We start from the raw sequence: 143,277 nt of genomic DNA on the forward strand, positions 1-143,277 counted from the left end.
ATATAAAATAACAAAGGAATTTTTTTAAGGACCTATGTTATTTGTGAGTAGGGATTGTACTGGTGATGAAATCTCAGGCATTAAGCATGAGAGGCAAGCACTGTGCCACTGAACTACAGTTCCAACCCCCCATGATGTTTTACAAAAGATAATACATTGTTAATTATAGCATCAAATTTAAAAGAGAATCAGTACAAAGAACATAAATATAAATATTTGAGTACAACTGTAGCACAGGTAAGTTTAGAAAATATAAAATAGGTAAATAAGACTATAAACATCTTACCACTGATATAATAAGTTTGGGGAGGTTATAAAATTAAGATTCATAATTACAATAGAATCTAAGTTGGAGTTTTGGTGAACATAGTTAATGTATTTCTTATGTCATGAAGTATTGAAAAATATTGAAATTTATATTTTTGAGAAATTAAAAGTCTTTTCTCCAAAGATTTAAATGTGATTGTAGAATCTGTAGCTTTAAATATATGGAATGTGCAACATCTACATTAGTGAAGACAAAATAGAATGAATGAAAATATAAAATTAATACAAAAACTGGTAAGAAGAGAGATAAAAATCAAATAATACAGTTTAATGTAAAAATTTAGTCTTTTAATTATAAATCAAAAGATTATAAAGACTATGAAAAATAGAAGATAAACATAAAGACTAACCAAAATTATAAGGAAATTGATAAAATGTTGGTCCTGTGACAAAATTGATTTAAAAAATGAAAGTACACCAATTAGCATCCTGTAACTGTAGTCAACTTAAAAAGACTCCTGACTTCAGAGACTCCTGTTGCTGGTTAGCTTGTGCCACTGTTTTGATCATGTGCTGTTGGGACCCAGCCCCCACAGGGTCTCTGTGAGTTGTTTACCAGCATAACCACTGGTACCTCTTGTTTTTCTAAGCCTGGCCCACTAACATCCCATTATGAGCCTTTCTTGTTATTGAATCATTATACCTTGTCCTATCCCCTTCTTGCTTTGTTGACCATGGGCCAGGGTTGTGGTTTCCTTGTTTATGATGGGGTGTGGGAATGCATTCAGCTAGAAGGTGATGTTTTTACATCTCCTCTTGGTATATAAACTGCTGGCTGCAATAAATCGATGGCATTCACTTCTACTGAATGACCCAAGTTATGTCCTTCTTAATCCGCAGACTCTCTCCTGGTTTGGTTCTTCGGTCGATGGCACTGGTGACAATTGACGGGGCCACCGAGATCCGTGAAAGCAGAGACATCCTGATGGACCGCTCCTAAAGATTGTGGCCATAAGACAAGGAGGAGCGCATTGGGGTTGACAGTGCCAAATCGAAAGTAATTAGCGCTACCATCAGTAAATGGCTGTCAGAATGGGGATTTCAAGTTCCTAGTTACTTTGCAGGACCAACTCACTCAGTTATTCAAACAGCAACAAAAAGAAACAGGAGGAAATAGAGTAGCTGGGTGTGGTGGCACACGCCTTTACTCCCAGCACTTGGGAGACAGAGGCAAGCAGATTTCTGTGGCTTCAAGGCCAGCCTGGTCTACAGAATGAATTCAAGGGCAGCCAAAGTTACACAGAGAAATCCTGTCTCATAAAAGAAAACATAAAAGTAAAAGAAATAGAGCAATGAAAAAGCCACATAAAGATGGAAAATACACAGAGTCTGGGTACTATATGCTATATTGTTATCTTTAAATTGTTTGATTGCCCAGGAAAGAGCTACAGCTGCTATAATACATTTGATTATCAATGCTGCTAAATCAGTCCAACTTAATACATTTTAAAAATGCTTTGACTTCAAAATTTAGGTCTAAGGACAGACTACTTGGAGAAAAATTTCTTGCTTGTATTTTCACAGAAAATGAAAAGCTGTGGATTCCTTCCAGACTAATATGGTTTAATCAAGCAAGACCTCCTGAAGCAGTGGCCCAATTGATCCTACATCCAAAACACCTGAGACGATGTAGCCTTGCAGACTACAAAAACAAGGACCTGACCAGATTTCTATGTTTTATCATGATCCCCAATGTATGGACCTCACCCCCAACCAGCAGGAAGCAGTTTGGAATGAACAACGCCCAATTTCCCAAATATTGTTTATTTGATATGGAATTGAATCTAAGACAGGTGCTATCTAAAAACATAAAAGAGGGAGATGTTGGGACCCAGTCCCCACAGGGTCTCTGTGAGTTGTTTTCCAGCATAACCACAGGTACCTCTTGTTTTTCTAAGCCTCACCCACTAACATCCTGTTATGAACCTTTCTTGTTATTGAAACATTATGCTTTCCCCCATCCCCTTCTTGCTTTGTTGACCATGGGCCGGGGTTGTAGTTTCCTTGTTTATGATGGTGCATGGGAATGCATTCTGCTAGCAGGTGATGTTTTTACATCTCCTCTTGGTATATAAACTGCTGGCTGCAATAAACCGATGACATTCGCTTCTACCGAATGACCGGCATTGTGTCCTTCTTAAACTTCAGACTCTCTCACCTGGTTCAGTTCTTTGGTCACTGGCACTGGCGCCGGTGACAATGTGTAGGACATTATGACCCAGTATGGTCGAACATAGCTGCTCATCTCTTCGAAGATAGAAGGGGAACAGGCATTGCAAATGAACCAAGAAATATCTCCTTCAAAAGCACAAGTAATATAATATCCTTCCACTAGATCCATCTTCCTGAAGGTTCTGCACCCCCCCCCAATAGCACCACAAACTGGGGACCAGAATTTATCAATGGCCTTGAGATACATTAATATTCAAACCATAAAAATCACAGTATAAACGCTCCAAAAAAGAAAATAGAACATACCAGTTACATGGTAAAAAGACAGAGTGACTATTTTTAAAGGGTATGAATCAGATTTATAATTTATATTGTTTGCAAGAAGCTCTAGAAAATGTCACTTACTTATTACAGCTCAATAAATTCAACTCATATTGTGACACTTTTCCTTAAGAAAATTTCAGGTCTGGATAATTCAAAAGCAAATCCTTTTAATACATTAAGAAAGCAATAATGTCAATTTTCTGTTTTTTTACAAAATGAAATAAACTATAATACCATTATTCAAATTTACCATAATAATACAGTTAGAAAATAACCAGGACATAAGAAGAAAACAGCAGCTGTTCTTTCTCATGAACTCAAGTGCAGCAATTTCAAAAATGAGCTCCACTGAAAAATATTTAATCATGTTAACTTTATTACAAAAGTTTAGGTTTGTTCAATTAACTTTAATATTAGCAATGCAAGGATGGTTCAATATATGAAAATCCATCAATGTAATCCACCATATAAACAGACTGAGGGAAAAAAATCACATTATTATCTCACTAGATGCCGAAAAAGCCTTTGACAAAATCCAACACCCCTTCATGATAAAGGTCCTGGAGAAATCAGGGATAACAGGAACATACTGCAACATAATAAAAGCAATATACAGCAAGCCGACAGCCAACATCAAATTAAATGGAGAGAAACTCAATGCAATTCCTCTAAAATCAGGAACAAGGCAAGGCTGTCCACTCTCTCTATATCTCTTCAATGTTGTCCTTGAAGTTGTAGCTAGAGCAATAAGACAACAAAAGGAGATCAAGGGAATACAAATAGGAAAGGAAGAAGTGAAACTCTCACTATTTGCAAATGATATGATAGTCTACATTAGTGACCCGAAAAACCCTTCCAGGGAACTCCTACAGCTGATAAACACCTTCAGCAAAGTGGCAGGATACAAGATTAACTAAAAAAAAAAATCTGTAGCCCTACTATATATGGATGACACATTGGTGGAGAAAGAAATCAGAGAAGCAGCACACTTTACAATTGCCACAAACAACATAAAATACCTTGGAGTAACACTAACCAAAAAAGTGAAAGACCTGTACCATAAGAATTTTGAGTCTCTAAAGAAAGAAATTAAAGAAGATACCAGAAAATGGAAAGATCTCCCATGCTCTTGGATAGGCAGGATCAACACAGTAAAAATGGCAATCTTGCCAAAAGCAATCTACACATTCAATGCAATCTCCATCAAAATTCTACCCAATACAATTCTTCACTGATCTTGAAAGAACAATTCTCAACTTTACATGGAGAAATAAAAGACCCAGGATAGACAAAACAACCCTGAACAATAGAGGAACTTCTAGAGGTATCACCATCCCTAACTTTAAGCTCTATTACAGAGCTATAGTCCTGAAAACAGTTGGTATTGGCACAAAAATAGACAGGTAGACCAATGGAATAGAGTTGAAAACCCTGATATTAACCCACACACCTAAGGACACCTGATTTTTGACAAACAATCCAAATATATATGCTGGAACAAAGAGAATATGTTCAACAAATGGTGCTGGCATAACTGGATGCAAACATGTAGAAGACTACAGATAGATCCAAGCCTTTCGCCCTACACAAAACTTAAGTCAAAATGGATCAAGGACATCAACATAAACCCAGCCACACTGAACCTATTAGAAGATAAAGTGGGAAATACCCGTGAATTAATTGGTACAGGAGACCACTTCCTGAACATAACACCAGTAGCACAGACACTGAGATCAACAATTAATAAATGGGACCTCCTGAAACTGAGAAGCTTCTGTAAGGCAAGGGAGACAGTCAGCCAGACAAAACAGCAGCCCACAGACTGGGAAAAGATATTCACCAACCCCACATCTGACAGAGGGCTGATTTCCAAAATATACAAAGAACTCAAGAAGCTATTCTCCAAAACACCAAACAATCCAATTAAAAGATGGGGTATAGAACTAAATAGACAATTCTCAATAGAGGAATCTAAAATGGCTGAAAGACAAATAAGAAAGTGTTCAACATCCTTAGCCATCAGGGAAATGCAAATCAAAACGACTCTGAGATGCTATCTTATTCCTGTCAGAATGGCTAAAATCAAAAACACCAATGACAGTTTATGCTGGAGAGGATGTGGAGAAAGGGGAACACTCCTCCACTGCTGGTGGATGTGCCAACTTGTATAGCCACTTTGGAAATCAGTATGGTGACTCCTCAAGAAATTGGGAATCAGTCTACCACAAGATCCAGCAATTCCACTCTTAGGCATATGTCCAAAAGAAGCACAATCATGCAACAAGAACATCTGTCCCACCATGTTCATAGCAGCATTATTTGTAATAGCCAGAAACTGGAAGCATCCTAGATGCCCCTCAACTGAAGAATGGATAGAGAAAATGTGGTACATTTACACAATGGAGTACTACTCAGCAGAAAAACAGAATGGAATCTTGAAATTTGCAGGAAAATGGATGGCACTCAAAGAAACCATTCTGAGCGAGGTAACACAATCACAAAAAGACAAACATGATATGTACTCACTCATTTGTGGATTTTAGTCTTAGAGTAAGGGATTACCATCCTACAATCCACACTGCCAGAGATACTAGTAAACAAGGAAGACCCTAAAAGAGACAAACTTTTTCCCCTGGAGAAGGGGAAAGGGTCACCATCCCCTGACCAGTTTGAGAGCATGGGAAGAGAGGGGAGGAAGCTACAAGAGTGAGAAGGGAAGAAAAAGGATGCAGAGGTCATGAGGAAGCAGAAATTTTGAGTCAGATGTAGATTAGAAGAAAGGACATATGACAGGTAGGATTTTAGTTGGGGGGGTGGTAGAGGAAGAAGGGAGGGAGAAGGGAACTGAGATTGTCATGTAATTCAATCTTGTTTGTATTTCAAATAAAAAAAGTAAAAAAAAAAAGAAAGGAATTGGGGATCCAAGAAAAGGGTGATATTTTCCATTGGTGTCCATGATTAAGGAAAGGCATCTTGGGAAGGCACTGCATAAGAAGCAAATGACTGGGCAATCTGGCTCTAGCCAAGTATGATGAAGATCCCAAAGGAATAATTTCTCTGGAGTTCTGAAGAAACTAGTTAAGAGGCATGCTGATCCAGACCTGTTTGTGAATAAACATAGCCCAGTTAACACACTCAAACTGTGGTTATCTATAGTCTTGGCCTCCTGGGTAGCTGAAGGAGCTATATTCACTTGTGTTTCCAATTTCAAGCCAGTAAGATTTTAAGTCCAACTGCATAACTGAAGCAGGCCAACAGGCAACTCTAGACCCACTCAGGCACAGCCCAAAGACAGTGCTGTCTTCCCAGTAAATGGGTAGAGAGAGATATTCTACATAAATGACAACTCAAAGGGAAGAGCAAAGATATTATCAGGCAACATATTCGTGTATCCCAAAGTAATCTCCAAACTCCTAATTATATTTATGAAAGTAGAAAAAAAGGGTTAAAAAAGTTTAAATATGAAATATAGAACTGGAGGTATCATATCCCCTTATCTCAAAACAAATTTCAAAGCTGTCCAACACTGTACAAAAAAAGCCACATGAACCAATAAAATAGAATTGAAGACTCCGAAATAAAAATATCCATACACGGTCAACCATTCTTGGGTAAGGTGTCAATATCAAGAATGCAAAAGAAATACCCTCTTTAAGAAATTTTACAAAAATTTTAAGCATGCATACAAACACCATACTTACAACTAGCCACACACAAAGCCCAACTTAAAATGGATTGAGCATAAAACTTGAACCATAAAAAAAAATTCCCTTTAGACAACAAAGGGATATGCTTCCATCCTTTGGCTCATGTAATGCTTTCTTAGGTGTGTGCTAATGCAGAGACAAGAAAAGCAAAGCACACTACAGTACTCTAAAGGGTTTCCATATTGCAAAGGATTCTGATGACAAAGCAAACAAGCAAACAAACAAACAACAAAAAAAAACAGGAGATAAACTGTGCAGATAAAATATAAACCAAAGTAATAATATGATGTGTGTACATATGCATGTGTAAATGATCTAAATAGCACTTGGCAAAGAGCCTGAGCAGACATTCTTTTAAGGAAGAAAAAAAATCACCAATAACAAACAAGCATATGAAAAGATGCTCTGTGTCAAGAGTCACCACAATGATCATGGCTCATAACATTATTTTTTGGAATTATTCCCTCTAGCTATACTTTTTGGATGACCTTGTAAAGTATTTTTAATAATCCATTGAATGTTTGGCAGAATTCAGTCATGGGTCCATCTGGTTCTGGCCTTTTCTCTCTTGGAAGATTTTTAGCTATTATCAACTCTGTTAGTAATTTATTCACACATTCTATTTCTTCCTGACTCGATCTTGGTATATTACATTCTCGGGAGCTCATTAATTTCTACTAAGTTATTAAATTTATTTATATGTCATCACTTATAATATTTCTTCATGGTGCTTTTAATTTCCAGTATGTGTCTACAGTATCTCCACTTTTGTTTCTGATTTTATTTGGGTTTTCTCTTTCTCTCTCTTTTCTATGTGTTGATTAAGAATTTGTGAATTTTTGCAAAAAACTGTCTTTGTTTCATGTTTTCTTCCCTGTTTCTTATTTGGTTTGCTTCTTTTCAGATAGATTATTTGATTCTTTTTTTTCTTCCTTTCTTTTCTTTTGCTAAATTTAGGTTTAAGTTGTTCTTTTTCCAATTGTTTGAGGCATAATGTTAGGGCACTTATTTATAACCCTCGTTTTTTATTTTGGAAGAAATAATTTTTATTTTTATTTTTCTCCACTTTTTATTTAAAGTAGAAACAAAATTGTTTTACATGTCAATCCCAATTTCCTCTCCCTTCCGCCCTCCCCCCTCCACCCCCCCGACTAACACATACCATTTCTGCTCGCCAGGGAGAATGAAGTCTTCCATGGGGCGGGTCTTCAGACTCTGTCAGATCCTTTGGAATAGGGTGTAGGCCTTACCCCATGTGTCTAGGCTGAGGTAGTATCCCTCTATGTGAAATGGGCTTACAAAGTCCATTCCTATGCTAGGGTTAAGTACTGACCTACTGCAAGAGGCCTCATAGATTTCCGAGGCCTCCTCACTGACACCCACATTCATGGGGTCTGCATCAGTTCCATGGTCGTTTTCCAGTGATCAGTCTAGGGGCCAAGAATTCTCCCTGGTTTAGGTCAGCTCTTTCTGTGGGTTTCACCAGTGTGGCCTTGACAACTTTGCTCATCACTCCTCCTTCTCTGCAACTGGATTCCAGTTCAGTTCAGTGTTTAGCTGTGGGTGTCTGCTTCTACTTCTATCAGCTGCTGGATGAAGGCTCTAGGATGGCATATAAGTTAGTCATCAACTTCATTATCAGGGGAGGGCATTTAAGGTAGCCTCTCCAATGTTGCTTAGATGGTTAGTTGGTGTAATCTTTGTAGATCTCCTATCTCTGGATTTTCAGATAATGTGTTGCTTCTTTTGCACATTCATGTGGTTAAAATTTATTTTTGATAGATAAATTCCTGACATTTTATTATTTTTCCCTAATGGTTTTGTAGATTCTTTGTTTCTCTCTTCTTTTGTTTTTCTTTGCAGTTTTCTGGTTTTCTTTAGTTCTAGGCTTTGATTACTTTGTCTGTAATGTTTACACATCTGCTATAACTGTGCTTTTGCTGTCATGTGGTTTATAAAATACAACTTAAACTTATAATAGAGTATTTTAGGTCTATAACAACTAAAATTTCATAACTCTCAGTATCATATACTTTTAGCCTCTTAACTTCAATTAATAATTTGTTCTTATAATGTACATCTTTTGTAGTATTTACTCATTTTTCTTTTTTATTGTTTAGATCAACTTCAACCCTCATTCTCTCACCTCTAATTCCTTCCCATTCCCACCACCACTTTTTCCTTCCAACTCTGTGTGCCATTTTTTAAGCTACTGAGTCCTCTTTAGTGCTGCCTGTATGTGCATGGGTATAGGACTATCTCCTGTATGTGCATGTGTGTAGGACATCTACAAGCACCTGGATGGCCTGGCAGGACCTACATCCCTAAAGAAACTGTACTCTCCCTCCCTCTGCAGCTTTCAGTTGTCAATAGCTCCTTAGCTAGATGTGAGGCTTCATGAACACCTTACCATCAATAAAATACTTGCCTGTGTTGTGTATTCTTTAACAATTTGTTGTGATGTGTGTGTGTGTGTGTGTGTGTGTGTGTGTGTGTATTTTTAATTATAGAGTTTCTTGACCAGACCTCTTTGGGTAGAACAGGCTTGAAGACATTTAGTTTGTGGTTCTGAAAGTCCACATTTTCAACTTAGACTTGGAAATTTTAATTTCTGTGTGCATTTTCTGTTGTCATTATTATCATGTTATAGGTTACAAGCTTTTGGCTTCTATTGAAGCTGACATGTCTTGCAGGCAGATCATCATTATAGATTGAAGTTTATAGCTGGATTGGTGTTTATTTTTCTCCTTTGGTAGCTTGCAAAGTACATTTCTACACAAAAGACCCAGCACATGGGGATAAAGACTCTGTAGGCACCAGCTTGACTTCTCTATACTCAGTGAATTCAGCAATAAGGTAAGACCTTATAAAGTAATGAAGTCTTACCATCAGTTTGTGAACATCAGCCAATAGCCTTGGCAATAGCCTGGGTTGTTTATTAGGTACTAGAGGTGGATAATTTACTCCAAGGGGAGAGATATGAGAGAATTACTAAAGATTTATTTTTGTGTCAATGAAGAAACTAGATTAGTTAGTAGGATAGATTATTCATTTGTAGTCTTCGGTCTATAATAACAGGAGGGAAATTGTTGTCTGTAGAATCTCTCAGCACCTCAGCAACATTCCTTCTCCATTATGATTTCTACTATATCATGTGGAAATAATCCTGAGTATTATGTTCCTCACAATTACTGGGAAATAATCTATCAGTGAAGAACATTTATGTAACAGTTAGAATTGGATACTTAAATCAGTCACCAAGTAAATAGGCATGTGGCTCTCTTGTGTATTAGAGCAGCATAAATTTCCAGTTTTTCCTGCAAAGTACTCACTTGATCATTGATGGACACTGGGGTCTTTTATAGTAGTTTCCAAAACTTCCCATACTTTCTCATTTTTAAGTCATAACAGAAGCTTCCCTAACCTTCAGTCAGTCCTTTCACATACTTGCACTGAATTGTTCTCTTCTGAAAACATTTAAAGTAAGCTAAGTTGTATTCAAATACTATACAGCACACTGTGTAACTGTTAAGTGGTTTAATTTGGTGGTAGTATCTATAGATATCTGTTGCAGATTGCTTGTATTTTCTCTACAACTCTTCATACAAGTAGGAGAGGCAATGTAAATATACCATAAGAACATGGCTCTAATAATGGACTACAGCACCTTAAACCATGCTTCTAGGGTTCTTTCCTTGAACTTAAAGTAAAATCTATAAATGTGATTTTTATAGATTTCTTCAGTCACATTCATATCAAAAATCTGATACAATTGTCTATAAGTCCAAAGAAATAATTTCTCAATATTATGTAGACATTAAACTTTGGTTGCACTTTAAAATTATTAGTGTGTTCTCTTCTTTCCATCCCACACTGTCTTTGTTCCAGAGGTCCTCATTCAATGGTTCTAGAGAGAAACCTAGCCATTTAAAGGTACTAGAGAATCAGACTTTTTATAGACTTTGAAGATGCCTGAGTTCAGAATCTGTCCTATTTTTGTTTCTAAGTGTTTCCCACAATCTAGACAAGCAATATGTTAATTAGAGGAAACAATAAATGATGGGAAAATGCAGGCATTGATGGATTTTTTTCTCTTTGATTCTATCTAATGGTATCTGTGGCACCATTCTATCTAATGGTTTCTTTGAGTTAGTGGTTTACAGTCTATGACAGATTGAATTTTGAACTTTGAACTTTTCCCTTAGAAAATGGTCAACTAAAATCCCAAGACTAAAAATAGAATTGTGACATGAGATCTACCATATTAGTCAGATGCCATCTACTGCCTCATCCACAGGTAGTAAGTCATGTTAGTTTAGTTAAATGACAAGTGATTTCCCTGGACTTCCTAAGTACAAAACCCTACTACATTTATTGTTCTTCCTCATAGGAAGACATGCATGTGACAGGAATCTCATCAATGGATAGGAGGTAAGTGGTAAGTACCCTTGCCATCATAAATGCCATAGCCACTATCTTTCATGCCTTGCTCATTGACTTAAAGTAGATGGAGAGAACATGCTGTAAAGATTCTGAAGGCCAACATAAGGATGCTAAATTTTTGAATCAGCACTTTGGGCAAACCTCTCCTCTTCAGTAGTAGCTACTTTTAACTCTGTGAGTGACCCTTATTGTGAAGCATTATGAATTTTTTATTGGTTATGTAGTATTAAGTGGAGTATTTGGTATTTTGGTAAATTTCTCTGGGGCCTGGCTTGTATGAGTCCCATGCTACAGAGACTATCTATGCCAGACTGATATCTTTGGGGCTGCAATGGGAGCCAGCCAAATGGCCCCGTGTTCATCCCTGAGTCAGGGAGTGCTAGACTAGGAAACTCCTAGCTACCAATGGCAACAAAGACAATACACAGACATCTTGTCATTTCAGGAGGGCTCTCAGTCAATGATGGAGTCTGGAGTCCATGGTTTACTCAAGCATCCTCTTAAATAGCTCTCCAACAGTAGGGGGACTGCAGAAGACATCTACTATCATTTATAAAACTGGTATAAAATATATCCTTTAATCCTAGAGATACATCTAAGCAGTCCCTAGGCATGTAAACAAGCCCTCCAAACAGGTACAGGTACAGCCAGTGCCTAGGTCTGTTGTTATGTAAACTAGGAGACATTCTCCACTGAGACCAAGTCATCTGGGTGGTAATTCAACAGCATCTGGAAGACAATGGGAGATTCAGGATCCTGGAAATACAGCTAAGGTTTGGATTCCAAAACTTTATAATCGATATTTTTGGGCCCCAACAATATAATTAGATGTTTTATCTAATTGGGCTGTTATTGCTGATAAATAACAGGATTTTATTTCAAGTTTCATTTTGAAACTACAAAATAAACAAGAAAAATTATGGGGCATATCATAGACTATATATGATTGCCTTGTCTAGAGAGGCTCCAGATCATGGACCCTGAGATGATGTTTCACAAATCAAAGGTATTTGAATTGTATTGAATAATATTCCAATTCAACTTTCAATATCATTTTTTTGTACCTTTAGTGTTTTCCTTTTTATGTGCCTTGGGGAGTTTCTTTTCTGGTCCTGTTTATCTGGTGTTCTCTATGCCCCTTGCATCTTAATAGGCATTTCTTTCTTTAGATTGAGAATTTTTTTCTATGATTTGTTAAAAATATTTTCTGTACTGTTCACATTGGTTTCCATTTCTTTCCTCTAAATCTATTATTCATAGGCTTGTTTCTTCATAGTGTCCCAGATTTTATGATTGTTTGTCACTGGATTATTTTATATTTAACATTTCCTTTGGCTGAACTATCTATTTCTTCTTCCTTCTCTTCAAGAACTGAAAATTTCCTTCCACTGAGTTCAATCTGTTGGTAAGGTTTTTCCCTGAGCCTTTTATTTGACTTCCTGAATTTTCATTTTGAGTTTCATTTCAGTTGGCTCCCACAAGAAGGTGCTGCTTACATTTAAGGTGGGTCTTTCATTTAAAATAATTTGACCATGAAAACCACAGGGTTCAAAGCAGCTTAAATTTAGTTGATTCCAGATCTGGTCAAATTGACAACCAAGATTAACAAATCAAAAGTTGATCTTGTCAACTTGATACCCAATTCTTATAATTGCTTGATTTCTAAGTAAAAACAAACACAAAAAAACAAAACAAAAACAAAAAACAAAATCATAACAGGCAAAAGCAAACTTGGGGAAATTGATAAACTGTTCTGTTTGATTAGAATAAGAAGACAGAATTCCTAAACTAGTTATTGAAGGACACTTATGAAAATTCTTTCTCCCACATAAAGGAAAAGACAATATTTTCTTTTTTTTTCCTTCACCCTCACTGACCAATCCATCTACCCTGTTACAACCCTTGCTGCATTCCTTTACTATTATTAGGGCCCAGCTTGGTCTTCCAATTGGGATCAAAGACCAATGACTCTCTACGAATCCTTCTTGCCTTTGGTACCAGATTAGGACAGCTGAGATATCAAGCTTCTTGAATTGAGTCACTGCTGGATTCTTGGCCTCTCTGGTATGAGACAGCCATCATTGACTATCTATACTGTATTTTCTAATATATATATATATATATATATATATATATATATATGTACATATATATGTGTGTGTGTGTGTGTGTGTGTGTGTGTGTGTGTGTTTGTGTGTGTGTGCATTCTATTGGTTTTCATCCTAGAGAGATTCAATGCAGCATTTTAGGAGATATAAAAGAAAAACAAAAACATAATTAAACTTTACGAATGTCTATATAATCTACTTAGACTCTGGATCCTATTATTGGTAGATAGCCTATAGTTTGGTATCTAATCCTGGACTGAGAACCTTTTCTTCTAGGTAAAGGTAAATGTTTCAGTGAGTTCCATGACAGAAGCATTAGAAATGACAGTCAGAGAAAGTCTAGAAACTAAGGAAAGTTGTAGACAGAAGTTTCTGTCCCACCCAGTCCTGCAGCCTTTTTGCCCCAAATAAACACACAGAGGCTTCTATTAGTTACAAACTGTTTGGCCAATGGATCAGGGTTCTTATTGGTTAGAACTTTCTTAATTATTGACCCATTTTTATTAATCTGTGTATCTCCACATGGTCTTGGGCTTACCAGTGATGCCCAAGCCTCTTGCTTTTTTGGCAGCTACATAGCGTCTCTCTTCCAACTCATTCTCTGCCTTCTTCTTCCCAGAATTCTCTTAGTCTGGTAGCTCCACCTATACTTCCTACCTGGCTAATCCTGCATGTTCACTGACTGAAACAGCTTTATTTATCAACCAATAAAAGCAACACATGTTTGCAGCATACAGAAGGACCTCCCACATCAGAAAATAATTCACCACTATTTTGGGGGACTCAAGAAGAATAGACTCTACCCTAGTATAAACATGAGATACAGCATACTAGATATAAAGGAGCTAAAATTACTACTCACAGGTTGCACTGTGTTTAAAACGGAAAGGTGAAAGACTGTTCCATTTGATATTTTTTTAACTTTTTCTTTTACTGAAAATAGATTTTTCTTGGGAGTGTGGGGAGAAAAGAAGGATGTAGGAGAAAGAGGAGGGGAGAATGGGAGGGGTAGGCGCACATGAGGGATCAGGAAGGTCAAGTTGGAGGAAGGACAGAGAAGGAGAGCAAGGAAAGATATATCTTGATAAAGGAACCCATTATGGGGTTAACAAGAAACCTAGCACTAGGGAAATCACCAGGAATCCACAAGGATGACCCCAACTAAGAATCTAAGCAATAGTGGAGAGAGGACATTAAATGACCTTCCCCTATAATGAGATTGATGACTACCTTAAATGCCACCCTAGTGCCTTCATCCAGTAGCTAATGAAAGCAGAAGCAGAAAATCACAGCTAAACATTGAACCAAATCCTGGATTCCAGTTGTAGAAAGAGATGAGTGATGAGCAAAGGCATCAAGACCATGTTGGGGAAACCCACAGAAACAGCTGACCTGAGCATGTGGGAGCTTACTGACTCCAGACTAACAGCTGGAGAACCTGTATAAGACTGAACTGGGCCCCCTGATTGTGGGTGTCAACGGGAGGGATTGGGTAGTCTGTGGGGCTGATGGCAATGGAACCAGTATTTATCCCTAGTGCATGAAGAGGCTCTTTGGAGCTTATTCCCTATGGAGGGATACCTTGCTCAGCCTAGGTACAGGGGAAAGAGCCTCAGTTCTGCCCCAAATGATGTGACGGCGTTTGATGATTCCCCATGGGAGGTCTCATCCTCTCAGAGGAGTAGATGGAGATGGTGGTGATGGGGAGTGGGAGAATGGGAGGGTGAGGGAAATTGGATTGCTATGTAAAATAATATTATTCTAACTTGAATTTGAAAAGTGAAATAAAAGCATTTGGTAAACAAAATGTCAGTCAATATTTTAATAAGGAAAACAGATTTTTTATACAATATATTTTGAGTACAGTTGCCCCCCCAGCTCCTCTAAGAGCCTTCCCATCTGAATCAATAACCATTTTGTCTCTCCTTTAAAAACAAACAGGTATATAGAACAGAAACATATAGAGAACAACAACAACAACAAAAAACAGAAGCAAAAGAGCCCCCCAAATAAAATTTAAAAAGTATAAGAAATGCAAATAGACACAGACACACACATTCATTCACACAGAGATTCCATAAAAAACACAGAGCAAAAGCAACAATATATATGTGCAGACCTCATAAGATACTACAACAACATTTTTTTAAAGTCCTAACAAAACATGAGACAAAGAAACCTTCAACGATATCATTGAATTTAATTAGCGATGGCTCTCTATTGCTGAGCATAAGACCTACCATTAAGAGTGGCTTTTATCCCCAGTGAGACTCTATTTGAGAGAACTAATTTTCATTTACAATTGGTTATCTTATCTGGGTTAGGAATGACATGAGAGATTGTATTCACTTCTCCTCTCAGTGCTGGGAGGATCACTGGTGCAGATCTGTGTAGGCCCTGTGCGTGCTGCCCACTTCTATGAGTTCATGTAAATAATTACTGCTTTATTTAGGAGGTCTTGTTTCCTTGGTGTCCTCCTTGCCTCTGGCTTTTACAATCTTTCTTCTTCCTCTTCTGCTGGATTCCCTGAGCATTGACTGGAGAGATTTGATGGTAACATTCCTTTTAAGACTGTTCCATGGTCTTTTACTCTCTGCACATTATCCATCTGTAAGTCTCTGTGTTTGTTCCTGTCTACTGCAGGAGGAAGCTTCTCTGATGATGCTGAGCAAGGTACTGATCTATGGGTATAGCAAAATGTCATTAAGAGACATTTTATTGCTATGTTCCTTCAGTAAAACAGTAATATTTAGTTTTCCCCTAGGTTCTTGGTCTATCTGGTCTCAAGTTCTTGGACACCTGAGCAGTTTGGGAATGGGTTCCATCCCATGGAGTAGAACTTAAATCCAATCAGATATTTATTGATTAGTCCCACTAGCTTTGTGCCACTATTCCACCAGCATATCTTGCAAACAGGTCACCATTGTAGATCCAAGGATTTGTAGCTGAGTTGCTATTTATCTTTCTCCTTTGGTAACATGAAGGAGTACCTTCTAGTACCATGAACACCAGTTTATACAACAAATGCTCTAGTTGGGTACCAACCTGTCTCCTTCATGTTCAGTGAGTTGTGTAGTTGTGGTCTTCAGCAATAAGGTTTTACTCTCAGTTTGCAGGGTGCCTCAAATAGCCTTGGCAATAGTCTGGTTTGTTTAAAGGTTCCCACGGGACCACTTTGGACCACAACTCCATTAGATATTCCCTGCACTGGAAGCTTCATTTGATGACAAGAGATAGCTGCTTTTTTTAGTCCCCAATTATTTGGCAATTTTATTTAGATTACCTTTATAATATATGAAACTTCTAATGTATTAGGTTTCTATATGACCTTCAAATGGCCCTTAATTCTCTATATCACCCTCCTTCTTCCTTCGTTTTTCCATCTGAACCTCCCATTACTGCACCCCACATCCACCCACAGCTATATCTTCTATTTTCCTTTCCTAGGGAGATCAATCCCTGCACCCTATTCCTCTACTCTAAACCTAACCTCTGTGGTTACACAGATTATAGCTTATTTATCAAAGACTTCACAGCTAACATCCACATATAAATGAATAAATACCATATTTGCCTTTCTGGGTGTGGTTACCTCACTCAGAATAATTTTTCTTCATCCATCCATTTACCTACAAATTGCATGGTTTAATTTTTAGTGGCTGAAAAATATCTTCCATTGTGTATACATACCACATTTTCTTTATCCATTCATTCATTGATTAATATCTAGGCTGTTTCCAGTTTCTGGAAATTATGACTAAAGCAGCAATGAACATGGTTGAGCAAGTGTCTCTGTAGTAGAATGAAGTGTCTTTTGAGTATATACTGAAGAATAGTAAACGAGGATCTTGAGGTAGATCTATTCCTAGCTTTCTGAAACACTGACACATTCCATAATGGCTGTAAAATAAATAAACATTTAAAAAGGAAAAAAAGTTGAGAAAAGAGATAGAAGAGCCAGGGAAAGATAGGTGACAATAGACATAAATTGGGAGCAATGCCTACTGCTGCTGGTTATAAGAGCTTAAAAAGACATAGCAAACTGAGAAATGTGTGCTCCCTTGAGAAATCCCACAGTCAGGAAAATAAATTCTCCTCTCTACCCTCCAGATATAAAGAACTTCTAGTCTACAGAACAATAAAACAGTTACTTTATGTTATTTTAAGTCACTAACTGTGCTATATATAGAACAGCAAACTGTGACTAACCCAATAAATTACCTGTTCATATTTCTAAGACATAGGCTAATGCCAAGATGGCTTTGTCATTATCCTGTGTCCCTGACTTTGTGAGAGTAAGGTAATTAAGTAATAATAACTCCCAGTTACGCATTTATGGCAGGCACTCTGCTGAATAAATATCTGAGCCCTAAAATCTATTCTGTAATTAATAATTATTGTGACCATGTTCTATTTGAGGGAATTGTCTCAGAGAAGCCAATCAATAGGGCCAAATTAATAAAACTAGAAAGAAGAGGAGTCAAAAGCAATGTCCTTGACAAAAATAAGGCAAAACATTGCCTCCTACCTCTGAATATTAGAATGCACAAATGGGTTTTTTGAATCTAGAACCATGCTGTCATCGGGGCTGGGTTCATTCTGGAAGCTATAGAGGAACCATTTCCAATATCTAACCCTGGTTCAGAAGTCATGTTCCATCCTATTTTTAAAACCAGATATTCCTGTAACTACTCGTTCTGTTTCACTTTGTGGATGCTAGCTATTACCTACTTTACATAGTCCCTAGGATCAAGAAGTAGGTACTTTGGAAAGCCAGTTTCTCAAATATCTCTATCTTAAAACAAAGAGATATATCTTCTGTAAATATGAATTTACATGTAAATATGAATTTCAGATATCTGTTTATATTTTTCATGTACGTTCAAAGAATAAAAGCCACTGCAAACAAATTAGATTTAGGAATTATTTGAACAAAGATAGAAATACCAATAAAGCAGCACTAAAAGCAGGTGCAGAGTCCTCTACTGATAAGAGAGCACATAAATGGGAAGGCCCCTTGCTGGCTACAGACAGACAGTTTACTTACTTGTGATCAGGATCTATCTTAGTTGAATATGATGAAATGCATTGGTTGCCTATAATGGACTAACAGCTGGCTGTTTGTGATTGGCTGTTTGTTATACTTAAGCAAGTTAAGTTGGGTTCTACTTTATCTACTACATCATATCACAATGTATGAAGTCATCTGTGAGTCAACAACTTTCTGCTTACTTAATTTAACACATATAGTTTATAAATTGGTCTGTACTTCTTTCTGAGACAGTGCCTTACAATGTAGCCCCAAATGGCATAAAAACATGTAGTCTAACCTTCTCTTCTGGGAATTTGGATTGTTGACTATACCACCATGCTTAGCAATAACTTTACATACAGAGTAAGGCAGTAGTTAAGAATTTTTCTTGCCCATTATTAATTTTCTCCCACTTGAATTTTTCTTGATTTGCCCTCAAACTCTGAATTTAAGTAAATGTGGTATGAATGTTTGTCATTGTGATGTTTTTATTGAGATGCAAAAACTGTATCTGGTACTCAAGCAGCCAAATAACTATTAGAATACTGTTTTACCCTAATCAAACCATTTAAAAAATGTTTGTTGTGTCTTGATGATATTAACTTCCAATAATACCTTGATAAAAGTTAGAGTAAATAGACTAATCCATTAGCAGAAAAATTAAAATTTGAGCAGAATTAATCCTGAAGTAAACTAGAAATTATGACCCTCAGTTTTGGCACTATTGACATTCTAGATTCAATAATTCTGTATTTGGAAAGGCACATAGGCACCGTAGGTCATTCAGCAGTCTCCCTGGCCCCTAACCTCTAGATGCTAGTAACACAGTCAGCATTTGTGACAACCAAAAATATCTTCTTTATTGCAAAATGCCTTCTGTGTATTTCTGAGAGTTGTTAACCATCAGTGATGGAAACAGTGACTCAAGGACATAACTGAGTATGACTGATCCTTTCAAGACTCCCTTCATCCTCTCCCTCCTTTCTTTTTTGTTTTTTTATGTTTACAGAGTTCTGTGTATATATAAATACTTGTGTGTGTATATAGTATAACAAATATTTTATCTTAAATCATGAACAAAAGAAATCACTGAATTTAGACATGCAACATGAACAGTTATCTGATCCTCTGTTCACATGGGCTGCATATCAAATCATGTTAACAGTTTCATTGTTGTTAGCATTGGTAACAGGCTGCCTAGTGTACTGAGCTTACTCTTAGTCACAACTTTCTGTTTACACTATTCTGACAGCCATGTTTAGTTTTTTGCTTCCTCTAATTCAGTCTTCAATGAAGCCTGCAACCAGCAAAACCTTATGTTGGTGGCTCATGAGCTGTAACCACAGATTCAGAACATCTGGGTATTAGAAAGACATTGTTAACTGGCTTCATGTCATTATCACTCTAGTCCTTTGGACCTAGTTCCAAATCTCAATATTAAATTTAGAAGCTGTGCAGGTACAAGCCAATTACCCAGCTTCTCTGGCTCTTCTTTCCTCATCTGTCAGACTGTGGTGGTGTCTATCTCACAGAAGTTGTATATATCTTAAATAGCATTATGTTGAATACGGCACCCAGCACAGACATGTACTGACTGGAGGCCTTTTAGGTTTTGTTTTGAAGATGTAATGTTGCCTCAAGTTTATTGAACTAGAGAGACATATGCATGATCAGTGTTTCATTAAAAACACATTCTTGCACAGAGACATAACAAATACATTTGCAGTCAGGGAACTTTATTTATTTTTGTCTTGCGATTTTGGCTGAAACTGTGTGACAAGAATGCCAAAAGATTTATTACTTTATAAATCCATTCACCTAACTAAGACTTTCTCTAAATGCCAAATGAAGCCATTCTTGTATTCATCTCTTATTGAACCGTTTCTAGATAAAGTCATCAAGGAAGTAGATGTAAATTGCAAAGTGATATGAAATATAGCTATATATGCTCAATTGATAAAATATGAAGGAAACTTTTACTTTAATCAGAACAGGTGATAAACTAAAAAAAAAATCAGAACTTCTTTAGATTTTTTGCTGAAATTTAAAGGAAAGAGTAAATATAGAGGTCAATGTGTATGACCCTTACAAATCCAGTTATTTCATTCACAAAGAAAGGAGTCAGTGATGTCTGAACAAAAGAAAAAGGAATAGAAGAGAAAAGGTTTGGGTTGGTTCATGTGTCTTAGGTTAAGGTCCATTCTCAGTGAACAGAAGTGTCATTAGGAGACTGGACCATAGATGAAATAATTATTTAGGCTTTTCAGTGGATTCTAAAACCAATTTAAATCTGATGCCATTAGGAGTAATATGAAATTATTGGCTCAGCTCAAAATGACTCTTAACTATTTTCCAGAATGCAGCCCACATTCAAAATGGTTTTCTCTTCAGGTTTATCAAGGAATGTTCTCCAATTTTTTGGAAGTAAGTTAAGAGTAACCAATATTCCCAAGGGAAGCTAATATTTTCTCAAACAACACTGCCTAATAAAAATATTTTCTGGTAGAAATGTTTGAAAAGTAAAAATAAATGGATGAGAAAATTTGAATGATTTATTTAGGCCAGCAACCAAGCATTTAATCATCTAAGCCTGTAATTCCTGATACAAATTATTAGGCATTTCACATTCAGATTTTGATAATATCTTTACCACCCAGCATGAATTTTTATACTGCAGTACATTTCACATTGGGTTAAACATATGCCAATGCTCATTAGTCAGTTATGGATGGTGTCTTCAATATTAACCACCGTAGAACTAAAGTTAAGGATTCATATTCAGATTCTAAATAAATATTAAATTTCTTGAGTTACATTATGAATAATAATTATGGAATAACACCACCAATAGGCAATGATGGATTCCTAAAATATTAAAAACCACCATTTAACATGGTTGATCAAGTGTCTCTGTGGTAGGATGAAGCATCTTTTGGATATATGCCCAAGAGTGGTATAGCTGAATTATGTGGTAGAACTATTTCCATCTTCCTGAGGAGCCACCACAATGATTTCCATAGTGGTTATCTGAGCTTGAACTCCTAACATCAATGTATAAATGTTCCCATTACAGCACATCCTTCCCAGCATAAGCTGTCATTTCTTTTATTTATCTTGAACAGTCTGACTGGCTTAAGATGAAATCACAAAGTAATTTTAATTTTCATTTCCCCAAATGACTAAAAATTTCTTTAAGTGCTTGCCATTTGAGGTTTCTCCTTTGAAATTTCTCTGTTTAGATCTGCACTCCATTTTTAGATAGGGCCATTTTTTCTTGATTTCTAGATTTTTGAGTTCTTTATATATTTTGGAAGGCAGCTATGTTCACCACACTATCACAATGCAGATTATATATTTTGGATATTAGCCTTCTATAATATATGTAGTTGGTAAAAGTCTTCCCACATTGTGTAGGCTTCACTTTGTTCAAATAAAATCCTTTGTGTGCAGAAGCTTTTCAGTTTCAAAAGATCTAATTTTTTATTATTTATTTATTTAGTTTTTTGAGACAGGGTTTCTTTGAATAACAGTTCTGGCTGTCCTGGAACTTGCTTTGTAGACCAGGTTGGCTTTGAACTCACAGAGATCCACTTGCCTCCAAGTGCTGGAATTAAAGATATGCATCATCACCACCCAGCATAAGAGATACCATTTATTTTTTATTCCTTAATTACTACTCATATTTGCATATCCATCCCCCCATTCCCTCAACCTCCCATCTTCCCATGTTCTCCACCAACACCCCCCAACCCATCCCCCCACTCCTCCCCAGGGACAGTGAGGCCCTCCACAAGGGACCTTCAAAGTCTGTCATATCATTTGGGAGAGGGTCTAGGCCCTCCTTGTTGTATCTGGGCTGCAATAGTATTCCCCCATAGGGAATGGGCTCCCAAAGTCTATTTGTGCTCTAGGGTTAAAGACTGGCTCCACTGTTAGAGCTCCCATAGACTGTCTTGACCTCCTAGCTGGCACCCACATTCAGAAGGCTTGGTTCAGTCCAATGCTATTTCCCCAGCTTTATGACTAGGGTCTCCATGCTCTCACAGGGTCAGGTCAACTGTTTCTTTGGGTTTCTGCAGCACTGTCTTGGCTCCTTTGGTCATCCCTCCTCCCTCTCCACAACTTGATTCCAGGAGTTCAGTGCTTAGCTGTGGGTGCTTGTTTCTACTTTGAACAGCTACTGGATAAAGGCTCTAGGAATGGTAACCAAGGTAGACATCAATCTCATTTTAGGGGAAGGGCATCAATGACATCTCCACCACTACCTGGATTCTTAGTTGGGGTTATCCCTGTGGATCCCCTAACATTTCTCCCTGTGCCAGACCTCTCACCATACCTGTACTATCTCCCTCTATCAAGGAATCTCCTTTTTTGTCCTCCTCTATTTGTCCCCTGTCTCAGTCCTCTTGTTCTCCTACCCCCTCCCCTTCTTCCCTTCTCACCTCCTTCCTCTCCACTCCCCTCCCCTGTTCTCCTACTTTGCTCTAGGCATCTAGGTTGCTTCCAGTTTCTGGCTATTACAAATTATGCTGCTATAAACATAGTTGAACCTATGTTCTTGTTCCCCTTACCTTCTTTGAGAGACTATGTAATCTTCTCTTAGGGTCCTCTTTGTTTCCTAGCTCCTCTGGCAGTGTGGGTTCTAGACTGGTAATCCTTTACTCTGTCTAAAAATCATATATGAATGAGTACATACCATGTTTAGCTTTTTGTGACTGGGTTACCTCACTCAGGATGGTTTATTCTAGTTCCATCCATTTGCCTTTGAATTTCAAGATTCCATTGTTTGGTTTTTTTGTTTTGTTTTGTTTTGTTTTGTTTTGTTTTGTTTTGTTAAATGTCCACATTTTCTCTACCCATTCTTCAGTTGAGGGGCATCTGGGTTGCTTCCAGGTTCTGGCTATTATGCTATGAAATAATGCTGCTCTGAACATAGTTGAACATATGTCCTTATTGTATGAATGTGCATTCTTTGGGGATATGCCCAAGAGAGGAATTGTTGGATCTTGAGATAGACTGATTCTCATTTTCCTGAGAAACCACCATACTGGTTTCCAAAGTGTTTGTACAAGTTTGCACTCTCACCAGCAATGGAGGAGTGTTCCTTTCTTTCCACATCCTCTCCAGCATAGACTGTCATTGGTGTTATTGATTTTAGCCATTCTGACAGGAGTAAAATGGTATCTCAGAGTGGTCTTGAGTTGCATTTTCCTGATGGCTAAGGCTGTTGAGCACTTTCTCAAGTGTCTTTCAGCCATTTTAGATTCCTCTGTTGAGAATTCTCTGTTTAGTTCTGCATTCCACTTTTCAATTGCATGGTTTTGTGTTTTGATGGCTAGCTTCTTGAGTTCATTATGTATTTTGGTGATCAGCACTCTGTCACATGTGGGGTTGGTGAATATCTTTTCCCATTCTGTGGGCTGGCATTTTGTCTTGCTGACTGTGTCCTTTGCCTTACAGAAGCTTCTCAGTTCCAGGAGGTCCCATTTATTAATTGTGGATCTCAATGTTTGTGCTACTGGTGTTATGTTCAGGAAGCGGTCTCCTGTACCAATTTGTTCGAGGGTACCACCTACCTTCTTTTCTAGGAGGTTCAGTGTGACTGGATTTATGTTGAGGTCATTGATCCATTTTGACTTAAGTTTTGTGCATGGCGATAGATATGGATCTATCTGCAATCTTCTACATATTGGAATCCAGTTATGCCAACAACATTTGTTGAAGATGCTTTTTTTTCCATTGTATAACTTTAGCTTCTTTGTCAAAAATCAAAATATCTTGGGGTAACGCTAACCAAAAACGTTCAAGACCTGTATAGTAAGAACTCTGAGTCTTTAAAGAAAGAAATTGAAGAAGATACCAGAAAATGGAAAGATCTCCCATACTCTTGGATAGGTAGGATCAACATAGTAAAAATGGCAATCTTGCCAAAAGCAATCTACAGATTCCATGCCATTCCCATCAAAATCCCAACACAATTCTTCACAGACCTTGAAAGAACAGTACTCAACTTCATATAGAAAAACAAGAAACCCAGGACAACCAAAACAACCCTGTACAATAGAGGAACTTCTGGAGGCATCACCATCCCTGACTTCAAGCTCTATTATAGAGCCATAGTCCTGAAAACAGCCTGGTGTTGGCACAAAAATAGACAGGTTGATCAATGGGATTGAATTGAAAACCCTGATATTAACCCACACACCTACCGACATCCCATTTATTGATCTTAGTGCCTGTTGGAGCCAATAAAAATGGCTTCACTTCACCTTGGCTTAAGGCCAGTGAGTTCAAAACTATCTTTATTCTTCCAAGGTTAAAGTCATAATACCTAAAGGTCTAAGGTGTAGCTACTCTAGGATGTTTGGTGTTAGGCATGGATGTTTTATCTAAATAACAAGAAATTTAGTCTAAGGTATGGTTACACTTAACCCACAAGGCCAGATAAGGTGGTTACTATATGTTTGGAGAATTAAGGAAGAAAGTCCGTTTCTTCCTTGTATCATAAAGAATTTAGACGTTGAAGAATAAACTTGGACCATTCACCAGATTGCCCTCCTGATTCTTTTCTGTCTGTCTTTTCCTTAGTATCTTTACCCACTGTTTCTCAATTCACACTCCCTCTCAGGTACTAACTGGGCAACTTGGCTATATCTGATTGAAGCCCCACAAATATGAGTGCCAATGGTGTTCTCTTCATAAAATCTTCTCCTGTGTCAATGAGTTCAAGGCTGTTCCCCAGTTTCTCTCCTATCAGAATCAATGTATGTAGGGGAACATGTAGCAACGTCTGCTTAGGGCCTGGCTACAGGTCTGCCTGACCACGCCTCCGAGGGCGTGGCCAGGGTGATGTAGAGTAAGAGTTTGAGTTGGCTGAGTTTCGCTTTCAGTTTTCACCCCCTTTTCGTCTTGCCTACAGACTGCTGCCATGCAGGCTGGCTAGGTCACTCTGTAAGTAAGGCTTTTCCCTATTAAATACCCTTATATTTCTACTTGGCTCTGTATTTGTAATTTCCCACTATAAATGTATCTGGCCTTATGCTGAAGATTTTATCTACGTGTGTTATGGATGGTTCTTCCTGGTTTCATGGCTGCATCAGCCCCAGATAAACACACAGATGCTATATTAATTATGAAATTGTTAGCCAGTGACTAGGGCTTCTTATTGGCCAGCTCTGTCTTAATTATTAACCCATTTCTATTAATCTAAGTATTTCCGCATGGTCTTATCTTACCTGAGATATACATGCCTGACTCACATCCTCTCTTCCCGGGCTCACATGATGACTCCTCTCTGCCTACACTTTCCAGAATTCTCCTTGTCTCCTAGCCCTGCCTATCTTCCTACCTGACCAATCAGTGTTTTATTCATCATCCAATAAGAGAAACATATACAGAATAACATTTCTCATCATACTTGTAATTGAATTTTGTGCAGGGTGATAAGTATGGGTTTTTTTGGATTATTTGTCATGCAGCCATCTAATTTATCTTGCACTATTGTTAAAGATGCTACCTGTTTTTCCAGTGTGTATTTCTGGCTTCTTTATTGAAAATCAGGTGCCCAATGGTGTATGTATTTATGTCTGGGTTTTCAATCAATTCCATTGAGCAATGTGTCTGTTTTTTTTTTTTTTTTGTCAATACCATGCAGTTTTTATTAATATATCTTTGTAGTGCAACTTGAAATAAGGTATAGTAATACCTACAGCAGTCCTTTTATTGTTCGGGAATGTTTTAGCAATCCTTAGTTTTTTTTTTTTTTTGTGGGTATTTCCAAACGAAGTTGAAAATTTCCTTTTAAGATCTGTGAAGTATCATGTTGGATTTTTTTAATGAGGATTGCATTGAATCTGTAGATTGCTTTTGGAACTATGGCCATTTTTATTATATTAATTCTACAATCTACAATTATGAAATCTCTTTCAATATTTTGATATCTTCTTCAATCTCTTTCTTCAGTGTCTTAAAGTTTTGATCATGTATGTCTTTCACTTTCCTGATTAGACTGACCCCGGGATATTTTATATTTTTGAGACTACATGGAATTCAGGAGATGCCTTCTGCTGTTAGTTTTCCTTCCCTTGTTTGTTTTTCTCAGATAATGAGTTTTCTCAAAGATCTGTGTATCATGTAAAATTCTCTCATGGATGGTATATGCGTTTCTCCTCATTCATAGAAAAATGTACTGTTATTTGTGGTGATGAAATTTCTGCTGGAGTTTCTCTTATACAACTGAGCAACTCAGCAAGCATTAAAAACAAATGCCTCAGGTGTAATACACATAATAACAACTTCAGAACAAGCTGGAAATATTGAAATTGTTAGGGAAATTAGATGGCTAGTTAGCCTTTAATAGATGTAAGAACAATGCAGAAATAGGTCCTATATTTTCATTAAAGTTCCATCAGCATAAACCAAAAGACCATTCTAGATAAAAGTCTGAAGGAGTTTAAGTATGCTTTCCTTTTAAGCCAAATGTAGTGGTTGTGCACTCTAACTTCTTATCATCACTTGTTATTTAGGTTGCAGACACATAAGCTAATGTACCCAGACACAATGACCAAGGAATTTTGCTAAAATTTTGTTTAGCTTTCAAATTAAGTCAAAAAGACACATGTGAAAAAAAACAAATTCACATACACACAATCATTTTTTAAAAAAACATCATATTGTACTTCATATATATACATATATACACATGTAATTATTATCTATCAATAAAATAAAAGAAAATCTGGAATATAAACTTATGTAAATGGATTACAGCTTTCAAGCATCTGTCTTGCATCTATGCATAGTGTTGTACAATCTAAGTTACTGCATAAAGCTAGAATTCAGTGATGCTAATATACCTTTAATTAAACAAGAAAAGTGAAATATGTTTAATGTTTATTTTACTGTTGTGTAAACACAACAGTATATTAAAATAGCTGATACATATATAATTTTAATCTCAATATTTAAATTCAGATTGTTAGTATCATATTAATAGGTAAAATTAAACTAGGCATTTTATGCAGTTAAAAATAAAATGATGCTGGGCTTTTGAGCTTATTTTGTACCAATGATTATTTTTGTTAAATTACATGAATTCAACCATGTATGTAAGAATGTCAGTGGACTTCCAATCAAAAATTTGAAAAGCATAAAACCATTCATTCATAGCAGTTAAATGAAATGAAACATATTTTGTTATCTTTTCTTATTTTATCCAGCCTGGTCATCTATTTGAGAAACAGCTCTTGAAATGGTATTTAATAAGGAAGAAAGTGCATCCTTTCTAAAAATCACCATCCTGGGGATTTAAAATAAAGTCCTGAGGATTAGAGTGAATTTACTCAGAGGGAAATTATATAGTGATTAAAGCATAGCACTGTTACAAATCATATCAAGGGTTTTACCAAGAAAGTCTATTTAATTCTCTTAATACTGAATTATTAAAGCTTAGAGTATGATGTTACCAAAGAGATTATATTATTTAAAAGATTGGTAAAAACCCAGTTACCAGTAGAGAAGATTACATTGCTATTATAAAGGCTGGCTAGGCTACTCAGTTTTATTAAAATCAAAGTTAAATAGAATGGAAGTCAAACAAAGAGCACATTTATTTTTAATAGGAAAATATTGTCTTAATTATAAAATTATACAGCTTAGACACATGTGTACACATGCATATACCCACATATACTCACCTAGATTGGTTAAATGATGTCTACACACTAGTTCTTTTGTCAGTAACTTAGCACTTGAGAACTTTTATCCTAGCATGGAAAAAATGAGTTTCAGAAAGAGAAATTAATTAAGGTTCCTCCCAGTTTAAAGTCTTTTTGGTCAATAAGTCAGAATTTAGGTGCTCCAATAATTCAGCTTAATGAAAAATATACTCCTTTAAAACATTTTAAGTTTAGTGTTCATCTAAATAAGTTTTTATCTTCATATGAGATATTCAATGAGTGTGTTTATGAAAGATAAACAAAGTGTAACACCTGTTAAAAATAGCATACTAGAAAAATATATTTGGCCTAAATAAATGAGTTATAAAGAGATATTATCATGTAACACATAATAATGTGTTGTAAGATTTTCAAATAATACAGTTGAATATTCTATAAGCAATACTGGTTGCTGAGTTGCTGATCTTATCTGTATTCTCCATTCTTCTCTTCACTGAAAAATCATCTCTACATTTTTAGGTTTGGTGATTCATATTAATTTAAAATATATAATACAAATTCACCTATCACTCATATAATTTACAAAATAATATTGACTTTGAACAAAGAAAATATTCCAAATAGGCCTGGACTCCCTAACACATGCAGAGACACCTCTGCATGTCACAGACCTACAACAAAAGAGTCTGACCTGGAACACAGGTACCAGAAAGCATGCTGCTTGTTTTCATTTCCATGCTAATTGATCAATTTGTATGAGCTTATCTTCAGTATAGTGTCTATAATTTGCTAGAAGAATCTTAAAAGTATTTGTTTACATAAAACTAATGTGCAAATACATAGTACCTTGTTTTTATTAATGAAGGGCAAAAGTACAATTAAAAAATCATGAATGAGAGGCATCCTATCTTACCCAGGTTATGGCCATAGTATCTTTCTAGGGTATTAATATTATTGAACTCAGCTGGCTAGTATTTGAAAATGTCTTATGTACTGCTTATAATACATCAAAACCAATTAAAACAACTCAACTGGAATTTTCCATAATACTGTTTGTGTTCATTATGTACACTAATTGAGAAAACCAAAAATTTCAATTCTGAAGTGTACTCATTACACAGCTCTGCTTATATATTTTGATATATTCTCTACTTTGCTTTTGCAGACAAATTGCTATGGCTGATCTCAGATATAGAAATGTCATTTAAAGCAATACTTCCATGAATGTTAAGGATTACATTGTTAAGCTCTTCAATTATGTCTCTGTATATTAAACAGATTTTTAAAGTCTTGAAGGATACATGTTTTAAAATCTGTGATGGATTTTCCCTATCTGAAACATTATTGGCTTCAGTATCAATAAAACTAATAGTGGGATAAAATCAGTTCTTGGATTATAAAGAAAGGTAATTTAAGGAAGTAAGAGGGGCAATGTAAGAAATATTTTATACCTTTTAACAAAATACTGTTGTGATTTCATTTGATGAATTTTAAGTAATTTTCCTAAGATTATAAACCAAGTTGTATTGAAATGAGATCATTGCTGGACTGGTTGGTTCTGAAGTTTCCATATTAAATATTTTCTTCCTTCAGTGTCTCCAGTGGATATTACATTGGTGTTTAACAAAGCATGTTCAACTAGAACCAAATTACTCAAAATTATAGAGTGTCTACTACCATGATCTGGGTCCAAAATGACTGTCTTTGTAGATGTCACATTGTAATAGAGAGAAACACTGAGTAAATGAGTAGGCCATTTATTTTATTATGTGTTATGTAGGAGAAATGTGAGTGTAATGGGAAATTAAGGGATAGTGGAGATTCAAGTATTTGGGAACTGGTTATTTCTGAGTTCTTTTAGAGCTTGTTAGCAAATACCCTATAGTAGAAACAATTTACTTCACAGTGATTTTATGTAAGAAATCATATTGTTCTTACTTAATTTTGAAGTTATTTTAGCCAGTATATAATAGCCCAATTCTTCAACAAGTTTATACTGTATAATTATATATATTTTTAGCTTATCATAGTCCAAATTCTGTCCTGGAATCTCTAGAACTCCCAAATTATAATTATTTTTAAGGTAATATACATTAAAGCAAACTTTTATGCCTGCAAAATTATGTGAATTTTAACAAACCATTTCTTCAACAACTATATTTCAGACATTTCTTTAGCTCTCCATGTCCTCCTTATGTTACATCATGACCTACCAATTCTGGTTTTTCTTTCTAGTCTCTATGAATTTAATTTTTCAGGCTGTCACAAAATTGGAATCATATAGTATATAGCTTCTTTCAGTCAGGATGTCTGAAGTCATCTACATCATTTTGTGACTCACCAAGTGTTGGATTTAATTTCAAATGTCAACTTGCCTGGGTCTTAAGATGCCCAGATAATGTATTTAAAATTATTCTGGATAAATCTATGAAGGCATTTAATGACAATATTAGCAATTTGAATCACTATACTAAGTAAAGAAGATTTTCCTTCAAATATGGGTGGCATTTTATGCAGTAGTTGAAGCCCTTGAAAAAATGTGAAACCCTATCATCAATAAGAAAAAAGTTCTTGTCTTCTTTGACCTGAGACATCATTCATTTCTAGATTTTGACTCCACCCAGCTCTTCTCTGGCCTGGAAACTGACAGTTGCAGATCAGAGGATGTTGCTTTCTTGGTCATCAGGCATCTGAATGTTCTCTTCATTTGTTTCCTGTATATGCTAATTTTCAAATATTTACTTGCCATATGTGTATCTCCTTTGGTGAGATGTCCCTTTATATCTGTTGCCCAATTTCTAATTCTGATGTCTGCTTAGCTTTAAGCTTTAAAAGTTCTTAGCATATTTTAGATAAAACTTCTTTATTGCTTCTAAATATTGCCATGCATACTGTTAAATCTCTTTACTACCCTATAATATTAAACACACATGCATGAAAACTCCTGGTCTTCAGGTTTGCAATAATATACAGAAATAACATTGCAATTTTAAAAGACCAATTAACAAAAACACATTCTAGAGGTAATGTTTTTTTTCTCAAGAATAAGAATGATGGGCCCCAAATATACCACTTTTGGACATACGACCAACAGACTTGACATCTACAAATACTTGCTCAGTCATGTTTCTTGATGCTGTATTCATCATGACTAGGAGAGTGAAACAAACTAAATGTCCTTCAGATGATTAATAGATAATTAAAATGTGGTTAATTTACATTATGGAATACTATTCAGCTACAGAGAAAAAAATGAAATCATGAAATTTGCAGGTATGTGAAACTAGATAAGACCATATTGAGTGATTTAACTACACCCAGGAGCATTATAGGTGCTCTCTAATCTGTAGTTTTTAACTCCAAATCTTCATATGTGAGTACATAACCCAGAGTAACTACAAAGACTGGGAAAGTAAAATGTGACCATTATGGGGAAAGGGGAAAGGAGCAACAGAGACATAAATATTAGTACATGTGATCTGAATGGGGAAACAGGAAAATGGGGTAAGAGAAGTAAATATAGAAGAAGGTGGATAATATATACAACAATAAGTATGTCTGAAAGTCATAAGGAATCATACTATAGACTACATAAAATACCTATAATAACATAAGTTGGTATATAAATACACATGTGTAATCTAAATGAAATATTTTCATTTTGGCTGACAATGATTTCCCAAGAACCAATGCCATCCAACACCAAACATGAGTAGTCCTCTTTTGAGTTGTTGGTCAGAGTTGCCTAAAAGACCCCCAAACATTACAATCTATTGCTATTGCCCTTGGTTGCCCCCCCAAGACAGAAAGTAAGTTCCTACTATTTGTGCCACAGACTGCAAAATTATGCAGTGAGAGCTTAGCACATATTTCAGAGGTAAACATATCACAGATGCATATCTCATGTATAATAGACCTCATTTAGCAAGGTGATGAGGAATATTGTCACCAGAAATTCACATCTCATTAACTTTATCTGCAATACAATAAGGAATACTGCCTTCTGAATATCTTAGCTGTCCTAATTGCAGACTTCTTGTGTGAAGAGCTCTTTTCCTCACATTACAGTCTGGGCATTTTTCCCACAGCACTACAGTGTATTAATTGTTTACTGGCACAATTTCCCCAGTGCATTGGTATATTGGATGACTCCCCCAGAAATTCGTGATTCAGGCAAGTAAGTAATAGCAGTCAATAACCTTTACTCTTTTAACAACAAGTTTATCTGAGGGTACAGAAAGCAAAGCTAGCCACAAGCCATAGAACCAGGCAATGGTGATACACACCTTTAATCCCAGCAATCATGGTAGCTATCCATACAGCAGTGGCACACAGCTTTAATACTGGGACTCAGGAGTTCAAGGCCGCATGATCTACATGAAATTGATACAGTCTAAAAGAGAAACAGCTCACACAAAGGTGATCTCAGCACTTGGGATCACACACCTTTAATCCCAGAATTAAGGAGGAATTAAAGGAAGAATCAAAGGGTCTCATAAGAGATTTAGTCTCCAAGCATGTTGACAGAATAGCCTTTTCTGTCTGAGGTAGAGGTAAGAGCTACTGACTATTGGCTGCTTTGCTTCTCCGATCTTCAGGCAAGCTTTAATGAGTCATAAATAATGTATTACCACAGGGCTTTGTATAAACTTAGAAGTCTGCCACCCTGCAGTTATCTTCTTTGGCAGAAAGTTGCCCAAGGACAAGAATTATGGCATGTCTGAAGCTGTTGAGCCATTGTTCTCAGAGAGATAGAGAAAAAGAGTGTCCTGGATTCACTCTACCAGCAGATAGTGAAGTTCTGGCCTTAAAGCAAATCCTTAACTCTTGTATTTATTTTCACCTCAGTCTATTGAAGCAAGAAATTTACTGCTTGTATTTTACCCTGAAAGATAGCATAGGATGAAATCTTTAGAGCCAAAAGATTCCTTTTAGCAAGCTAACAGTTAGCAAAAGTGCTAATATGAACCAAACACCACACACTTCCCCTGTATGTTTACATGCATAGCCTAGTTACCTGACACTCCCTCCACCCACTGGAGAAAAGTGGCATGCTAAGACAAAAAATGATTCTTGCTTTGCTCCTGATTTTCACTGATTATAACTTTTAGTGTATTTACCTAGTTACAATAAAAAAAGAGTAAAGCACAAATATTCCCCTCTTAGATTTCCTTAATGACTTGGTGTCTCTCTCTTAATTAACCCCCTTTTCCTTTAAAAAGTTCTTGAAAGCTTAAACCACTCCCACTCTGATCCATGAAGAAAGACTGACAGTTTCTGCTTTATGTAAAACTTTTATCTGTTTCTATTACCCTGAAAAACTATAGCCTTTCACCTGGCTAGAGCAAGAGAATTGATGATTGTAAGTGTATATAAGCTGAAAACTTTTGCAGCACAAGAGAATAGACTGTAGAACAATGAAGAGCATGATGCTCAGATTGTGTGTGAACTTACTATAGAAATCTTTTACCCCCTCCTTCACTCCTGGGAACCATTTTCCCTTTGAAATCGTGGAGAGAAGCTAAGCAGGAAAGAAAAACTGAGCAGGAAAGAGAAGCCAGACAATATTTTTTTTCTTCAGCAGCTGGGATTCAATCTGTGGGACCAACATCTACTGAGTGTTCTTGAACATATCAATTTTTGATAAACGTCTGACTGATGGATGAAAATCACCTTCTGCTAATGGCAACTTGGTGAACATGGACGTAAAAACATCTCTGAGGAAAAATTTAAAACTCCAAAATTATTTTGAGCAATGAGAGGATCATGCATGGTCTCTTCAGGTGTCAAGCTCAAAGACAAAGTTTGGGCTTTCTGCACTAGCACAAATTACTTTCTAAGAAAGTCAGTGACAGCATTTATGTTGGAGTCTTGGCTATGCTATTTCTGAATATCTGCTAAGTGTCTACTTTGCTATTGTCAGAAAAAAGAAGCCTAATCCTAACTTACCATGAATGACCTGTTTCCTACTGTGATTTTTAAAACAATATTTTTGCTAATTATCTGATAATTCCATATGATGTATTTTGAATATATTTGCCCTTTCCTTTCCCAATTTCTCCAATAACCATGCTCTCCATCATCCCATCCATTTCCACCCAACCTTTAGGTTCATAGTTCTTTTGCTGACCCCACCCCCCCACAGACACCTTAAATCCAATTTTCTTGCCCAGCTAGTCTTGGAAGTGCAGCGTGCCCTGGCATGTGATTGACCTACCAGGGGTTACATAATTATTTTCTCTCTTCAAGAAACTATAAAATATGATTAGCTCCTTTCTAGTGGTGGGATTTCATGCCTACTCTATCCCTTTCAATGCTGGGATTTTGGCTGACTAGAGCTTGTGCAGACCTTGTAAAAAAAAAAAAGCTTTCATGGTTACTATGAATTCATATACGGAATTGTACTGTGTGTCCTTAAAATATTGTTTCCTTCTGATCCCTGAATCTTGGGGGTATATTTGGTATTTATATCCCATTTATGGCTGAACACTCCAAAGTCTCTTATTGACCAGTAGCATGTCTCTGTATTAATTGCTATATACTGTAAGAAGAAGCTTCTCTGATGAGAAGCTGATCTATGGGCATAGCAATAAGTCATAGGGATAGTATTCATACTATGTCTACTTAGCAGATTAATAGTATTGGGTTCTCCCTTAAGCCTTATGACTTATTAGCTACAAGTTCTTGAGCCATTTCAAAGTGCTGGAGATAGATTTCATCTCATGGGGCAGGTTTTAGATCCAATCATAAAATGTTTGGTTATTACTATAACATTCATACAAATATTATACCAGTAAGAATATTATGTTAGGCCTATCATTGTTACTGATTGCAAGGTTTACATCTGGGTGAGACTGAGGGTTACTTTTCTCCTCTATCAGCAAGCATATTACCTTTCAGCATAATGAAGTCTAGCCAGCAAGGATGAAGCTTCCACGGGAATGCCACCCTGATTTCTGTGTGTTCTATGACTTGAATATGTGTCATCTTCACCCATAGAGTCTTTGAAGATGTAGTTTCTTTCCTGCCTGGTCCCACAGCCCTTTTAGGCCCAAATAAATACATAGAAGCTTCTATTAATTATAAACTGTTTGGCTGATGGCTCCGGCTTCTTATTGGCTAGTTCTCTCTTAATTATTAACTCATTTCTATTAAACTATGTATTGCTTACCTGTAATGCTCTTGTATGATAATCCTTTGGCAGCTACACAGCATCTCTCCAGCAATTCTCTGCCTTTCTCCTCCCAGCATGCTCCTGGTCTGGCAGCCCTGCCTGTACTTTCTGCCTGGCTACTGGACAATCAGCATGTATTCATTAACCAATACGAGAAACATACATTCACAACATACAGAAGGAAATGCCCCATCAGGTCTTGCTCTCAAGTTATGAAGATTAGCTAAGAATATTGACAATACACTCTAATGCTTGGATAATTATGTGACTCTATTGACCAGAAACTTTAAAAGGTAACCCATTTCTAGTATCAGGATTTTTGTTTGCTATCATTAGATGTCCAGTTGGGATATCATCATCTAATTGCAGAGTAACTCCATTAGCTCAATATGACCTTTATAAAAAGAACTTTAATGTTACTTATTCCCCCTCCCCATATTTTCTACCCTTCCCTCTCATGTCCTGCCCCATTGCTGCTTGACTTATAATTATTAGAAAATAGGAAAAGTTTCCTGTGATCTTTGTTCCCCAACCTCTACCCATTCTTATTCAACTCCACAGGAAGCATTGGCCCCAACCCTCACACAGACTTTCCAAGCTGGGTTCAGATCTTGACAACCAGTCATTGGTGGCAAGCATCTTTATAATTGCCACAAAACATATGCAAGCTTTTTTATTAGAACTGTATGAGGAAGTAATTCAAGTAATTTTGTCAATTGAGAATTTTCTTTTTTTTCTGCTTTCCTTTTTTTAATTTTTTCCATTCATTTATTTAGCTCATAAATATAGTCATGCACAATTATGATACATAATACAGTATGTTCACAATGGCATGGCTAAATTAAACCAATTAACATGTTATATCACACATATTTCATTCAATGGAGATAAACTTACAACATTTAGGATTATAAAATATGAATATGCCTACCTTTTTCTAGAATGTTATCATCCTCTATCTTTGAGAGTAGTTAGCATGAAATTTTCCTGGATATTCAAAAACTAAATTAGTTTATATACTCCAATTTCTTGATTTATTATCATTTATAAGTCTTTCCATTTGGATTTCTCCAGAAAGGATGAAATCTTTGGATTTCTCAGCCTGACAGCAAGGTTAAGATAGAAATCAGATTATAAAGACTCATGTTTTCTTTTTATTATAAATTATATTTAAATTAGAAAAATCTTATTTTACATATTAATCCCAGTTGCTTCCTCCTCCCATCCTCCTATACCCCCCATCCCATTCCCCATCTACTCCCCAGGTATGGTGAGGCCTTCTATGAGGGATCATTAAAAATTGTCAAGTCATTTGGGTCAGGGTCTACACCCTCCCCTGGGTATCTAGGCTGAGAGAGTCTCCCTCCATGGGAAATGGGCTCCTGAAGTCTGTTCATGCACTAGGGATACATCATGGTTCCACTGCCAGAGGCCCCATAGACTACCCAGTGTTCCTAACTGACACCCACATTCAGGGAGCCTGATTTGGTCCTATATTGGTTCCCAATCTGTCAGACTGGGGTCCATGGTTTCCCACTTGCTCAGGTCAGGTGTTTCTGTGTGTTTTCCCAGAGTGGTTCTGACCCTTTTGTTCATCAGTCCTCCCTCTCTGAAACTGGATTCCAGAAGTTTGGCTCGGTGCTTGGCTATGGATCTCTGCTTCTGCTTCCATCAGAAGCAGAAGGCTTCTGGATGAAGGCTCCAGGATAGCATTTAAAGTAGTCACCATTCTCATTATAGGGGACTGGCATTTAAGGTAACCTCTCCACTATTGCTTAGGGTCCTAGTTGGGGTCATCCTTTTGGATCTCTGTATAATTCCCTAGTGCCATATTTCTCTTTAAACATATAGTGGCTCCCTCTATTGATGTCTCTTTTCTTGTTCTCCTCTATTCCTCTCCCCACTCAATCTTCCTGATCCTTTATGTTCTCCCCCACACTTCTTCTCCCCTCCTCTTTCTCCTACATGCCTCCCCTCCCCCATACTCAATATTCTTTCAGGGGTTCTGTCTCTTTCTGCTTCACTAGGGGACCCTGTTATGGTCCTCCTTGTTTGCTAGCTACTCTGGAGGTGTGAATTGTAGGCTAGTAAGCCTTTTCACTATGTCTAGAATCCAGAAATGAGTGAGTACATACCATGTTTGCCTTTCTGTGACTGAGTTACCTCATTTAGGATGGTTTCTTCTAGTTCTATCCATTTGTCTGCAAATTTCAAGATGCCATTGTTGTTTTTCTTTCCCACTGAATAGTACTCACTTGTGTAAATGTACCACCTTTTCTCTATCCATTTTTCAGTTGAGGGACATGTAGGTTGCTTCCTGGTTCTGGTTATTACAAAAATTGCTGCTATGATCATAGTTAAACAGATGTCCTTATTGTATGAATGTGCATCCATTGGGTATATGCCTAAGAGTGGGATTGCTGGATCTTGTGGTAGACTGATTCCCATTTTCTTGAGAAGTCACCATACTGATTTCCAAAATGGCTATACAAGTTTGCACTCCCACCAGCAATGGAGAAGTGTTCTGGTTTCTCCACATCCTCTCCAGCATAAACTGTGATTGGTGTTTTTGATTTTAGCCATTATGACAGGTATAAGAAAATATCTCAGAGTTGTTTTAATTTGCATTTGCCTGATGGCTAAGGAATTTGAGCATCTTCTTAAGGGTCTGTCAGCCATTTTAGATTTCTCTATTGAGAATTCTCTGTTCATTTCTGCACCCCACTTTTTAGTTGAATTATTTGGTGTTTTGGTGACTAGTTTCTTATGTTCTTTGTGTATTTTGGAAATCAGTCCTCTATCTGATGCAGGCCTGGTGAAGATTTTTTCTCATTCTGTGGGCTTCTGTTTACTCTTGTTGACTCTGTCTTTTGCCTTATAGAAGCTTCTCAGTTTCAGGAGGTCCCATTTATTAATTGTCAATCTCAGTGTCTGTGCTACTGGTGTTATATTCAAGAAGTGGTCTCATGTGCCAATTCATTCAAGGGTACCTCCCACTTTCTTTTCTAAGAGGTTCAATGTGGCTGGATTTATGTTGAGGTCTTTGATCCATTTGGACTTAAGTTTTGTACATGGTGATAGATATGGATATATTTGCAGTCTTCTGTATCTCTGCAACCAGTTATTCCAGCACACTTTGATGAAGAAGCTTTCTTTTATTTTCATTGTATAATTTTAGCTTCTTTGTCAAAACTCAGATGTTCGTAGGTGTATGGATTAATATCAGGGTTTTCAATTAGATTCCATTGGTCTACCTGTCTATTTTTATGCTAATACCAAGCCATTTTCATTACTATCGCTCTATAATAGAGCTTGAAGCCAGGGATGGTGATGCCTCCAGAAGATTCTTTATTGTACAGGGTTGTTTTGGCTAACCTGGGTTTTTTGTTTTTCCATATAAAGTTGATTATTGTCCTTTCAAGGTCTGTGAAGAATGTGCTGGGATTTTGATAGGAATTGCATTAAATCTGTAGACTGCCTAACACCCCACCTTTTTAATAATAAGTAAAGGTGGGATTAAAAGGTTCAGGCATTGTGCTGGCCTGCCCCTGTTACCTGGCAGAATCCACTCAGGCAGTACCCTGGTCAGCCCAGTATTCCATGGGAACTGAGTCTGCATACAGCTGTAGAGGACCCCTTTAAAAGACAGAACCCTGCCCACTCACACACTCTTCACTTCTCTTCACTCTCTGCCTCTCTGTCTGCCTCTTCTCCTCCTCTCTTCTATTTTTCTCTCACTCGCTGTCCGTGATACAATAAACTGGTTAATTGTCAAAAAAAGAAATGTATGTCAATGTAGTAAACAAAAGTAATGACAACATAGAGACACACATAAATAAGGGATAAACGTTCATATTTGAATGAAATTCTACAGCTATCTGTCCTAATAATATGATAACTATTTGCTATTTGAATTCTGTTAATGAATACATAATCAAGTATAATATCAGATTTAGTAATTTCAATAAAAGGAATCATTGACTTGTTTAAAAAAAAAGCAAAACAAAAAAAATCTGTATACTGCTTTTGGTAAGATTCCCAATTTTACTATGCTGTTCCTACCTATCCAAGAGCTTGGGGGATCTTTCCATTTTCTGCTATATACTTTAATTTCTTTATTTGATGACTCAAAGTTCTTGTCATACAGGTCTTTCACCTGTTTAGTTAGAGTTACCCCAAGATGTTTTATGTTGTTTGTGGCTATTGTAAAGGGTGATGTTTCTGTGATTTCTTTTTCAGCCCCTTTATTGTCTATATAAAGTAGAGCTACTGATTTTTTTTTGAGTTAATCTTGTATCCTGCCACTTTGCTGAAGTTGTTTATCAGCTGTAGGAGTTCCCTGGTAGAATTCTTCGGAACACTTAGGTAAACTATAATAGCATCTGCAAATAGTGAAAGTTTGACTTCTTCCTTTCCAATTTGTATCCCCTTGATCTACTTTTGTTGTCTTATTGCTCTAGCAAAAACTTCAAGTGCAATATTGAAGAGATATGGAGAGAGTGGACAACCTTTTCTTGTTCCTGATTTTAGAGGCATCGCCTTGAGTTTCTCTCCATTTAGTTTGATGTTGGCTGTCAGTTTGCTGTATATTGCCTTTATTATGCTTAGGTCTGTTTCTGTTATCCCTGATCTCTCCAAGACCTTTATAATGAAGGGGTGTTGAATTTTGTCAAAGGCTTTTTCAGCATCTAGTGAGATGATCATGATCTTCCTCATTTTGTTTATATAGTGGATTACATTGATGGATTTTTGTATGTTGAACCATCCCTGCATCCCTGGGATGAAGCCTACTTAATCATGGTTTATTATTTTTTTCATGTGTTCTTTGATTAGATTTGCTAGTATTTTTTATTGAGTTTTTAGCATCAATGTTCATGAGGTATATTGGTCTGTAGTTCTCTATCTTACTTGTGTCATTGTGTGGTTTGGGTACCAAAGTAATTGTGGCCTCATAAAAAGAGTTTGGCAATGACCCTTCCACTTCTATTGTGGGGAAAAGTTTGAAAAGTATTGGTACTAGCTCTTCTTTGAATTTCTGGTAGAATTCTGCATTGAAACCATCTGACCAAGGACTTATTTTTCTTGGAAAACTTTTGATGACTATTTCTATTTTGTTAGGGGTTATATGTCTGTTTAAATTTGCTTATCTATACTTGATTTAATTTTGGTAAGTGATATCTACCCAGAAAAATGTCCATTTCTTTAATTTTTCCAATTTTGGAGATTACAGTTTTCAAACTATGACCTGATGATTCTCTGGATTTCCCCCGTGTCTTTTATTATGCCCCCTTTCAATTTCTGATTTTGTTAATTTGCATGTTTTGGGTGTGAATGCAACTTCTCTTTTGTTTCTTTCTTTTTTATTAGAAAGAAAATTATTTTACATGCCAATCCCAGGTCCCTCTCCCTCCCTGCCTCCCGTGACCCCCCCTCAACTAACACCCTACCCATCCCATACCCTCTCTGCTCCCAAGGTAAGGTGAAACCTTCCATAGAGGGTCTTCAAAATGTGTCATATTCTTTGGGCCTAGGCCCTATCTAGGCTGTCTAGGCTCAGGGAGTATGCCTCGATGTGAGATGGGCTCCTAAAGTCCATTCCTATTGTAGAGATAAGTACTGATCTACTACAAGAGGCCCCATAGATTTCCAAGGTCTCTTCACTGGCACCCACATTCAGGGGTTCTGGATCAGTCCCATGCTGGTTTCCCAGTTATCAGTCTGGGGACCCAGAGTTTTCCCTTGTTCAGGTCAGCTGTTTCTGTGGGTTTCACCAGCCTGGTGTGGACCCCTTTGCTCATCAGTCCTCCTTCTCTGCATCTGGATTTCAGTTCACTTTAAGGTTTAACTGTGGTGTCTGCTTCTACTTCCACCAGCTGCTGGGTGAAGGCTATACAATGGCATATAAAGTAGTTATCAATCTCAATATCAAGAGAGGGCATTTAAGGTAGCCTCTCCTCTGTTGCTTAGATTGTTAGTTGGTGTCATCTTTGTAGATCTCCGGACATTTCCCTAGTGCCCGATTTCTCTTGGAACTTATAATGTCTCCCTCTATTATATTATGTCTTATCTTGCTCTCTTCTGTTCTTCCCCCAACTCAAACTCCCTGTCCCATCATGTCTTCCTCACCCCTCCTCTTCTCTCCTTCTCATTCTCCAAGTTGCCTCTACCCTCCCCCCATGCTCCCAGTTTGCTCAGGAGATCTTTTCCCTTTCCCCTTCTCCAGAGGACCATGTATGTCTCTCTTAGGGACCTCCTTGTTTACCAGCCTCTCCAGCAGCCTGGGCTGCAGGCTGGCAATCCTTTACTCTATGTCTAAAATCCACGTATGAGTGAGTACATACAACGCCTGTCTTTTTGTGACTGAGTTAGCTCACTCAAAATGGTTTCTTCAAGTTCCATCCATTTGCCTTTGAATTTCAAGATTCCATTGCCTTTTTTTCCCCATGAGTAGTACTCCATTGTGTAAATGTACCACATTTTTTCTATCCATTCTTCAGTTGAGGGGCATCTAGGCTGCTTCCTGGTTCTGACTATTACAAATAATGCTGCTATGAACATGGTTGAACAGATGTCCTTGTTGTAGGAATGTGCTTCTTTTGGGTATATGCGTGAGAGTGGAATTGCTGGATCTTGTGGTAGACTCATTCCCATTTTCTTGAGGAGTCGCCATACTGATTTCCAAAGTGGCTGTACAAGTTGGCACTCCCTCCATCAGTGGATGAGTGTTCCCCTTTCTCCACATGCTCTCCTGCATGAACTGTCATTAGTGGTTTTGATTTTAGCCCTTCTGACATGAATAAGATGGTATCTCAGAGTTGTTTTGATTTGCATTTCCCTGATGGCTAATGATGTTGAACACTTTCTTATGTGTCTTTCAGCCATTTTTGATTCCTCTATTGAGAATTGTCTATTTAGTTCTGTACCCCCACTTTTTAATTGGGTTGTTTGGTGTTTTCGAGACTAGTTTATTGAGTTCTTTATATATTTTGGAGATCAGCCCTCTGTCAGATGTGGGGTTGGTGAATATCTTTTCCCAGTCTGTGGGCTGCCGTTTTGTCTTACTGACTGTGTCCTTTGCCTTACAGAAGCTTCTCAGTTTTAGGAGGTCCCATTTATTAATTGTTGATCTGAGTGTCTATGCTACTGGTGTTATGTTCAGGAAGTGGTTTCCTGTACCAATTAATTCAAGGGTATTTCCCACTTTGTCTTCTAATAGTTTCAGTGTGGCTGGATTTATGTTGAGGTCTTTGATCCATTTTGACTTAAGTTTTGTGCATGGCAATAGGCTTGGGTCTATCTGCAGTCTTCTACATGTCTGCATCCAGTTATCCCAGCATCATTTGTTGAAGATGTTCTCTTTGTTCCAGCGTTTAAATTTGGATTCTTTGTCAAAAATCAGGTGTTCATAGGTGTGTGGGTTAATATCAGGGTTTTCAACTCTATTCCATTGGTTGGTCTACCTGTCTATTTTTGTGCCAATACCAAGCTGTTTTCAGGACTATAGCTCTGTAATAGAGCTTGAAGTCAGGGATAGTGGTGCCTCCAGAAGTTCCTTTATTGTGCAGGGTTGTTTTTGGCTATCCTGTGTCTTTTGTTTCTCCATATAAAGTTGAGAATGGTTCTTTCAAGGTCTGTGAAGAATTGTGTTGGGATTTTGATGGGGATTGCATTCAATCTGTAGATTGCTGTTGGCAAGATTGCCATTTTTACTATGTGGATCCTGCCTATCCAAGAGCATGGGAGATCTTTCCATTTTTCTGGTATCTTCTTTAATTTCTTTCTTTAGAGACTCAAATTCTTATGGTACAGGTCTGTAACTTTTTTGGTTAGTGTTACCCCAAGGTATTTTATGTTGTTTGTGGCAATTGTAAAATGGTGATGTTTCTCTGATTTCTTTCTCCACCAATGTGTCATCTGTATATAGTATATAGGGCTACAGATTTTTTTTAGTTAATCGTGTATCCTGCCACTTTGCTGAAGGTGTTTATCAGCTGTAGGAGTTCCCTGTAGTGTTTTTTGAGTCACTTATGTAGACTATCATGTCATCTGCATATAGTGTGAGTTTGACTTCTTTTCAGATTTGTATTCCTTTATATCCTTTTGTTGTCTTATTGCTCTAGCTAGAACTTCAAGGACAATATGGAAGAGGTATGGAGAGAGTGGACAGCTTTGTCTTGTTCCTGATTTTAGAGGAATTGCATTGAGTTTCTCTCCATTTAATTTGATGTTGGCTGTTGGTTTGATGTATATTGCTTTTATTATGTTGAGGTATGTTCCTGTTATCCCTGATTTCTCCAAGACCTTTATCATGAAGGGGTGTGGATTTTGTCAAAGGCTTTTTTGGCATCTAGTGAGATGATCATGTGGTTTTATTTCCCTCAGTCTGTTTATATAGTGGATTACATTGATGGATTTTCATATGTTGAACCATCCTTGCATCCCTGGGATGAAGCCTAGTTGATTGTGATGGATGATTTCTCTGATGTGTTCTTGGATTCGATTTCCCAGTATTTTATTGAGAATTTTTGCATCAATGTTCATGAGGGATATTGGTCTGTAGTTCTCTTTCTTAGTTGTGTCTTTGTGTGGCTTGGGTATCAAGGTTATTGAAGTCTCATAAAAAGAGTTTGGTAATGACCCTTCTGCTTCTATTGTGTGGAATACTTTGAGTAGAATTGGTATTAGCTCTTGTATGAATTTCTGGTAGAATTCTGCACTCTAGCCATCTGGCCCTGGGCTTTTTTTGTTGGGAGACTTCTGAAGACTGCTTCTATTTCATTAGGGATTATAGGTCCATTTAAGTTGCTTATCTGTTCTTGATTTAATTTTGGTAAGTGAAATCTGTCCAGAAAATTGTCCATTTCCTTTATATTTTCCAATTTTGAGGAATATAGGTTTTCGAAGTATGACCTGATGATTCTCTGGATTTCCTCTGTGTCTGTTGCTATATTCCCCCTTTTCATTCCTGATTTTATTGATTTGCATGTTCACTCTCTGCTGTTTGTTAAGTTTGGATAAAGGTTTGTCTATCTTGTTGATTTTCTTGAAGAACCAACTCTTCATTATATTGATTCTTTGTATTGTTCACCTAGTTTCCATTTTATTGATTTCAGCCCTCAATTTGATTATTTCCTGGTTTCTGCTCCTCCGGGGTGTATTGGCTTCTTTGTTTTCTAAAGCTTTCAGTTGTGCTGTTAATTCTCTAGTGTGATTCTTCTCCTGTTTCTTCATGTGGGCATTGAGTGCTATGAACTTTCCTCATAGCACTGCTTTCAATGTATCCCATAGGTTTGGATATGTTGTGTCCGCATTCTCATTGAATTCTAGGAAATCTTTAATTTCTTTTTCTATATCTTCCTCGACCTAGGAATTGTGCAGTAAGGTGTTACTAAATTTTTATGAGTTTGTAGGTTTTCTGTAGTTCATGTTGTTGAATTCTAATTTTAAAGCATGGTGGTCTGATAAGACACAGGGGGTTATTTCAATTTTTTTGTACCTGTTGAGATTTGCTATGTTGCCAAGTATGTGTTTGATTTTAGAGAAGGTTCCATGTGGTGCTAAGAAGAAGGTAAATTGTTTTGTATTTGGATGGAATGTTCTATAGATATCTGTTAAGTTCAGTTACGCCATAACTTCTATTAGTTCTTTTGTTTCTTTGTTAAGTTTTCATCTGGTGTTCCTGTCCAGTGGTGAGAGTGGGGTGTTGATGTCTTCCACTATAACTGTGTGCTGTTTTATGTGTGATTTGAGTTTCAGTAATGTTTCTTTTATGAATGTGGATGCCTTTGTATTTGGGGCATAAATGTTCAGAATTGAGACTTCATCCTGATGGATTTCTCCTGTGATGAGTAGGAAGTCACCTTCTTCATCTCTTTTGATTGATTTTAGTTTAAAGTACAATTTATTGGATATTAGGATTGCTATACTCGCTTGTTTCTTGGGTCCATTTGATTGGAAAATCTTTCCCCAATCTTTAATTCTTAGGTACCGTCTGTCTTTGAAGTCGAGGTGTGTTTCTTGTATGCAGCAGAAGGAAGAATTATGTCTTCTTATCCATTCTGCTAATCTGTGCCTTTTTATAGGAAGTTAAGACCATTAATGTTGATGGATATTAATGACCATTGATTGTTCATTCTTGTTTGTTTTTGATTTGGTGATAGTGGTGAGATTATGTGTGGGATTCTATCCCTTTTTCCTTTTGGCTGTTGGTAAAGTGTGGTTATCTATATTTTTCTGGTTGTAGTTAACTTCCTTGGATTGCAGTTTTCCTTCCAGAACTTTCTGTAAGGCTGGATTGGTGGATATGTATTGTTTGAATCTGGTTTTTATCATGGAATATCTTGTTTTCTCCATCTATAATGATTGAAAGCTTTGCTGGGTATAGTAGTCTGGGCAGGCATCCATGGTCTCTTAGTGTAGGTAGAATATCTATCCAGAACCTTATGGCTTTCAGAGTTTCCATGGAAAAGTCAGGTGTGATTCTGATAGGTTTGCCTTTCTAGGTTACTTGACCTTTTTCCTTTGCTGCTTTTAATAGTTTCTCTTTGTTTTGATTATTATGTGGCGAGGAGACCTTTTTTATAGGTTCAGTCTATTTGGTGTTCTGTAGGCTTCTTGTATTTTCATTGGCATGTTTTTCTTTAGGCTGGGAAAGTTTTCTTCTGTGATTTTGTTGAATATGATTTCTGCGCCTTTTAGTTGGATTTCTTCACCTTCTTCTATACCTATTATTCTTATGTTTGGTCTTTTCATGGTATTCCATATTTCCTGGATATTTTATGTTAGGGATTTGTTGGACTTAAGATTTTCTTTGGTTGATGAATCTATTTCCGCTAGTGTGTCTTCAACTCCTGAGATTCTCTCTTCCATCTCTTGTATTCTGTTGATTATACTTACATCTGTAGTTCCTGATCGTTTACTCAGCTTTTCTATTTCAGGCATTCCCTAGGATTGTGCTTTCTTTATTTTCTCTATTTCAGTTTTTAGGTCTTGAACTGGTTCCTTGAGAGATTTGTTGATATCTTGTAATTTTGGGTTTATTTTTTCTTCCATATCTTTAAGGGATTTTCTCATGTCCTCTTTGAGGTCCTCTATCATTTTTCTGAAGATGTTTTTAAGGTCATTCTCTTCTGATTAATCTGTGTTGTGATGTTCAGGTCTTGCTGGTGTATGGTCCCTAGTCTCCGGAGGTGTCATATTGAGTTTTCTCTTGTTTAATGTGCTTTTACCTTGTCCTCTTCTCATCCTTTCTTCTGGTGGGAGTAGCAGGAGTTTCTTGCTCTCCTGGTGGGTATGGGACCAAGGTTCTCTTCTGGTAGATGCAAACATATCCAATACTCTGATGTCTGTCTTCTTCTCCTGGATGGAGGTGCCACTGTTACCATGCGTCGGCAGTGTTCAGGTGTGTTGGGTCATTCTCATCTGTTTTATCTGCGTTGGGATGTGCAGGTCTTACTGGTGTAAAGTCCCTAGACTCTGGTGTTGTCATATGTCTTTGTGTTGCTAGATGTGTTCTTATACTGTCATCTTCCCATCTCTTCTTCCAATGGGGGTCTCTCCCTCTCCTAATGGTTATGGGTTCAAGGCTCTATCTCTCCTCTCTCCCAGATGGTTCAGGGGCAAGACAGGAATGGCAGCTGATGTTGGGTGCTTTGTTCTGCCTCCAGGTCCCTCTCTCTCAAGACTCAAGGTTTCTTAGCTTTAAACTTTTATCAGACATCCATACTGATATCCAGGGGTAGGAAAATTGTCGTGCATATCTTTAAAGCATAAAGTATGGTCATTCAATTGGAAAACAAGATTAGTTTTTTTTTTTATTTTCTGATCCTTTATATTTCATTTGAAGGATATTAAATTTCCCATATTTGTGGATTTTATGTAAATATATATACTTTATCAAGCTTATAAATAAAGAAAAGGTTTGATCCACTCATACCATTCCTTAATTTGAAAGTAAACCTTTTATATTATATAGATTTTTACATCTAATTGCAAATCTTGTAGCATTCTTCATCCTTTTTTTTTAATTCACAGCTTTCTAGTGTCAACTTTGAAATGTTATTTAAGATGTTTGTGAGCCATCTCTAGAGCATTGATTACTAATTAGAGTAATTCAGATGCTAAGTCAACTCTTTCTAGGCTCTGAAAGAAGTAAATTTTATGGAGGTGTCTCACTGTGTATTCTATGTATTTCAGAATGCATCATTATGCAGAAAATGGAACACATTCATAGAAAATCAGTTAATTAATATTTTATAACAGCCATTATTTGAAATTAAAAACTTTAGTGTCACTGTGGATGTCTTCAAGTGATTATAAGATAGAAAACTAAATTATCACTGCTTAGATTTTTGAAGTATGTCTAACAGTTTTGGCTCAATTATAAATAATGAACATTCCACTTCTTAGAGATAAATGGACAAAGTCTGTTTATAAAATTAATATTATAATATAGTTAAAATAAGATAATATTAAAGGAGCACTTAAGCAATTTTATTCATAATAAAAATAATAATGTGTCCTTAGGAGTATTAGCTAAGTTTTTGCTCATGATAGATTTCATTAAATAAAGTAGAGAACGTAATTTTTCCATTGAAGAGCACACATTTTATTATATTTTCTTTGTTAATTTAATGCATGAATAGAGCACATTTAATCATGCCCACCTCTCCCTCTCCAGTTCCTCCTGGACACAGATGAATAGATAGACAGACAGACAGACAGACAGATGATAGTTAGATGATAGGTGTAGTTATATGAGAGATAGAATATATATATATATATATATATATATATATGATGTAGGTATAGATTGATAGAGAAAATATAGATAGATATAGATATAAGTATAGCTTACAGCAGCCTGCACAAAAGTCAACTCTAAATTGGTCAAAGATCTAAACTTGAAACTGAAACTACTAGAGGGTATTTATATTTTCATTCTATGCAAGAAACTGCATCCAATGTTACTCCTTAAAGTGACACTGCAATCCCAGGAAACTTTCTAAAATGAAAATGTCATCCTGTGCTTCCTGTTCTTGAGCTACTTCAACTAAGGATAAAGAACAAGACCCTTATTTCACTTTGGCCTTTCTCCAGAATTGAGTGTTGTCACTTTGTTCTATCTTCTAGTGCCATCTGCACAGCACTTCTATATTTATGGGGTGCTAGATTCTCCCCCACTTGGGGCTTTTTATACAATTTACATGTTTCTAGGATGCCACCACCAACCCCCAGCACCTCCATTCCTTAATTAGGCTAGTTTTCCATCCAGAACATCAACAGTGTGATTTCTAGCAGGTCTTTCTTTATGTGATAATACTTTCCTGTATAGCTGCTATTACTGTGGCTTTTCTTACTTTCTGATTGTTGTATATAATAACCTACAAAGCACCATAACTATAACATTCACTGTTACCATGTACAAATGCAAGCTCAAATAGAATATGTACTTGGACTGTACTTTTTATTTGAATAATTAGTTGTAAATTATGTCACTTTACAAGTCATACAATCTCGCTATTATGTAATAATATGGCCCATGTTTGTACATGTCATATAAAGAACAATAAATATAAATTTTCCTTCCATGAGACTAAACTTACTAGTAAATGCAAAAAAAAATTCAATGCAATATGTACTAGGTTGAATGCTCTAATTATATATTACTCATGAATTTTCAATTTGACACATCAATTTTAAAACTGATTTTATTGTGTTAAGTAATAATTAAGCAGAAGACTATTTGAATTAGATGAGTTGTTTTTTAAATACATCCATAACATACTCAAATTCTTATTTTCTATTTAAAAAACAATCTGTTAAGAAAAGAAAGGAGTATAAGAAGTATTTCAGATTGAAGAAAAATTTTAAAAGAACTTGCCATTTCCAGAGTAGTAAGTGTTATCTTAATGTTGTGGTGATATATTATTTGTGATTTAAGAAAGATTGCCTGAAGTATCAGAATGCAAGCCAGCCACACTAGTTTAATATAATAGAAGCTAGTCGGTAATGGTACACTCCTCTAATCCTAGGACAGGGAGACAGAACTAACATGGATCTCTGTTAGTTCAAGGCCACACTGAGCTATAAGAGGACAGGGCAGCCCTTTCAGTCTGAGGAAGAGGTAAGAGCAGGTGGCAGCAGCTTTGCTTTTCTAATACTCAGCTTGAAGCTTGAATCCCAATATCTGTCTCTGGGGTTTAGTATTTGTGTTACATCAAATGCTGTAAAGGTCTTATTCCAAGTATTACAAAGGAAGGGGCCATTCCTCAGAGAACATAAAGTCAAGATTTCAAGAGCTTCTGGACTTGGTGCCAAGACCTCCTCTGTACAGACTCAATATTCTTTCAGTATTTAGACAAATCTGTTGGAAAACCTTGATTACATTTTTTCCCACAACACCAAAGCTTCATGTTGGGACCATTCATTTCCCATGGAAGTACCCACGTTCTAGAGGTGATTTCTCTGCCAGAATCCCCCTTCTCTCCTAGTCCCACCCAACTTGCTTCCCTATAGGCCAACAGTACTCTATGTATCAACCAATAAGACAAACATATACACAGAAGGACTTCCCCCATCAATTTGGTCTGATTTTTCAATAGGTCATAAAAGGTAACTCAAGATTTTAAAAAAGGGCTTGAAATTTCTGTTCTCTCGGGTGATGCTTGCAAACTCAAGATGTTTGTCTGGAGTACTATGGAACACAAATTTCATACTCCAAAATGACAGACAATACATTTATTTTCCATTCTCAAAAATGGATGACCTCAAAGTTTTCTAAGTAAAATTACAGTGGAAGGATATAGTACATCTAAAAGATACACATATATATTGCATATTATAATTATAAAGATTTCTTACATATTTTCCATTTTAAATGTAGTTATTATATTCCATCCATGCATTTTCTAATCATTATTGGACTAAATGAAATGAATAGCTACAGTTCTCTCCTCTTGGAACTAACAGTTTAATGCAGAATGTGATAAATGTCACCATAATGGAACTGGTGAAGCATTAGAGCAATGTAGACAAAGTTACTTCTGCTTGTAGGATGTTGTAACATGAGTGAATAAATAAATGACCCAGAGACTGATATTTGGGTTCAAACTTCAAGCTGAAGTTTAGAAAAGCAAAGCAGCTGCCATTAGCTTCTTACCTCTACCTTAGGCTGAATGGGCTGTTCCTGTCTCCATGAGCTCTCACCAAGCCCCAGACTGTAACCTCTTCTTAGTGTGACTGGAAACTGAGTGCCTCTACTGAGCTCTTGCTTCTGTCTTATATACTTCCCTAATGTTGGAATTAAAGGTGGGAGCTATAATTCTCTTTTAGACTGATTCACTCTTGTGTAGGTCTGGGTGGCCTTGGACTCAAGGGATCAGTCCATCTCTTAATCCTGAGTCCTATGATTAAAGGTGTGTACCACCACTCCTAGTTTCTGGCTGTTGGCATTAAAGGTAAATGCCTGGCTTCTAAGGCTTGTAGCTGACTTTGCTTTCCTGAATCCTCAGTCAAGATTTAATAAATCATAAATATATCACTACAGGAAGTATCTGTGAATCAAGGCTTGTGAGAAGGACCTGTAGCTAAATGAGTAAATAGAAACAGCTAGAGGTTTTGAGAGAGTTCTTTCAGGAAGTAGCAACTTGTGAGTGCAGAAAATGGAATGAAGGTAGTCAAATGAGATACAGAGGCTTAGCTGATTTAGAGCACAGAATAAACAAAGCAATCCCAGAAAATGTCTGGGAAAGCAAATCATGACCCAAATTCAGTTAGTGTAGTTCTGTGGCTTGGAAAGCTGATCAATAGCTAAACATTGAGATATATGATGAATTGAGATGAGTACTTCCTTGAAAAGATGGGAGATTACAACTGCAAGGGTCAGATAATTTAATTAGTCTTTGGTGAGACAGTTTTCTCTTCAGATGATGTTCAAAGACTAGTGCTTCTCATAGCCAAACTGGAAAGCTTCTGGAATATTTTCATGGCTCTTGATTCTTTCCCATTTCTCTTAATTTACTAAAATAGTAACATATTACTTACTATTATTGGGCATTTCTTCTCCTATAGAAACAAGTTTATATACTAATAATCAAACCTCAAAAAAGTAGTGTATGTGCTCTCCCTTGTTCAGGTCAACTGTTCCTGTGGGTTTTTCCAACCTGGTACAGACCCCTTCATTCTTCATTCCTCCCTCTCTTTGACTAAATTCCCGATTTCGGCTCAGTGTATATCTGTGGATGTCTGTCTCTGCTTCCTTCAGCCACTGGGTGAGGGCTCTAGGATGGCATAAAGAGAAGTCATCAATCTCATTTTAGGGGAAGGGCTTTTGGGTTATCCTCTCCACCATTGCCTGGATTGTCAGATTGTGTCATCCTTGTAGGTCTCTGGAGATCTCCCTTGTTCCAGATCTCTTCTCGGACCTATAATGGCTCCCTGAACATGGATGTCAATAAGGAGGCCTCTGCACTCCAGGGAGCCTCTGATGGTGGATTAGTATTATTCCCTGGTGCAAGAAGGGACTTTGAGAGCCCACCCCACGTGAATGGTTACTCTCTGGCCCTGGACACATGGGGAAGGGCCCAGGACCAGCACAGGAAGATTTGGTGGACTTTGCAGAGCCCCCGTTGAGGGCCCTACCCTGCCTGGGGAGTGGTGGGTGGATGGGGTGGAGGGTGGGCTGGTGGTGGGGGAGGAGGACTGGGGGTGAGGGGAGGGAGAGGGAGAAGGGACTTGAAATAAGCTTGTTCCCTAACTAGAACTAATAAAATAAAAAAGTAGTGTATTTGTGGGGGACAGGTGAAGAGGGGAGGGAGAGGGAACAGGGATTGACATGTATAACAATCTTGTTTCTAATTTTAAAAAATGGAAAAAAGAAAATAAACTGTGAACTACACTTTGAAGCACTACTGATTTCTAAACTGTTCTGTAGCCTGGTTATTGCTTTCTGGATTGTTATAAAAACAGTATGATCAGTGTGTTCTCACTGCCAAGGATGTTGTAAGAGCTCAATGAGCGTGAAGGGAATAAAATTACTCTTGAGATGTTTACTGTGCAAATCTCAGCTCAACAAATAATGCAATAGTACTTCTTTTCACGAATTCATATTTTATGAGAACTATTTTAAATGTGTTCTTCCTTCTCTGTCGACTTTGATTATACTTAATAGAGTCTTCCACACTTAGAAAACATTTGCAGTTATATATCTCACTGAAATTGCTAATTTATTTAGTGGAATATATCTTACTTGTCTGTATCTACTCCCTAAATATGAAATAATATTATCTTGACATTTGTTTCCTACCTTAACTGAGTGTATGATGCTATTCATAACTGCTAATGAAGGACAGGTTAGTGGTCACCCATTTTCCAAAAGAAACAATAGTTTTAATACTTGTTGAAAAGAGTAAGCACACTTAAATACTGTCTGCACTGAGATAAACTCCTATCTAGCTAGCATCTTAACAATTCCCATTTCTAGTAAAACAATTTAAATTTTATTTATAAAACAACTACTCTACTTTCATTTTGTGTGGTCTATTTTGGACTGAAGCGTCCCCTACCTTCATGGATTAGAGTATCTGATTTTGTTGTTTCATTTTTTATTGTGTGTACATGTGTGCAGACATGGTCGGTGTGTGTGCATATGGATAAGTATATGTGTGAATTGTGAAGATGCTTTGCTTCCTTGTAGATATACATAAGACTCAGTGTTCATATAATATGTACTCAACCATAAGTAGATATTTGATGTAAAGCAAAGGATATCTAGACTAAAATCCCCAGCTCCAGAAAAGCGAGATAACAAGGCGGACCCTAAGAGGGACATGTGGATCACCCTGAGAAGGAAAATTAGATGATATCTATTAGGCAAACTGAGGGCACGGTGTTGGTAAGGGGGAGGGGAGGGGATGATAACAGGAGGGAACAAAATGCCCTAAGTGGAAGGGATACAGTGGAAGAGCAATGAAAGAGATATCTTAATAGAGAGAGCCATTATGGGCTTAGGGAGAAACCTGGTTGCTAGGTTAACTCCCAAGAATCCACAAGGAGTACCCCAGCTAAGACTCCTAGCAATAGTAGAGAGGATGCCTGAACTGCCCTACCCCTGTAATCAGATTGATGAATACCCAAATTATCATCATAGAGCCCTCATCCAGTAATTGATGGAATCAAGAAACAGAGATACACAACCAAGAACCAGGCTGAGCTCTGGGAATCTAGGCAAAGAGAGGAAAAAGGGAATATATGAGCAAGGCAGGTAAAGATCATGAGGAAGAAATCTACAGAGACAGCTAAACCAAGTTCATGGAGGCTCATGAACTCTAGACCTACAACTGTGGAGACTCCAGGGTACTGAACAAGGCCCTTTGTATGTGGGAGACTGTTCTGAAGCTTGAACTACCAGAGGGACTAGCAGTAGGACCATGATAGGAGGCTAGTACATGAGCCAGTTTGCTGGAGCCCATTCCTTATGGTGGGATGCCATGCTCAGTCTTAATGCATGGGAGAGAGGCCTGGCCCTGCCCCAACCTATTGTGCCAGACTATGTTGACTCTTTATGGGAACCCTTGCCCTTGAGGAGTGGACTGAGCATTGGCTAGAGGAGAGGTGAGGGGGTGAGAGGAGTGGGTTGGAGGAGGTATAGGAGGGAAAACTGTGGTTGGAATGTAAAATGAAATCAAAAAATAAAAAGGAAAAAAAGAGAAACTAAAAATCATATCCTCTCATGAATTAGATTAAAACACACAGTAAACCATTATCAAATAAAGTACAAAATTATCACCAAAATGTACATTTTTCACTAGTATGCATGTATTAGAATATCATAGTACTATTTTAATATTCCCAAAATCTAAATGCTCACCAACAGTTGGGTATATAATTGTGGTATAGAGGCATTTTATAGGGTATTACACAATAAAGAGAATAGTGATCTATAAATACATAGAGCAATATGGATGAAATTTACAATGTCAAGTTAAGGAAGACAGACAATATTCTCTATTATTTTATTGATATAAAACGCAATAGTAACAATGTATGTTATTATAATTCAGGATTCTGGTCACACTTGCACTCTTGAAGGTTGATGGGATAGGTAGTGAATAGAAACATATACTTGGGAACTTAGTCTCAGTAGTAGTCACATAAGTATGCTCATTCTGCAAAACACCATAAATCTGTACACTTTGGTGAACTTTTCTGAATACATTTTGTAATTCCCTCCAAACACTGTTCTGCAAATATTAAAGATGTTAGTAACTATCTATAACAGCTCACACTACCTAAATTTAAAACTCAGCTTCCAAATTGATTGATAATAATCCAATTATGAGGAATAAAAGTCAAAGGACATTGATCATAACAACTTCATAAGTCCTAATTTTGTTACCTATGTTATAGGCTTTAGATTTGTTCATCAGAATCACCAGTATAGAAAAATGAGTGATGTATTATCACTTTCTAATTACTTTTTGTATTCTTTATCCAGAGAATAATTATCTTAAGCACAATCTTCTGAGAGGTCATGTGTTTATGAACAAATGCTACATGCAATGACTACCAAATGAACATAAGATAAAATAAAATTTGCTTCCACGTGGTGAAAAAAATGTCAATTCTATTTTTGTCTTAAGTGCCCTAGTGAAAGGATTATTGCCATTTTCAACCTGGCTGTTAATATTGTATACGGAGAAGGGGTTTCATTGTGGGGTGAGATTTTTTTGGGTGGGGATAGGTGCTCAGAAGCCTCCACCAGTGAATTAAGTGGTGTGAGGTAGGGTGTACTACCAAGATAATTTGTGTAGTTCCATGGTCTACTAGGGTTACTGGTGTACCCATTGGATACACCAAAGAGACCCAGGAGAGGTAGGCATCCCAAGTAGTTCCAGTCACCAAGTTGTAGGTAGATCAAGAAGGTCAGGTAGCTCAAGATGCATCTCAACAATTCAAGAACAGTCACAACAGAAAGAAGGTAGATGGCAAAAAATGAGAGAGACAGCAGCAAAGGGAAAGAGGGAACATGAACAGAGGGACAAGACTGAAACATGATAAAATAAAAGACAATGTGCAGGTCCTGGCTTCCAGAAAAGTTCCACAGAGCTGACAAGTCTTCAAGGTTAAGGTTCTCAGACCCACACTGAGAGCTATAACACTCACCAGCAGGGGCTAATAATAACAACACCCAGGAGCTCCATGAGGTCTGTAAGACTAGATGGTGCCACTTCCAGACACTTCTGCCATCTACAGCTGAAGCTTACTATTGCTAAGAACTGAAGAAAAGCTGCTACTTACAATTTTAACTGGATAGCCAAAAGAACCCTCAGACAACTGATTGATGGTATCACTGGGATTACAAACTATGCAAAGCACAAAAAATATTTTATGTGTATATAAAGGTTCTAAATACATCTCTAAAGAAACTAAAATTATATACAGCTTATATCTTCAAAATGGATACCTAATTTCAAATAAGAACATTGCTAAGGTTACCTTTTCAAAATACTTGAAAATAATTTTATGTTAAGAATTGTAAGAGCTTAAGTTTTAAAAAATTTTACAGTTTGCCATTCTATTATTTACATTTTTCTTTGTATGTTTACAGCTTCATTGATAAATACCTTACCCTTTGGGATGAGTAGATGGTTGGTGGGCTTGGGGGTTGAGGGAGAAGGAGGAGGGGGAACTGGGGTTGGAATGTAAAATGAAATTTTAAAAATTAATTTTTTTTTTCCGAGGCAGGGTTTCTCTGTGGCTTTGGAGGCTATCCTGGAACTAGCTCTTGTAGACCAGGCTGGTCTTGAAATCACAGAGATCCGCCTGCCTCTGCCTCCTGAGTGCTGGGATTAAAGGCGTGAGCCACCACCATTCGGCTAAAAATTAAATTTTAAAAAACACCAAAAAATAAATAAATGCTTGTTTGAAAGAAATTATATTTATCTAAGGTGTACAATGTGATGGTTTGATAAGTATTTACATTGTGATTTTATTTCCATAATTAAGATAATTATCATATCCATCACAGTTTTTGTGTATAGTCAGAACACTTAAGGTGAACACTCAAGAAACTTCAAATAAATGATAAAGTATTAATAACAGCAGTCATCATCCTATACATATATGTTAAAACTCTAGAATTTGTTCAGTATCCTTAATCAACATTCTCTCATTTCACAGATCTGCTGGTCCCTCCAAGCTACCATTCTCTTTGTGTTCAGCCATGTTAGTTTCCACATACTAGTGACACCAAGGCTATTTACCTTTTTGTGTCTGGCTTACTTTACTTAGCATCATGACTTCTATAATCATCCTTGCTGTCCCAAATAAAGGGATTGCCTTTTCTTTGTGGTTGAACACATTCACTTTCCTCCAAGTGGCTACAGCAGAAGACACTTTTTTCCAGACTCTGCATCTATTTCCTTTTCCTCCAGTGAATCACCTAGATTTTCATTTTGAAAATCACTTGTTTTCCCATTGTCCATTTATGTGCTATGGGTGTAGTAACACTTCTTCCTGCAAGGGCAGACACATAACAGTGTGTCCACATCCTGAACCAGGAAACATAGAAAACAAGTAAGGATTGCACATACTCATGCACACACACATGCACGCACGCACGCACGCACGCACGCACGCACGCACGCACGCACGCACGTATACATGCATGCAGGCACATCAACATCACCATCATCTGCAAACAAATATTTTACGTCTTCCTCTCTGCTTCAGATGTTCTTTTTTCTCTTTATTCTGGCTAAGAATTCTGATAATACAACACTGAAGATAAGTGGTGAAGCTTCTTAAACTGTACTGAATCTTAGATGGAAGATTAGTGTTTTAAGGGCTGGTGTCTCCAAAATTCATGTTGAATTTGAATTCCAAGTGCACTAAGATATTACACTTTTGAGAGGTAATTGTTGTAACAGATCCTGTAAATTGGATTAGGTCACTTATTTAAAATGAGAATCCTCTTGTTTTCCTGTCTGTTTCACCATGTAAGAACGCACCTTCACAGAAATGTGTTCTAAGTCTGGCATATTTTGCTTAACATGGTATTCTCCAGATCCATTTTCATCTAAATAAAATAAATGTATCCTTCCTTATGACTGAATAAAATTTATTGTTTATTACCAAGCTAAACTAAGTACCTTAGTACAGTTTGAGGCAAGATCTTGCTATGTTGCACAGTTTCACCTGGGATTTACTATATAAACCAGATAATCTCAAACTGGTGGATACCCTCATCGTTCTGCCTCCAAGTGTTGGGATTACAGATTTGTGTTATGGTCTCTGGCTCATTAACATTTTCAAAATTATCTTTTGACTTCCTGTGTAGGTGTGTTTAGTAGCTAAGCCTTTTTCCCCCCACTTTCTTACTGTTATTGATTTATTGCTGTCATTGATTTAATTCCATTGTGGTAAATTAAATAAATGGAACATAAAAGTTTTTAAAACCTGAAATGTGATCAGTCTTGGAGAACATTATGTGAGCTCTCATTTGCTGATGAGTGGAATGTTCTGTACCTGTCTTTTGGTCTATTTGTTCCCTTATTGATTTTCAGTCTGCTGCTTACTGTCTAATTTTATGTATGGATTATCTATCTATAATTAATTATGTGTTATTAAAATACTCTAATATTATATTGTTGTCTATTTCTCCATTCAGTTCTGGAAATGTTTGTTTTGTATACTTAGTCGTTTTAGTGCTGACTATACATACATATGTATATATATATACATATATATATATATATATATATTGTTTTTCTGTCAAACTGATTGTTTATCATTGTATCATTGTACAAAGGTATTTTGTCTCCCCTTAAAATTTGACCTTGATTATTTCATTTGATATAATAATGCTGCTCTGTTTATCCACTATTTGCATAGAGTGTTTTTCTATCACTTCTCTTTCAACTTGTGCTTGATTTTAAAACTAAAGTGAAGGCCTTGTATATGGCATATCATTGGATATTGTTTTGTCTTATTTGTAAATCATTTACCTCTCCCTGTCTCCTGATCAGGGAGTTTTGTCTATTTAAAATTTTAATGGTTGATTGGTTTTGGTATTTTCTCTGTCTTCTTTAATTAAATTTTTTCATAAAGTATATTTTGATCATATTTTCCACTCTCCATCTCTTCCTATATCTTTCAAACTTTCCAACCCAACCAACTTCATGTTCTTTCTCTTTCTCTCTCAAAACAAAAAGTGCACCAAAAAAAAAAACAAAAATAAAAGCAAAGAAATTGAAAAAAATAAGGAAAACCAATAAGTCAAAAAAAAAAAAGCCAAAATGAAAGAAAAACCATGCATGTACCTGTGGATGCACTCTCTCTCTCTCAATCTCTCTCTCTCTCTCTCTCTCTCTCTCTCTCTCTCTCTCTCTTACACACACACACACACACACACACACACACACACACACGTACATACATTCACCAAAAAAACAAAACAACAACAACAACAAAAAAAACATGGTGTCCATTTTGTGTTTACCAACTCCTGGCTGTGGAACCTGTCCTATAGTGTGGTTGATGTACTCAGGGTCATTCCATTGGAGAAAACTGATTTTTCCTTGCCCAACAGGTATCAATTGTAAATAACTTCTTGATAAGGCATGGGACTTTTTACCTACTTCCCCTTCTCAGTGCTGAGATTTTATATAGTTTGAACCTGTGCATTTCTTATACATATTGTCACAAGACTCTGTGAGATCATATGTGCATTGGTCCTGTTGTGTCTGGAAGATGCTGTTGCCTTGGACTCAACCACCACTTCTGTCTCCTAGAATGTTGGCTCCTCTTCTTCACAGATCCCTGTGCCATGAGAATAGAGGTTTGATTTGGAAAAATAAAAAACCGAAATAAATAAATAAGTAATTTTTAAAAATAAGCCCATTTAGGGCTGACGGCTCCAAAGTCTCTTATTTTCTGCACTTTGTCCAGTTGTGGGTCTCAATGCTAGTTCCAACCTTCTGCAAGAAAGAAGGTTCTATGATGAGGGATGACCAAGGCACTGATATATGGGTATAGCACTATGTCATTATTTTATTAAAATACTAATAGACAGTTTCTCCCTAGGCCCATGTCCTATAGAGTCATAGGATTCTTGGCCACTTTAACAGTGTCAGGTATGGGTTCTATCTCATGGAGAGGACTTTAAAAACTAATCAATGTTATTAGTTGTTCCCATAACATTTATACCACTATTGTACTAGTATATTAAATAGTATAAACTGCATGTCTCTGTTACAGATTACAGAATTTGTACATGAGTTATAATGATGCTTACATTTCTTATCTAGAAGTGTGCAGAGTACCTTTAATCACTGTGATAACTGTCTTGATTTCTCCAAGTTCAATAACATAAGAAGTTGTGTCTTGAGCTATAGGGTCTTACCATCAGGTTATGCAGAGTACCCAATAGCCTTAGCAATTGCATGTGATGTTTAGGGTGGTCTGTTAGACACTTTTGGCCAATGACTCAACAAATATAAACCACTGTAGGTTTTACTTGGTGGAATAAGATGTCTAGTTGAAGCATTCTCTCCCCTATTATATGGAGGCTCTAGCTTCCTTTCAAATATATGTATATTTTAAGAAGTTTTTCCAGCAGAAGATTTCCATTTGACTTCCCAAAATGGCTTTAGTGTTGTCCCTCTCCATATCTCCTCATTTTCTCTGCCATCCCAGCCCCTTTTTCTGTGTCAAAATTTTTGCTTCCTTTGTGTCTTTGTTTTTTCTTTTAGTCTCTTTACATGTTGGACTTATATGTGTTTATATGTATTTCTGGTATGATTTTTCCACTCTGTGAGCTATCTCTCCAATCTTGGAACTATTTCATTTGCTTGACCAAAGTTTTCCATTTCATAAAGCCAAATCTATAATAGTTGACTTTATTTCCTGTGTCTTACTCAGAAGGTCCCTACCTAAAGTGTTTTGAATTTAACTATATGCCTATCTTTATCTTGCAGTAGGATAATTTTGTATTTTTCTTATTAGTTAGTATCCTTTCATTTCAACTGGATAGTTTCCCCTTAGCATTTATTAAAAGTTAATCTAGTGTTCATAAGTTCCCCCAAATCTTCATTTTCTTTTTTTTTTCCTACAGAGAGATCCTTTATTAAGTGGTGAAGAAAAGTTAAAGTGGCTGCTTTCTGACTCAGGCAGAAAACAGCAGCAAAATGACGTTGCAGGTGTAATTTTTAAAAAGAGAAAGAGGGAGCCAGCCAGTAGTGGCGCTTGCCTTTAATCTCAGCTCTTGGGAGGCAGAGGCAGGTGGACCTCTGTGAGTTCGAGACCAGCCTAGTCTACAAGAGCTAGTTCCAGGACAGGCTCCAAAGCCACAGAGAAACCCTGCTTCAATCTCCCCCCCCCCAGAAAAAAAGAAGAGAAAGAGGGGAGGTCTGTGTTCGAATGGACAAGGAGGTGGTGGTATATTTTAACTGGGCATGTTAATTAGTTCCTCCACAAGGAGGCTTTTGATTGCTGGACTTCAACACTTTGATAGCTAGACTTTGTTAGTCAGCCTCAGAAGGAGGAAGTATCCAAGGAGGCTTTTGATTGCTGGACTTCAATACTTTGATAGCTAGACTTTGGTAGTCAGCCTCAGAAGGAGGAAGTATCCAAATAAGGGAATAGACCTTGGAGGCTAGCTTTAGGGATGTACTCTGACAGTTTTTAGCTAGACAGAGGGAGTGGGGAGAAGGCAGAGGCCTGCCAGAGCCATGCTCACACTTGAACTGGCCAGAGTCCCTTCAGAGGTAGATAGAGAACACCTGCCATGGGAGATGTGTGGAGATCAGAGGACAACTTTGGGGACTCTGTTTCCTCTTTCCCCCATGGGTTGCAGTTTTAGAAAGCAAACTCAAGTCACCAGGTTTTATGCATAGGACATTGTCTCCAAAGAACAAAAACAAAAACTTATGTATAATTTACCATCCCCTCCCAAACTGCTAAAAACATTAAGAAAAAGGGGAAAAGAGTCCAGGTGTGATAGATGGCTCACTCCAGTAAACCTGGCCACTCCAAAGGATTAGACATGACAACCAGTTTGCTCCGATTGCTAAACTGGTTGACTTGAGTTCAATCCCCCAGATCAATTGGTGGAAGGAGGGAACTGGCTCCTTCCAAGTTATCCCCTGACTGCCACATGTTGTCCCCATAAATAAATGAATGAATGCAAATTTTTACAATAGTTCTTAAACCAAAAACAAACAGAAAAGCCACGCCTTAACCATAGCTGCTCGCTAGCCTGTGCAAGGTCTGTGTCCATCCACAGCATTGCAAGAGAAAGGAGAAAGACATACCAGGACCCAAACCGTAAAATATTATCAAGTTAGATTAGTGAGACAATGTGTCAGAATTGTAGTTCTTTAGCAAGACAATATTCCAGGAATGCAAGGTGCTGGACTTTTGAAACCAGCCAATGAGATCCAGCATAAATCCAACTAGGAAGCTTGGTTTGTCATCATCCCCAATGCCTTAGATCCCGCGCCACCTCCACGCCCTGCCCCCGAGGGCACCTGGTGCAAAGGACCCCCAGTCACCCCGTGCTGCCGGTTACAGGAGCGTCTCTCTGCCACCTGGTCATATGTTACAAAAACCAAGGAGCAAGAGTTGCCCTGGTGCCCAGCCAGAGAGTGGCACCTCTGGGGAGGTTCCTAGTAGGTCCGGACACACCAATGCCAAGCAGGACACCACTGGCACCTTGTCATCGAGCTCCCGCCTGGCCCAGGCCACCCCTGCCAAGGAACTCATGACACAGAAGCAGCTGGAATTGAAGGTGGCAGAGCTGGTGCAGTTCTTGCTGATTAAGGACCAGAGGAAGATCCCCATCAAGCGGACCAGTATCCTGAAGCACGTCATCTGAGACTACAAAGACATCTTCACAGACCTGCTCAAGCTGGCTACCGAGTGGCTTCACTATGTCTTGGGGTACAAGCTGGTAGAACTAGAACCCAAGAGCAACGCCTATATCCTCATCAACGCCCTGGAGCCAGTGGAGAAGGGTAGGGAAATGAGAGGTAACCAGGGAACTCTCACCACCGGCCTCCTGATGATTATTTTAGGTCTCAACTTTATGAATGGCCACAGCATCCCAGAAACCGAAGTCTGGGATTTTCTACGTTATTTGGGAGTTTATCCCACCAAGAAGCATTCAGTTTTCGGGGATCCGAAGAAACTCATTACCGAAGACTTCGTGAGACAACGTTACCTGGAGTCCCGACGGGTACCCCACACAGATCCTGTGGACTGTGAGTTCCAGTGGGCTCCAAGAGCAAATCTTATTTGTCTTTCTGGGTTTGGGTTACCTGGGATTTTTTTTTTCTTTTTTTTTTTTTTAGTTCTGTCCGTTTGCAGTTTCAGAGGTTTAGTCCATTATCATCTTGGGGCACGCAGACAGACATGGTGCTGGAGAAGGAGTTGAGAATGGAGAAAGAGCTACATCTTGATCTCACAGACAACAGGAAGTGGTCTGAGATACTGGGTGTAGTGAGCTAAATCTTCATTTTATTAAGAAAGTCTGTATCTCTCCTTTATTTTTTAAGAACTTTGGGATTGATTGGATTTTCTTTTTTAGAATTTTTGACTCATATAAATGTATATGTTCGTATCATGTAACCAGCTCTACCACTGACATTTTTTAAATTTTCATTTGCCTTCCTATTTAAACCAGGGATTGTTTCAAATGTATACTTAATGGACATGAATTTTTTTTTTATTTTCCCCGTTTTTATTGTTGTGGTCTTTTAGAATCTGTATCACATCTGTCCAGGCCCTTCTGGCTTTTAAAGTCTCCATTGAAAAGTAAGGTGTAATTCTAATAGGTCTATCTTTACATGTTATTTGTTCTTTTTCCCTTGCAGAATTTAATAGTCTTTCTTTGCTCTGTACATCTAGTTTTTTGATTATTATGTGCCAGGGGGACTTTCTCTTTTGGTCCAGGTATTCTGTGAGTTACTTGTACCTTGATAGGCATATCCTTTTTAGGTTATGTGATTTTCTTCTGTGATTTTGTTGAAAATATTTTCTGTACATTTGATTGGGTTTCTTTTCCTTACTCTAATCCTATTGTTCTTTTCATAGTGTCGAAGATTTCCTGGATGCTATGTGCCAAGAGTTTTTTAGAGCTAACATTTTCTTTCACTGATGCATTCATTTTTTTTATTGTGTCTTCAGTGTTTAAGATTCTCTCCTCCGTCTCTTGCATTTTGTTGGTGAAGTTTCCATGCCTGTTCCAAGTCTCTAAATTTTTCATTTCCAGCTATGCCCCAGTTTGGGCTTTCTTTACTGAATCTGTTTTCACTTTCAGATCCTGAACTCTTTATTCATTTCCTTTCTCTGTGTTTTCACAGATTTCTTTAAGAGATTTATTCATTTCTTCTTTGAAGACATCGATAAGGCTATTTTGAGGTAGTTTTCTTGTGTTTCAGCTATATTGGCATACTGAGGGCCTGCTATGGTAGGGTTCCTGGGCTTTAGTAAGGGAAAGGGGTAATTGAATTTGGAGGAGCTCTAGAGAGGAGGTCTCTTTACTGCTTCCCTGTCTTGAGTCATGAATCAGGTTTTCATTCCAATCCTCCTTAGAACATGTTTTCAGGGTCTGAGTTCACATATAACTTCTCACTAAGATGTGATATATGTGGGCGGGAAAGTTGGTTACAGCAGCTCAGAAGAGATTTGCTTTGATCAGATTTGTGTTTTGTGTCATTGAGGATGTAGGAAGTATAAGAAAATACTAATCTTAATTATATAGCAATGGTATAAAAATGAACAGACTATCTGCTCTTTCTTTTTACTCCCAACACCTGCAATTTTTGTATGTTGGCTGGGCAGAAAGGGCTTTCTTTGAAATTTGTAAAACTTGGTCAATTCATCTCATGCATATGAGCTGATACAGTTGGAGCCTATTAATGAAGAAATAGACTCTGCATATTACTGCATTTTCTTATTACTCTTAAAGGGAAAAGCAATTTATATTGTTTAAATGCCCAAAATTTTCTCATTAAAGCCATTTTTAAACTTATAGTTATTTTCCTACTTTCTGAAATAGAAATATTTTACCATAAAATAATTTTAATTCCCAAGCATCATTAATATATTTTGAATTAAATTTTAACAGCTCTCTGGAGCTTTTGAGATACATAGGAATTTCCCCACCAATATCAAATTACCCTAGTCTACTGTGCTTTATGGGTTACTGTTTCTATCATATGACTTTTTCTAATTAAAGATTCATAAAAGTGTTATTACTTACAAATTGAAATACAAAGTATAAAGATGAAAAACTCCAAAGCATTACCTAAAACACTGATAAAAATTAGTTATATGGTTCATTTCAGAGTTCTTATATATGTTTTTCAAAAAATTATGACACTTTGGTTTATTAATTTGATTTCAAAGTATCAACAGCTATAAAAGCCTTTGAAATATGATGCTAATGACCATCAATGATGTATCTGATAGCTTCATTACTCTTTATTTCAACATTTTCTCAATTTAATTTTCTCCAAAGATCAACAATATAATGAATATTCCTGTAGGGGAATGTTTTGTATCATCAAATAGAGAGAAAATTCAAAAATTGGATTACTGACTCAAAAAATAACAGTTTAGGTAGTATTATTGCTAAATATATTTTAAAATATGCTCATTTTCCCTCATAGTATTTGTAAGAATTGCTATTTTATTTCTTCCTAAGGATGCTAATTGCCATCTTACAATAAATATTTCTGGTACACTGGGAGTACTAATTAATTGTAGTGTTCATTACTTTCTAGTCTACACTTTTTAAACATTTTAACTCAATTTGTTATTTTTAAGGTATAAAAATTACCTGTTTGTTACACTGTAAAATTTTCTGAGAAATTATTTCCCTTCTTATTTTAATAGTTACTAATGTCTGAAAAGGAAAACTGTTATAAATGCTTCATTTTTAAAGCTATAATTTTCATTTTTCTTTATGTCTTTAAATGATTCAGTAAAAGAAGCAAGGAGAATAATCATGTTTTTATTGCAATTAGATTCAATGAATAAAGTCAAAATGAATAATGTCTAGGGAAAATGCTATTGTAATTTCTATAGTTTGGATCCAAAAGGCACCCTCCATTGGCTCCAGCTTGGTATTACTTAAACACTGGGAACTTTTACCGGTGGAGTCCAGTTGAAGATCTTGGGTGATGTGGGATGTGCCCTTTCAGTGGCTTATGGGGCTCTCTCTCTTTTCTGGCCAAGAGTTGAATGGGTTTTCTCCTCCATGTTCTCCCTGCCCTTCTTTGTTGCCCCACCACAAGCTTCAAAGCTGCAAAGCCTAGTGATCAGGACTTCAAATTCCTAAAATTCTGTGCCAAACCTCCTTTCCTCTTTTTAAGTTGATTATCTCAGTTATTTGTAATAGTGGCAGCAAGCATTGATACTCTGGGTTTTTCCAATCTGTTTGTCCATATGTTTGTGCACGAGGTATTTACAAGCATTTGCTCGGCAAGTTTGCAAATTCATGCTATCTTAAAATTAAATATTAAGTGAAAGGAGCACTGTCAGAGACATACATGTCAGTCTCTGGACACATGGGTGACCCCTAGCCAGATACTTTGCTGGAAAGTCCTATGATTATGAAACTGACATTTTTAAAAATGCTCAGAACAAGAAGGGTGAGACTAATCAGAGTTCTTGAATTTTATTCAGTTATTCTATATTCCTTTATGAGGTGTTTATTTTAGAGGCAAGTACCAATAAAGACACATTAAGACCAAGGGCCATTTTATGCATCTCCTCAAAGTCCTAGAATTTTCTCCTTTAAATGCTAGACACAATGTAAAACATATACAGTTTTAAATTATTGAATAGTTATTATGATAAAAATAGTTTGTATATATGTTCACTGCTATACAAGAACATAGAACTTAGAAAACTGGGTTGAACTCATTAAAACAAGATGCTAACTTATGTTAGGAATACAGGGTGAAGCTGGGACCATGGCAAGTTCTGCAGCAGGTGAGAGACAAAGGGCAGGTAGAAGACAGACAGATACCTACAGACAAAACTTCTGTGGAAAGTTTATTGGTGGAAGGTAAGGGAGTAAGAGAAGGGAAGAGAGAAGAGATAAAGAGAGACAGACAAAGGGAGATAGAGCTGCCTCCTCAGAGAAAACACCTGGAGAGAGCAGAAGTGAGCAGAGCTTGTCTCTTAAAGAGTCAGGGTACTGCCTGCCATGTGCAGAGGGGTGAAGCACTGTACCCTGTTCCCAAGGGGCAGAGGCAGGTCTGCCTGGATTAATACAGCTTAATATTTAGACTGAATTTTATTAATTCAGTGTATTCCTGGCCATTCAAAAAGTTGAAGAGGTCAGATGTCTGGCAGAAAGGATTTAAACATGGTAAAAATCTAAGCAGAAAGTTATACCCAGATCTTTCAGCTCTAACATTCTATGTTAATCTACCTTTCACTTTGGTTAATGTAACTTAATAGCTTATTCTCATCAATTTCTTTTACTTTTAAGTGAGTATGTAAATGATTGCTCAGTTATCAAAAGTACATAATGGAAACAATTGTTAAATATTTAAACACTAATTTTAAAATGATCATGGGAGTATCAGAAATCTTAAGATAATGTGAAAACTATCTTTTTCTGGCTACAAGATTCATGCAAATCTCAGCATTTCAATGAGACTCTATAGCCAGATGTTGATTCTCATTAAGAAAGAAAATGCAGAAATATGGTGCCTATTAAACAGACTACTGACATTTGCTTGATAGTGTGTTCAAATCTTCTATGTCTTTGATTATTTTTCCTATTTGCTCATCAATTGTCAAAAATCACCAAGTGCAACTATACAGTAATACATTTCTGTTTTGGGGGATTTTGTTTATTTGCATTTTGTTATGTTTAGTGTTTTGTTTTGTTTTCTGTTTTGTGAGACGGGCTTTCTCTGTGTAACACCCCTGGCTGTCATGGAACTCAGGTTAGCCTTGAACTCACAGATATCCAGCTGCCTCCTGAATTCTGGGATTAAAGACATGCTCTACCATGCCTGACCTACATATCTATTTTTAATTCTATATTTATTTTTTCCCTCTCATGCTTGAATTTCTGTTATAAGGAGTGTTCTCATTAAACATCTGGTTCATGTCTTACAATTTGTTTGCTGTTCTAAAAACTACTATGGCAGAAGAGAGAGGTTGATTAAACAATATTTATTATCCAGGAATATGAATATAAAAACATGGGAGCAGCACAAGTGAGTCTTCCTTTGTAATCAGTGTGTCTGGTAGGTCAATGAGCATTACAACCTTCAACCTGACAAAATGGATTCTCATGTTGATCAAGTGATTGTTAGCAAAACCAGCCATTTGTTCGTTGTTGGATTGAGGATGCTAATTCTTTGGGGTTGATGGTCTGAACCCACCCTCAATTCCTGTTCTTGTGGAGCTTTACAACACAAAAGAAAATTTTTAGAAGCCATACAAACAGAGAAAGGCAGAAAATCAGCCATAAGATAGAAATCAGCAACATACCCATGAAAGAAAATCCCATTACTTTGCCTTGTTCTAATGGAAGTCCATCAAGATGGCCAGTCAGTCCATGCTACTAGGAAAGCATTACACAGGATTTTAATTCTGAGAGGCAGAATGATGCAAGGATGGGTCAAGAGAAAGCAAATACTGTCCACCTAATGAGCTAATCTTTTATTTTTATTTTATCTATGTCTGTCTCAGTAACAATTTGGTTTTGAATTATATTTTATCTATTGATAACATAATCATTGTTTCCCTTCCATTAACTTTTAACATAGTTAAATTTATATTTAAAGTGCATATTTTGCACAATACCTATAGTTGACTCTTTTCCCTGTCACTCTCTCTGATAATTTCTTCTTGTTATTTATAATGTTTATTTCATCATTTTAGTATATTTAATACAGTTATTAATATTATTGTATATCCAGGACTGAGGAGGTTGGCCTGTGGGCATAGTCTATGAGGGGATTTTCTTGATTAGTGATTCATGTGGAAGGGCCTAGAACACTGGGGTAATGCCACTCCAGGGCAGGTAGTCCTGGACTGCATAAAATAAATTGCTAGAATCTAGTAATAAGTATTAAAACTTTAAAAGAACCAGATAACATGGTAATAAAGGAATGAATTGCAGATTTTCATCTAATACTAAAACTATAACAGGAAGAGGACAAATTGAATGCACTACATTGATTAAATTTAAAAATAAGCTGAAAAAAAAACAGCTTTATCCAGAAACATACAATAAAAAAAGGGAAACATATTTTCTAAAGGAATTATTGAGCATTATGAAAGTGGTTATGTAAGTGTGGAAAAATACCTTTTTTTCAGCTATGGTGTTTTAAAAGAAAATATATTTTATGATATGTTTGTGAATATGTGAAAAGCAAAGTGTAGAATAACAATTGTAAGATTGGAATGAACCCAGACTGCAGTGCGTCCTGACATTATACTTGAAAGCAGTTTTCAATAATTTAGAGGTGTGATTATAAACAACTACTAAGCAATAATGACATACAGCAACATAAAAAAACAAGCCAAAGAGGGTTTAATATTAAGCTTTATTACATTGATTTCAAAGAAGGAAAGAGAAGGTAAATAGAAGGAAAAAGAAGGAGGACAATTAGAACTGTAACAAGATGGAACCATCAGCTCCTACCCATATCTATAATAATAATTACTCAGGTGTTCTGGTTATTCTAATTAGAAGTCACTGATATAAATGCTGAATAATAACAAAATGACTATGTTGATTCTACCTATCCAAGTGTGTGGTGGGAAATCTTTCCACTTTCTGATATCTTCTTCAATTTCTTTCATTAAAGGTTTAAGGCTCTTGTCATATAGGTTTTCACTTGTTTGGTTAGAGTTACCCCAAGATATTCTATGTTGTTTGTGGCTATTGTGAAAGGTAATATTTCTCTGATTTCTTTTGCAACCCATTTATCATCTGTATATAGGAGGGCAACTGAATTTTTTCACTTAATCTTATATTCTGTCATATTACTAAAGGTGTTTATCAGCTGTAGGAGTAAGAGGAACAGTCTTCCATTGCTAGTGGGAGTGCAAGCTTGTACAGCCACTTTGGAAATTAGTATGGCAGGGTATTTTCAGAAATTTGGGAATAAATCTACCTTAAGACCCAGCAATACAACTCTTGGACATATCCCTAAAGAATACACACTCATTCCACAAGGACATTTGCTCAATCATGTTAATAGCAGCATTATTTGTAATAGCCAGAACCTGGAAAAAACCTAGATGCCCAATGACTGAAGAATGGATAAGGAAAATGTAGTACATTTACACAATGGAATACTACTCAGTGGTAAGGAACAATGACATCTTGATATTTGCAGGCAAATGGATGGAACTAGAAAAAAAAACATTCTGACTGAGGTAACTCAGACACAGAATGATAAAAAGGGTATGTAGTCACTCATAAGTGGCCATTACACATAAAGGAAAGGATAGGCAGCCTACAATCCACAGCCTCAGAAAAGCCAGGAAACAAGGAGTATCCTAAGAGGGACATACATGGATCCCTGGGAATGTGAGAAAGACAAGATCTCCAGAGTAGATTGGGAGCATGGGGAGGGAGTAGCAGTAGGCAAGTATGAGTGGGAGGAGAGCAGAGAGGAGAACATGGGAACTCATGGGATGGTCGAGTTGGGTGAAGGACAGACAGGGAGAGCAAGGAAAGAGATAACTTGATAGAGGGAGCCATTGTGGAGTTAGTGAGAAACCTGATGCCAGGAGAATTCCCAGGAATCCACAAGGATGACCCCCGCTAAGAATCTAAGCAATAGTGGAGAGGATACCTTAACTGCCCTTCCGGTGTAATCAGATTGATGACTACCTTAATTGTCATCATAGAACCTTCATCCAGTAATTGAAGGAAGCAGAGGCAGAGATCCATAGTTAAGCCCTAGGCCAAACTCCTAGAGTCCAGATTGATAATATGAGCAAAGGGGTCAGTACTATGATGGGGAAACAGTTGATGCAAGCAAGTGGGGGCTCACTGACTCCAGACTGACAGCTAGGGAACTTGCATAGGACCAAACTAGCTCCCTTAATGCCAAGTGGCGTGACTTGGTCAGTTTGTGGGGCCACTAGCAGTGGAACCAGTATTTACTCGTCTTGCATGAACTGGCTTTTGAAGCCCATTCTCTATGGAGGGATATCTTGCTCAGCCTAGATACAGGGGGAGGGCCTCAGTCCCGCCCCCTATGATGTGGCAGATGTGACTTCTGAGGAGTAAAGGAGAGTATGGGAAGAAGGTGGGGGGAGGGTGGTCGGGAGGACAGGAGGGAGAGGGAACTGGGATTGGTGTGTAAAATAAGATTGTTTTAAAAATAATAAAAAATAATAAAATGACTTCAGTTACATGCCACTGGTAGGAAAATATAAAGTCAGATAAAAAAGATATGAACTCATTCATAGTAGATGTGAGATTAATGCCCTTTTAGTTGAACACACTTCAAAAGAAAAGAAAGAAACCATAAAATTTAGACAAACGAAAAAAATGCTATCTAACAAGGGTTTGGTGAACAGAAGCTGGAAGGCTACAGTAATTATTGCATGTGTATTTTTAAAAGGCAAGGGAATGGCTCATACTAAGTTTCTATCTCTGTAACTTTAAACTTATGCCAAGGTGTAGGTGTGTGTTACATGGGGCCATGGCAGAGGCCATTCACAGATTTGTGGTCCTTTTGGCATGAACAACAAGAGAAAATTTCAAGCTACTTTGAATAGGGAATGCCTAGAGGTTAAAAAGAAAGTAGAGTTGACACTGTGTGTGTGTGTGTGTGTGTGTGTGTGTGTGTGTATCAGAACATATTTGTGTAGAATACCCTCATAGATATAGATATGTATTGAACCCAGAGCTTTCTTGTTGCAGTTTATAGTTCTAGCTCAATCAAAATAATTACTATCATAAAGAAATAAATGAAAGTGTAGAAGTTAAGCTATGAAGCAAGCCCTGAATCAAATGATTAAAGATGAAACTGACACACTTCTGCTGCAGAATTAGGGTTTCTGTTTCCTCAACATTGGAGCTTGGAAAAAAAAAGAATATAAACCATGTTTGGGCAGAGGCCAAGGTACCCTCAAATTGTGGGTTGTAACTGGACCCCCTTGTCTACATTTTTCTTTAAGTCATCTCTAACTTAAGAACTACTTCTTAAGAAAAGTGGTTAATGAATCCATACCTCAGTACCCCTGCACACTCTTAATATCTTTCATGCAACACCTTGAGATGTTTCCTGAGGCAAAATCAGGAAATATAAAACTGATCCATGTACACCAATTCCCCTGCGTTTAGATTTCAAAAATACACCGGAGAAAGCAACAAAATCATACAAGTCATGCTTGAGTCCCTGCCATAATGGTTCAGAAAAATTGAAGATTCTCTGTTTATGAGTAATGTTTCTTTTGGTGTAGTATTTAAGTATATGTATCTCAACTTTTCAGTCTATCTTTTCAGTTATCTTTCCGAGATAAGAACATAGGTTCTCTGTCATGCTGGATCTGACTATGCATCTCAGGATATGTAGGCACGTGCCTAGCAAGGGAAGTGGGGCTCCAGCTGACTGTTTCTTCCCCCCAGAATAGAAAGGTGCCAAGAAGTGAAGGCAGAGAGTGGACCCTCTCTCTTAATAAGCAGGCTCCAGCCTGGGTTCACTGGGACAAAGGAGTTTTTCAATAAGGGTCCCCTGCAATTTTTGTGATATCAGGGGTCTGGTTTCTCTCTGTTCTGGTTCATTTGGCCTTCCTTTGCTCTCTGTTCCCCAAGCAAAGTACATGTGGAGGAAAGTTTTGCGTACAATGAACCCACTTTGACGTAGGCATCAGGCATAGCAGCCCCTCCTGGAGGGATAGAAGCCCAGGAGGCAGTAGGGGAGATGCAGAGGTAGAATTTGGGATCCTCGGGCTGGGTCCCGGGGCGGGGCGAATACAGGGTCAGCCAAGAGTATTGGTCCAAGACCCACAAATACATCAGGATTTTCCCTCCTCCATCAGCCTCCTAAACCCCAATGAGGTCATAGCGATGAGAGAGAATCAGATCAGCAGAGAGGGGGAGGAAGAGGACAACAACGGAGAAAAAAAACAGATGGAAAGAGGCCATCAGACAAGGTCGCGTTTTTCTGGCGACACAGTAAGTGCAAGGAATGTGGTGCTGAATACCATCCACCTGCTCTGCCTGGAGACCTAGGGATTCACAGAAGCACTTTGTGCTGCCAGGGAAACAAAGGAGGGGAAGGCAAGAGGACTGGCGAAGAGGGGTTGCGAGCAGCCCCTCTTTATCTATAGGAAGCCAAGCTCAGTACACCCACTGGGAAAGAGGAGGGAGCCTGAAAGGTGCAGGAGGCTCCTGGGAGCGCAGAACCCAGACGTGGAAGAACTCTGGACAGCTCCTTGCAAGCTGCCTGGGCTCACATACGGAGTCTGCTCTCCAGTGCCCCGCTCCCCAGTGCTGGCTTCTAGACTCCCTCCTATCGCAGCGGCTCCTGTGTGAACGTGCCAGGGGCTGGAGCAGCTTTCTCCTCTGGCCTGGCCACGGAAATGGTTCTCTGGCTCTCGAAATCCCGACCTTGTGGATAATGTTTTGCTCGTGAAAAGAGAAAAGTTTGAGGATCTGGACTCTGGTAGGGAGTGGAAAGGGCTAAGGAGGACTTTGGAAGAAAGAAGGTGGATGATTGGCTTCCTTCTCTGAGCTGGTAGGAATGATGACTCAAGGAGGATGTGCACCAGCAGCCAGATTATTGGGAGCCTCTTGGTGCTCTCCGTGCTGGAGATAGGGCTGGGGGTGTCCAGCGTGGCCGTGGGGGCAGTCAGCTTCAGCCTGGCCCTCCAAGAGCACACACCGCAGCTCGGAGACTCGTCCCCGGTATGGAGCGGGGTGTGTGTACGTTGAGCCATTTCACTCTCTCTTTACCTCTTTTCGGGGATGGTCAGTGTGTGTGCCTTAGTCACTGTCTCCTGGGGAAAGAAAATTATAATTCTCCTCTGCCTGTAGATTCGCAATGACAAGCTTGGCTGATTTATATTGTCTTTTTATGTACTGGGGAAGCTTTTTAACTCTTACCTGGGCTTAAGACCCAATTGAAGGGCTGGCTTTAAACTTGAGGAGAGGGTCAGTCTCCACTGGCTGATTCTGTAAAAGACTGTCCAGTGTTAATCATTACAGTGTCACACCTGCCAAGGGTAAACTCACTTATCGTTTATGTCTTTTACTGAAAATGTTACATCATTTTATTGTACCAAGAACAAGCAGAGTTTATGTGGTCAGTATGATCAAAATGCACCCATGCAACTGTGATTAAAAACAAAAGGGAAAGTGAGCTGAGACTTTGAAATGTCTTAGAAGGGGGTGAGCATCTCTCCAGAAAGCACTACTTTGAATTTGCCTTGCTACCTTTCTGATACTCAGCTCTGAATATTCTGTTGTTCTAGGCCATCAGTTAAACAAAGGTAAGGAATGTAATGCCATTCTAACTGTAGAGTAACTCACTTTAAAGAGTGCCTACCTGTTCAGAAAACAATGTCGGTTTCTTCAGGTCAGGGGCAGATCTAAAAGCATCTTGTTTAGGCATATAGGATGAATTGCAAGGAAGCAGATCCTTTGCTGCCACCAAGAATCAATAAAATAACTACCTGATCATGAAAAAGGCACCTTTTTCTCTTTGTGTGTGCCTGTCCCCCGTGTGTGTGTGTGTGTGTGTGTGTGTGTGTGTGTGTGTGTGTGTGCGCGCGCACGCGCGCGCGCGCACACATGTGTGGGTGGGGTGTGGGTGTGTTTCTTTCTATCTGTCCAACCACCCTTCCTTTATTCCCTCTCTCTCCTACATCTTCAGAGCTGTCATTCCCATCTAGGTCTCTAGCTTGATTGCATTTTTTCGGCATAATTCATTAGGAAGCTATTCTGTTGTTAACAATCCATACTGTATTTAACAATCATTATTTCATCTCTAAATTACTAAGAAAAGGACCATTTAGAAATTTAAGAAAATCCATTCCAAAACCATTCATAAAAGGTATTCTGGTCCTCTCAGTGCTGTGAAATTGTATGTTGGATAATTATCTTTTATACTTCCCTACCCCCCATCAAGTGAGATATATGTTTATAAATTACAGAACTTAAAGGATTAAAAAATGCAATTCTAGAATTGAATTCTCCCAAAAATCCTTTTTCTTAATTCCATAAATTTCTAGTTAATGCCCACTAACTACCTAGTTCTTCATTATGGGAATCTTGCTGATGTAGGTAATAAGTTTGAGTTTGAAAGAATAAGAGGCACATATTACATTTCACATCTAATATGTTGCTATAAATATTTGAGAGTTGTGTTTGTTGTGATTATCAAATTTTCTACTGGGCAACTGTCAAAATAAAGTGCAATGTCAACATGTAAAGAAAGAGGGAGAAATGTGATCTCCTGATGGTTCAAGAAAGACAAGCTTCATATAGGCAAGTGTCTCCCCATTTCTTAAACAGGAGAAATTGAGTGAATTAAAGTAAACTGTCTCTAAATGATATCTTAAAATCATTTTATCTTTTTTCATTTTATCTTTAATATCTTTTAAGTAACTGTTAGCTTGTTATTTTTAAAATATAATTAACCTTTTCTCCCTTCCAAGCAGGATATTATATAAATGAGCTAATGTATTCACATAAGCAAAAAAATTTGATTCAGGTCAAAGAAAACAAGCCATTTATATTGATATAGTTATTACTACAAACAATAATTTATACTTTAATTCATTTTTATAGTAAGCACAATTCACCAAGATTCTTGGAAGAATATTTTTGAATACTGTAATATGGTTTGGTAAAAATCAAAGGATTCAGTCAACTGAATGAGTTATTTGGAAACTGAAATGTTCAAATTACTCAGTTTTTTTTTTAAATCCAAAACACTCAAAAATTTAAATTTGTAAAGAAATAAATTCCCAGTTGGAATAATCCTGGTTTTGAAGTCATAGATTTGCTAAGCATATTGCTGAAATGATTTCAAATTCTTTTGTGATATATTTTGGACTATCTGTTCATTCCTTCTGTGGTAAATCCATATAACCAATATTTATAGAGAACGAAATATGTGAATGGCATTTTATTACTCACTACAGAATCAATAAAAGATGAGTCAGAATACAATCTTCAAAAGGGCATCACCTGGCAAAGGAAACAAAATGGGTATAAAGCTGGCACTGGCAGAGGTAAGAAGTTAAAGTATGACCTCAGAAGATAGGGAGTAAAAGAGGAAGAGAAAAGCTGGCACGGACAGTGAGATACCAATGGAAGTACTAAGAGTCTTTAAGGTTTTCTGGAGTTGAATAAGTATGTCAAGATGCTAATATTTCATGAGGTAAGGTCTTAAGGGAAACTAACTAGCTATAAATCCCAGAACTACTATCATATAGTTGGGTGACTAACAAGTTTTCTCACACAGAAAAAGAGGGTTTGGCACATGTATCAATTAATGAACCTTTTACAAAAGTGCATGATATATCATAAGCAAGAAATAAATATGAGCAACTTGTCCTGGATACCTAAGATTGCAGAGGTGGGTGTAAAAGTGAGAACTTCTGGAGCATCATGGATGAAGGCAATGATATAGGATGGGATGGGATGTAAAAACTCCCTTGTTTTTGTAAGAGTTAGGTATATGAGAGGAAGATTAAAAACAGAAAGAGACCATGACATGCTGTGTGCCAGGCTGAAGCAATAGATTTTCTCATGTTTCTAATAATCATCATCATAATAGTAATTCTTACTTCCTAAAGAGACTCCAGGAAGACAAAGAGGAAAGCTCAATATAAAAATCAATAATTTAATTTATGAATTAAAAGTCCGTGTTTTGTGAATATGAATGAGAGACACAATAATTAACCTGTCAGAATATAGAGTCTAAATAATACTGTGTTTTGATTAGTGCATGAAGTTTTACTTCAAACCATTAATATCATTATTCCAGATTTCTGAGTTAAATTTACAGTCAGTGGAAATAAAGGTTGCAATGCAGAGGATTGTTTTTATAGATAGAGACTGAAATTATATGTAGGAATAGTGCATGGAAGTTTTAGGAAACTAAATGATTATTTGGCCTCAAATATGCTAATTTTTGGTGACTTAAATTGAAGTAATACAAATGTAAAGGGCTTTAAGGATGTAATATACATGCTTACAGAGATGATTTTTGGGCACTATTTCACCATCAGAAAAATAATTTTCAATAATCAATCCTAAAAATGAGTGCAATTAGAAGGAAAAAGATCCTTTAATTTCATTTCATAGAGAAAGAAGGGTATAGATTTTCATAGCATTTTTGTTCTTATTTGACACTTCATTATAGCTAAGAAATTAATAATTAAACCAAAAAACAAGAATGCATAATTGTGAGGTGACAGTGAATATACCATTGAATAAGATGCTTTGGAAAAGTCAGACATGTGAGGCAGAATCAATTTGAAAGATTTATTGAATTGAACTAATTGGCATGATTGTGTATCCAAGTTGCTGTGTATGTCACTATCTTAGCCCACAGAGCATCCTTGACAATAGGGATGGATTCAGTAGCATGCAGGCGCTGAACCACTTACTCTGCTGTTGGTCTAACTTGGTGTTTAGAAGTCTAGAGATTCATGTGGTAGCATTCAGAATTGTCTAAGTCTGAATTGTATTATTAGTACAATTGATTATTATTAATAATAAATGTGATTATTATTGATCTCATACTCTAATTCTAGCCATCTTTATCTGATACTCATTTTGTAAGGTTTAATTCCTTAAAGTTTCTATTTTTTGGTTCTCCCAAATGTAAATTATAAGGCAATTCCTTTTGAAATTTTTAATATTTTCCTTTTGTGAATCATTCAGTTTGAATAAGTTTATCTCACATCCTCTTTGATGGCCTCTATCATTTTCATGAAGTTGTTTTTAAGGTCATTCTCTTCTGCTTCATCTGCATTGGGATGTACAGATCTTGTGTGTGTAGAATCCCTAAACTCTGATGGTGTCATATAAGTCTTTCTGTTGTTGAATGTGTTCTTATACTGTAGTCTTTCCATCTCTTCTTCCAGTGGGTACAGGTAGGGACTCTCTCTCTCTGTGTGTGTGTGTGTGTGTGTGTCTGTCTGTCTGTCTCTCTCTGTGTCTCTCTCGCTGTCTCTCTCTGTCTCTGTCTCTGTCTCTGTCTCTCTCTCTCTCTCTCTCTCTCTCTCTCTCTCTCTGTCTCTCTCTCTTTCTCCTCTCTCTCTACTGGAGGGTGGATGGGCAAGACAGGAATGGCAGCAGATGATGCTGGCTGCTTTGTACTCAAGTTTATCTCTTATTTTATTGAAGAATACTTGGCATTATATTTTAAATTTACCTACTTAATAACTATGATATTTTGCCTGGATAAGATGTGTAGCATAATAACACAGTTATCAGTTCTACAGACTGTTAGGTCATCATGTCAACAACTCAGCCAACTATAAGCCTTTTGACATTTTATTTCAGCCAACCAAAAGACTTTTTATACTTTATTTCAAAGATGATGTGCAGTATGTGATAATTGCATCAAAATATAAATTTTAATATTTAAATATGTCAGTATTATTTAAAGTGATATTAACTCCTTAGTGACTTTAAAATTATACAACTTTGAAGCTAAATCTATCTCTGTCCAGTTGAATTATTTTTCTGCAGTGACAAATTTCCTTATCATGTAACATAAATCATTGAAATTTCAGAAGTCTTATTATATCCCTTTTGGTAGTGTAATTTCCTAGCATGTTCAAGGCCATGAGTTTCAACCCTCAGATCATATTTATACACAAAACTATCAAGCATGAATGCATATACTCACATACATACATTCATGCATGTTCACACATACACACAATGGACTAAAAATATTTCAGATTTTGTATTGCATCAGATTTTGGAATAGTTGTAAATATAGTAAATCATTTAGAGCATGGGACTCCATTTTTAAAATAAAAGTTACTTATGATATATATATATATATACATATATATATGTGTGTGTGTGTGTGTGTGTGTGTGTGTGTGTGTGTTATATACAAAGACTGCAGGCATATTTTGCACAATATGTTGGTAAACCCACCTTTTGGCTCTGAGGAATTATATAATGTCAACTCTGTAATTTTCTATTTATAGTGTTATTTTAGAAATCAATTTTATATTTAAAGAAGTTCAGATTTCAGAATTTTCTTTTGTTACTGAATTCAAATAAAGGGGCTTGTGATATAGTTTGGTGTCAGAGTGCATATTCTGTGTATGGGTACATACCACACACACACACACACACACACACACACACACACACACAGAGAGAGAGAGAGAGAGAGAGAGAGAGAGAGAGAGAGTTTACAGATAATGTGTTTATAACAAGATAAGTAGGCCTAAATTTTATCAAAATATCTGACTTTATTGCTTGAGTAACAATAAAATCATCTGATGGCCAGTGTACAATTAGATGTTTCAGCATGCAAAGATGACCATACCTAGATAACTAGATGACTGTAAGTAGAGCACCCCAGTGATCATATTTTTAGCAAGAACAATGCAAGCAGAACTGTGTGGATACTTTCCTATGCAAGGATCAAAACTATGCATTCTTTCTCTTTAGTGCTGATCTAATCTGTATATAATTCATCCAAACTGTGTGACAGTCAGACTGGATTCTAACATCTCCGCAAATCTAGATAAGCTGTGTTTCTTTACCAAGAGGAGTCTTATTTATAAAGGGGGAGGGGAATCCTAGTCTCTATCCATTTTAGATATGGGATGTTAAGAAGACAATATTTATCAAATGTTCATCCAGAGCCTTGCACAGTGCAGGTTCCCCATGCATGATAGTTGCTAATGTCCTTCTATTGTCCTTCTGCAGTGGAGACTGTTAGGTCTCTTAATTCACAAGTGGTGCTTTGACTCATAACATGTCCCCAGCATTCTTAGTCAACCATAATTTGACTATTCTTTATGTTTGTTGTATGAAATGTGTGTTGTTAGGCTTTGATTTAATTGAGATATGTACATTAGCAACTACAAGAATATTCCAAAATATCTATAAGAAAATAGTTATGTAAATATTAATCTAGAGACAAATGAGAAAAGTAGATATTGGTATAATATACTTCTCTATTTGTTTTTTCTTTAAATATGCTAAAGTAGTCAAAACTACAATAAAAATGCTCAGCAATCAAATATATGAGACAATTAGGTAAATTAAGCAAGTCAAATAGTAGGGATATGGTGACTGCTATTTGTATAACAAAACAAATTCCCTAGGAAACATTTTAAAAGACTTAAACACTTCTCAGAAAATAAAAACAAAAGTACATAATAATGTCTCTGTCAAAGATACTTCATAATTTTGAAATTTGCATAGTTTTATGTAAGTCTCCAAGCAGCTCTCAAAGCAGTTAACAAACTTGTAGTATTTACATGTGTATTGTTTATCTGTCTAGATCTCTACAAGGAGCACTGTAATGTTCATTACTGATATGACGTGTTAGTCACTATTGGGACAATTGGGAAGCAACCATGTTCCATTAGTTTATGATCTATTGTTAAACACTGAATAAAATTACATGATCAAAATATAAGGAAGCATGAATAGTCAAATACATTACATTGAAAGGCAGAGTACTATGCTTTATTTGGTTGGTAGAAATAGCAGTGGCGTGACTTATTATTAGCAATTGCAGATTTCCAGGTATGACCATAGACACTGAAGTTTATAGTAATAACAGTGATTATTTTATAAAGTTTAGACAGGAAAAGAGCACACCTAGAACTTACATCTCTTATTAATAAGCTGGGTCAGTACTAAAGCCCACCAGTTTTATTTTAAAGTCTATACTTTTTCTATGGCATGTGTAGAATTTTGGAAATTTCCATGGGGATTAAAAAAAAGCATTCATTGAGGCTTTACCTCATTATTTGTTCTTCATAGCTAAAGTGAGAGAGGATGGCATAAGGCCAGCACCCAATCACATATTTATCTCTTTCCCGAAAATACTGGGATAGCCAATCAATCAAGGAACATAGACCACAAGTTTACAGACTATATAATCTTAAGATCTTCTACATACATTTTCATTGTCTTTAAAAGTTAAGTCTTAGCTTTAAAAATAAAAGTGAACTATGAATGCAACATAATTTTTAATATTATGATAAGAAATCATAAGGATGAAAATAGCAAATTTAAACAATACTCAAAATAAGGACAGGTGATTGGCCTAAGAAACTTCTTCATGAAGCTTTATCTGGACCCAGAGATTAGGCAAACTTCCACCAGACAGAGGAAAGAGTATTGAGTAACAAGCAAAGGTGTGTGTAAAGTCATACAGGGTGGGAATAATGATATAAAGGAGTGTTTGAGGACTGACCTTATTAAGGTAGATATAAGCACATATGGAAATTGGTAAGTAAAAAATCTACCTACTTGTCTTAGTTACTGCTCTATTACTGTGAAGACACACTATGACCAAGTCAATTTATAAAAGATAACATTTAACCAAGGGCCTGATTGCAGCTTCAGAGGGTGATTCTATGATCATCATGGTAGAGAGCATGGCAATATGCAGTCAGGCATGACACTGGAGCAATTTCTCAAATTCAATCCACAAACAAGAGATAATGAGCAAGAAGAGACTGGACCTGTTGTTGGCTTTTGACTCTTCATAGCCCATCCCCACCAGTGACACACCTCCTCCAACAAGGTCAACCTATTCCAGAAAAGACCACACTTTCTAATTACTCCTTAAACAGTTCCACCAACTATGGACCAATCATTAAATTATATGAGCCAATGGGTGTCACTCTCATCCAAACCATCACACCAGATAAAATGGAACAGCTTTAAAACTGTCCTATAAGAATGGCAAGACCAGTCTGTACTTTGATTCTGCATTAGGCTTGGGGAGCTGTGCTAAGATAAAACTGGATGAGGTTGAGGTAGTGACAATAGGCACAGGCATTACTGTTCAAATTCAAGACAGTCCTCAGTGGTTGATCCTAACTTATACATCTTGAATTAGAAGATAGCCTTGAGGAAAATCATGAGATTTAAAGGAAGTGTAAATGCATGCCACAAATCTAACTACATCTATGACTGTCCATCATGTTAATGGTATATTTATAAGCTCATAAATGTCCTGTATTCAATTATTCTCACAGATTCCTGACATGTGAAAAATAAGAAATTGTATATTTTATTAGAGATATCAACATAAAATGAAGAAATTATTACAGTCTGGGGAGCTTGGAGAGCTATTAAATTCTGGTCTCAAATTTTGTTGTTAGCATTTTCTGATTGCTTAGATGTAAAAAAGTTACATTATCTCATTGAAAAATTGCTTAACTCTTCTACAAAAAAGCAAGCCTACTCATCTTTATCTTCTCTTAAAATTAAATCAATATTTATATAAAACTATTAAATGTATTTCTTAGGTCTTCAACAATTATGTCTAATCCACAACAATATCTGTATGTGCTTACATTTTGTCCACAAAATCCATATTCTGAATTTGATTTTTGTATGCTATAGATATTTCTAGAGATGATTTTATTATACTCTCATTGGTAGCATTGAACATGAACTCTAGATTTGCTATCATTTAGGTTGTATTTCCTATTTAGAAAATGTGTTACCTTGATGGCCAATTTTAGGCCAGCAGTAATGGTTGTGATTTAATGTGCATGTTCCAGGATATCAAAACACTTATTTTAAGTAAATATTGAGATAAAGAGGTATGATTTATGTTTCATCTACCAAAAAGATATATGTTTGATTTTTCTCCTCCATTTTACTTTGACTGTTGGAAATATTAGAACTTTTCTCTGCTTGAATCTTGTTAATCATTTCCCTACATGGCCTTTTCTGATGAAATAAAAAATAATAACATTAATATTAAGATAATTGGAAATGTATATATGTAATATTCTACATCACCTAAGAATTGGTACTTTTACTCTTTATTTTATCTTACTAACAAAATTCTTCATGTAGGGGATGAAATGACTAATGAGAGGAAATAAAAGTCTAAATAACATAAAGAAGGAAATATGCGTGGCTGTTATATGCACACATTGGCATGGGGCAAGTGATAGATAAGTAATTCTTTGAAGATGATAATTGCCACTTATATAAATTATATGCTGCATTTGGGTTGCTCATGCCCTGACGGGAGACAAGTTTACAATGTGGACTCTGTTACAGCTGCACTCTATTTCCATAACTGGCCATCTTTCAGAAACTGCCACACATGTTGGATAGTCATCCATCTGTTAGGTTGGCTATTCGTGGAAAGAGCATAATTTCCACCCCGTTCTTCCCTTGGGTCACTGGCGGTTTTCAACTCCAACAGAATAAGTCACAAATCAGACTCCAAACTGGCTGTAGCAAAGGGATTAATTATTTTCTTTCTCCATCAATAAGTCCATCCTCTGAAGTTTAAAATCTTTTAGACTTCCTTCACGTATCAAATTGTGTATACTATCATATCATCAGCAAATATCGGAAGTTTGACTTCTTTTCCAATTTGTATCCCTTTGATCTCCTTTTGTTGTCTTTTTTGTTTTTTGTTTTTTTGTTTTTCAAGACAGGGTTTCTCTGTGTAGCTTTGGAGCCTATCCTGTACTCGCTCTGGAGACCAGGCTGGACTCGAACTCACAGAGATCCGCCTGCCTCTGCCTCCCGAGTGCTGGGATTAAAGGCGTGTGCCACCAACACCCGGTCCAAATTGTGGGTCTTATATTTGACTGTCTTTCAAAATTTTCCAGTATCTAAGTTAATGTTACTGACATCTGGCAAATGAATCTGAAGATCAAATATAAACAAAAATCAAGTAAATCGGGATAATCTACATTAATACTTAAATTACTTACAAATATACTTTTAAATTGCTGTTGTGATTTAAATAATATGAAAGTTCTATTTAATACTTTAAATTTTAATCTATTATATAAAAAATTAAATGCTATGGATAACTATATCTATATCTGATAACCAGTATTGACCACATGCCCTCTCACTTCCCCCTTAGAAGTCATCATTATCTTAAATGTTCATAGCATTTAATTTTTAAAATAATACATCTTTGGTATTTTGTTAAAATGATTAAAAATTTAGAATCAGAACATTTCCTATTTTGTGTCTGCTATCTATGAGATAGGCTTTGTTTTTGTGAACACTTATTTGAAATTGACTAAGATTTATTAGAATAAATGACATGTAAAGGCATCACAAACTCAAAGTTATTCTCATGAAAAATTCATAAGTTTAGTTATAATTTCCCTTACCACTTTTGGAACAGCAACAGCCTCCAAACCAAAATGTCTTGTTTACTTAGCATGCTTAAAATATTCACTAGATTAATTTTTAAAGAAAAATGAACACAGAACAAAATTTGAACATGATGGGATGCAGGATACCTTAAAAACAAGAAATATCACATTATATGGATACAAGAAATGTGGCATTACATGGATACTGTGGTAAGAGAAGTGAATAAATGTCATTCTAAGAATCAAGAATCATGTTAGCTCTGCACCAAAAGATCTGAGATCTGGCACAATGATAAGTTTCTCCAATGGTTTTAGATGTGGTTTTACTCTCAAAGTATTTGGCTCTATGCTATGTCTAATGATTTTTCAGTTTGTATGTGTTTATGTTCATATTTCATTCAGTTGCCACACCATCTCCAAAAAGTCTCTCTCTCTCTCTCTCTCTCTCTCTCTCTCTCTCTCTCTCTCTCTGAGTGTGTGTGTGTGTGTGTGTGTGTGTGTGTGTTACTGTTGTGTTTTCTGTTGTTAATTTCCATCTTTGCTTGGGTAACTATTATTATCTCACCCAGTCAGCTAAACCAAAACATGTCCCAGTGCTAATGGAGTACAGCTTATTATATCTACAAAACATTTTATCATCTCAGTATTTCATTTTTTCAATACAACTGACTATAATTATGAGAAATCTTGGCTCTATTGATAAATACATATATTGACCCTTTTCCAGTTCTACTGATTGTAATTTTTTTGGACTGGAAGAAACATGCTATACTAAGCTGTCAGTGCATCGTTCTGTGATGGAAAATAAGAAATTAGTTTAAGCTTTGGGGTAAAAAAGAACACTGCATAATTAGCAAAGTTTTTCCATGGACTAAGAAAAGTGGTGAATATAAATAGGAAAGCAGAAAAGTGACTCCTCTTAGAGATGAAAACTGATGAATATGCAGAAAAGTTGGGAATGGGTAAAATAAGGGGCATCCTGGAGATCAGTGGATACAGTAATGGCAGAAAGAGCCCAAGTCAGTAAACTGAGAGAACACAGCATAGGACTGGGACCTCCATTGTAGGCTTATAGAGATGGAACAAGTTACTGTTGCAGCAAGTAGCAATATTTGTTGGGCTTGAGCTCTGTGACCTAGGCTGAGCTGAAGTGAGAGAAAAAATAACAGCAAGAAAGGGAGTGTGGAGGAAGAACTGAGTAGGAAACAAGAAAGGGTGATTCCTGTTTCCATTCCCATGATCTAGCCACCCACTGTACTCAGTTTTATTTCTTATCCAATTTGGTCACTAAGTGTTAATTCCAGAGCTAACACACTCTATGTTCTGAGTTATATCCAAAGTGAATATGAGAAACATAGTAGTGCCTGAACTTCTGAGGCTTATTTAAAAACCAATGTAAAATAATGAATATATAATGATACATTTAAATGACATACTGTGCCTTATGGAACAGCAAATGATATAGATTTATGGAAGATATAAAAGGACCTTATTAACAGCAAGGAGGTGGGGAAATGCATCTGTAAAAACAGCATTTTCTGAAGGATAATGCTTCTATAACAAGGAGGGATAATACTGCTTCAAGTTGGAAACTAATATGGGTGAATATTTTGGGGTGAGCTACATTTGCTGTGCTTCAGGAACAATAGATTAGGGTTACTGAAGCTTGGTCAGCAACAAGGAGGGAGAAGTGACAGAGAAAGAGGTAAAGCAAAGAGCCAAAAATAACTGGAACTCACTTAAAGTTATATATGTACATCATGCTGTTTTGATATCACTGTAATTTTTAGCTTGTTTTGCTGTTGTTGTTGTCATTTTGTTTGTTTAGAGATAGGGTGTTGTTATATAACAACACACACACACACATGTGTGTGTGTGTGTGTGTGTGTGTGTGTGTGCGCGCATGCGCGCGCGTGCGTGTGCGCATAGATAGATAGATAGTTAGATAGATAGATAGATAGATAGATAGATAGATAGATAGATAGATAGATAGATAGATATATGGGGGTATATTCCTCCTGCCTCAGCCTTCCTAGTTTGGGGATCATGGGGAATTATCTGAGTTAAGATTACTACTGTTGTGATAAAACATCATGAAAAAAAGGAACTTGGGGAGGAAAAGGTTTATTTGACTTACATATCACAAGTCACAATCCACTAAAAGAAACCAGGGCAGGAATTCAAACTGGGCAAAATCCTGGAGGGGATACTGATAGAGACCATTTCGGGTTACTGTTTAGTGGATTGCTCCTTTTCATTGTAAATCTACATAAGACTAATCACTAATAATCATTGGATGCAGTCAAACTAGATGGTCTTGAAAATCTCTTGCACCCAGGGACATTAGTTCAAAACTTTTCAATTTCAGCTTCAGCAGACTTTTTTTGTACAGGGCCCAAAGTCAGCCAATTCTTTGTCCAAATAGCACAGGAATTTTCTCTAGCCCAGATAATATTGTTCCATTCTGAAATCTCTTGAGCTGAGCCCCTACACTCCACATTGTCCTCAGTACTACTGCTTCTGTGGTTCTACTTGCATGGCCCTTTAAGCCCCACTTTAAAAAGTCCAACCACATTTCTAGTACCAAAGCCTTCCAAATGGCATAATCAGGCCATCACAGTAATACCTTAGTCCCTGGTACTGACTCTTTCCTTAGTTACTATTCTATTCCTATGAAGGGACAACATGATTTATAAAGAGAAAGTAATGAACTGGGGGCTTGTTTACAGTTTTAAATGTTTAGTCTATGATCATCACAGTAGCAAACAGGTAGGAATGATCAATAGGTATCAGGCAATGAGAGAGGGAGAACAGAGACTGGGCATAGTGTGGGTTTTTAAAACCTCAAAGCCCACCCGAAATGACATACCTCCTTCAACAAGCCACATCTGCTCCAACAAGGTCACATCTCCTATTCCCCAAGCATTCAAACATATGAGCTTGTGGAGGTCATTCTCATTCAATCTACCACAGACATGCATCACCACATCTAACCTGATTTTGCTCTGATTTTTAAGAGAAGCCAATAGAAGAGAAAAATGAATGAAATTATATTTGCACTGCAGTTAAGGAAACATTGAAGTTCAACAAGTTAAGCCATAATTTTATATAGAACACTCCCAGTATAGATACTATAATGGATACTGGAATTAACTTTGGAAGTAAGTAAAATAGAACACAGCTATCTAAGATATAAAGTGGCCATATTTTGTGTTTCATCATAGGCTTTCATAAATTCAGTCATAAAGCATGAACTCTAGGCTGTAAGATCAGTATTCAATTGAATAGATTCCACGTGTCATCTTTGAAATGTAGACTGCTATAAAAATCCTCTATCTCTCTGTCTCTCTCTGTGTGTCTCTCTCTCTTTGTCTCTCTCTCTGTCTCTCATTGTCTGTCTCTCTCTCTCTGTCTCTGTCTCTCTGTCTCTGTCTCTGTCTCTCTCTCTGTCTCTGTCTCTCTCTCTCTCTCTCTCTCTCTCTGTGTGTGTGTGTGTGTGTGTGTGTGTATTAAGAGAGATGAAAATTCTAATTCTTAAGTGGAGGTGCCTGTGAAATTTCAATATGGGGAGATCATGAAGACTGCTAATTAGTTGTAAAGGTCAGAAGAGATAGTTATACTCATATAGAAATAATCTGTAAATGTGAGATATCAAAGCTACAGGATTATTTGAGACCACTCAAACAAAGCCCTTCATTATTAGAATCATCACAAGCTTGATAATAATGAGGAGTAAGAAAAGAAAGACTGAGAAGTTGTAGTCAGGAAAACATGATGAGGACCTCAAAAACATGATGTGAGAGAAGCCCAGAGGAGAGGTTTCTTTGTAAGAAAAAGACTGAGATGTGGTCTAGGTGTTGACTTATCAAAAGTATGTGAGGGAAAGCAATCTAAAGTAAACTGAGGAGTGGGAAGGGGAGTAGTGGTAGAAAAAATAATAGGTATCCACCCCTAGGAAAAGAGGTTGGTCAGTGTAGAGAGAAAGATCAGTTGACATAAAAATACTTAAATTTTTACTCTGAATGGAGATTTGGAAATATTTTGAAAGTTTCTTTTTAAATCCTGTCAGAGATAGCAGTTACTATCCAGCAGTCAAAGAATAGGATTCTAGTATGAGCTATATAGAATATATGCTTTATTTTCCTGGTTGATAATAATTATAATTAAGTCACATTATAACCTGGATAAAGAGTTAAAATGATTTATTCTAAATCAATCGTAAAATATTTTAAATCCATCACTTTATAGATAAATAACCTGAAGCTCAGAAAATTAACAGAACTAACTATTGACCTAGAGAAGTCCAAATCATGTAACTCTTGGTCTAACACTATTTCCACAGTTGTCTCAATACAGAGAGTATCCTTAGTCTCTCAATCACAAGAGAGATGCTGGCTCCTACCCAAAACCAAATTGCTGGCACAGTTAAACTGTGATGTAATACAATACATATTTCAACATATTTCAGGGGTTTCCAGCTCTCTGGAAGTTCCACGGAAATAACTTTCTACAGAAATTTTGGCATGCCCTCAAGGGTGTCATTCTAAACCAAGTAGAAAACAGAAGCTGCTTTTTAATAGTTAGCTACTATTGTGAGATCCACTAGAAGTATTGATCAGTTTAGCTAGTAAGTGAATGGCTTTTAGAAAGGCTTTAAAAACAGATTCCAAAGATCATTTGTCAAGCTGAGAACATCCAAAGACGTTGGACTGGAAAATCCAAAATTCTACTGAAATTAATATTGGCTGTGTACTCTTTTTTTAATTAAAAATGAAGCAATGAAAATTAAGTTTATTACATGATTTGCCATAGTTGCTTAGGAAAAAAATTATGTTTTCACTCATACAGTCTTAAAAATTAGAAAATTAGTTTAGAAGGCAAATGCCTTTTAAGAGAATTACATTAAGGTGCGAGTAGAGTTTATTTTTTATTATGGCAATAGCTGTGTACTTTTTTATTAAAGGGATGGGCTTCATTTTCTACTGTGGGGGTAAAATATTAAAATATTATGAGAGAGGAGAATTATTCATCACCTTTTTATGCCACTTACAATAGATTTTCTCATTGAATAGTTATTTTGGAAAAAGGGATATAACTCTGTTGATTTTGCTACTGTGTTTCATCAGCCATCTTAGAGTGAAAGATTTCTAGAACAGTCTTTGGAGCACCAAGAAAGACCTGTATGGTTGATAAAATTGCAAGAAAGAGAAGCTAGGGAGAGATGGCTCAATGGACAAAGTTCTTGCTGCACAAGCATGACGACTTGATTTCAGATGCCTCAACACCCATGTGAAAGAAGAGCATAACCATGTGTGTCTGTAGCTCATTCTACAGCAGCAGAGAAGGCAGATCCTTAGACCTAGCTGATGTTACTCTAGTGTAATTGACAAGCTCAGGGTTAGTGAGAGATCCTGTCTCAAAACAGTAAGGTGTAGAGCAATAAAGACAACCAACATCAGCCTCTAACTTCCACATGCACAAATATACATACATAAACAAACACACACACACACATACACACATACACACACCGAGACAGAGGGGAGAGGAAGAAAGAACTGTTGCAACAAAATAATATTTTATATATTTAAAGGCAGGAATTTGGAAGATATTATACATATTATACAGTTGATCTTTCGGAAATTTGACAGGTAGACAGCAAACTGCATCTGCATCTCTCTCAAACACCTAAAATTAATAAGTTTAGGAATATATTGTTGGGGCAATGATAAGGCATTTGAAAGGAAGTTTTCTCATTTGATCTTGAATTTTGATCATTCAAGTGGATAACATAGATATATGTATAGTTGAATATGGTAGCCATTTGTCCCATGTGGATGATAAGCTCTTTAAATGTAAATAACCTAGATTGAGATATGTTGAAAGTATATCATGACCACTTGGTTCCAAAACCTGAGTATGGGAAGAGATGTAAAATATCCCTTTATAATTTATTTTATGAAAAAATCAGTATTTTACATTAGGTCACTGAAATTCTACTATTGAAACTAATTTCACCTTTCTCTTAATCTGACTGCCAGAAGGTGTATTTTGTATGTAAAGTCTCTGTTAGGGTTTACATTGAATTTCTATTGCACATAGTTTTTATTTACTGTTTTTACCTTGTATGTAGCTTGTCAACAAACTCTTCTCATTTTGTTTTGCTAATAGGTGAACAATAAGTAATAAAAGACAATTTTAGTTAAAAATTAGTTTAAGACAGTTTGAGATCTAGTAAAGGAGATAACAAACTTAGTGAAAGAGACCATGGACAGCTAAATGTCACAGCGTATTTCCCCAAGTGGACATATAAGTGTCCTGCTCTCCTGACACAGTCCTTTCTACATGTAGTAGAGTGATGAGATTGTGGTAAAACCAAAGTGTCTGTGTAACATTTTTAACAGAGTGATTTCAAGTGGTGTCTGGGAAGTACCACATTGGTGTGGCAGGGGTGGGGGAGAAGGGGCTTCTGTCAACTTCTACTAACCAGAAATGCATTCACTTCCTCATATTTCAACAAATAGTCACTAAAATTCTTTATTTGTGCTACATATTAATTAGTATTCAAAATGATATCTAATTAAAGTGAGTTTAAATATCAACTGTTTATTTAAGGAATTTTCAAAACAGAGAAAGAGAATAAATAAAGATGATATTTATATATGTATAGTTGAATATAGCATTTATGGACTTCTCACATGTGTTCATCCTTTAACCAATAACTGTGTGATATTATCACACTGTGTGATATTGACTTGCATAATACAAATATATACATAATGAAAACTAAGTAAATTCAGGTGTTCTTGTCTCCGTTGTAGAATTGTTTGTCTGTAGTGGATAACCATAGAAGGTTATTAGCAAGCCTGTGACTACTGAAAACAAGTCTATCAGTAACTGTGTTTGATAACAAAGACCTTCAATACCTAGCCGTGTTTTATGGTAAAATTTCATCTTGTTTGTACAAATTCCTTTCTTATACTAGAGTTGGGAATTATAATTATCATTTTATCATATAATTTCACCCATTTTGAAATTCAGATGATTTATCACCCCTTTCTTTTCTTTCTTGTTTGTTCTTTTAACAAGACTGGTATTATAAAAGTAGATTTTCATATAACAAAGTTTTAAAAGCCATGTGGTGGCACATATCTTTAACCGGCACTCAGGAGGTAGAAAAAAACCAAGTAGCAACCAAACAAAACATGGAACTTTAATACATGCAGGGCACTGTAACTCCCCAGAAAAAAAAAAAAAACTGCAAGAGTACTCCATTAAGAACTTGAAGATAGATAATGTACTAGATTCTGCATCCAGATTGGTGGTGCAAAAATATATGGAAGAAATGATAAGTATTCAGCATTGGGGCTCATCTAAGTGATTGATGACTAATATTTTATTTAGTATTTTAAATAATTATACGTTATACACTTATGCATATAGTTAAGGAGTAAATTGAGAAAACAATTTAAGTAACTTTTCAGAGCTACATGGACATGATTCAAACCTCCTAATCCACCCCCAGAAAAGTCACTTTTAATCACTAAATTCGACTATCTCCTGCTAAACATAAATAAGTAAAGTTTGGTGATGAATGAAAGACATGCAAATCTGATACATGAAATAATATGAAATGGGAAGACTGTGCTTCTGCCAGCAAGCACAGAATATTGCAAGAAAGATGAGGTAAGTATGTCATTTCAGGTTGGTGGAGGCATGGCCCATGAAAAATTGAGAATAGCAGAGAATGTTAGTGCTAGAGCATTGAATGCACAAAAAATCAAGAATAGTCTTGTCCTAACAATGATAACTGTAGCCAAATGATGATACTTGGACTGTATATATTTCAGTAAGGAATTAGTATTTGAGTAGTTTAAAGTTTCTGAGAATGAAATTGACATGATTAATGTGTTCTGTGAGTAACCACTCAAGTAAATGTGAAGAATTAGAATCAAAGATGCTATTCACACATTTAATAGTAAAATTAATAAACATAATAGTAGAAATACCAGTGAAAATGGCAGTAAAAATGACTCCTTTGAAAAACCTCATAGAGCCAGAATATTTACAAAAATGTAGTGGGTATCAGGCTATGGATGATGATGGTGGAAGAGTATGGAAATTGAGACACATTCTGCCAGGGTTGTAGAGATTGGTGAGCTGAGTCAGGAAAAGAAAACTGAGGGCCCATTTGAGAGGTGCAGGATAGTGAATCTATTTGCTTTGATACATGTTTTCATGAAGTATCCACACTTTAATTATGTACCAAATGTTATGCTATGCTTTATTGTACTAGAGAATGAAAGAATCCCACAATAATACAACACCTCTACTTTTTCCAGAAGTTTGTTTTATAGAAGTAGATTAGTATTATTTGTTTAATTACAATGCAATAAAAAAGGTGAGGATAGCATGACTCACTTCAGAAAGGTTTTGAGGACTTTCATGAAGCAATAACCAGTATTCAAACAGAAAGCTGAGTCATGAATGATCATCATCCAAATTAGAAAAGAATAAGGAGATTTCAAGAAAATGAAGCCTCGCATTTCAGGTCCTTGTAGGAAGAAAAATTTGGAAAGTTTGAAAAAAACTACAGGAAAAGTCTGTAAGGATAATGCTAGAGAAACGGTATCTTATGATGTACAAGTAGACCACATATATGTTTAGGATAACTTTGAAATATTTTTTAAAAGGAAGTAAAATTTTCAAAGGAAATTTGAGTTGATGAAAGACTAACTTGAAACCTTCACTGTAGCACTAATGAGAAATGCTGATACCTAGAACTCACACTGAAACAATGATGTGGAGACATGCACAAAGCTTTTGGAAAATTCCTGGAGATCATAGGAACTGGGTTTTCTGAATATCAGAGGAGACATGACATTAGTTTCAATGAATGTAGTACTTGAAAGTATGAAGGAGACACTGGTAAGGATATAGGCATTGGAATGAGAACAGAATAGATCTCTCTGCTATTCCCAGAAGTGAGGAACACTAGAGGACAAAAAGTTTCCAGTAGGAAAATGGTAGTATCTGGGACACTCAGAGAATAAAGGATGTTTGTGAGGCAGATCAGTGTCTTGCTCTTATTCTTATTACCTTGCCATGTTCACTAGTAGGTCTGCTGTCAATGTCATACCAAGAACCAGCAGAAAATGACTAAAGAATCAAAATTTCTAATATTCATTCTCTTTCCCTCTTACCTTACTTTGCTGTGTGACTCTACTTGCAGAAATTACTAAGATCAAAGATAAACTATCATAACGTATTTAGCCCTGGTTTGTTATGATAAATCTTTCTGCCAAAGCTGCCCAAGCCCTACGGCCACGTGGGCGGTCTCCACCAACCGCCCAAGTTCTGCCCGCCGTGTGGATGGACAAAATAATACAGAGACATATTAGGTACAAATCTGATTGGCCAATGACTAGGATTCTCATCTGTTAGCTCAGTCTTAATTATCATAAATCTATATATTTTATAAGACTTATAGAGGATGCCTTCTGCTGGCACCCTCTCTTGCTGGTGGCTCACATCCCGCCACTGGAGGAGGCAAAGGGGACAGGGGACACTTCCTGTTTCTCCTTTCTTAAATATGAGTCTCCTTGCTGTGTCACTTCCTACCTGGAACACCACTTCTCTACCACATTTTCCAGAATCCTCTTTGACTCCTAGTCCTGCGTAACTTGCTGCCTCATTGGCCAAACAGTATTTTATTTATCATCCAGTAAGACAAACACACAGAAGCACTTCCCCCATCACTGGTTCAAGAGCTGTGGGGAATGGAAAGCATACAATCAATAGTAAGGGCTACATGACTTCTCAGGACAAAAATAAAGCACAATTACCAAGGGACTGATAAGTAAATTGTGAGCAAAACAAAACAGCAGCTTTCTGCCACTATACACATTAAAATATATATCAAATATTTTAAAAGTGTAAAATTAAAGCATATGCCTTGTATTGGAAGACACAGATGGAACTCTGTGTCTGGGTTCAAAGGAGGACAGTGCTTGATACATAGATGCGAAAGGTTATTGGGAGAAAAGTAATAACTGAGGCTGCAACTACATGTAGTAAGAAGAGTTCTCAGACTACAAAATCCCAAAGAGTGAGCAGAGGAAAGAGTCTGGTAATGGAGACCAAGGAAAGTTGGAAAGAAAAAAGCTCATTAATAATCTTTAAAAATATAGTTTTAATGAAAATGGTAATTAAAACTATCACTTGGCAAATAAGCATTGAGGAGTTAAGAATAGCTAAGAAATATAACCAAAGACTTACCTTCATAGTATATAGTTTGAGCAAGTGCTTGCTCTAAACTAGTGAAAACAGAATAATCCAAATGGGAGTACTGGGATGATGGTAATTGTGAAGATAAATTAATCATGTGTTTTTTTTTTTTCTTGAATAACTCCAGCTCTATTGATATGGATACTAAACGAATGAGTCAAATGTAATATTACATTCAAAGAGGTACTGGGAGAATAAAGAAAAAATAGATGGTATCAAATATGATGAGAGAATTTGAAGTGCACCCTGAAGAATAGGTATGTGTCAGGATTTATATTGCTATAATAAAAGCTCATGACTCAATCAACTTGGGGAGGAAAGGGTTTATTTCATCTTATAACCCTCAGGTCATACTCCATCACTGAGAGAAGTCTGGGCAGGAACTCAATGTAAGAAAGAGCCTGTATGCAAGGATAGAAGCAAAGTCCATATAAGAATACTACTTACTGGATGGCTTCTTAGACTTGCTTGGCCTGTTTTCCCATACAACTCAAACCACCTGTTCAGGGATAGCAATGCCCACAATGGGCTGTACCCTACCACATCAAAATTAATCAAGAAAATATTCCAAACACTTGTAAATAGAGGAATTTTCTCAATTAAGATTCCCTCTTCCCAGATACATCTAGGTTTATATCACATTGACAAAAAACAATCAGAGCAGAGTAAGAACAGGAATAAAATTTTTGCAAGGACAGGAGACAAATGAGCAAAGATGATACATTCTAGTGTGCATGGGATTACTTAAATTCAATCTGACAATAGAAGGTAAGCTTCAGGGGACCCTTTGGCAAACTGGGAGGGAATATAGCTGAGTCCAGCTGGCAGGCCAGGATGTCAAAAAAACCGTTGGAAAAAAAGGCAGACTGAAAGGTCCAGATGCCAAAACTAATACTTAAAATGAAACTAGAAAGCTATTTGAGAAATACAAAAAAATGAAACACATTTGTGGGTTCCTAGACAATCCAGGTAAGGGCCACTAAGGCTCTGAATAAAATGTATATGTGGAATGAATGACACACAGTACCAAATTCAATGAAAATGATGAGAGAAGAAGAGGAAACATCAATATTGTCTCCAAATTTTGAGAGAAAACATTAGAATGATGAACATAGGAAATAATTGAGACTCATTTTGAGAGTTTTTTTAAAGCTGAAAATATCCCTGCTGAATCTGTTTCATTGATTGCCTTACATCTGGCTGTGCACACAATGAACTGCAAAATTATTGTAGACTGAAATAAAAATAGATAAAGCTGTCACAGTGACCAGCATGCTCTGTTATTCCCCTGTCTCTTGAAGCATAGAAATATTTTAAATGTGACATTTGATTTGAAAATTTATATCCAGAGGTAAGAATTATTGACAACATTTAGACACTTTCAATGCTTCGAGGACAAATTAGTAGAGTTCATTATTTTCTTAAAGATAATCCACTCAGTCTTAAGGTCTTGCTCACTATAGCTCAGAATACTGGAGTCATAGGTTAAAGAGCATAATGGTATTCAAATGCTAGATGCCTGCTGATTCCACTTGGAAAAACTAACTCCATGGAAGATGAAAGAATAGAGAAATAAAGATACTCTTAGGTTTGGCATAGACAAGATTCTGTAAATGAGAAAAAGAAGCCAAGAATAGATCAAATATTTCTTGTAATTCTATCTAATTCAGATACTCTTCTGTAGACATCATTTCAAAATATCACATAATTTTAATAATTATTACTAGGCAGGCAGCTCCATTCATTTGTGGATTAATGAATACTAGAAATTTAAACAAAATACATTTTATTTCATTTTAAATAGAATTGTGAGATAAATATTAGCATGCCTTAGTAGAATAAACATTTTAAAGATGTGATCCAGAGAGCTGAAGTAGCAGTTATTAGTCTCACTCATATGTGAAACAGTCAAATTTAATATCTGTGACTTCATGAGTTGAAGAATGTTTTCATTGAGCTATATTCTGTCCATTTCTTCTAACTTTTGGTTCTAAAGAGCACTGTTGGTTCTATCCTAGATGTTGGCATAAAGCACCCATCAACTTACACTTTCTCAGAGTGCAAAGTGTTGTCTGGAATCTATTTGGCTCCTCTAGTGCTTACAAAACACTGGTTCAACAGGAAAGTATATCATAAATGCCTGTTAGCTCATACTGTAGGCTGCTAGCTCACGATCATACCTTCTAGTGTGCCAGGGTAAATGGATTCCTTTTCCCTTCTAATCATTGAGTTTCTTATTCAGACTGCATGTGTTCTATCAGAATAACTGTCAATCTACTTTTTGATAGTTTGAAATTACCTCTCTCAAAAAAACCCAATAATAACCATAAAATAGTTTCATGACATAGATGTTCTATGAGGAGCTAAATTGTTTCCCATTTTTAACCATCCCTCTTAATTCAATTATCACAGCTAAAGCAAATGAGCACTGATAAATTAAAACCTTTAGGAAAAAATAAAAAAGCACACAAATGATTGTCTTGCCTTCTGAGATTCTGAAGATATACATATATATATATATATATATATATATATATATATATATATATATTTAAATTGTGTAAATTAACTCTCTGTGACACTACTGATATTTTACTGTAGAATTTAATACATGACAGTGTCTACCTATAGACTTATGTGCAATGTAGACATCATTTATTATGATCTGTTTCTTGTTTTATGGTAGGAAATGGTCTTAATAAACAGAGAACACCAGAAAGTAGCTATTTGAGCCACCCACAAATAGTATTATATGTATTTATAGAATACAATGCAATGTTTTAATACACTCTCACATTTGGGAAATGATTAAATTAAGCTAAATTAAATGTATTGCCTGCCATTTGTTGTGTGGTGAAAATATTTGAAATTTACATGTTCTCCTGGATGTCTTTTTCTATTTTTCCTTCTCTCATTTTAAGAAGTTTGTCAATCTCTCCCCTTCCCTCTGTAAGTGTAAATTCTTTGGTTGGACAGTATAGAATTTTCTGAGCTCTGGGATGAATAATCCTACAGGGACAATCCTTAGGCTCCATGCTACACTTGTTAACACCATTGTTAAAATATTTTATAATATCCTAGGCCTGCAGTCCTACACTGCCATGACCTTTCTGCTATTGAGGGACTTGTGTCTTAAGGTCCAGAGTTGGTATGGCCAGACACAAATGATGTTGACAAAATACAAGTACAATTTCTTGGGACTGCATACATCCAGACCTTGAGGCCCTGTTCATGGACATTGATCTGGGATCAGGAGTTGTTGGGATCTGTCTGTTTCAAAGTGTAACCCAGCAGTGAGTTTCACATCAACACCTGTGTTTATCATCCTGCCTGACCCCTAAAAAATGGAATCTTCATACATATTGTGCTGTCCAAGGATGGTTTAATGGAGAAGGAAGCTCCTTAGCCCCTGAGACCAAATTAAGCTTGGTAACATTTGAGGCTTGCAATTTTAAGAACCAGTGAGTTCTCGTAGTACAGTTAGGTACTGAGCACAATGGGACTGGGAGAGTATATATGCAAAACTATATATCCATCCTACCAGGATAGTTTGCTTATATCCACAGGTGGCCCAAAGACTCTGCTTATGAGACTAGGCCTGTACATAGAAATATTTTGTTTCTTTACCACTTTTTCTTGTCGTTGTTAGTGAAGTGGGCCTGACACCAAACTTCAGGGAAAAATTCTATGGTAGTTTTGGTGACCTGTCCCCAGCAGGAAGAATCTCATTCCCTCTTCTGCTCCCTAAGGTTGGGAGACAGACCATGTAGATTCAATCACTTAGCTGCAAGACTAACACACTTATAGTGTCTTGGTGCTTGGTACCTATATGTTGGCAAGATATTGGTGACTCTGCTTAATTCTGGGTTTTGCTATGGTGGTCCTGACAATAGGTTTCAAATATAAAGCTGTGAGTTAAATTTTGTCTCTGCCAAGTGGGGAGCAACTCTCTATATTTCTATTGGTTTGTCTGGTAAGGGGGAGATGATGGAACCACTTTTTCTGCCTTTGTCAATGTATCTTTTCTAACTAGCATACTAAACCTAGACAGTGTGGATATGGACTGTCACACAGGTTCTTATCTGTTGTAAAAGTGTAGAGATGGTCATTAGGGAATCACTCACCTGCCAAGTTTTTCTGCCTTTGAAAATAGTCTCATAAACATTTCACTGTGGCTGAACATATCATTAGGAAATGTGATTGTTTCTCTCTTATATTTTTGGTTGTGAGCCTAGCCTTTAATGGCTGAGCCATCTCTCCAGCCCAGTTTGAAGAAACATGAAACAGATCCTAAAGATGGATGATTTTTCACAGAGAAATACATTTTTTCTATCTCCAAGCTTCAAAGATAGAGTTCCTTTTGTCGTACATTGACAGGTTATGTTTTGACAGGATTTAATGTATTAAATTGTTGCACTGCCCTTTAGAACAGTCTGGGCACAGGTTTGTGCTAGTGTAGATGATGAATGCGTGTTCTTAATTTAAAATTTAAACTGTCCATGTGGCCAGAATTTGCTATTTTGTAAAAGTTTCAAAAATAAATGCCTTCTAAAGCACCAAAAAAAGAGAAAATGTAATTGTTAATACTTCATTTTAGTAATTCTTTAGTCTGCTTTCAGATGGTTCTAATTAAGATAAGTATTATCTATACCTCATTTAAAACTAAAAAAATATTTTTCTTAGCTGGTTTTAGACAACTTCAACCATCTGTTTGTCTTAAAATCTAAACAGAACATATTCTTTACAATTCTATTCTTTCTACTTATTTCTACATTATAGCCCCCTGGAACATGAAGATTAGAATTATTTCCTAGAAGTATCTCTTCAAGCAAAGTAATAACCATTATCATACAGGTAGCATGAGACAATATAGAGTACAGATGCCTTAAGCGATATAGTCCTGGATTCAAATCCTGATTCTGCCACGTATTTGCTAAACACATTTTTGGACTTATTTCAACCTAAAATTTCTTAAGTTTTTTGTACCTGTTTTTTCCTCTAAAATATGGATTAATTATATGGACTGAGACATTGCTTTTTGTTCTTTGACTGATGTAAATTCACAGTAACAATTTCATGTTTGATTACAAGTTGCCATCCAAGTCTAGTTTCAGAAGCACTCAGTCATACTTTCCAATCTACATCACTTCCTTACTTTGGTCTTTACTCACATGGTGCATATCTCTAAATATAGAAGTGTTGATAAAATAAATTTCTGTAAGGTTTTAATTATAAAGGCAAATGCATGTATATGGAGAAAGGTAGGACAGTGATGATTTCTAGGAAGACACTGATGCTCCAGACAATAAGAGGTTGTAAATAATCATGACCTATTGCCATATAAACCTGAATTTTCTGAAAATAGGGCTAAATCATCGATAAAAATAAATCTGATTTTTGAAGTCATTCCCAGCTAAAGACCAGTATTTTGGTTGTAAACTGAGACTCAGTGTTATAAATTAGTTGGTAGCTACTGCCACCAAGTGTCAGCAAAATACTTCTTCATAGATAAGCCCAGTAGACTTTAGAGGAAAACAGAGGGATCTGTGTTTCATCCTTCCTATCCCATTGGGCCATAAACACCCAAGATATGATCTTCACAAAATGCTAAAGTGTCTGCTTTCTCAAACCACACAACCTTCAAATTCTGCTACAAATGAGACTTAAGACTGCCAATGTCTTTCCCAGGAGAGTCCTCTAGTATAAAAGTAAAGGGTACAATGCATTGAATACTGACATGTTTGAGACAAAACCATAAAATTCTAAATTACTTCAACCAGAGACTTCAAATGACTGGTGTGCAAATATCAGCACTGTCACATACTTGTTTGATAATGTGAACAAAAAATTATCTGAGACACTCCTCAGCTAAAATTAGGAGAATAAATTAAATAACATGTGTATATGGGTTAGCAAGAGCCTGGAAGTGCTCAGTAGAAGTAAACCTAGCCTTTTATTATTTTGATGCCTATTTCAAAGAATTTCCATTTCTTTCATTAAATTAAGAACTTGTTTTCATTACAATTATTTCTGATATATCCATCCAATCCATAAATATATTCAAACAAACAACACAAACTGTTAGTCATGACAAGTATATTAGTTGTTTTTTTCTTTGTTGTGATAAAATGCCATGGCCAACAGCAACTTAAGGAATAGTCTATTTTGGCTTATAGTCCCAGAGGGCTAAATGTTCATAATGGCGGCAAGCAACTAGGGGAGGAATCTGCAAAACCATATGTCAACCACACACAGAAAACAGAGAGTGAGATATGGATGTAGGGCTGAGGCTATAAATCTTCAAAGTCCACGTCCAGTAATATACTCCATTATCTCTTCTAAAGCACCACCAACATGATACCAAATGTTTAAGTATTTGAGATTGTGAGGGAGATTTCTCATATAAACCATAATAACAGGATATTTTATGATTTTCCTAGTCCCAAAAAAGAAATGTACAGTGGGTTGGCAGAAGTGACATATTTTATGTTCTACATTTATGTTGGGCCACTAAGTCTTCTTTCTGATAAGTTCTCAAGTAAGGCAATTAAGCCTACATTTCATTTTTGTGACTGTATTATAAAGAACATCAATTAATATTTGTGAGTTATAGTTTAAAATATAAAATCTATGTGTAAATGCAAATTATACAATTATATACACAGTACCACATGTAGCTATCTGAACTCTAATTATTTAAAAATTGAGCATCCATCTATGAAGCAAATTGCTAACAAATAGAATGTCAATATATCTCATAGGATTCGATTCCATGTCAGAATTATTCCAGCCTTATATTCTATACCCTAACAAGTGATCATGCATACATCCCTTAAACATTTCTAGTAAAATGTAACTGATTTACTGTAAGAGGGAGCTCAAGCTATAGTGGGGTCAAATCTAGTAATTAGAATATATTAGAAATGGGTTGAACTTTCCTATGTGCAACTCTTCTCCATTGCTGTTGGATACAGTATTGAGATACAAAAACAACAGGTGACATTCTGGACCAACTCTATTTCCTTTAGAATTTGACAATACAATTTTGGGTAGAAATTTCACTTCATTTGACAGCACAAAAATCTATAATTTTGGCATAGACTATTATTCATAAATAATTTCTCCAGGACTTTAGTTTTTAATACAGATATTCAGAGTCGTGTGATTCAAAAGTCAAATCTGTATAAAAATCAGAATGGAATGCAAAAGAATCATCCTGTGTTAAAATAAAACATAGGATATAGCATATCACTGACCTCTAGCCCATGGTCTCCTAAGATTTGATAACTTCTTGGTATCCTCCACATTGGATCCCTCTGGCAGGATAAGGGGTGAGAGCAGGACTTGGCTGTATCAGAAAGGAGTTAGATCTTTCAATCTCTTATTTTTGTTTTTTATCCTCTTTTTTTCCTAGTAATATGCTTTTTGAAGTAATTTGTTGAGGGATCAATAGAAATGTGCTTATTTAATGTTCAATTCATACATAAATAGCCAACAGATACAGCAGGAAGCCAAAAGATAAATATGATATTGAATGTGATGGGAGAGGAGAAACATTTTCCAGGAAATAGTTAACACCAAGATGATAGGCATACTTATATCAGTACCATAAGAGAAATGCCCCTTCAAACTTTCAACCAAGTACACAATATATACTTTATCAAGAATATCTTTTGACAAGATCATTATCATGTTACCTCTGGATTGTTCAGAGGTAACATGAAACGGAGCAAATGTACAGTGGATGATAATATGGGAATCTCAACTTTAGCTCCCATTAAATGTTTGGCAGTGGGTTGCTATGTGATTTTTGGCATCTTCATTCTCTACCCACAATGTAAAAATAGTAAAATATGCATTTGTAGTTTTTATATAGTTGTTTGCAGGAGAACTCAGATAATTAGTGTTGCAAACTTTGAAAAGCCAAAATATAGAAAGTGGAGAATTTATTTAAATAGAATATCAAAACTATTACCTTTTGGGATGTTTTAGCAGGGAAAATGAAATTACTGGATGATAAGGGTAAAGGTCCCTTATCTGACATCTTGTAAATTTTCTTCCTGCAAGGCTAATAATAGCTAAAGAATGGTGATGGAGAAGGCAGCGTTGTTTTCTTTCCAAAGCCATAGCCACATTCTTTATCATAACCCAATTTAAATAGATTACCACATTATTATTTCTTCCTGCAACCTTTGTGGGTTTTTCAGTAAATGCACACAACTCAACTCCAGGAAATAGGAAACCTGTCAAGCTAAATCTTTTGAGGGTTTGTGAGCCAGCACCTATTATCTGGTTTGTTTCCCCTGTGAGCTATTTTTGACCGACTGTAGTAGCTTCTCATAATAGTGCTGGCTGACAAATGTATAGTCCTCTATAACTTCACTAGAATGACAAAATTGCTGAGTCATGAAGAACGGTCCTAGTGAAAGTCTGGAAGAAAGGTTCAGATTTTGCAATGTTCTTCATCCAGAGGAAGTTGAAAGCAACAAAGGTAATGACATAGTTCAATGAGGCTCAGAAACAACCATTCAGAGCTATTCGAAAGCAGCTCAGAAATTCTGCATCCTTAACTTCATAAATTATCTTCGTTTACTGTGCTTCGTTAAACCATTTTCGTCCAGAATCCTGTTCATAAAACCTCACTTTCCAGATTTGTTTCACGAAATATGCTAACGAGAACAGCTTGGATCATGGTTTTGTAAGCTCCTATTATAGATTTTTTTCAATGAGAAAATTGTAATTTCTTAAAGGAAATTTTAATCTATTTTCAATTTTGTAATTCCCTATTGTACTCTTTGAAATGTCCCCTTTCACAGCTGAGAAGCTCACTCTCACCACACTTTGTTGCCTTTTGAAATGAATTTTATGTGAATATATATATATATAATGAAGAGGCAATTTTCCTTTAGGAAACTCCAAGCAAGTTAATTTTTATTATTTTTTAATTAAATTAGAAACAAGCTTGTTTTATATGTCAATCCAGTTCACTCTCCCTCCCCTCCTCCCCTTTTGCTCCCCAGGGAGGTTGAGGCCTTCCATGGGGGATCTTCAAAGTCTGTCATATAGTTCGAGCAGGGCATAGGTTCTCCACTATGCATCTAGGTTGAGAGAGTATCCTTCTATGTGGAATAGGCTCCCAAAATCCATTTTATGTTAGGTATAAATACTGATCTACTACCAGAGGCCTCATAGACTGCCAAGGCCTCCTCACTGGCACCTAAATTCAGTGGGTCTGAATCAGTCCTATGCTGATTTCCCAGCTATCAGTCTGGGGTCCATGAGCTCCCACTTGTTCAGGTCATCTGATTCTGTGGGTTTCTCCAGCCTGGTCTTGACCCCTTTGCTCACCACTCCTCCCTCTCTGCAACTGGACTCCATGAGTTCAGTTCAGTGTTTAGCTGTGGGTGTCTGCATCTGCTTCCATTAGCTACTGGATGAAGGCTCTAGGATGGCATATAAGTTAGTCATCAATCTCACTATCAGGGAAGGGAATTTAAAGTAGCCTCTACACTATTGCTTAGATTGTTAGTTGTGTCATCCTTGTAGATCACAGACATTTCCCTAGTGCCAGATTTCTCATTAAACCTATAATGACTCCCTCTATTATGGTATCTTTTTTCTTCCTCTCTTCTGTTCTTCCCCCGACTCAACCTCCTGCTCCCTGATGCCCTCCTCTCCCCTCCTCTTCTCCCCCTCTCTTTCTCCTAGTCCCTTCTCCCCTCCCCCATGCTCCCAAATTGCTCAGGAGATCCTGTGCCTTTCCCCTTCTCTGAGGGACCATGTGTGTCTCTCTTAGGGTCCTCCAAGTTTCCTAGCTTCTCTGGAGACGTGGATTGAAGGCTGGTAATCCTTTGCTCTATGTCTAAAATCCATATATGAGTGAGTACATACCATACTTGTCTTTTTGTGACAGGGTTACATCACGCAGGATGGTTTCTTCTAGTTCCATCCATTTGCCTGCAAAATTCAAGATTCCATTGCTTTTTTCCACTGAGTAATAATCCATTATGTATATGCACCACATTTTCTCTATCCATTCTTCAGTTGAGGTGCATCTAGGTTGCTTCCAGGTTCTGATTACTACAAATAATGCTGCTATGAGCATAGTTCAACAGATTCCTTGTTGTTTGAATGTGAATCTTTTGGGTATATGCCTAAGAACTGAATTATTGGATCATGTGGTAGACTGATTCCCATTTTCCTGGGAAATCTCCATACTGATTTCCAAAGTGGCTATATGAGTTGGCACTCAAACCAGCAGTGGAGGAGTGTTACCCTTTCTCCACATCCTCTCCAGCATAAATTGTCATTGGTGTTTTTGATTTTAGCCATTCTGACAGGAATAACATGGTATCTCAGAGTTGTTTTGATTTGCATTTCCCTGATGGCTAAGGAATTTGAGCACTTTCTTGCATGTCTATCAGCCATTTTAGACTCCTCTATTGTGAATTCTCTATTTAGTTTTGTACCCCATTTTTTAATTGGATTATTTGGTGTTTTGGAGACTAGTTTCTTGAGTTCTTTGTAAATTTTGGAGTTCAGCCCTCTGTCAGATGTGGGGTTGATGAATATCTTTTCCCATTCTGTAAGCTGCCATTATTTTTCTTAACTGTGTCCTTTGCCTTACAGAAGCTTCTCAGTTTCAGGAGGCTCCGTTTATTAATTGTCTATCTCATTGTCTGTGCTACTCGTGTTATGTTCAGGAAGTGGTCTCCTGTACCAATTCATTCATTATTATGTTGATCCTTCCTATCCAAGAGAATGGGAGATCCTTCCATTTTATGGTATCTTTTTAAATTTCTTTCATTAAAGACTCAAAGTTCTTGCTATACAGGTCTTTCACTTGTTTGATTAGCATTACCCCAAGATATTTTATGTTGTTTGTGGCTATTGTAAAGGGCAACGTTTCTCTGATTTCTTTCTCGGCCCTCTTATCATATGCATATAGTAGGGCTACTTTTTTAGTTAATCTTGTATCCTGCCACTTTGCTGAAAGTGTTTATCAGCTGTAGGAGTGCCCTGGTAGAGTTTTGGGGTCACTTATGTAAACTATCATATCATCTACAAATAGTGAAATTTGACTTCTTCCTTTCCAATTTGTATTCCCTTGATCTCTTTTTGTTATCTTATTGCTCCAGCTAGAACTTCAAGTACAATATTGAAGAGCAATGGAGAGAGTGGGCAGCCTTGTCTTGTTCCTGATTTTAGAGGAATCCCATTGAGTTTCTCTCCATTTAGTTTGATGTTAGCTGTTGGTTTACTGTATATTGTTTTTATTGTGTTCAGGTCTGTTTCTGTTATTCCTGATCTCTCCAGGACCTGTATCATGAAGGGGTGTTGGATTTTGTCAAAGAGTTTTTCATCATCTAGTTAGATGATCATGTGGTTTTCCTCTTTCAGATTGTTTATATGGTGGATTACATTGATGGATTTCTGTATGTTGAACCATCCCTACATCCCTGGGATGAAGCCTACTTGATCATCGTGTATGATTTCTCTGATGTATTCTTGGATTCCATTTGCTAGTATTTTATTGAGTATTTTTGCATCAATGTTCATGAGTCATATTGGTCTGTAGTTCTCTTTCTTAGTTGTGTCTTTGTGTGGCTTGGGTACCAAGGTATTTGTAGCCTCATAAAAAAAAGAGTTTGGCAATGAACCTTCTGCTTCTATTGTGTAGAACAATTTGAGGGGTATTGGTATTGATGCTTCTTTGAATTTCTGGCAGAATTCTGCACTGAAACCATCTGGCCCTGGACCTTTTTTGGTTGGGAGACTTATGATGACTGCTTCTATTTCGTTATGGGTTATGGGTCTGTTTACATTGCTTATCTGTTCTTGATTTAATTTTAGTAAATGATATCTATCCAGAAAATTGTACATTTCCTTTACATTTTTGAATTTTGTGGAGTACAGGTTTTCAAAGTATAACCTGAAGATTCTCTGAATTTCCTCACTGTCTGTTGTTATGTCCCACCCTTTCATTTCTGATTTTGTTAATTTTCATGTTCTCTCTCTCTCTCTGTCTCTCTCTATCTCTCTGTCTCTCTCTGTCTCTCTCTGTCTCTGTCTCTCTGTCTCTGTCTCTGTCTCTCTCTCTCTCTCTCTCTCTCTCTCTCTCTCTCTCTCTCTCTCTCTCTCTGCCTTTGGTTAGTTTGTGTAAAGTTTTTTTGTGTGGTTGATTTTCTTGAAGAACCAACTCTTTGTTACATTGATTCTTTGTATTGTTTTATTTGTTTCAGCCCTCAGTTTGATTATTTCCTGGCATCTACTCCTCTGGTTTGAGTTTGCTTCTTTTTGTTCTAGAACTTTCAGTTGTGCTGTTAATTCTCTTGACTATTCTCCAATTTCTTCATGTAGGCACTTAGTGCTATGAACATTCCTCTTAGTACTGCTTTCAAAGTGTCCCATAAGTTTGGATATGTTGTATCTTCATTCTCATTGAATTCTAGGAAGTCTTTAATTTCTTTATTTCTTCCTTGACCCACAAATGGTGCAATTGCACATTATTTAATTTCCATGAGTGTGTAAGTTTTCTGCAATTTGTGTTGATGTTGAATTCTAACTTTAAAGCATGGTGGAGTGATAAGCTAATAGGTGTCTATTTCAAATTTTTTGTACCTATTGAGGTTTGCTATGCTGCCAAGTATTTGTTCAATTTTAGAGAAGGTTTCATGTGGTTCTGTGAAGAAGATATACTCTTTTGTGTTTGGATGGAAACCCAATTGGGTCATAACTTCTGTTAGTTCCTTTGTTTCTTTGTTAAGTTTCTGTCTGGTGGTCCTGTCTAGTAGGGAGAGTAGAGTGTTGAAGTCTCCCACTATAACTGTAGAAGTTTATATATGATTTGAGTTTTAGTAATGGTTCTTTTACAAAGGTGGGTGCCTTTGTATTTGAGGCATAGATGTTCAGAATTGAGACTTCTTCCTGATGTTTTTTTTTTTTCTGTGATGAATATGAAATGACCTTCTTCATCTCATTTGATTAATTTTTGTTTGAAGTCTAATTTGTTAGCTATACCAACTTGTTTGTTGGGTCCATTTGATTGGAAAATCTTATCCCAATCCTTTACTCTGAGGTAATGTCTATCTTTGAAGTTGAGGTGTGTTTCTTGTATTCAGCAGAAGGATGGATTCTGTCTTTGTATCCTTTCTGTTAGCCTGTGTCTTTTTATAGACAAGTTAAGACCATTAATATTGAGGGAAAGTAAGGATCATTGAGTGTTAATTCTCATTTGTTTTGAATTTGGTGCTGGTGGTAGCATTGTATGTGAATTTACTCCACTTTTTCTTTTGGCTTTTGGTAAAGTGGGACTATCTACTTCCTATGCTTTTGTGAGTGTAGTTAACTTCCTTAGGTTGGAGTTTTCCTTCCAGTACTTTCTGAGGGGCTGGACTAGTTGCTATGTATTGTTTAAATCTGATTTTGTCGTGGAATAACTTGTTTTATCCATCTTTAATTATTGAAAGCTTTGCTGGGTATAGTAGTCTGGACTGGTTTCCATGGTCTCTTGGTGTTTGTAGAATATCTATCCAGGACCTTCTGGCTTTCAGCATTTCCGTGGAGAAGTGAGGTGTAATTCTAATAGGTTTGCCTTTATATGTTACTTGGCCTTTGTCTTTTGCTGCTCTTAATATTCTTTCTTTATTCTGTGTGTTTGGTGTTTTGATTATTATATGACGAAGGGACTTTTTTGTGGCCCACTCTATTTGGTGTTCTGTAGGCTTCTTGTACTTTCATTGGCATGTCTTTCTTTAGGTTGGGAAAGTTTTCTTTATGATTGTGTTTAATATGTTTTCTGCACCCTTGAGCTGTGTTTCTTCACCTTCTCCTATACCTATTATTCTTAGGTTTGGCCTTTTCATGGTGTCCCATATTTCCTGGATATTTTGTGTTAGGGATTTATTGGACTTAAGATTTTCTTTGGTCAACGAATCTATTTCTCCTAGTGTATCTCAATGCCTAAGATTCTCTCTTCCATCTCTTGTATTCTGTTGGTTATGTTTGAATCTGTATTTCCTGATTGTTTACCCATCTTTTCTAATTCCAGCATTCCTTCAGACTTTTTTTAATGTCTCTATTTCAGCTTTCAAACCTTGCACTGTTTGAATTGTTTCTTGCAATGTTTGAATTGAAAAAAAATGCTTGCAATTCAAAGTCTTTTCTTCCATTTTTAAAGGATTTTCTCATTTCCTCTTTTAGGTTCTCTATCATCTTCATAAAGTTGTTTTTAAGTTCTTTCTCTTCTACTTCATCTGTGTTGGGATGTTGTAATCCCAGAGGACCAAGCAACGGCTAGTCTGCCAGTTATCTCTGGGCTACTCCTTCCCCACTCAAGGGAGAGGTGAGCTTGGGCCCCTTTCTCAGGCTCAACTTCTGTTTGCCCACTCTGGGATCTCGTGGCCTGGGGACTGCAGGCAGTTTGACTCAGCAGACCAACCAACCACAAGTCTGCTGACATTTCTGTTTTAGTCCTGCTCCCACCCACTAGGAGAGAGAGTGCCTCATACCCACCTGCACCCACCATTAGACCCATCAAAGTATTGGACCTGCTTGCACCCACTGGAAGAGAACCTTGAAACCATACCCACCAAAAGATGAAGATACCCCACCTGCACCCACTGGAAGAAGGGATGGGAAGATGATAATATAAGAACACATTCAACAATAAGCAAGTTTTATTAACAGTGCTGTGCAACTCTCTGTATTTCCATGGAATTTGGAAATATCTCTTTCCAAGAATGTTTATTTTTTTTTAGTTCCTTAGTTTTCCTAGTCTATTTTTCTATGGTAATGAATTCTGTATAAATATATGCAGGAAAAATTACAATCTTATACCCTATGCAAAATATGAAATTTCCATGTAATTATTTCACATGCCTCTAATCATCTGTTTCAGTGACACTTAAGAAGGTGAGTTAGAGAATGATGGAGACAGAAAAATTTAGGTTAAAAAAATTTCTCCTCTCTTGATGCTCTTTCAAAAGAAATATTCTTTCTGTTTGGAAACTATGAGTGAAATATTGGGACCCATTTTTCCTTCAGTATTGGTGTCCTGAACCACAAAAAAAAATGATTCAACTTCATGGGAAACTGAGCAGTAAATGAATCATAAAATAATTTAAGAGTTCAACAATGCCATCAGTTCTTTGAGGGAAGAAATCGGCCTGTAAAAGACAGACCACATAGAAAAAAAGAGCTATAGAGAAAGAAGCAGTCCTGCTACACATGCTGTGCTTTCTTTGTGGCTCCATTACTAGCAGTACTTCCAGCTCTCTGTACTCCACCCAGTGGAGTGGGTGAGGGAGCTAGGTGAATAAGGAGGGGAGAAGAGGAGGGGTGAGGAGGACATAAGGGAGCAGGAAGGTTGTTCAGGGGGAAGAATAGAGGAGAGCAAAATAAGAGATACCATAATAGAGGGAAACAGTATAGGTTTAAAAAGAAATCAGGCACTAGGGAAATGTCCAGAAATCTACAAGGATGACACCAACTAATCATCTAAGCAACAGTGGAGAGGCTACCTTAAATGTCCTTCCCTGATAATGAAATTGACAACTAACTTATATGCCATCCTAGAGCCTTCATCCAGCAGCTGATGGAAGTAGAAGCAGATACCCACAGCTAAACACTGAAATGAACTAGAATCCAGTTGAAGAGGAGGAGGAGTGATGAGCAAAGGGGTCAAGACCAGGATGGTGAAACCCACAGAAACAGCTGACCTGAACAAGAGGGAGCTCTTGGCCCCCAGACTGATCACTGGGAAACCAGCATGAAACTGATCCAGACACCCTGAATGTGGATGTCAGTGAGGAGGCTTCAGAAATCTATGGGTCCTCTTATAGTAGATCAGTACTTATCCCTAGCATAGGAATGGACTTTGGGAGCCCATTTTACTTAGAGGGATACTTCCTCAGCCTAGATACATGGGGAGGGGCCTAGGCTCTATCCCAAAAGATATGATCACCTCTGAAGACCCCACATGGAAGACTTCACTCTCCCTGGGGAGCAAAAATGTTATGGGATAGGAAGGGTGTTAGTGGGGGGCACTGGAGGAGGGGAGGGAGAGGAAACTGGGATTGACATGTAAAACAATCATGTTTCTAATTTAAATAAAAAAACAGAGAAAAAAGAATTGTGTATTTTATTTAATATTAATTTAAGTTTTTTATATGAGAAGAATCATTCTAGTGAGAAATGATATTTTGTTCTTCTGACTATCTTTGAGATGCCATAATCTTCAAATTCTGACATTCATGACCTGTGGTTGACTCTTGCTCCAGAGAGTGAGTAATCCAGTGTTATCACTAATCTCCAATGTCAGTAGCTTACACTCAGTTTTAGTTCTTACTCACCTCCAACACACAGGTTCTTTTTCTATGTCATTGTCTGTTCCTCAAGTTAGAATTTTAATACTTGATATTCACAATGGCCAGGCTTACAATGTAAGGCAGGTAGATGATGGAAAGGGTTCTTTGTTGTTATAGGCATCTGGTCTCAAGGTTGATAATTTTTCAATATGATTACCATCCTCCTTGTGACAGCCAAACTCTGCCTTGTATAGATAACTGGTCTAGAGTAAAAGATTCTCTTTCCCAATAGTTGATGACTTCACTCAGTGTAGAAATAGAATGTTAGCCTAAACTGGATTCCTATCATCCTTGGGTGAAGACTTTTTCTTATACTTTTTTTCTTAGTTATATTTGGCATCTATGCTTATACATGCCATGAAAATCGAAAGGCTTTGCTACTTGTCTTCTAGTACTTATAGATACTGTTTCTTAAAAGATAAGGATTGAAAAAAGGAACAGGGTTGTACATAGACATCTACACACACACACACACACACACACACACACACACACACACACACACAATGGATACCTGTGATTTTTATCTCTTCATGCTCTGCAACAGGTGACAGTCTGGTTTTTCAGCCTTTCTTTGGAGGACCTTGCCTATCCTTTGATCAAATTGTTTTTATTGTTCTAGAACCTTAGTTCTCAAGTGGGCTCTAGAAAAGTTGTTATTCTGATAGCATTTTGGAGTGGAAATTATATCCTTGCTTGTTTCTATAACACTAACAAAAGAAAATTTTTCTATGATCCTGTCATAGAAACCTCTACTCATGTAAAATATAGAATGCTAATTTCACATTAGCTTCACTTTGTTTGGATGCCTCTACTTTACTTAAATTTGTAGTATAGCACTTGAGGACTTGTTGTTGGGTTACTATATCATTTTTGTTTCATAGCAAAAATAAAAAACTCTCCCTTCACTTACTATTTCTCAAGTAAAATCATGTGTATTATTCAAGGTGCATGCACATGAGTGTACCTACAAACACACTATACACACACACATACACACACACCTGACTACCATCAACTTTTTACTTAAGAATTTCTGTGATGAGGGTAATATTTCAAATTAGCAAATCCCCCTATAAAGTGATGAACATTGAAGTTTAGACTATAGTACAATTACTAACTTTCCACTCATTTTATTACAGCAAATGTTAACACTGATAAAGTCAAAGAGTATCCTTGTAGATGAGCAGATGTTTTGGTAGTATAATACATACTATGTCACACTAAAACCTCTTTTTGAAAATCATTTCCAGTAAATAATTATAAACAAAATAAAGGCTTCAATTACATGTGTGACAGATAACTTCCATGTGTGAGCTTTAGTAAGTCCATAAACTTGTCTGGCCTTCTAGTTCTTCAGGCCCCTATCTGTAAACTACCAAGACTAGATTAGACCAACTGTGAAGTATCCTTTCAATGCCATGGCTTGCTGTAAATAAAGATAGACAATAGAATTAAAAAGTAAGTTGGCCACTTGGTTGAGGTGATACCCTTCTCCAAAAATTATGATGGCTAAGTTTAAGCCAAGAGCTCTTCAACTGCACTTCAAATTTCCATTATTTTAGATACCATAACTAAAATAACTATTACAGAAGGTATTTTAAATACTCAACTGAAGGTCAATCTAAAAATGTCACCTAACTTTTCTCCTACTCTATGTTCTCCCTCCCCAAATCCTTAGCTCTATCCCAGTGAAGTGGCATGATGGAAGGAGAAATTTCCTCAGATCTAGATGTCCTAACCAAGTGCCTGGAATAGAAAATTCTGCTTATGCTTTTCTGGCCCTTTAAGCTTTGCTCTAAACAAATAATGGCAGTATATGTAGATTTCAAGACAAACCAAGGAACACAAAACTGCACTGCTACCAAAGTATTTGAAGAGTGACTTTGGGTGAACTGACTTCCAGGTTGAATAACAAATTAGTAAAATTTGAAGAGAAGGACATGCTTATACTTCGATCTAAAGCTTGGAAAGCTAAAATGAACATAATTTGTCCAAGCTAGAATTGCTTGAGCACAACCTTGAAGCCTGTGTGATAGAAACAGTATAAACGACTCTATAAAAGGCCAAGGCATATTTTGGTTCATGACATTGGTTTTATACTCAGGAAATATTTCTTATTTCTCTGAATTTATGCAACTATACTAAGTAGTTTTCTCCTGTGTGATTTGCAAAAAAAGAAAAAAAAATGTACATATAAACACACAAAGTACTCCGTGTTAATTTTTCTATAAGATATTTGGAAAAATTATCTAACTTATTTGATGAAATAAATGATCCTTATAATTTCCCTGATAATTTGAAAGGTTGTCTAAGATCTTTACCAAATTTTTATATATCCTCTCCTCACTAACTTCTCTTGCTATCTTGCTACATACTACCTGTTTTGTGTGTGTGTGTGTGTATCTTTTTATTTAAATTAGAAACAAGCTTGTTTTACATGTCAATCCTAGTTCCCTCTCCCTCCCCTCCTCCCATGCCCCCCCCAACCCCCTATCCCATCCCCTTTCTGCTCCCTAGGGAGGGTGAGGCCTTCCATGGGGTTCTTCAAAGTCTGTCACATCATTTGAAACAGGGTATAGGCCCTCCCCCATGTGTCTAGGCTGAGAGAGCATTCCTCTATGTGGAATGGGCTCCCAAATTCCATTTGTATACTAGGGATAAATACTGATCCACTACCAGAGGCCCCATAGATTGCCCAGGCCTCTTAACGGACACTCACATTCATTCTGTGGTTTCCCAGCTATCAATCTGGGGTCCATGAGCTCCTCCTTGTTCAGGCCAGCTGTTTCAGTGGGTTTTCCCAGCCTGGTCTTGACCCCTTTGCTTATCACTCCTCCCTCTCTGCAACTGGATTCCAAGAGTTTGGCTCCACTACTGGTTTATAACTGCCTTGTTCTCTTATGGGAGAGTCCCTTCACAGCAGTTTCCCATGCCCATTGTTTTTCAATATATTCCTCACACGAATATTGTTTCAGGGAAGAATTAGAATATTTTTGGTATACATTTTGTAAATATATGTCTAGGTACAAAATACTTAGTGGAAACTAGTTACATCATTAGCTATGACTTGAGAAATTTTGAAATTGTTATTACATTTATTTATGTAATTTGTGTGTGTGTGTGTGTGTGTGTGTGTGTGTGTGTGTGTGTGTGTGTGTGTGTGTGTGTAAGTGTGGTATTTACACATATGAACATCAGAAAATAATCTGAAGGAATTGTTTCTTTCTTTCCACTATGTGAATCACAGGCATTAAACTCAGGTTGTTATGTTTGGTTGTAAGAACCTTACTCACTGTATAACAACAAAACATTAAAAAATTAAAAATCAAGTGGAAGAAGGTTTCTTAGCAGATTTGAAAAACATTAATTTTCTTATTATCTATTTATTAATTATTTTAACTATATTGTTAAGCCAACTCAACAATATAAACAAATTTGTATTCAAACAGCCCTAAATATTTTTATATAAATTAAACTTTTGATTATTTTATGACACAAAACATCTTTATAATGGGTAAATGATTTAATGTAGTTGATTCTGCAAAACAGCTTTGTAGCCAGTTTCTTATGTATATGAAATTGTATGCCATTAATTTATTCATCTGTTTGAGTTCTTTGAATATGTCCAAAGAGACAATCTTTCTGTCAGAATGATGTAATCATTGTCTCAAAATGAGAAATATGAATAATGTTTTTATGGAGGATAATCTCCTTGTTTGATGTCTTATATTTTTATCTGGGTTATTTTCCCTATCCATGTAATAACTTATTGAGGTCTAAGTGCTTACTGTGAATGAATGTAGTAAGTATGACACATTTGTCTCTGAGAAAGTAGAAAAGAAAATGACATTTAAATGAAGCAAGAGGAACAAAATTCTAGTTTGTTTACATTTTCTTTCTGGTGACAAACTGATTTAAGTTTTGCTTAAGTCTCACAATTAGCTTTTACAATAAATAAATTTTAGCCTTTCATATTCTACAACAAGTTATGTTTTGGTTTTGGTGGTAATCTGAAATATGTAAGCTTCCTGGGAGCAAGTGTCATGACTGGATTATAATGGATTATAATTTTTAAAAAAAATCTAAGTTTCTCCTCTCTATGTAAATACAATAATTTTTCTTTTCTTTTGCAGTTTCTTCTTTGTGGCATATGTGGAATACTATGTGCCAAAAAAAAGTCAGGACTTGTTGTAAGTTTTTGCCTTGTTTGTATCCTATACTTTTTAAAGATTTTATTTATTGTGTATACAGTGTTCTGCCTGTATGTGCATATGCACATCAGAAGAGGGCACCAAATCTCATTATAGATGGTTGTGCCCACCATGTTATTTCTGGGAATTGAACTCAGGACCTCAATCAGGGTTAAACTCTGAGCCATTCCTGAGAGAAACTGAAAAGCAAATGTTGAGCTTATTGTTTCAAAGAAAACTATCAAGAATATTAAAGATAAGAAAAAAAATACCAAAGTCCCTGAAAAGCTTTTATACACTCCTTAAATACTTGAATATTCAAACTTTAATATTTGCTATACAGGAGAGTCTTTCCACTTGGAGACTCCAAGCAATCACCTGGATCCTTCAGAAAGCTAATAAACATAAAACTTACTCTGTGGGAAATTGAACTGGTTGAATATGGATCTGGGCCTAAGAATTGTTTACATTTTTTGACTGTGAAGCTAATTTTTCAAAGCACCAAGACAGTTGTGATTCTATGGTTGCGGTTAATTCATTTTTAAGATTTATTAAATTTATTTTTATTACTATGAATACACATATAATCATTTTCAGATGTTTTATTGTACTATCAGAGAATTCTGGAGTAGGCAACTTGCTCCCTGTTAATTCTGATATTGGCTGTAAGGGAGCCCTACATACTGAAGGGTGGTCTCCCCTCTGCCCTTATGATATTTTATGAGAGTTGAAAAGAAGGAAAGGTCATAAACTTTTACTAATTGGTAAGTTTAATTACACAAGGACCATGGAGAATGTTCTTTGAAGTAAAAAACAAAAATGTTTTCCAATGACAAGTCAGGTATGGGATCAGAGCAGTAAGTGAGGATCCTTCCAGTCATGTTCATCTTCTATACTTCTCTAACGTCTTTCTTTGTGATGACATCTATTTAGGGAAGATAGATAAAGCATTCATTATGACAGTCACGTGTAATATACTTGTTAAACATTTGAAGTTAATGAGAACGTTTGGGGAATTATATTTATATTTCTAGTTGGCATCTATAATTCTCCCATCATTCTTTAGGTATAACCTTTATTCTTTATACACTTTTTAACTATCAATACCTGTTATGGTTGTGTTAGAACAGCTTGTTTTGAGAAAAGATTAAAAGAAGGCAAAAATGAATGGAAGGCATGGAAGGAGGAAAATGGATGATTTAATTTTTAAGGAGCTGTATGTCTTCACTGTCTTTCTAATTCTCTAATAAGTTATAAAGGTTGCAAAGTTTCCATGTAAATGCTAGCTGTAGTTACCATTAGACAGTGCATTATCTTCCTATATTTTCTGAAATCCATAATTGGTAGTTCCAAGGATTTCTAGTTGTATGGTAAATGTTTTACAACATGTCTTCTTTACTAATATCTCTTCAGTCTAGAATCCCTTGCCTAATGGGGTTTGAAACAGTACATTATTAAGAACCTGGGCACTAATTCTAATACTTTTATTCATAGGTGACAATATTCTGCCAACACATATCAATGCAGTATCGTTAACTATTAAAGATACTGAGAATAACATTAGCAAATACATAGGTGTCCCTTTAAAAATAAATATTTAATTTATTTTAAAAAATAGTATTCATTCACTAATTGAAAGCTAGAATGCATGATCATTTAATATTGTCTGTTAATGAGCAAACACCAAAATATATACTATACTGAAGAAACTGCAAGGCAAGTGAGTATCATTTAAAATAGGATGCAACTGATTGATTCTACTTAAGTTTTAAAATACACATTGCCACTAAAGGGAACAATTTTGTGATTTAGTATTCAATTTTCAACATTATATTCAATCAGATATACAAAGATTTTATTGTTTTAGCATTGGGTTTTCAGCCCTGATGATAAGTATTCTGACATATGCACAATAAATAAGGCAGAATTAAGTTGCAGAAATGAAGCAAATGACTGGACTAGTAAAAATCTTTGCCTGTCAATCTTTTTTTTAGTACTGTTTCATGAATTCATGGTCTTGCCCTTTCCTGAAATTTCATTCAATGAAATTGCTTACAATATTACTTTGATAAATTCTTCCTTTCACTACTCCTAAATCAACCTATTTTCTCTCTCTCTCCCTCTCTCTCTCTCTCTCTCTCTCTCTCTCTGTCTCTCTCTCTCTCTCTCTCTCTCATTTAATATTGACCATGCCATACTTAATATGTTAAACCTTAATACACTCAAGGGTATTAAAGCACAATTCCTTCTAATGCCAAAAGCTGCCTCATTTAGGACCAGTACTCAAAAATTACTTTTTGAACTTTGCTAACTGTTGAAAGCAAACAATATATTATAATGTTAAAAAATGCTAAGTAGGTTATAAAGCTGATTGTCCAAGAGAATTAATACAACAGATGAGATCAATAATGTCCAGGAAGACCTTTTGAAAAAAGTTATGACTTTTTTCTACTAGGTGTCCAAGGAAAAAGCAAAATTATTTCCAGGACACTATAAATGTCCTTGTTATGAAATGTGTATGGCATATCAATGGGCAAGGAAGGTTTGTTGGTGGTAGAGTGCTTGCCTAGTGTATGAGTGATCCTGTTTGTCTCTAAGAACTGGGGAATTTGGTCCTAAGAACTGGGGAGAGGAGTGTAATTGGCTACTGTGCTCCAGAAAATGGAAATACAAGTGGATAAGTTAGTACCACCCTACAAAAGATCCATTAAATCCCATAGGGTAATTTAGATCAGTTGCTTAAATCACGTAAAGTTATTATGAAGTATTTTAAAGAGTCAACTAATTTATTAAGAATTCACAGAATATTTCATATACAGAAAGCATATTACTGTTGCCGAGGGTCCTCTTTAGAAATGAGTTAACATATTATCTCTATGAATAGAGAGCCATATTAAGTCAGTAATAAGATCAACATTAAAAGCCACACTCTGTGTTCCTTCAAAACAATCAAACAACACTTTTTAAACAGCTACTGTTTGATTCACTGTGGTATCACAGGGCAACAAAAGATTTGACCAATGCGGGGCCAAGTTATGAAAAGTCCCTAAGATGCCCATTTTGGGAAACACACACAAAAGTAATGAGAAAAAAGACTGAGCTAAATGTCCCAAGATCACCTAGGTAGAAAGTTAAGGATACTTGGATACTTAGATAAGATGACAGAATGAAGCTATATTTAAGTCAGAGAATATGACCTGATCATCATTCATTCTTCCAAATTATATTAGTGCTTCTTGCAGAGGACCTCTGGGAGGGATCAGGAAGGTAATGCCTGCTCGTCTCACAAAAGCATGCATATCAGAGATGGGTATTATTTTCATCAGGATCTAGCCAAAAGGTATATATCATTGGTTCTGTTTTAGAAGTTCTATGATGTACTTCCTCTGCGGTGGGTCTGAGTGGAGTCTGACAGGCACACCTGTTTTTCCTTCTTATAATCAAAGAGAACACATCCTCTTCATTGTAGGTTTACCATCTTTGGCCTGCAGCATTATGAGGCTCTATGTTAATACTCTCTTTCTTCTTCTCAGATGATACTTTTTTCAGCCTGTTGTATCTGCGGACTCATTGGAGGCATCCTGAATTTTCAGTTTCTTCGAGCAGTCACAAAGAAGACTTCATCTGTGTACCCACTGCACCTTGCTTCCATGTCTCTGGCGTGTATTGGGATTGGGGGCTGCACTCTGTCTTCCTGGCTCACTTGTCGTCTAGCCAGCTATGAGCAAAGGAGAATGTTCTCAGAAAGGGAACATTCCCTGCATCACTCTCATGAAATGGCTGAGAAAGTGAGTTTTGTCATTTTGCCTCACACTGCTGCCATATAATGAACACTACAATCTAAGTGTATCAATTTACAAGCTTAGATCCAAATTTGGGAATCACATTTTGTAAATTTGACCCTATCAGATTAAGAAAATTTTTTTATTAGCTTCTCTCTGCAATTCATAAGCTCAGCCATTTTGAGCAGAATTCTGTAGCCTCTGTGTCTGTTCAAAACCACAACTCCTGAAATAGCATTTCATAAAATATTAAGCACCTTATAAATATGGATTTTCATGTACTATTCTGAGGAAAAACATAAACTAAATACAGCCTCCACTTAATAATGTCATCTTTAGAAATCACATGAATTCTCTTTGTGCTTATAAGCAAATGTGTTTGATTATGTAAATTGAGGAAGCATAAAAGGCTCTTTTATGATTTTAAAAAACAAAAGCATTGTTTATCAGTGCAGATATTACAACCCTAATAAAGCTTCATTGTATTCTCATCTACACTTCATTCATATTTGGATAACTTTGCCTATATTTTACACAATGTTGCTTGTATAATTGTTTTATGAAACCTATTCAAACAGAAAGTTGTATTAGCTGCATTAAGGAACAAATAGTATAGAAAGACCTTTGTGTGTTTCAATTAAATTTGCTATACATTTCTAAATTCACTTCCTGTTACTTCCTCTATTGAAGAAAAATAAACATCTGTAAAAATCATCTCACTAAGATAGTAGGAAAATTATATTTTGATTCATTTCTTCAAAATAAAATTGTATAGTCATAGCAAAAAAGAAATAATAGCAAGAGTTGTGCATATTTCTTTATGATGTTATTTTAAAGTTAACAAATATTTATTTTGTAGTTCATCTGTCTTCATTTCATATACTATCTATACATAAGGAGAAGAGATTTTCATTAACTGTCCCAAAGAAGTAATTGTGGACATTTTGTACATGTAATTTAAAAGAATTGATATTATATTAGAAAAAAACTATTAATTTTAAAATAGCCAAGGAAAAGATAACTGCATACTGTGATAGTGCCTCCTTTATGCTCTATTTGTATGCTAGTATTATTTAGCTTTTCTTTGTATATATTTGTTCAATATTTATTGTATAATTGTTATATTTACATTAGAGATTGAGGGCTATTGAAATAACCGACTTGCCCAGCTGCCCGGTGGTGCCCCCGACACCAGAGTTACCTACAAGGTACGCTGATTTCTAGGGAGTTACCATGTTGTAATGTTGCTACAGGAAGCACTGCCTCTTGGAAAACCATGATGTCAGCGAATCAGTCTGGACTGATGCTGAATGTTCCTCAAAGTAGCCCTTTTAGAATTACTACTCTGAGGAGCCGACATGACCTACATGGCAGAATCTTACAGCTTCAACGTTGGTTGAGTATTTCAAATATTCAGCCTGCCTCTAAGCATCCAAGCACAGTTCTGCTTGGATGATTCATAATTCCCTGTATTCTCTGCTGCATCACAATTCAGACTCAGTGTCATCATTCACAGATGAGACTTCTGCTTTTAATAATAGATGAGTCTGGGTAAAGACAAACTGTGTATTTCTGTCAGGAAATATTGAATGAATAGATAACCAAAGTTTAACATTAATATAGTAAAATTTGTGTATATAATTTTTCTATTGGTAAAATTATCTGATATGCTACATTTTCCATATTTCCAGTTGTTAAGAATAGTCAAGGCTCTTGGCTTGTCCAAAGAGCCTAACTGGAAATACAGGAAGTTACATTTGCAGCCCATTTGAAGGAAATATATTTATTTATAAATATTCAAGTCTGCTCTTGCCTAAATTAGGAGTATGGTCTTGTTTAGTTGGAAATGCCAATTTGTAAATAAAATGATGAGACTCATCCATTTTAAACTAACATTCACTATTATTTTCTATCAATAATTTTACTGTGTCTGAGTTTGAGTGACTTTAGTTCAGAATATTCTTGAATTTATAAGATTTTAGAAAACATTTTTCTTAAAATCTTACACTAAAAGATTGATACTCTAGTTTTATGTTATTTAGCTAATTTTGTTGATTTTTTTCATTTGCAGTCTTTTTAGGGAATGGAAAAGGCAGCTGAAATTTTTATTTATATGCACTTACTAAGAAGTTTTCTTCTTTTCTAGCAGAATAAATAAGAAAATGTGCTTCAGTAAATTTTATAATAATAATTTTAGGAATTGAGTTTGGTTAATTTTGCCATTGCTCAGTTTTTATTATTATAAACTTAACACCAACCCAATGACCCCTACATTTCCAGAACTGCTTTCACTGTGCTCATCCTTAGAAACAACAGAAACAAAATAGAAATGAGTATCAAGAATACTTTAAAAACAGTAGTTTTCACTTGAAATGTTTTTGCTGCTATATGGAAAGACAGCTTGAAGTATAGAATTGTCAGTCTTGGATAATAGACAATTTTTCTAATATATGTCTGTATTATATGCTAATATAATATTAATATATTATCTATAATACAATATACTATGATAAATGTGAATGGGCCTCTGATCTCATGACTTCTTTTGTAATGAAAGGCTTAATAGCTAACAAATAGGGCCTGGGAATGTGGCCTAGTTGGTAGAGTGGTTGCCTAGCATCTGGAGCATCTTATAGACCAGGCAAGTAACACATTCCTGGGTTTCTACAACTCCAAAGGTGGAAACAAGATGATTATAAATTCAAGGTCACCCTCAGGTACATAGAAATGTGTATCAAGCCTGTGTTACATGAGATCTTGCCTCAAAATCAGCTAAACAAAATAAATAAATAAATAAATAAATAAATAAATAAATAAACTATATGAATTCAAATAATCTAAAATTTATTTAAATATTTGCTATAATTGCAAATGGAACTCTTTGTACTACTTTATTTTTCATGTCTATAAATCCATGTCTTCACAGGCATAACTCCCTGTTACTTTTTTAGTAATAAGTACATTAAAAACATGTCCCAAGTTTTCATTACCCAAGTTGCTTTATACTGTATAAGTGATAGTGTCATTATAAACAATTTTCCTGGCTAGGCATGATGGTTTACAACTAGAATCTCAATATTCAGAAGGCTGAGGCAGAAGGATTGCAAGTTCAAAGCAACTGTGCACTCAAGTTTTATGTCAGTCCAGGTTACATGTCTAAATCCTTTTCCAAACAAATATCATTCTCACTGTGAACATCTTTCAGCTCATAAACAAAAGTAGCCACATTTTTCATTTTTCTATAAACACCTGTAGGATATTTTGGCATTTTGTTGATGTGATTGGCAGAGGAGCTGTGTATTGGCAAAACCTGATCAGTCTGGCATCTTCATTCTAGGTTAGTTCCTTCCAAAAGAGAGTTGAAGAATAAGGGAGAAACTTGGCCATGTAAAAAGAGAGCGAACTGATTTGTGTATATAAGTCTTGGCTGCCACTTCAACATTTTCATATGATTCAAGATACTATGAAATTTCATTTCTTAAATCACAGCAACAGTATCAATCATTGCCCTTCCCCCAAAATGCTCTTCAGGGACTTGTAATCTCTGTTTTTCTATTAAGCATATCAATATTGACTATGAAAGTGAGTTTTAATTCATTCATATTATTTTGCTAACAGGAAATGACAGACAACATGAGCAATGGAGGACCACAACTGATATTTAATGGAAGAGTACAATCAATGTTTTAAAGAACTGAACATTTTTCAGGTTGTTCATGAATCAAAGAGTCTGAAAGCCTGGGAGCTGCAATTAAAACGTGTTGTGAATTTGCTGTTATTTCTCCTGAGCATCCACTAAAATTATTCCTTCTCAAATTTGCCTCACTCACCCTCCAGTGCCAGAAATGTTGTAGTTTAGTCTTTTCAGCAGACTGACCAGTTGTTCTGAAGAAGACTCTTCTAGAGCAATAAATGGATACATTTACTATACACAAGCAGCATTTGACTAGCATGAGCTTTAGAATTGTAATTGCATATTCTAATCAAGAACTAAAAATACTGATGTCTTTGTTTTTGAAAGACAAATGACTTCAAGTATGCTAAAAATCAAAACCTCAGTAATGCCTTGTTGTAACAACATTGTAATTAATTTCAATTTGTGAGTGAACTATATTTCATAATTTATTTGTAAATTACAAAAAGTACAGCAAATGTAATTTTTTAGTGAAAGAATATTAATCTGTATGATATTTTTGCACTTTTGAACAAGTGAAAATATAATGTAAGGAAAATAAATGTTTTCATTATGCTGTGCAGATTCATCTGCATGTTCATGAAAAAAGCTAAAAATAAAGTATGTGTTTATACATAGGTGTGTATATATACTGTAAATAGAGAAAATACACACAGCATATATTTATAGCTACATGAATGTAAAAAGGTAATAGTAAAGAAATTGTGAGAGTATTCTACCAGTTATAGGACGGCCATTGCTCAAAGGTTTCTAAGCCCACAAGGTCATATACTTAATTTTTACTCTATTTCCTTCTTTTTCTTAAATATATTGTGGGTAGATAGAATTGTGGCTTACATGTATGGAGCTGAGTGACTTGAATATTGAATTATAAATATAAATTACTCAGTTGTTGGGTATTTTACAGTGATTATGGTGTTTATGTAAAAGGAATTGTTAATATTGATTTTTAAATATAACTTCAATCATAAAACTCTGTAATAATTTAGTATTATTTCTGATATGTTTCTTTCAAATAATTTTCAGCCAAATTAAATTATATAGAAGGAAAGATGAGTTACCACCCTAGTGGTGAAGTTACCCCTAGCTTTGCTATATTTTATTTAAGTGTCTTGTGTCCTTTGATGATTAATATGAAATAATACAGACTGGTCATGTTTGGGAAATAATATATTCAAAGCATCTGAAAGTGTTCTCAGTAGAAGAAAATTGAAAGATAAACTGACATTCATATAGCTAGATTCAATCCTTCTCTTCCACAATGGAATATTAAAATAGCAACTAGCAATATGTATAAATGAGTAAATAGCATGGATTTTGAGATATTTCTGAAAATTAATCTGTGGCAACATACAAAGTAATATTTTTAAATAAGTAACAATGCATTATATATTTTTGTTACTTCCCGAAACTAAACAAATTTCAACTCATTTTTATGAGTTATTCAATCACAGGTAAATTGATATCTTTAGTGCTCAGTATAAAAATACATTATAACCACAACAAGACAGGAGTTTTCATTGTGCTAACAAAACAGCAATAATTTGGTCTAAGGGTACTATGAGACTTTGACAAAGTCATCATTCTCCCTGTTGAGATGAACTCCTTAGAAAATTATGGCTGAACAGAAATAGCTGGTCCCTACTTGTTTTTGGTATAGTTTTGACTCTTCCCAACTTGTTTGGATACTTTATTGTCTGGTTTATTACAAATAATGTCTATAGATTCAGTCTCAATAAGGATTAAGCATCATCACTATTCATTTCATGCCACACATAGGCATGGTATTTTCCACTAAATATCTAAACTGTAAAATGTATAAATCATGTGTATATATGGTTCTAACAATTGATACATGAGGTAGCTTCATCTTTAAAGAAGAAACCACTGATTCTAATTTTGGTAGCATTTCTCTGCAGACAAGTTGGGAAATACAGCATGTTGATGTATTTTATACATCAACACATTTAATGCCCTTTGGATTTATTTTTAAATCACATATTAAAAGACCAATGTAGGCTATCACTGCTTTGAAACACAATTTAAAAAGATACAAACACTTTAGTTATCTAAATATTCCACTGTGTGTGTTATCAATTCTAGACATATCTTTAACTGTTACGATTTCAAACCAGTATTTTCATGATTCAAATTGGAGTTATTTACTTGGGTTATTAGGTAGTTCTTGAGATAAGTGTGGGAAGTTAAGACATTATTCAAGTGATTGAAATTTTAATCTTGACAAAAAAAACTGACAAGAAATCAAAAACATTAGTGCCTACAACATAGTTTTAGTACATACCTACCCTTGAGGAAATATAATGTGATACTAAATTAGGAAATATATGTGAATTTGGTATGGAGTATGCCTTACATACAAAATGAAAAAGTTGTACTTTATTGGAAATTTTAAAATATATTTGTATGTGTATATGTGTGCAATATACACACACTGTTTTGAAGTGATACATTGTATGATGACTCCAGATGTTTGTGTAATAAAACCACCCTATGCTTTGAAACTACAGAGCCTATGAGCCTTGTTCTTTTTATAGTACAAAAATGGTCTCTTTCAATAAATATTCAAAGAAACTACTATTCTGACACTGGGAGAAAGCAGAGGGAGAAGGGATTCAGAGTCAGAGAATAATGGAACTCAGAAAGGTGAGTATTTGACATAGAAAAGATGAGGAAATGTCCTAATGCAGAGAGGCTGAGGAGATTAAAGATATATAAAAAAAAGAAAATTATTTCAGTAAAGTAAAATCCCTGAGATTCTGGAGGAAATAAGTTATAGACCATCAGGGGCATAAAGAACTATAGTCAAGACCGAGTTTACAAATTTTATATTTAAGAGAATTCTGATGTCCTACTTGAATTTCCCAGATCAGTTGCCATCAGCATTTGGTATGGCAATGACTCATTTCAAAGACTGTTGTATATATTTCAAGTCAATTAGTCTCCATTTCATGTACTCTTAATGCCATAAAAATGAATCAGTTATTCTAACAACAAATATCTTAACACAAATTTATGTTTTTCTTATTGGGGTAATATTACCCAGTTTAGAACCATGTATTAAACCCTTGAACACAATTTAGTGCAGCCAATTTTAATGGTGTCCACAAATTCAGAACTGACATAGGTAAGTGACACATTCACAATTCTAAAGTATTGTGGTTTAGATTTCCAATGTCTTCCTCAGTCGTCTTGCAAGTTCTTCCACAGTCAGTAAAAATTCTACAGGATCAAACACATTAAGAGGCTTATCAGAACTAGTACAAGCTAGTGAATGTGGTGGTATAGCTGCCCACAGTAAAGCCAAGAACTTGCTTTAGAGAATCAATAGTTCTTTTTTTTCTACTTTTAAATATCTGCCTGCAGAAAGATTACACTAACTCAGTAACAGTCAATGTTTGACAGGTAAAATGAGATTTGTGCAGCTCCTGGTCCTGGAGAAGTTTAACCTTATGTCCCAGACAACATTTTCAAAGATTATTTAGAAACATGTTTTAGAAACTTGGGGAGAATATCTTAAGCTCCATTTGGTTAGATCGCTGTTTCCAAATAAAATTTCAGAACTTGACATCGCTTCACTCTTTTCTTCTCTAAGTAATCTTTCTGGAAACATGTGTAATATTTCTTGCTCAAAGTACTTGACAGCCAGGAAATTCAATTACTCCAAATCCATAAATCACAAGTTGTCAGTTATTCATCATGGAGGAAAACAATCAGATTAGATACTTAACAGAAGTATACAGAGGGACTTTTTTCACTCCTTTTGCCAGGAGAATGCTACACATTGAATACATGTCTTGCTAGGAATTTATTTTCCAATGTGTTGTTAAAATGATCAAAACTGTCTTGAGATTATGGCAGTATAATATTATGTCTGTCATCTAATTATAGTAAAAGTAGACATACTCATTTTAGGCATCACACCTTTGTATAGTTGCAATTCTTAGAGGATGAAGGGCCATTTTTATTCCTTTTTTTTTTTACATCAACTAAAAGCTATTGATTTTAAAAGTTGTACTTTATTTGTAGTTAAAGGATTCACTTCCCATTCACTCAGTGCATTGCAAGACCTTACCAAAATTCAGGTATGTTTTGATACTGAGAATTTCCAAAACACCTCTAGTCTCCACAGAAAAATCTAAAATTCCATCAAAAATATTTTTGTTAACTATCAGAAATCAGAATGCGTGACCACTCCTTGTTCTTTGTTCTCTCCAACATACCAGAATACTGGTTTTCAAGCATCATTTCATAACATCTGAGTAAGAATTGCCTGAAGCTTGTCTTTCATTTTTGATAGCTTTACTGGCTCTTACTTGCCCTCCTTCTGGACTATAAATAAGTCTAGGAATGAGAAAACACTTGCCCTGGTTAGATTTTTGTCAGTTTGGCACATGCTAGAGTTAACTGGGAAAAGGAACTGCAACTGAGAAAATGCCCCCATCAGATTTTCTCCAGGCAAATTTATATGGCATATTTTTTATTAATTATTGGTGAAAAATGATCCACCTTATAGGGAATATTGCCACCCCTCCACAGGTTATCTTAGGTATTAAGAAAGCACACTGAGAAATCCACTGGGAGCAAACCAGAAAGTAGCACTCTTCCACAGTCTCTGCTTCAGTGCCTGCTGCCAGGTGCCTGACTTTGGTTTCTGCCTGTACTTCCCCTGATGATGGATTGTAACCTGTAAACAAAATAAAACCTTTCTTTTCCATGTTTATTTTTGTTATTGTATTTTTATCACAGCAATAAAAATCTAACCCTGACAGCCGGGATGGTAGTGGCCATGCCTTTAATCCCAGCACTCTTGAGGTAGAGGCAGGCAGATCTCTGTGAGTTCGAGACCAGCCTGGTCTACAAGAGTTAGTTCCAGGACAGCCTCCAAAGCCACAGAGAAACTCTGTCTCGAAAAAACAAAACAAAACAAAAAAATCCCCCAAAATCTAACCCTTACAATACACCACAGACATACACACACACACACAGGAACATACACACACACACACACACACACACACACACACACACACACACACACACACCACACAAATCCTACTGATTGTAACCATTATATATGGTTAGTCCTGTTTAGAAAGATGTCTACATGTCCAGAGCCCATATTTTTATTCAGAAAGTTTTCATTATCCAGTCTCTTCTGTTTGCAAAGTACATTAATAAGTCCTCTTACATAAATTCCTTAGCAAGTAAAATCAAGGCTTAATATCCTGTTGTGAAGTTATCTTTTGGTATACTGTGAAGATGTGTCATTGCCAAGATGCCTTCTTATTGGTTTAATAAAAAGATAAATGGCCATTAATTAGGCAGAAGGTGTAGGCAGGACAGCCAGACACAGAGGATGTTGGGAAGAAGAAAGGCAGAGATGCCATGAGATGCAGACTGAGAAGTATGAGCACTATGGAGATGAGGTAATAAATCCATGAGGCAGATGGTTAAATAAATACAACATAAAAGAATGCAATACATCTTTGCAATTTTAAACAAATATTCCACAGCATGAACAAATATAACACATCTTCATCTAATATTCCACAAAGCTTTAAAAAATTAAAAAATGGAATGCTCTACAGTGATGTCACAGACCTGAAACAGACAGCAGCCAGGCTAGTTAAAATGAACTCCTTCTGGTCTTGCATGTAAGCAGCTGTGGCCTTCCTCTGCGCCATCCTGCTCAGAGGTAAAAGCTGCCTTGTTCTGGGTTTACAGTATTTCAGCACAGCCATCCAACTAGAGCAGCAATCACAGTGATGATAGGTGACTTTTCCTTGATGTTTTTTGAATTTGTGCTCTCTGTCCTTTGTATTTGTGAAAAACGTGGCATTGATACATTTATTTTTTATATCATATGCCATGATTGACAGGTTGCAGAGTTTGAGGCCAGCTTACTCTACAGAATGAGTTATAGGGCTACACAGATAACCCCTGTCTTGAAATACCCCAAACCCAAAATCAGTCAAGAAAAAAAAAGCCTTTAGTGTGGATCACACCTTCTGTTGACAGCCTACATATATAAAGGTTATTGAAGAAGGAAGCTTTCACTCTCTTTGTCTGCTTGCCCTAGCTCTGGTTACCAAGTTCATTCCTTAATAGCATTAGAACCCACTTTTTGAGAATTCTGGTGTATACTGAATACCAGCTGAGACACCTGCCTCTTGGACTGAACAACTCCTATATTCTTCAGCTTTCCATGGTAAATAGTCATTATTTAAGCAGACCACAGCCTGTGATGTATTGTAACAAATTCACTTTCTACATACATAGATTTATTCTGTGTTTATTCGTACATAGTTTATTCTTTAGTTGTGTTCAGTAGAGAACCTTGACCAATACTTCTGGATTTTTTGTTTGTTTGTTTTTCTTTAGTTTTTCACATGCATTCTTCCTTTCTTTGTTTCTTGCAAATAGTTTACCATGAAGACTATATTTTTTGCTATTATTCATTAGTCAAGAATTTGATATCAATTTCAGGAATAAAAAGGCTAAAGTAACGGAACCATCATCCAGCCTTCTGGGAGGGAGAAAGACCTATCATCTTGTTAGTGATCTGTCCCCTGCTTTTCTCTTATGGTTATCTGAAGTCCCTGTGACAACCAGGTTAAAAATTACATGCAGTTTACCTGACCTCACCATGAAGTCACAGAATAAATATTTTTGTGTCCTAAAAGCTCTCTTTAATGTTTAATATTCTGGTTGTCCATCCACCTGTGGGGCGGGGGAATCACTACACTCCACATTGAGTAAACTAGCCATATTGTGTCCAGGAAGAATAAGGGGAGGTGCCTATGGAGAGCAGGAAGATAGCAGGATCTGCTATTGGATCCAGGTGCAAGTGCTATTTGAAATACATATCTCTGCAGATCTGGAAAACGTCTGTGTTTGGGGGAAGACAAGGCCAGGAAACATTGTGCTGTGTCTTTAAGCACAAAGTATCCCTAAAGGAGGTGCTCTGGCCTCACTAGCCAATCAGGCCCTCCAGAGGACCTGGCAGTCGAAGTGGGGCAGGGCTTCAGGACTGGCCTTGAAGAGGATCTGGCACCAGCGGTTTTGTGTCCTATGCTGCCATTGGTGCTACAGGGAGCTGAGAGGAGAGCATGGGCGAGCTGGGAAACAACAACATGGTGAGTGAGGGGCTGCTGTCCCCAGATGGGAAGTAGCAGATGGTGAAGTGCAGGAGCCAGTGTGGTGTGTCCTCCCCGGATCTGGGTGGAAACCTGCAGCCATATTTTCTGTCCTGTGAAGTCCCATGTGGTCCTTGCAACTCTTTGGACCCAGGGGCAGGCCTCTGAATAACTTTGCTCTGTGGGCTGAATCTGCTTAGAGCACTGGGACCAGGGAACTGTGTGTAGATATATCTCTGTAGTCAACTTCAACATGCTTTTGGTGCACTCATGGAAAGCAGGTTGGTTGCCAGATTTGGAGAGGCCTAGTTTCCCCAGTATCTAATATACCTTCAGCACTTTGAATTTAACCTGTAAGATACATTTATAGTCAATTTTGTGGAGGTTGTAATCTCATGTGTTGGGTAGCACTCCATTACTATGCCATGATGGTAGAAGAGTAGAATTTGGTGATATAAAGGATTTGCTAATGCTTAGGAGATAGTGAGTCTCATGAAGTAGAATTTAGCTGAGGGAGGGCTGCCTCTAAAACAGCCCAAAGATAAGTATATGCTAACCAGGTCTGTTAGAGATTAGGATGATAGGTTACACATTTGTTCACCAGGGTTGTTAAAACATTTGGCTCCAAACCATTACAAAGGAGCCACCCCTGATTGATAACCAGTCTCTAGTCCCAAACCTTTATCAACAAAAATGCTTTTGTTTTGTTTTGTTTTGTTTTGTTTGTGTTTTTGTTTTTCGAGACAGGGTTTCTCTCTGTAGCTTTGGAGCCTATCCAGGCACTCCCTCTGGAGACCAGACTGGCCTCAAACTCACAGAGATCCACCTGCCTCTGCCTCCTGAGTGCTGGGATTGGAAATGTGTTTCTTAAAGCCATATAAATCTAAATTTGAAAGTCACCCTAATTATCTTTTTGTCTTATTAGCAATCAAATATCAAATTAAAAATCCATTAATAACATTAAAAAGTAAGCTTGATTACTGAAATAGATTGAAGTAACTTTCACAGAACTGCCCTGTTTAAAGTTAGACTGATAACTTGCTGGCATTTTCCACTTATATTTACAATATATTTTACCCACTATTCACTGCTTCTATCTGATTCCAAGAGGCCTGATATTGTTACATAGCCAACATTAACTAAAATCAAAGGGAAGATAATGTAGATAAACACTTCACAAACAAAATTACAGCACTTTCATTTTTAAATTAAAATTAGTACAAAGATGTATGAATTGAGGCAGTATGAAATAGTATTCAGTATTCAGAAAGCATGATAGATCAGCAGAACAAAATAGAGGGCTCAACCATAAGTCTTGATATTTTCAGTGGCTTTGCTTATGAATGTTTCTTTAGTTTTTGACAAACCCATTTGAAATACTTATTATATTTACTAACACATATATGTGTCTGTGTACACATGCACACAGATGCCCAAGGAAGCCAGTGAGTTATTGGATTCCCTAGAGCTGGCCTTGCCCAGGTGGGCACTGAGAATAATGAAAATAAAACTCAGGTCCTCTGTGAGGACTGTATGCACTCTTCATAGCTGAGGCACTTGCTGCAGCCCTTGATGATATTTGGTGTTACCAGCTTCCTTCTTAGACTTGCTTCTGTGTATCCCTAAGGTTTGGTTATGTTGTGCTTCCCTCTGCTGCTGCTGTTGTCTTGGATACAAAGAATCTTTGTTATTACATTTCTTCTAGACTACTTGGCTCATGTATTAATGCATGCTGATTGCTCTCATTCCTTTTATTAAAAATTCCATTGTAATTTTTCTGTTGGGTAATGGGTGTTTGAAGGAATATGCAATTTAATTTCCATGTTTGTGACTATTACAGAGATTCTCCTATTATTAATTCTAAGTGTTGTGCCATGGTGATCAGAGAAGATACTTAAATAATTTTACATTGTTTATATTAGTTAAGACAGTTTCTGTCCTAAACCTTATTTATCCTGAAGAATGTCTATGCTAGTTAGTTTTTGTCAATTTGAAACAAAGTAGAAACAGACATCTGAGAAGAAGGAGCCTCAATAGAGAAATTGCCTATAGGCTCATGTGTGGAGAATTTTCTTGATTTTAATTTATGGAGGAGGGACAAGAGCACACAGATGGTACTGATCCTAGTCAGATGAGCCTGTGTTTTGTAGGAAAGATATTTGAACATGAACCTAGAAGGAATCCAGCAAGCAACACACTTTTGTGTGTTTTGTTTCAGTTCCTGTCTCTAGGTTCCTGCTCTGAGTTCCTGCTATGTCTTCCCTTGATGACTTACTATTAATTGGAAGTGTAAAATGAAATAAAACCCTTTCCCTCTAAGGTGTTTTACTCGGTGTTCTATCAGAGCAACAGAAAGCAAACTAGGACAGCATGTCATGGACACTTGAGGTCCATGTGTATTCTCAAGACACAAGCCATTCAAGGGAAAAGACCAAGTAACATATAAATGCATACCTATTAGAATTATACCTGATTTATCAATGGAGACTCCAAAAGTCAGAAAGGCCTGGACAGATGTTCTACAAACTTGAAGGTACCACAGATGAAAGCAAAGATATCAATCAGAGTAGATGGAGAAAAATATTCTATGATAAAACTAAATTTAAGCAGTATCTATCTACAAATCTAGTTCTATAGAAGGTTATAGAAGGAAAACTTCAATCTTAACAGGTTAACCACACCCAAGAAAACACAAGTAATAAATAATATCAGCCCAGGAAATTAAAAGAGGGTGCAAAACCCCACACTATAAAAACACAATAACAAGCATCAATAAATATGACTCATTGATAACTCTCAACATTAATTGTCTTAAAATTAGACACAGACCAACATATTGGATTAGAAAAGATGATCCATCCTTCTGCTTCACCCACAAGATGCACCTTACTATCACCTCATGGTAAAGGGATGTAAAAGATATCTCAAGCAAAGGGGAAAAACAAGCAAGCAGGTATATCCATTTTAATATCTGAGAAAATGTACTTCAAATAAAAACTAATCAGAAGATATAGGGAAGGACACTACATACTCATCAAAGGAAAAATTTGCAAAGAGGATGTTGCAATTCTTAATATCTATGCACCAATACAAGAGCTCCCATGTTCATATATGAAACACTACTGTAGTTAAATCAAATATTAATCCTCACACTGTTGTATTGGGAAACTTTAATACCCCACTCTCATCAGTAGACAGATCATTCAGACAAAAACCAAAAAATAAATGCTAAAATTAAATAAGATCATAAGTTAAATGGACCTACTAGATATCTATATAACTTTCCACCGAGATACTAAATATACCTTCTCCTCAGAAGCTCATAGAACTTTCTCCAAACTTTACTATACATCAGTACATAAAGTAAATCTCAAGAGATATTTTAAAAAGTGAAATAATACCCTGCATCCTATCTGATCACAATGGATTAAAGCTGGATATCAACAATATAAATGGCATAAAGTATACACAGTCATGAAAGCAGAACAACTCACCACTTAATGAAAAAAACCAATAAGGAAAGGAAATTGCAAGTCTTTTGGGATTGAAAGAAAATGAAAATACAACATAGCTAAATGTGTGGGACATGATGAAGGGAGTTTGAAGAGGCCAGTTCATAGCACTAAGAAAGTACCTGCATAAAACTAGCAGAGTGACCAGCTTTCCATCTGGACCACACAGCCTCTAGGCCCTTGATCCCAGGGCAAAACCCCAGGCCCTCCCCCAACCCATGTCAGCCACACTAGTGGATCACCAGGAAAGACTACTATAGGCAGCCCCCATGGGACCCTGTAACCCACAAATCCCACTCAACCCCCAATCCCACCCATCACTGAGAACTTCAGCAGCTCCCTGGGACACAGAAATCTACTGCACAGAGAGGACTGAGAGTCTCCCCCCAAACCCACCCATCCACTGTGACCCCAGCGGCCCCTGGGAAACAGACATCTCCTGCACAGAGGTAAAAAGAGAAGGGTAGATGTCAATACAAGAACACATTCAACAACTTAAGTAGCAAGATGGCAACACCAGAACCTAGTGGTACTACATCAGAAGACATGAACATCCCAATGTAGAAGAAACAGAGGAATATGACCCTAAAGATAACTTGATCAAGATGATAGAGACCCTTAAAGAAGAAATGAGGAATTCTCTTAAAGAAATGGAGGAAAAAGCCAGGTGTTGGTGGCGCATGCCTTTAATCCCAGCACTTGGGAAGTAGAGGCAGGTGGATCTCTGTGAGTTTGAGGCCAGCCTGGTCTCCAGAGCAAGTGTCAGGATAGGCTCCAAAGCTACACAGAGAAACCCTGTCTCGAAAACCCCCCAAAAAAATGGAGGAAAAGACAAACAAAAATTGAAATAAATAAATAAATAAATCCCTTAAAGAAAGCCAAGACAACCAAGAAAAAACAGTCCAAGACTTGAAAACTGAAATGGAAGCAATAAAGAAAGCATAAATGGAGGGAATTCTGGAAATGGAAAATCTGGATAAATGAACAGAACTACAGATGCAAGCATAACCAACAGAATATAAGAGATTGAAGAGAGAATTTCAGGTGTCGAAGATACATTAGAGAAATTAGATTCATAGGTCAAAGAAAACATTAAAGCCAAGAAGGTCTTAACACAAGATGTTCAGGAAATCTTGAACACCATGAAAAGACCAATCCTAACAATAATAGAGATAGAAAGAAAAGAAAACCAGCTCAAAGGCACAGAAAATACATTCAACAAAATCATAAAAGAAAACTTTCCCAACCTAAAAAAGGAAATGCCTATGAGGGTACAAGAAGCTTATAGAATACTAAAGAGGCTGGACCAAAACAGAAAAGTCCTCTTAACACATAATAATCAAAGCACAAAATATAAGAATATTAAGAGCAGCAAAGGAAAAAGGTCAAGTAACATGAAGGTAGACTCATCAGAATAACACTCGACTTCTTGATGGAGACTCTGAAAGCCAGAAGGTCCTGGACACACATTATGCAGACTTTAAGAGACTATGGATGTCAACCCAGACTACTATATCCAGCAAAACTTTCAATCACCATAGATGGATAAAACAAGATATTCCATGACAAACCCAGATTTAAACAATACCTATCCACAAAACAGACTTCAAACTAAAGGTAATCAAAAGAGATAATGAAGGACTATTAATCATGGGGAAAATCCAGCAAGAAGTCTCAATCCTGAACATATATGCCCCAAATACAAGGGACCCACATTTATAAAAGAAACATTACTAAAGCTTAAATCACAATCAAATCCCACAAAAAATAGTAGGAGACTTTAACATCCCAATCACACCAGTGGAGAAGTCTTCTAGAGTGAAAATTAACAGAGAAATAAAGGATATAACTGATGTGAAGACTCAAATGGGCTTACCAGACATCTATAGAACATTCCACCCAAACACAAAAGAATACAACTTCTTCTCAGCATCCCATGGAACCTTCTCTAAAATTAACTGCATACTCAGCTACAAAGCAAATCTGAGCAGATGAAAAAAATGGTATAACCCCCTATATCTTATCAGATCACCATGGCTTAAAGTTAGAATTCAACAACAACACAATTTCTAGAAAGCCTACAAACTCATGGAAACTGAATAATGCCTAATGTAATCACCCCTGGGTCAAGGAAGAAATAAAGAAAGAACTTAAAGATTTCCTAGAATTCAATGAAGATTAGTTTACAACATACCCAAACTTATGGGACACTGTGAAAGCAGTGCTAAGAGGAAAGTTCACAGCACTAAACACCTATATAAAGAAGTCAGAGAAGTCAGGCATTGGTGGCGCACACCTTTAATCCCAACACTCAAGAGGCAGAGGCAGGCGGATCTCTGTGAGTTCGAGGCAAGCCTGGTCTCCAGAGCGAGCCAGGATAGGCTCCAAAGCTACACAGAGAAACCCTATCTCAAAACAACAACAAAAAAGTCAGAGAAATCCCACAAAACACCCGAAAGCTCTATAATAAAAAGAAGCAAACTCACCCAGGAGGAGTAGATGACAGACACTAATCAAATTGAGGGCTGAAATCAATAAAATATAAACAAAGAGAACAATACAAAGAATCAATGAAACAAGAAATTGGTTCTTTGAGAAAGTCAACAAGATAGACAAACCCTTATCCAAAACAACTAAAAGGCAGAGAAAGAATATTCAAATTAACAAAATCAGAATTGAAAAGGAGGATATAACAGCAGACACTGAGGAAATCCAGAGAATCATCAGGTCCTACTTTTGAAAACCTGTACTCCACAAATTTAGAAAATCTGAAAGAAATGCACAATTTTTCTGGAAAGGTACCACTTATCAAAATTAAATCAAGACCAGATAAACATATTAAACAGACATATAACCCCTAAGGAAATAGAAGCAGTCATCCATACTCTCCTTACCAAAAAAAGCCCAGAGCCAGATGGTTTCAGCACATAATTCTACCAGAACATCAAAGCCCAGCTAGTGCCTATACTCCTCAAACTGTTCCACACAATAGAAACATAAGAAACATTGCCAAACTTCTTTTATCAAGCTACAGTAACCCTGATATCCAAACCATGCAAAAATGCAACAAATAAAGAGAAATACAGGCCAATCTCCCTCATGAATATTGATGCATAAAATACTCAATAAAATGGTGGCAAATTGAGTCCAAGAATGCATAAAAAAAGCCTATCTAACTTGATCAAGTAGGCATCATCCCAGAGATGCAGGGTTCATTCAATATATGGAAATCTGTCAATGTAATCTAAAATATAAAAAACTGAAAGAAAAAAAACACATGATCATCTCATCAGATGCTGAAAAATCCTCCAACAAAATCTGACACCCCTTCATGATAAAGGTCTTGGAGAGATCAGGGATACAAGGACCATACCTAAACATAATAAAGGCAATATATAGCAAGTCAACTGCCAGCATCAAACTAAATGGAGAGGAACTCAAAGCAATTCCACTTTAAAATTGGGAATGAGAAAAGGCTGTTCACCCTCTCCTTATCTATTCAATATAGTATTCAAAGTTCTACCTAGAGCAATAAAACTACAAAAGGAGACAAAGAGGATACAAATTGGAAAGGAAGAAGTCGAACTACAACTATTCACAGATGATATAATAGTATACATAAGTGACCCCCAAAACTCTACTCAGGAACAGTTAACAGCTGATAAACACCTTCAGTAATGTGGCAGTATACAAGATTAACTAAAAAATAATCAGTAGCACTCCTATATACAAATGATAAAGGGGCTGAGAGAAACATCACCCTTTACAATTGCCACAGATATAAAATATCTGGAGCAACACTAATGAAACAAGTGAAAGACTGTAGGGAGCTGCAGAAAACCGCACCCAAAAGATGGCACCGGTTTCCGCCTTCCGCCAGCCCGACGGCGAGCGCTCTCTGTGGTAAACAACTCCAAATAAGGCAAAGGTCATGTATCCTCTTAATTCTGCTTGGAGACAACCTATCCTGGCGCGCCACGTAGGGTTAGGTGATTGGTAGATGTAGACTATATCAAGCCCCGTCTCCCTCGGCCCGGGGCCGCCGCCATTATACATTGTACAAAGCAAAGAGGTTCCCGATTAAACTGTGTTTGAAGAAGATTCCTCGGTGTGGCGTCTTTCTTGCTGGTCAAGGGTGGACGCCGCAAGTGGTGGCCCGTACGGGGACGCCGCCACCGCCGCGAGTGGTGGCCCGTACGTACGGGGAATCAGAACTTCTCACAGTCGGGGGTAAGTTCCCAAGGTAAGTGGAACTGTAAAGTCCGCGGTGAATGCGGAGATAGGTCTCCGGTAAAGGAGCACCAAGGTCCTCGGGAAAGAGGCGATAAAGTCTCTGGTAAAGGAGCAACAAAGCCCTCGGGAAAGAGGCGGTAAAGTCTCTGGAAAGGAGCAACACTGTTCGCGACAAAAGCAACCGAAAGTAAAAAACCTCGCTTCTACTTTAATTTGCAGAGTGAGAGTAAGTTAATGGACCCCGCTATTATAGTGGTGATTTGGCTGCCTTTTAACATCGCAGTGTGGGCTTTTATTTTCTGGTGGTGTTATCCGACTTGCAGTGAGAAATCAAAGGAGAAACAGAAAAGGGATAAGAAGCAAGTTTATCCTTCTCTAGGAAGGTTGAGAAAGGAGTTAAAAGAACCAGGAGAGGATTCAGAATCAGAGCAGGATATATGTGAGGATGAGGACATCATGGAGGAAGAGGAGGAAGAGATTATTGAGCTCATGGAAAAACATTCATTAAAAGTATCAGAAAAACAGCGTCCTAAAATGGCGACTGTAAAACAAGGGCACCGCCCTACCGCTCCTCCCCCCTACTGCTCGAAAGAGGAAGTAGGAGGTCCTGGTTGCTCCACCTTCTGTCCGGAAGTGTGGCGTACGGTTCGCACTGAGCTTCAGGTTACTCAACCACTGGCTTATCCAGTTTTTACAGACGGTAACCAACAGAGATATCATGAACCAATTGACTTTAAAATTGTCAAAGCTCTGGCAGAATCGGTACGCACCTATGGGGTGACAGCAGCTTTTACAATTGCTCAGGTAGAAGCGCTCGGTCGCTACTGTATGACACCCAGTGATTGGACAAATTTGGTAAGAGCTTGCTTATCACCAGGACAATATTTAGATTGGAGAGCTTTTCAAATTGAGTTTGCCAATGATCAAGGTGTGATTAATCGTGCAGCTGGTGATCAATATTGGGATGTGGACATGCTTCTTGGTCAAGGACGTTTTGCACAGCAACAAACAGGATATCCTCCTCAAGTGTATGATCAGATTAATCAAATAGCCATTAGGGCTTGGAGGTCTCTGCCTAACAAAGGTGAGGTCAGTGGAAATCTTACAAAGATATTACAAGGTCCTATGGAACCCTTTTCAGACTTTGTGGCAAGAATGGTAGAAGCTGCAGGAAGAGTGTTTGGGGATCCAGATACTGCTATGCCTTTGATCAAACAGCTGATTTATGAACAGTGTACAAAAGAGTGCAGAGCTGCAATAACTCCATATAAGGGTAAAGGCCTTGAAGTCTGGATGAAAGTCTGTAGGGAGTTAGGGGGTCCGCTGACTAATGCTGGACTAGCAGCTGCTGTGATGCAATTAACTAAGAAAGGTGGAGGTTCAGGAGCTTGCTTTAAATGCGGCAAGCAAGGGCATTTGAAAAAGCAATGCCCCGAGGGAGGAAACACTAAAGTCAATAACTTTGCTCCGCGCCCTAAGCAACCTGGCTTATGTCCTAGATGTAGAAAAGGAAATCATTGGGCTAAGGATTGTAGATCAGTAAAAGACATCAGTGGACAGCCTCTTGTTCAGGGGTATGGAGGAGCCCGTCCAAAAAACGGACGACGGGGCCCACGACCCCAGGGCCCACAAATATATGGGGCCATGGAGGATCAGAACCAGGAGCAGAGTCCCGAAACCTGGCCCTCTCTTCGTCATCCGAGGGACCGAGGAGAGCCACTACAGGCTCCGCGGGGCTGGACTTACGCTCCACCACCAGACTCGTATTAACTCCCAGAATGGGGGTCCAGCTTGTTGACACCGATTTTAAGGGACCCCTTGAGCCTGGCACAGGAGGTTTGCTTATAGGAAGATCATCTGCAGTGTTGAAAGGCTTACGAGTACATCCTGGAGTTATAGATCCTGATTACATGGGTGTAGTAAAGATCATGGTAGAATCTCCTAGAGGGATTACAGCCATTTCTCCTGGAGACAGGATAGCACAGCTACTGATTTTGCCAAGTTTGCATGACAAGTTTCCAGCACAAGCCAGAGAGAGAGGAGAGGGAAACTTTGGTTCCACTGGATCAAACTTAACTTTCCTAGCTTTAGATCTTGATCAACGTCCAACCCTTGAGTTAATAGTGAATGGTAAGAAAATCTTAGGCTTACTAGATTCTGGAGCTGATAAGAGCATCATAGCCACTAAAGATTGGCCCTCTGGCTGGCCTATACAGGTTTCTTCTCAAAGTTTACAAGGTTTAGGCTATGCTAAGGCTCCTGATATGAGTGCTAGACAATTGCCTTGGAAAGATCAGGAAGGGCATTCAGGGACCATGCAACCTTATGTGTTAGACTTACCAATTTCATTATGGGGAAGAGATTTGTTAAAGGATATGGGTTTTAAACTCACAAATGAATACTCAGAAACATCTCAAGGTATCATGAAACGAATGGGATACGTCCCAGGCCAAGGCCTCGGGAAACATCTGTAGGGTCGTGCCAGTCCTATTATCCCACAACCAAGACCAAAGAATCTAGGTCTGGGTTTTTCCTAGGGGCCACTGAGGGAGGTATTCCTATTACCTGGAAAACAGAGGAGCCGGTATGGGTTCCTCAGTGGCCACTTTCCTCTGAAAAACTGGAAGCTGCTAAGACTCTAGTGCAGGAGCAGCTGGATCTGGGGCATATAAAAGCCTCTGTATCTCCATGGAATACTCCTATTTTTGTCATTAAGAAAAAATCTGGTAAATGGAGATTGCTTCACGATCTTAGAGCTATTAATCAGCAGATGCAAATTATGGGCCCTGTACAACGTGGTCTTCGGGCAACCTCACTGTGGATAGTTGGGATAAGCTTGGAAAAGATCTAGATTTTGTCTGGGCACAGGGAACGCTGAAGCCAGGGACGAGGCCTATTTGGAAAATGGTTCGCAGCTGTCTAGAGGATCAAAGATGCCGCAAGGCTGTAGAAGAGGGGCAGGAGACGTTAGAACAGCTGAAGGAAATAAATAGATGCAAGTCATGGGGCCTGTGCAGCGTGGTTTACCATTGCTGTCAGCCCTACCCAATCATGAAGAACCTGATTTGTGATGTGTGCAGGATAGTGTTAGGTTTGCTTTTACTTTACCTTCTATTCTCCATACCATTATATGAGTGGGTGGTTTTACCCCAGGGTATGGCCAATAGCCCCACTATGTGTCAGCTTTTTGTGTGTCATGCTATTGCTCCTATTAGAGAGAAATACCCTGCTGTGAGATGTGTTCACTATATGGATGACATTCTCTTAACTAGTAAGGAGTTGAAATTGCTGCACTTAGCATATGGAGATTGCATTGGATATCCAATCTACCCTTAATGCTCAATTGAAAGGTGGCATTATGGTTTTGAATCAACACATTGATCTATTGCAGAAACAATTGGATACTTTATGGTAACTGGCACAGTTGGGATGTGAATGGAGAATGCCTGGTTTGTGTTCTAAACAACCTTCATAGTATCTTCTAGGCAACTGGTCTGGGGATTTTGACAAGCTGATGCAGGAGCTGAGACTCTCCATAGTGCATGTGAATTCCACCAGGGTCGACATCTCGGTTGCGGAAGGACTGTCTGCATGGATCACTCAAGCCATGAATCATCTGAAAGAGTGGGCGGGAATGGGTGCCCTGGGAGGAATGCTTATCCTAGTTAGTTTCATAGCCTTATGGTGTATCTGCAGGATGAGGGTCACACAGCAGAGAAGTAATACCATGATTGCACAAGCCTTTAGTTTAGTTAAGGAATGGGATGGAGTAGGGGTTATGTTTTCCATGATGCTGTTAGCCATTTTTGTTTGCTTGTGGTGCCTATGCAGGATCAGGAAGTCGCAAAAATCCCAAGCTGCTATGTTGGTACAGGCCTTTGCTGCTGTGGAAGCAGGACAGTCCCCTCAAGCATGGTTATCCATGCTGACAGACAAATAGATGTCTGTCTCGCCCTTGCTGAGTGAGTGATGCGTATCTGAATCAGTCATGCTCAATGACGGGCACCTACCCTCATGCTGAGCGAATAAGCATACATGTGTTCCCTTCAACCTAAGACATGAGCCTGTGAGGGCGACACAGTGACTCTTTGACGGGTAAGATAGGGACACTGGGGTTGAACCTAAGACAGAGATGACTGAAATCTGACAACAGATAGATACTGCTACTCCTATAATATTAAAACAAAAAGGGGGAACTGTAGGGAGCTGCAGAAAACCGCACCCAAAAGATGGCGCCGGTTTCCGCCTTCCGCCAGCCCGACGGCGAGCGCTCTCTGTGGTAAACAACTCCAAATAAGGCAAAGGTCATGTATCCTCTTAATTCTGCTTGGAGACAACCTATCCTGGCGCGCCACGTAGGGTTAGGTGATTGGTAGATGTAGACTATATCAAGCCCCGTCTCCCTCGGCCCGGGGCCGCCGCCATTATACATTGTACAAAGCAAAGAGGTTCCCGATTAAACTGTGTTTGAAGAAGATTCCTCGGTGTGGCGTCTTTCTTGCTGGTCAAGGGTGGACGCCGCAAAAGACCTGTATGACAAGAACCTTAAGTCCCTAAAGAAAGAAACTGAAGAGGAAATCAGAAAATGTAAAGATATCCCATGTTCTTGGATAGGTTGAATCAATATAATAAAAATGGCAAGTTTACCAAAAGCAATCTTTCAATGCAATCTCCATCAAAATCCCAACACAATTCTTCACAGACCTTGAAAGAACAATACTCAAGTTCATATGGAAAAAGATTCAAGAGCTAAGGACGACTGTTGTGGAGAAACCTTACTCTATACCATATGTCTGTGAGGAACAGAGAGTTAAATGCTGCGAATCCAATGTGGACATCTTTTGTTTGTTATTCTTCCTTTATTAGGTATATCATATGTCACTCTTGATACAAGCCATATGAACATAGGGATATCAAAAGAAGCAACATATCCATCTCTCTCTAAGAACAATTAGAAGATATGTAGCAGCCCCCTATTAGAAAAGATTTGTTGAATTAATTCAAGTTTACAAGTAATTGCTTTTCCAGCTTTCATTGGAAATATATCAACAAACACACACTTCATAAAATCCCTATGTGTTCTAAGAATGTATATATACTTTTGTTTGTATATATATATATGTTTGTCCTGTTTTGCTTTACAAATGTAGTATGACTCACACTATGGGACAATTTATGAGTTTTTCCAGTTATCATCAAATGTGTGAAAATGTCATATAGAAAAAAAGATGTTATAAATGTGAGCCATCACAGGTATTTTCAAAGATCCAAAACCACCCTTAATGAACGGGGGAGCAACATGAGTGTAAACAGTGATAAAACCTTAAGACATGATTTCTCTTTACAATTATACCAAATTATAAAATTCATTCATACAGATATATTCCACAGTGTAATGGATGTGTTAAAATTTTTAACTATGTCAATTATGAAAGAACTCATACTGGAGAGAAACCATCTGAATATTCTCAAAGTGTTAAAGCCTATGTATATCATGGTCATCTTCAAAGAAATGAAAGACTCCATACTGGAGGGAAGCTCTATGATTGCAATCAATGTGTGAAAGCATTTGCATATCATAGTCATCTTCTAAATCAGAAAATAACTGGAAATAGGGAGGAAAACCATATGAATGTAATCAATGTGATAAGGCCTATGCATATAAGTCTTCTATTGTATAAAATAACCCATGCTGGAGAGAAGCACTATGAATGTAATTAATGTGGTAAATTCTTTTCACAGGACAGTAGTCGCCAAACACATAAAAGAACACATACAGGAGAGAAAGAAACCCTATGAATGTAAAGCCTTTCATGGCACAGTATTTTTTCAACTCATAAAAGAACATATTGGAGAGAAACTCTATGATAGTAATGTGGTAAAGCCTTTGCACATTATAGTAGTCTTTGAAATTATGAGAAAAATATACTGCAGAGAGACTATATATGTAGTCAGTGTGGTAAGGTTTTACACTTTGTGGTGGTTTGATCATTCTGTTGCAGCCTGTTCATATCACAGTAGTCTTTGAGTACCTGAAAAAACTCATATAGAAGAAAGTCTGGCTATAAAGGATTTCATAAGATCTTTAGCAAACACATTTCAGTTACACAAGAGTATTACGGAGAAAATAATTTCACAGTGTCAACAATCTGTTTAGGCAGTATAATGCCTTTATTTTGTTTGCACTTCCAAACTGATATGGACAAAGCCCTACAAATTTAAATGATAAAGTAACCCTTTTAGATTTCCTCTTCAATGACATGAAATAACTAATCCATGTATAAACCTTTATGGATGTTTATTTGTGCCTTTCTGTTATGATAAAACATGTTTACATCAACTCATAGAAGAGTTTGAAACTTGGTTCCAGAGGAATACAGGATCACCATGAAGGTGGCATGGCAACAGGTGTCAGACTTGGCTGCTTAGCTCTCACTCACATCCTCGACCTGCAGCATGAACCAGAGAGTGGGAACTGGAAATGATGTGCTGATGTAAATTATGAAATATGCCTCCAGTGACATATTTTCTCCAGTAGGGCATCATTTCCTAAATCATCCCAAATGATACCACTTACTGAGAAGTATTGATTTCTCTGACTTCAAGACTACATCCTTGCTTTCTGTTATATGAAGCAGTTCATGATACTGAAAAACTGTAGGTAATCCTTTATATGCCTCAACATCTGTGTTACAGGAATGAATGCTTACAAAGAAAATTAGTCAGGATTGAAAATGTTCAATGATTTTTGTTAATTTTTATTTTGT

At 36.7% G+C, this 143,277-nt stretch overlaps 2 protein-coding genes across 3 annotated transcripts; both read left to right on the forward strand.

Annotated features, from left to right (window-relative positions):
* The first annotated feature begins 60,694 nt into the window (after window positions 1-60,694).
* On the forward strand, window positions 60,695-72,501 carry LOC100772988 (non-structural maintenance of chromosomes element 3 homolog). Its single transcript, XM_027416485.1, is given in 4 exon segments — window positions 60,695-60,730; window positions 61,456-62,270; window positions 72,006-72,141; window positions 72,199-72,501. Coding segments are annotated over 4 exon segments (1,290 nt in total).
* Window positions 72,502-72,726: 225 nt separating this feature from the next.
* Tmem196 (transmembrane protein 196) lies at window positions 72,727-121,604 on the forward strand. Of its 2 annotated transcripts, none has more exons than XM_035444842.1 (4): window positions 72,727-72,891; window positions 114,076-114,132; window positions 117,666-117,920; window positions 121,533-121,604. In XM_035444842.1, exons 1-4 carry the CDS (start codon window positions 72,727-72,729, stop codon window positions 121,602-121,604), a joined length of 549 nt encoding a protein of 182 aa, XP_035300733.1. The 2 variants fall into 2 exon arrangements, with proteins under 2 accessions (XP_035300733.1, XP_027272216.1); XM_027416415.2 differs by having other exon boundaries at window positions 72,727-72,873.
* Window positions 121,605-143,277: the final 21,673 nt, after the last annotated feature.

This window comes from Cricetulus griseus, chromosome 5 (genome assembly GCF_003668045.3).
Source record: "Cricetulus griseus strain 17A/GY chromosome 5, alternate assembly CriGri-PICRH-1.0, whole genome shotgun sequence".
NCBI classification, from domain to species: domain Eukaryota; kingdom Metazoa; phylum Chordata; class Mammalia; order Rodentia; family Cricetidae; genus Cricetulus; species Cricetulus griseus.

Coding starts and splice junctions, on each gene's coding strand:
- Tmem196 (XM_035444842.1), top strand. CDS start 72,727: ATGTGCACCAGCAGCCAGATTATTGGGAGCCTCTTGGTGCTCTCCGTG. Junction 114,133..117,665: donor AAAAAAAGTCAGGACTTGTT/GTAAGTTTTTGC, acceptor TCTTCTTCTCAG/ATGATACTTTTTTCAGCCTG. Junction 117,921..121,532: donor CTCATGAAATGGCTGAGAAA/GTGAGTTTTGTC, acceptor TTTTGCTAACAG/GAAATGACAGACAACATGAG.